Here is a 125,275-nt window from a genome sequence, read left to right on the forward strand (position 1 = left end):
AATAAGATCTTCACCTCATCTTCCTGACTTTTAATTCTGTAACGAAGTTTAAAGAGTAACGCAGACAACCAGAGTTTATTGGTTTTGAAGATACCAGGAGATACAGATTTTGTGGGTGATCGATCAGTGCCCTCAGCTGAAGTTGAAACCAGAAAATGAATGTACTTGTGTATGGAGGCTTGCTGACAACTTTTAGCTAAATCCTAAACATTCTATAACCAAAGAGAGAAACCTACATGGATAAATGAAGGGCATGGAAAGAGATCTAGATCATTTAAAGCTGAATATACAAAAATCCCACACAATCAATGTCCAAGTTATGAAGAAATGGAAAAGGTTTGTAAACTGATTAAAGTGAGATGAGTTCATCAGGCTGCAAGTTTAATAGTTTTGGAGGTGCAGGAGACCATACCGGCATTTCCCCGCAGTGTTGGTCCAATAACATGTGGAAATGTGCATCTTAAGATAGAAAGGATACACATTTTATTAGATACCTAACATTTGGATACAATCAGAGACTACAGATGTGATTTTATCAGTGTGTTTGAGAAATTATTCCAGTTAGTGGTGCTTTTATTCATCTGCAAATCACATTTTAAATGTATATAAATATGATTACATATCGTGCTTGACTGTAGTAACTATTTTTATGATAATTTCATTATTACACCGCACCAGGACATTGGGCCCTTGAAACCAATAGGAACAGTGGCATTTAGCATTGGAAATTATTTTCCAGTTTGGCATCATTGATATTGTCTTCAAGAACTCAAAATGCTTTATATATTTGTGTCCAACAAACATTTCTCCAGGCTCTGTTTTGAGACAAAACCCAAACCCTAATACTTAATGGATAAGACAGAGGAAAAGACAAATATCACTTGACACAAACTCTTTCAGCCAAAGCTCCAGATGCCATGTTCCACCAAATAAGCCTGTAACATAATAATAACTTTTGTTGGGTACCACTTTCCAATGGATTAGTGCAAACGCTGTGGAAACTACAACCAGAGTGTTTTCTCCCTATGAACATTTGAATTAGTTCATCCCGGTGGATTGCCACACATGCATATTTTCAACATAGCATAACAGCAATTCCTCTGACAGTCACAAAACATCTATAGGATCTTGAATCTATTAGATTCGAGTTAATGGAAACAAATGCACTACTTGTATTTTTTTTCTCTCCGCACTACTTCACTTAAATGTTGTTTTAGTAATGTCTCAAATGTCCAGAGGGTGAGTCAGGTACACAATGTTGTCTGGACATGGTTAGACGTTTGATAAAATCATCAAATCAGCCATGGAGCCAGCTCCACTGCTGTAGCAGAGTTATTTTCACAGATGTTAGCAGTTGGGGGAAGGGGATATTTGAATGACATATGCCTGTTTTATAGGAATATGTCCACTTCCTTATCTTTACTTGCTGTACTTTGGGTATTGCTGCATCCCTTCCTCCCCCCCACTTAATTCTTCTCCTCGATATCTTGAATTTTTTGGAGACTTCTTGGAGTACAGTATATTTTGTTGGCCACAATGAGATGTGTCTGATATATCAAATATGTAGAAATGCAGGCATGTTTAAGATGCTTCCTTGATTTATGAAAGCAAAGCATCATTTGTCACAGGTGATAAATCAAGAGGAGTAGTTCTTCTGTCTGCTGCAGGATTTTGTCTTTGTGTCATTATGAGGAGCCGTACGCTTCTTCCCTTTATTCACCGCTGGGGTAATAATGGCTGACAGTGTGGAAAGCGTCATACCATGAGCCTTCCTTACGCTTTCCAACCAAGCCCGTAATGGGCGGCAAGAATAATGAGTTTGAGAGAGCCGGTAATGCTTCCCACATTTGGTGCCCACGAACAGGACTAAGTGTTACAGCGTCAAACCGCAGCATGCGGCGTCGAGCCTGGGGCGTAATACTCACTTAATCCTCAGCTGCCATGCCTGCTTAATGCCATAGATGTTGTCTCCATTAGACCACAGGAGAGAGGGGCCCCGCCGGGAGAGCTAGGATGGCACTGTTGCTGTCAGCGGATCCCCTGTACAGTAGTTAGGCCACAGGCCCTCAATTGCGGCCCTCGCTGCACCAAGGGCTCGCAACAGGTGGTTTCACTATGAGGCTTTTCCTCTTTGCTTTGCCACACATTTTCTCCCTCCTTCTTTACAGAAAATCAAATTTGATTGGAGGAAAAACAGCAGTCATTTCTCATTGTGGTGTTGGGATCTTGCTGTTCGCCTACGCATGATGTCTGTACGGCCTGATGCTTGTATTGTTCTCAGGATTCTCTTCTTTCAGTCTTACTAGACTACCTTTTATTTGTTTTGCAGTTCTAGCTATTCTTGTACAGGTACAGGTTTGTAGATACTCACAGGATGTTAGTTTCCAAGTGGGCAGTTTGTAGGCACGATTTTATTCTTAGAGCCCTGCAGGCCATTTCTTTAAAAACATGGTAGATTTCTTAAGTAGTTGTTAGATACTATCATGCTGGAAAATGAGCTTGACTGCTTGTGACTTCAAAGCAATTACATTCTTAAGTCTCAGTGCGCGTGTAATCAGTTTGTGTTTGCAATGTATAAAATATGTTCATCTTTTTTCCTCTACCTTTCTTTTCACCTTTTCTTTTTTTTTTTTTGAAAGAATTTCAAATCAAAGCATCCGTGTGTTAGTGAGAGAAACAATGATAGACAGTGTGTGTAGGTGTACATAGTTGTTTATTGCATCCATTGGTAATTTCCTAGTCACAGCGTGGTGCGCACCATTAGGAGGGGCGTGTGCTTGTGAAAGTTAAGCAGGGAAACTGACTCCATACTCCCAAGACACACAACACACTGTGTGTGCGTAGATAATCACACCGAGACACTGTCACTCTTCAGTTCACATTCCAGGAAAACATCAAACAGAACTATTGTCAGCAACCTGTTAAACCTTTGAAAGAGGAATTCATTCTTCTACAGGTTGAGATGAAAACAATGTCATCACAACTCATGAATCGATCCAAGAAATACGGATCTTCTATACTTTAACATCTACACATTCTGACCACGTGAGTGATGGGATAAAGCTTTCATTGTCTTCTTTGTGTTTATTATGACAATTTTAAGAGAAAGAACACCATATGATGTTATTCCAATGACATCAAACTGTTTTCATATATACTGTATATGTGGATGTATTATTTAGATTTCAAAGGAACTATGTCTCAGCCTTTCATGTATGGATGAACTGTTTGTTATGAACTTCTATTCACTGTACAGAAATATTCCCCAGAAAATCAGATACTTTTTACATTATTGGAATTAAATAAAAAAATATTTTATTGAAAGATTTTCATGAAACACAGATATACAAGACCAGTATTAATCAGTCCTCCCTGGATTGAACATCGATGATGGGATGTTTGTCTTTTGTGTTCCAATTGACTGTTTTCTTTCAAAAGGGTAGTTTTAATGTTTATCATAATCATGTCAGTGCTTGGGGATTTTGGTTACAGCTTGATGGCTTTACAAGAGAAATGCAAATGAGTGGTGTGTTTTTTTCCACTGTGTGGAGGGGGCTAAAACTTATGAGTGAGTGGGGGGAGAGAGGTATGAGGGTGATGAATGAGTAGATGAACCACAGGAGAAATGGTGCAGACAACATAAGCTGTGGCGTGCCCACAGTGGAACAAAGTCTGTCGTAAATGTTCAAAGAAACCTATAACAGCACTGAGGCATGTACAAACACTCATATCAAGAGGAAAATAATCAACGACTCATTTTAGGTTGGTTGAAGATGACATGAAATATATAACAGCTGACATGAGGGTGGGCGGTACAACGACTACTTTATGAATGGTAACCACTAATTTTCTTGGTGCTTTTGCTTGTTTGTTGTTTTCTGCTCCATCAGGAGTAAAAGTACCAGTTAGGTAGAACTAAAGAAGCCTCTTGGTGAGAGCTGAAACATCTTCACCCATCCTGAAACAAGTCCAGTTGATTATTTTTGCTCTTCTTGATTTACCTCGACCTGTCCTTAATGACTGAGAACCTATGCCGACATACACACTCATACATAAACTCACCAATACAGTGTGTCTTATTTTTCGTCAACAATTTACATGCAACTCTGCCTTGATTGACATTTTGCATTATCAATTTCAGTTTATTGATCACTTGCAGATTTGAAAGTAAAATATTAGAAGAGAAGGCTGAAAATAATTCATGAGGATATAAAATATCCTTAGAGATGTACTTATAGAGTTTTAAGTCCAACCAAAGTCCATAACGACGAGACTTGCAAATCAGTATTTAACAGAGAAATGCCCCGGGCAGTTTGATTAACCAGACCTATATATACAGTAGTACACAGTCATAACTTCATTTTCTATGGTCATCGGGACAGAAAAACAACACATTTATTCGCTAGTTGAATCTAATAAAAAATGGTTAAAAGTTTCTGACTTCACCTCAAAATAAGGCTTTTTTGTTAAATATAAAACACTTTGAGAAGCTTCTTTGTCAACTCAAGCAAAGGTTCACAACCCTTCTCAGTGATTTAAGTAATTCATCTTCTCTCCATCTCTGGTGAAACGTACACACACACAGCAGCACTCCCTTTGTGGCCATCCAAATGACAGACATACACTTAACTCACCACTATGTAAATTTGCAGTGTGATTGAATTATAAATCACAGACCGACTGTTGAATGAAGAAACATTAGCCAGCTTGAAGTTAATTCACTTCCTGTAGCAGTCAATTACTACGAGATAAATCTAAAAACAACACGCATCAGTCACTGTTTCCTTGATTAAAGAGGAAATATAGTTAATGAGAAAGCACCAAGTTATGTTTTTATAGCTTTTCACAAATGTTAAAATCCCTTAAACATCACCTCATTCTCCTAGAGGACTGCAACAAAAAAGAAAATTAAAATCCACCACATGTCATCGGAGGAAAATGTGAGTTAAGCGTTTGAGTGTGATATCCAGGGAAACTGTTTGGCTGAGTGTTAGGCTGTTCTTCTTTCACCTAAAGTAAAGGTAGCTGTCATAAAACCGGGCTGCGTAACACAAAATGAGGTATTGGGCATTGAACTGATGAGGTGTTTGCCAAGACACTGAAACAACCATAAATCGATTTGCACAGCTGCAGGCTTATATCTGTGTGTGCAGTATTGTTGGAATTTACCCTCATAGACTTAAATGCTGACACAATCACTGTAGATTAATGTGTTTCTTTTTGTCTTCTTTCTTCTCCTTCGTAATTTCATCCTGACCTCCAGCCGGGTTCAGAAGAAGCTTCCGTCTCAGCAGGAAAGACAAGAAGACCAACAAGTCCATGTACGAGTGCAAGAAGAGTGAAATGTATGACATGGCAGACGTGCCAACGTACGAGGAAGTCACCCGGTACCAAAGGCCGAATGGAGCTAAATACCGACTGGTGGTCTTAGTTGGTGAGTAGAGACAAAATCTCTATCGAGAGTTGTTGCTGTTATAAAGCTCTGATCACACTGCTTTAGTCAGCCACAGGTGTAATAAATATCCTGACCAGCTGACATGATGGCGCACACAGATTGCAGATGATCTGCATCTCCAGAAGCCCCAGTCGGTTTGGCTTTGCCCTCCCGTGACCCCAACCAAGAAAAGAGCTTCCCAAATCAAGGGCTTGTCCAGGACTCTATAATGCAGTCTTTTATCACTCAGTGGAATTGGTGGAGCAGACCTCATATTAATCAGTCACATTTAGTCCTTTCATTCAGGGCTCGATACTCCCAATGTCCTCTTCAAGCTGATGAAATTGTAAACACTTGCCTTACAGAGCGGGTGTAACAAAGCCTTCCAAAGAACTTTATAATGTGCCAAGGTCTTGAAATGAATTTAGCAGCTTCTTATTCAGTGTTTGTGGTTGGAAGATAGGCTTTGCCAGTGGATGGTGGAACAATTGCTGAGCCAGGTGCAAATAGTTCTCAGGGCCAACTGTACCATCAGTTAGTTTTAGGTTTTTCCACATTTTCCTTCTTAGGTATGTTGCTTGCGACAAAAAAAATGACAAGAATGTCCCGGACACAAATGGAACAAAAAAATTCCCCAAATATTCAGTGTCATTCCATCCAACCTATTTCCATTCAAGAGGGTGAGATATGCACTCAGGGAACTCAACAGGTCCGTTCCAGTCTTCATTTTTTACATTTCAGATATTCCAGCAGCACTTTTAAGAGATTTGTGAGGTTAATTTAAAAATGAACACCACTGCCAACACGGTCATGGTCTTTTTTCTCATGCGTGCTTTCTGCAGAGGTGTGCTCCTGGCCTGATTGACCAGGCCTTGGTTCACTTAAATTCACCACGCAAAGTATGGACTTCATCAGATGTGTTGCTAATTAGGAACCTCATTTTCCTGCCAGCACCACACAGCCGTAGACAGAGGAGGATGCTGAACCTCTCTCACCTGTCATGCTAATGTAAATATTTTCAATTAACTTCCATATTTTGGAGGACAACTTATGGACAATTTCACTCATAACAAAGTGGAGGGCCAGGGGAAGATCTGCTTTATGTTTCTCTGCCTCCCTTTCTCCTTCTTCCTGTCCCCAGAGTCTCTTGATTTTCCTTTTTATAAAAACATGCTTGTGCCTTTCTTTAAAGGTGTGGAACATGTTATTGTCATCACTCCAGTTCAATGTATAAAACTGTTGGTTTTTTTTTATTTAGAAAAAGTTTTTCCTTCATTTTATTTTTACAAAACTTCCGCAGCTTCAGTTTGTGTGTGTGTGTGTGTGGGGGGGGGGGTATGTGGGTGTGTTTGTGTAATAATAGAATAAAACATACTCTTGAATTGCAGTGCAATTTAATTCCAGCATAACTCTGTTTCCCTATTTATCTCTTCATATAGATTTAAATTTATAGAACAGAGCTTTTTGGTTCAGATAATCTATAATCCCTAACTAATGATATGTTGGTCATCCTTGGAGGCAGCTCTTCTACTAGTCTGTAGAGTGCCAGTTACACTCGAGTACATCAATGAACACACATATATTTGTGTTTTTGTTTTCAGAAGTTAAAATAAAAGACCTTTTTCCAATTCTTTGCATCATCATTCTTACTCCAGCCCATTTTCAAGTGTTAACATGTGGAGAAATCTATTCAGGATCGCCTGAAGGTATATTTTCATTAATGTGAATGGCCTTTTCGACAGTACCCACTAATGAATGACCGGCTGTCAACTGCTCCTCTGAAATGAAGAACAGAGACTAAGCTCTTTTTCAGACAAAATTCTAGATGCTTATCTTGGTTTTCATACATTTTAAACCAGACAGCCAATAAAAATATGTTTATACATAATGCATGCATAGTTTTACTTAACCACTGATGGTTTTAAAGAAGCTTGATTATTTAACTTGACAGAAGGGTTTGCTGATTTCCATATTTCCTTGTAATGTGACACACTGAACTTGTGCTACGTTTTTGATGAAATGAAAGTTTTTTTTCAATTTTGGGGTTCACCATAACATATTCCAAATGCACCAGCACCTACGTAAATGTTGATCCAAATATAACAGTGGGACTCTATTTAAGGACTTGCCTCCTGTTAAAATGTAGCAGCACTGCACTGTAAATTGTCTGTGGTTAGCACACTACACCACTGTCATCCTCTAAATGTGGCAGCACCCCTGTGCATCCTGCTCTAACGCTCTCTGACCTAAGTATTTGGCAGGCCGGGACGTCTGTCACCGGGTCAGGGCTCTGAGACCCAGAGCTTTAGCTCAGCGGGCCGGGACTGGGTCTCTCTGCGCAGGCTGTATGTAATGTGCTCTGCTCTTGGCCTGAAGGTTATAAAGCTCCTGATATTAAAAGCAACATCTCTAATGAGCACAGAAATGAAGTCTGACACTTTTACTGGCATAGCAAACTGTAAGGCCAAAGGTACCTCAACAGGGCCAGAGAGAACATAAACTCGCAGCATAAACATTCAACCTTTGCCCAGAATATTTGTGAAACTTATGCCCCATTATTGTGGCATTCTGATTGCTGTTTTTGTATTGGGGCATTCTTTAAAACAATGGACTGAGAGGTGACGTGTCAAAGGTCAAACGATATAACAGGACCCCAGGGGGCTGCTTCTGCTTGTAAAGGTTGGTAGTAGGCCTGCTGGGCCGCTTTGGCAGGAATTGATACAGCTGGAATAAGCTTTAATCGCCACCTGAGGTATTCTGTGAAGGCCCGCTGCCATGCATTATTGATATCACAAGTGGCAAGCAGGGGAGTGATGTACAAGGTGAAAATGGCTTTACGAGCCTGCAGAAGTGGGGCAATAAGTCATATCAAGGGTAGTACAAATGACTGTGTTGGTCCCCTGTGTGTGAACCCTGATATCTAGACACAGTCTCAAGCAAACAAACTTGTAAGGAGGTTTGTGGCCTGCTGGGACGACTGTCTGCACCACTGCGATAGTTCCCATAAAAGAGCCTCTGTCACTTTCAGCACCTACAACAACATTGGTCCACAGCCTTGTTCAAACAGCACTGCTGCATTCCTCCTGTATTTCCGAAACAAATTCAAAATGAACTCCATTTCCTCATCTTAATAAATCACTCAAGCACTCCACTCCCAGCTCCTCTGAGTTTTTATTTTCCTCATTGAAAAACTCTCTCCAGCTAAGATTGATCACTGTCTTTGGTTGGCCATGTGCTTGTTTATGCGAGACAGTAACCACAAAATGCCTCGTGCCATTGGTCCAAAGAGCCGAGCATTGCTGAGGAAACAGCTTTCATCATTTACAGAATCACACAATAGGATCCAAACCATGTGTAACTAGGTGTAGAAATAAAGTGAGAACATGGGGGGGTGACTGTCTGTGTCTGAATGATGCTGGTGTTCAAAGATTACACATAACAGAGCGATGTTGTCTACACATATTTGTCAGGTTGTGGATCATTCAGAAGCCTCCGTGTTTCATGCCAGATGAAGTCTAAGGATTAGCGCAGATAGCGCAAGAGGAAACAGGATCTTTTTCTCTCTCTTAGAAATAAGAACCTGTCTTTTACGACATTTTTCCCCTCCCTCTCTGTTCCCCTGTCCCCGTCTCTCCACCTACGCCAGATCGCTCAGTGAACTCCTTGGCTGTTTGTTTTAGCCGACCGGCCTGCTATACACATTTGCCTGGAGAAACAAATTTCCAATACGATTTGATGCGATTGCAGTGCCTGCCCAGAACGTCAGGCATGCAAGGAATCTTAAGCCCACATGAAGCACCTTCTCACAACATCCACACACTGCAGAATTGTGGTAAACACTGAAACACCAAACCTTTTGCATCCCTTTTCCAGTTCACCGGTGATGAAGAAATAATTTCCTTCAGGTTGGGACGGTGTAGCACGTCAGTTTCAGAGACAGGGAAAAAGAACAATGGAAAATTGCTCACAGAGAGAAAAATTGTGCATTGATTCAATCGATTCACCAATCCCAAACAATTGTAAACGAAATGTGCTAAAATTATGACTTGCATTCTATATTTTTGTGATATTTGTTCCAAATAAGTTCCAGAGCTGCTGTAATGTTTATGTTCCTTTCTATTAAAGTTGTATTTTAACATCACAGTAATGCTGCGTGTGGTTTCTCTTAAACCAGTGAAGAAGAAAGAACTGGAATAGACTGTGGAGAGTCTTCTTTAGTTATTTTCATGTTTTGTTTTGTTTTTTTGTGTTTGTGCAGGACCACAAGGCGTTGGCTTGAATGAGCTCAAGAGGAAACTGTTAATCTCAGACCCCCAGCACTTCAGTGTGACCATCCCACGTAAGTACACATCTCTGTCCTCACCGAGGCCACGTCACACTCCGTCTTTCCTCATGTGGATTCCAGCCATCTCATCCTCACTGTGTTTTGTTTTTTGTTTTTTTTTGTTTTTGTGGATGGCACTTATATGATCACGTACATGATCAGAATAGGGGCATCAAATAACTGCAACAACACATACAGTAATGCTGTTCAACCTATAATAATATACATTGTAAATACTATATGAGAGCTTTATGAATTTTCATTTTATTTAAGTTCTGCATAAAATTTTAAATCATTATCAAAAAATTTTGAGTATATTTTCAATTCATTTTGTAAAATTTAATATTTTGAAATTTTGGTGTTTATTTTAATAGTGAGTAGAAATAGAAACAAGAACTGAGAAGCTGGAAATCCTGGAAATCAACCATGCATGTTAGCCACCAGAACACACTAGCAAAATCCTTTACCAGATTTTGTTTTTCTGTGTTCTTTGGAGTTTAGCTATTTCTCTCTTTCAATAAGCAATGCTTGAGATAAAGTGATAAAATAAAAGAAACAAGAGGGAGAACAACACTGTTCAAACATCTGTGTTGTGATTAGGATCACTTGTCTTTCTGTCTGCTCCTGTGATTCCATTTTCTTCCCAGAAAGCTCTTGTCTACATTGACAAACACATAGAAACAACATTGTCAGAGACAAGTAAGCCCTCAGAATGCCACATCAAATTCCCATTACACGGTGCCCCGGCAGTAACTCAACATAATGACTTTATATGAAGGATGTTTGTCTTTCTTGGTCCAGCCAAGGCTTTCCAGTGTGCCTGTACTGCTGAGCATTGTAGGTAGACACACAGGGAGCCGTCTGGCAGTGAGTAGCAGCTCTCAGGCAGTGTGGCTGGCCCTCACAGGGCCCGGGCGCTTGTTTCTCCTCCTGTGCAGCCTAATTGTCAGTTTTTCTCAGTCTCCATGACAAGCTCTGAATGATGGAGGAAGCTGTGTTTTTCTACCTCCTAAAGACATGCCAATCCATAGCCTCAAGAATTGGCACCGGGCGACCCACCCTTCTTTCTTTCTCAGTTTATTCTTCATTTTCTTTCTGTCTGCCGTTTTTTCCGCTGCCTCCTCCATGTTTTCTCGTTTTAAAGGCCCAGGGACAAACTTCTGAACATCCTCCAGCTCTGTTGCAGACGACTGACTCACCCAGGCTTGTGAGCTTTTTTAGTTTTCTGCAGCGCTGATGTCCTAAAACCAGCATGTTGGGACAAATAAATCTTTTTGATTCATATACTTAAGCAGGGCACTGGCATTAGTAATTGCACAGTTACAATCTGAGGTTTGGAGGGAAACAGCAACATGAGTTTGAGGAAATATAAGGACCACCGATTAATTGCTGTGTTTGCTACAAGCAGTGTGGCATAACTGATGTGTCCCAGTCAAAGTCTGACACTTGAAATGTCCCTGGTATTAAAATCACATCAACGGGGCCTTATTTTCCACCAGGCATGTTAATTGTTCGCAAATGTGACCTGTGATGCTTTGTTTAATAGAGCTCCAGCAGCCTGATTCATATAGAAGACTTATGGTACAAATCCTGGCTCTCATTTAGAGGAAAAGATTCGTCTCCGTCTTTTTTTTTTAAAGATTTGATTGCTGCCAATGGACACATGGATGTGTTTAACACTTGCTGTTGTTTCGGATTAAGCCTGAAAGCATTGCCCCTTTTTTGTTAATTTGAAAACCGGAGCTTTGGAGACCACCGATTTGTGGCCCCGGTTTAGACGTTTTTTCCTCCCCCTGCATGTCGCTGCAAAATGTAAACCAGCCTTCTAAGAAACACAGGGAACACTGCAATAAGCCATTAGAGTCGGGGTTAAATATTTTTATCCCAATCCAAGTTAGTGATATTTTCCATGATTTGGGATTGAATGGATGAATATTCTTTCGTTTCTCTGTAATTATTTTTTACACCACAAAACTATGTTGGGGTAGCACATGGCTGATGGTTGGTCTAACTGCTGAGGTGCTGTTTGGCACTGCGTTTTACACACATCTTAATGGGAGGTATAAGTATATGTTATCTCGTGACAAGGCTGTTTTGGCTGTCTTTTCATGTTTTGAGGCTGATGACAGGTCCTACTCAGTGTCTTCTCCACCACAGGGGGATTTATAGTGGTCTTGCCTTCTCAAGTGACTGACGCATTAGAGAAATCACACCATTAATTTTCCATAAACTCTTTATATCAGTTTGGATTGTAAGGAAAGGCACAACTACCAGGGTACAACCGCAGCGCATGCTGACTAAAAGAACAATTCAGAGGAGTAATAAGCAAACGTTTGTCAGCAGGTGATAAAACTTTAATAATAGTTTGTCTTGGAGATGCCAGAGTCTGATGGGGGTAACTCCCGTGAGACCAGCCAGAGTTTAAGTCAACCCCTTGACCTTTACACATCCACGCTTTGTCCACGTGCTGTCCATTTTACAGGGAGGCTTTATGGTTTATGGCCAAGTAAATGTAGACACTTGATGTTCACGAGAGAACCCAAACTCAATTACCTTACAGCGGCTAACGCTGGCGGCTAACGCTCTGGCTCCTGTTTCCACATGCACAGCAGCCACATTACAAGAGACAAATTTAATGACACACAGTAAAACTCTACTGAATGTCAGTTATGTGTCTGAGCAGCCCTACAGGTTGTGTATTTTATGGAGCTATTACACAATAATATATACAAGGGTTGGCATGGCCGCGCAAGCTGTGTTTCAGACTTCCTGCGATGTTAATAACGGGTTTAGTTCAGATGCTTTCAGCCCCAACAGTGAGTCACAGAGTCTAAGTCTGAGGTAATCGCTGCGTCTCTTCTCTCTCAGACACCAGTCGGGCCAAGAGGAACCAGGAGAGCGACGGCGTGGAGTACCACTTCATCTCCAAACACCTTTTTGAGACGGACATCCGCAACAACAAGTAGGCACTAACGTGTTTGGTCATAAGTGTGAATAGTGATAGAGCCAACCAACTCTGACCAAAGTAAGTCAGTGGTGCCCCCATTTCTGATGATGCCCCTTTACCGTAAATACTTCAATTATACCAATAACTTATCTTGTATTGAGTTGTATCACACAAGTTCTTCATCTAGAACGTGATAAAATATGCAAGTACATCATGAATCCTTCGTTCTCAAATAAGTGTCACTAGTTTGGCATCAGAATATCAATGATGAATTGTTATATGTTATTATAGTTGTTTAAAATCTGTATGAAAATATATTTTGTGGCTAAGATGCACAGGCTGATTTCCAATGGATCCTGTTTGTATCTCCACTTACTATCAAAATAAATGCCAGAAAGTAAAAAAATTACATTTTACAAAATGAAGTAATGTGTTAAATAATGAACAATGTAATGTATTTTTTGATGGTTGAAATTGTGGCAACTGTATAACAAGACGTTTATTGTTAAATGCAAAAGTTAAAAGTAGTATGACTTTTGCTGCTTGTAAAATTATGAAGATTTTCAAATTATATCACGGAATGTTTGTAAAATTACAACTTCATTCTTTTACAATAAGTTTTGTTTTTACTTACCTTCTTAACTTTCTCTGCTTTGGTGTTCATACAAAAATGCTAGAATTCCACATATTAAAATAATTGTTGACAGTTTGGGTGTGGAAGTTGGAAATTTGTTGGTTTATTTAATTGTTTGTTTTTAGATGATTTCTGTGACACATTACATCACCTAGAAATACAGCTGAAGCTCACATTAAAGGGAGAATGTTTCCATTATGAATTACTAGCAGTAATTGACTTCTGCCCCAGCAAATCTGTTCGTTGGCTAATCTGTCACGTTACATTACATGTCACAGAAGTACATGTATAGTGTAGTTCATGTGGTCTTCAGCTCAGTCTAATAGAATTAATGGTGTTCAGAGCGTGTGAGTTGGGACTCTTCCCCCACCTCTATCCCCCCTTGCTGTGATCTGCTAAGAGGCAACGCGGCAGAGAAGGTCGGACCCGGTCTGGTCCAGCACTCGCTGCCATTTTTGTAACACAGGCTCCCTGCCATCGCCTGTGTGTCTCTGTAATAGAGTGTGAGCCTGTGTTGACAGGACCCAGCCCTATGTCGCTAACACATCTCCAGACAGTCGCCCCAAGGTCTCCTGTCTCTGCTTCCTACTTTCCTCCGGCACTCTCTCTGAATCCAGCCACACCAAGGCCCGCCTTGACGTTTGTGGCCAACAGATTGAAATGCAAGTTGTAATAGTCAGGAGGATGATTGATGCCTTTCTGCTGGTCTCACATGAACTGGAAGAGGGGAGAAAAGATATACTATAGGGTGTGCATGCAAAACATTTATGCACTTAAACACACACACGCACTACTTAAGACAAGGAAGGAGGCTTGCGGTGGTGAGTGTATACAGTGTCAGGGCATGCAGAGAAAGAAGGAAAAGGGGGGGCTGTATATTTAGGTCATGTTGTGGTGAAGGTCAAGTCATGCAATGTTTTCCAGGGAGACAGAGGGGTGAGTGTCCGAGCTGTGATGTGGGGTGGATGCGTGGGACACTCCACGCTGTAATTACAAGGCAGCAAAGTAGACGAGGAGTGAGATGAACTTGTTTGCGTTGCGCCTCGTTGCATGCAGCAGAAACAATGTGCAGAAATAAAAGGCTTCTGAAATGAGACCACAACAACGTGTGTTTAGCCCGAACAACTTTTCCAAGGGAAGCCCTGTTCTGTGTCAAAATGGCAAAGCGTCCATTCAGTAGAGTTGGAACCCCTCGGACATGTCTTTGTGTAATCTATATACCTTCTCCTCTAGTGAACAGCAGAGCATTCTACAAGGTGCGACTTATTACTCAGGCTACTTCCTGTAAGCTCTTAAATGAATTTCACCAGACCTAAATATTACTTTTTTGGCGATATAATGCAGCCTTATATTAAAGATATGCTGAGTAAAACTTTCTTACGTGGGCAATTACCATAAATCCTTCTCTCTGCTTGGCTTCAGTCGGTTTGAGGCCGTCGCTCTGTCCGACACTCGTCATGAGCAGTCTGAAAACGTACCACGTAGTCCTATTAGCTTCAAATTCTTTCCACGTCGTTGGTTTCTTCACTTTTTTTCCTCCTTGTTTTCAGCTAAAAATACCCTGGTGGCTTTTTTTTTTTTTTGTCATGACAGCTTATTGGTGTGAAGGAGGGAAGATTATCTGGTGGAAAAGTGTTTGTTTGCTTTGTACCCACGCAGTTTCTTGCTGGGCTAAAATCCTAAAGGATTAAAAGGAGGGAATGTTTTTGCATCCGTGGACTTGTGGTCTCTCTGGTACAAACAGGTGTTACTGATTGAAGGGGTAACGTAGGAGATTATATAAAAACTTACTCGGCCAAAACGTCTGGTTTTTCAGTTCTGCTGGAGAATGCTATCTTCAGATCTGTCAGCGGTTGAAAGAGTAATCCTCCTGTCTTTGTGGATTTGTGGGGATTTTATATGTCATTATTTCTAAACTGAATCTCAAGAGTATGCTGACGCAGTCCACCAGATTAGGAGATTCTAATGTTACTCTCAAAGGACATTAGAATGGCATTAGACAATAATCCTAGTACAAAAACATCGCAAAAATGTGCAATCTTCTCATCTCCACATTCTGCCTGTCCATTTTACTACTCAGATTCATCGAGTATGGCGAGTACAAAGGGAATTACTACGGGACAAGTCTCGACTCTGTACGCGCCGTCCTCTCCAGGAACAAAGTGTGTTTATTGGATGTCCAGCCACATGTGAGTGATACAAACCCTTCCCCTGCAGCTCCTTCTAATCCCACTCTCCCTCTCTTCTGTCCTGCTTGTATTCTCAACCCATTGCCACTGCCGCTCAGAACAGATCTCTCATTTTCTTGGCTGTCTTCAAGGTCTCAGCTTCTCCCAACACAACGGATGTTTTAAAAAGTGGCATTTTTGAGGGAGCAATTATTGCTAACTTCCTCTATTTGAAGGTTTCCCCTTTGGCAAATGTGTCGTGTAGGTTGGCGATCAGACCCTCCACAAATGACCGACTTGTCACCGAGCCCCTAGAGCACGATTACAATTAATCCAAATCGAGGCTTGTATCTTCCAACCTCTGCTCCACAAGCTGCTCTCTGTTTGTTTTCTTCTCAGTGGATAATGACACACTGGCAAAAACACCATTATATAGATTATCCTGGCTTGTTTTCAAACCACCCCAGCCTGAGTAGCATCAACATTCAGCCCGGGAGCCCACGTCTGAATCATGTGAGAAAGAGTCTGTGGAAGCTCATGTGGGTGCATGTACATTCAGGCATGTACCGCTCTGTTTTTGGCATACATTTGTGGCATTGTGTAAGCCGATAGTCATCCCCTTACCTTCACTACGAGCCCATTCTGCAACATGACTCACAGATAAGATCAGCAGCAACGTCAAAACCCGACACTGCTCCCATGCTGATGTGTGGTGAGCTGATGATGAGAAAAGGTTCTTCTCCCGCCACTCCTTCGAGTTTTGATCCATCTTCCTATCGCTTATGGGTTTGGATGCTCTGGCTATTAACACAGTAAGATGCCTTGATCATGATGCCAGAAACAGAGAAGAGCCTGAAGCCTGACGCCACCACTAACCGACTCTGACCTCTAGTCTACCTTTCAAGAACCAGACTTGTGGTGTATTTGCCACCACAATGGAGAACCTAGAATGCCAGCCACATGTGAACATGTATGAAATTTAACTTATATCTTTCGAAAGAACTGATATATAACCAAAATGCCTGTTTTTTAAATGCATCGTTTACTAAAATCGCATCAGTAATCATGCTGTAATAAATAAACAGCAAACATTAAGGGATAATAATGAAATATTTTAAAGAAAGTGTGAACAATGATGAGCGGTGCTTAAAATCTTACACTTTTATGTAACGGAGCAAAGGGCGTTAAACAGATTAAATCTCCCGACATGAACGTAACTGAAACTTGACATTGTTTCCCCAGTCAATAACAGATCAGGGATATTTCCAAGCCATTCTATTTGTATGGATATAAAGGTGTCACTGCCACATAATCAGTCCAAGATTTGTGAAGCAGGTGACAGTGTTCACTGAACCCTTTACATATCTCCACCAACAAATGTCAGAAACCTCCATTAAATAACCTCTGATTTCTACTTTTATCACTGCTCTCTGCTCTTTCCTTCTCACTATTTTCCTGCTCTGATCAATTTCTCTTTTTTTTTTCCTCCTAAGACAATAAAGCACCTGCGGACGGCAGAATTTAAACCCGTCATTGTGTTTGTGAAGCCCCCGACAATCGAGAGGTTGAGGGAGACCAGACAGAACGCCAAAGTCATATCAAACAAGGATGACAAGGGAACTGCCAAGTCTTTCACGGTAAGCAGCAGATAATGCAAGTTTATTAGTCAGCGATTGATCAACAGATGTTACAGATATAAAAATGTATTTTCTTCATTTCGTCAATCATTGGAAATCAATTTCATTGTAGCTAACACTTCAGCTGCTGCTCCCTAACTGGATATTTGTAAATGCTCTTCAGGTTAGTTTAAGTTAAACGAGAGATTGATGACCCATGTCAGGAAATTGGATCAGGACTTGGAAAATAAACATGTTTCTGTAACGAGAAGTTCAGTCATACAAAGTGTGTATCAGAGGAACACAGCCCAACGATGTGATGATTTTATCCTATAGAAAAAAATGACTTAACGCCGAACAGATTAACAGCCAAAGAAACAACAGGAAAACTGGACCCTGAGTCTGCAGTGTGTGTGTGTGTGTGTGTGTGTGTGTGTGTGTGTGTGTGTGTGTGTGTGTGCTTGACTGATGAGGTCATACCTTACACACCTTTTTCCCAGCCCTAACAGGGACGCAGATGAAACCAATTAGCCAGCATTCAGCGCTGCTGTGAAGCTGCCTGGTGGGGGAACCAGGAGGGGTGACGGGGTGAGGGTGGATGATGGTTTTCCCAGCCCCATCGGGCCCGGAGCTCAACGCTCGCTCTTTTGCTCGCGTGTCTCGCTCACCACAGGCAGCATTTAGGCCAACATCCCAGTCAACAATGCAACAGACACGGCCTGATGGGATACTAGGAGGGGGGAAACATGAGGAGTGAGGGAGGCTGAGAAAGACATGGAGACTGACAGACCGCAGATTAGCATTGGAGGAGGCGATGGTATGAGGATTGGAGTGTAAAGGTGTGAATCTGACATGGTGGGGTTAGGTTTGGGTTGTCTTTATTAAAAACAGATGCAAATAAGAGACACCTCAAGTTTACTGAATTATTCTCTTGAAAACTAGATGATACTTTTCCATCAAACTCCAGATCTATTTTGAATTTTTTTCACCGGTGACCTCATGCTAAAAAAAAATAAAATCCAGCTTTTCAAATTGTATAAAATCAGGCTGCCTTTCCCCGAGAAACTATTTTTAAATGAAAAAACCTGGAACTTTGCCAGACTTTAAGCAACTTTAAGCAACCAGCCTCTTGTTTCTACAGAAGTTTTAGCCCTCCGGTCAAAAATGAGTATTTTTAAGTTTGTGCAGCAGAATGCTTCGGCTTCACCCTGATGTACATACGTTAGTTTGACATTGCAGGGCTGTCTACACATTCATTGCATCATTTAAATGAATATGATTTATTGTGACATGTACATAATCATTTTAATCTATCATTACCATCTGGTGCTTTCATTGACAAGCAGATTTTCTGTTTGTGGGGCTTTTGCCGACCCTCAGGTGTGATCACACACACGATGTGCAGCTAGGTCACAGTGGAAGGTCACTCTTACTCACAACAAGCTGAGCACAGACACACAGATAATAAGCCTGCGTCATTCAGATAAGGAAGTTCCATTTTCCCTCTCCTCCTCATTTCCCAGCAGGGTTCCTGACAACAATGAGCTTGACACAAACAGGATGATTGCCTAAAACCAGAGTTATTGATGCTGTTTGTCTCTCAGTTTGCTGTTGTTAGCCTGTCCTGTTCTGTGAATTCACAGAAAAACTCCCCCTTAAACAGTGACAAGGAGGCATATTTCAGCCAGGTAATAAACCTGGTTCAGTCAAAATGTCTGTGTGTCCTGAAGGACTCAAGCCTCTGAAACCGAAGCTGTTGATGGATGAGTCGCCTCGGGCACATTCTGTCCGCCGCTAGCTTTATTTCTCTCTCAAAGAGACATGTCTGCTTTAATGGTAAAAACTGAGGAACAGTCGTCTCATTGTTTGAGCAGCACTGTCTGACTTTAGCCCCATTGTTTAAACTGGAGACCGTTCAGTTTTCAAGAGAGGAGTTGAAGCGTGATGTTGAAACAAGCAAAAAACATGCCGCTGTAATGCATAATTCAGACTGTAATGTGGTCATTGCAGAAAAAGTCACATTTTCTGCAATGGCTTCAATCATTTAAAATAGAGCTGCATGAATTTTGGGGGAAAAAAACTGGCATTGCATTATTTTTCTTTTATACGATATAGTATATTGCAATATGATCCAGTCCAGGAATTTTCACCAGACGATTTTAACGGCTCTATTTGGAAAGATTCAATCATTCTAGAACCTTTTCATAGCGGACTTGACACTTTTAAATGATGAAGGCTGCCAGTCAGTCACGTCTGACGAATAATAATAATAAAATTAAAATAAAATAGCTCCTTGAAGCCGGAATAATTTAAATCATAGTAAATTAGGCAATATATCAGACAGACTTTTCTAGAAGGAAAGTGATGGAAAATGAGAACCAAGCAGAAAAAAAAGTGCACCGTGACATGTTTGAGTTAATTATCCATAAGCTTAACGGTACATGACCTGTAATTTGACCGTTTATTGTGCAGCTTTAACTTAAACCTGAATGAAAAGGTGTGTTTCTCTGGGATCGATAAACCTGGTCTTCCATGGATGACACAGTGGTTCATGTGATCGTTTTAAAAGATGATACCTGATTCTGGCACACGCTGTCATGTGTCGCTGAAGTGTTGAAAGGATTTATGGTTCTACTGGAGGGAATTTGCGGAAAGAGATACAGTAAAATCACAAACATAATAAATACGATAAGAATGTAAGCCATAAAATCCTGACGTTGATTAAAATTTGTGGTTGTTAAACTGTGTTTGTAGTCTCATATTGTGCAATGAAAACCTCCATTCATCTGGGGTAAAACAAAGTACTTACACAGGCTCAAGACGCCACATCATTTCATGTGGAAATTAAGCAATCTAAAGGCAGTGGGGATAAATGAGTCTCTGGTGCTTTTCCTTCAGACTAGCCCTCCAGAAGTGGCATCAGCTTCGAGGAAAGCGATCCAGCATGGATCAGTGAACGCCAAAGAACATCCACTCACTCCCACTCACTCGGCTTTCCATTTTCCTCTTTTACCTTCATTATAGTCACTCTGCCCTGTTTATTTCATCCTACATCTACCTTATTATTTTCTTCCTCTGTTTTTTTTTCTATTCTCTTTCCATTTCTTCACCCAGCTTGCTGTCCGTTTAGCAGCGTCCTGCTCTGATTAATGTTCTTTTACCTGGAATGGCCTAACTGGAGACAGACACACAGGCTCACTGGTGGACATGGAAACACTACACACAAAACAGTTTGGTCTCCCATGTTGCCAAGGCAGGGCAGAGGGGTCATCCTGGTGTTAGACGCAGTAGTCATCTTTAAGTGCTAGTCCAACAGTGGACGTCCTGACTGCAGCCCCACAGAGCAGCTTCCTCACAGGCCTGTAAACTCTTCATCCAGGCCCGTGATCTTCCTCCAACACACAGACATAAATTAAACCAATACAACCTCCCATCACAAAAGACAATAGAACAGGAGATGATGACTTTTGTAAAGTAGAGACATCCCAGGCAGAAAACTGACAGGACTGAGGCGGAGTATCACAGCGACTTCATGTGAATGTGTAGCTGCACAGCTAATCCGTTAGGAAGCGGAAAACTGCCCCAAAACATTCTGAAGTAACTCCTGGCTGGAAGGAGAGTCTCCAAAATTTGTGCCATTTTAAACTTTAACAAGGCCTTGTTTATGTGTGCACACATTGTATGCACACAGTCCTGCTTGTACGTATGTGTGTGTTGACGTTTCTGCGTATGAATGAGCAACTGTGTGTATTTTGTATTGTGTGTTGGCAAAGAGTTTTACTCTAAACCCGTATCGACAGAAATCTAAAGCTGGGTGTCTCCAGGGAAAGCACAGAACTAAATCCGTGAAGCCACTTTAACCCAACCTGATAAAAATATATTTTGGGCTGTTCCTCACAGTCAGTGTGTGGTTTCATTCTTTACACTGAACACATCATTTGCATACTAACATAGAACATTTTTCATCCTCCTTGAAGATCCCTGTTTATGCCTCTATGTAAGCTTGCATTGATTTATCTTTATTTCATTCTTCTTGTAGTAATAAACCTATTAAATGAAGTTTTATCCAAGGACAAATGTGTTATTTGTTTCACCTCTGTCGTTTTCTACATGTCTTGCAGGAGGAAGACTTTCAGGAGATGGTGAGAAGTGCTCAGGTGATGGAGAATCAATACGGTCACCTGTTTGAGAAGGTCATCGTTAACGACGACCTCTCGACCGCCTTCGGCGAGCTGCGCTTGACGTTAAGGAAAGTGGAGACGGAGACTCACTGGGTCCCAGTTAGCTGGACTCACTCCTGAGATCCAAGCAGACTTTCAAAGGAGCAAAGGGAAAGACTCGGACAAAACAAACAAACTGAGACCGTGTTTCGTCTTTGTGCGTCTGCTGTGGCTGGTGTTGGGGGTATAACGGGGGTAAAAGAAGACGGCACCGGATGGCTTCATCGGCATACCTAAGCTACACAGAGATTAGAGCAAGCTTCTGCTTAAGATCAGGTTTGCACCTCAGTGGTCTCGATTTGGTTGTTTGGGTCTGACCAGGTCTATCAGGAACGAGGCCTAGACAGGGTACCGGTCCAGAATGTGAGCCTTGGACACTGATCTAGTACATAGTTTGGGTCACACAACCCAACTAGAAGCCCTTTAGGTCTGAGCCAGCATGTGGAATGAGTCTGGACCATTAACGCATCAGCGACCCTGCCAGAACATCAGCAGCCGCGCCAACCAGGACTTAGTCTTTAGTGTGTTTATAACATTAGACCATTAGAAACCAAAGGGACTGACTTTTTTTTTTTCTTGGTGGACAAAATATATGCATACGTCTGTGTAAGAGCATAACTTGTGAGGAAGAAAAGAAAACATATTTGCCTTGTGTCTGACTGTATTTCTGTGCTTCTGCGATGCTTCCATGACTGTTACTCCAAACAAAACATTTTCAGGTACACTTTTCAGAAAAGGGCAGTAAGTGTAATTTTATTTAAGAGAAATTAATATATTTTCTATCGTCCAGTTTTTTTTACATGCATTTTATACACGTGACGTCTAGAGTAACCTGATCTCAACTGTAGCCACCTTTTATAACAACGTTTTACACCGGAGAAGTCTCGTCTTTCAGCCAAGTGTTTTTGACTCCATCACACTCGTTGAGTTTTTCCCGATAATCCACATACAGAGCCAATTTATTTAGGTGTTATGTATTCAATTTTGGAGCAAATTAAGCCACCCTTCAGATGCCCAGCATAACAGCTTTGCCATTTAAATTCCCAGAAATGGACACTTTTGGCTGTCTGTGTGTTAGAAAATGTTCACAATTGTGTTTTATTAGGGTGGAGTCTTTATTTTTATTCACATAAAAATGGCTTCAGCTGCTAATATGGGGTCCCCAGCACATATCCAGGATTTCAACTCAAAGAAATGCTAAGTAGCTGCTCCTGGCTCTATGAGAATTATTTTATCGGTGTATTAGTCTATTGCTTATTTGAATCTCCCACTCACTCTAACTTACTAATTTGCACCAATAAGTTATCATTCATTGTGGCTGTGTTATCATTTATGCTGCAGCCTTGGGAAGCTGTACTGTCAGCATACTAAAAGTTGAGTAGTAACATTTAATACTTTAAGGGAATAGCTCATGTTTTTATTTGTTTCATTATCAATATAACATAATGTGTGGAGCTCGTGCAGCTAGCCTGGATTTTTTTTTAAAAAAAAGCTTACTAGACCTCTAAGGTTATGGTCTTATTGGTGTTTCTGTGAAGGTCGGTACTTGCTGGTATACTTTTGGAGAGACACGGAGTACAGACCTGAGAGCAGAGTCAGTTTTTCTGTTATCCAATCACAATGGCCACAGCTAAGTCTCAAACCAGCTTCGGTTTGTCCGTCGTACTGCACAGATGCTCTTTATGTTTTTCTGCTCAGGTTGTAAGAGACTTTTTTTTCCGCTGCTGATTTACTCTAACTTTTCCACCGGTGACATTTACATATCTTTGACTTTTATCTTTTTATTGGAACGGTAGTGTGAGTGTTAATGCTGCTTAGTAGTAACAATGCAAAACTTTTTAAAAAATGACTTTAACACACATCATCAGTCTATTTTGTCTGATTTTTGGTTTTGCTTATTTTTAGTATCACAATAAATTCCTCCTTTTTTCACATTTTCAATTCTTGCCCCTTGAACTTTGAATTTATTTATCAAAATCAGATTTATTTTGTTTCCAGAAAATATTTTTAATTTCTTCCGAGAAAATTAAATTCTGTTTCTGAGGTAAACTATGAATTTACATTATTCCTGCTGTGTTTTATATTAAAAGATCTACTAAACTTGTACAGTATATCCAAGGTGTTTTTATTTTGTCTGATCAACTTGTCACAGTAAAAGCATTGCATATCAGCCACTGCAGATGACCCCATTCAACTTTAATGAATGAATATTAATTATTTGGTTTTCTGATGGTGTGTTTGGTCTGTGTCTAGAATATCACAAGTCAAATAAAGTTCATGTGTGCTCTTGTCTTGAGCCAAGTTCACATCTACATATAAGACAAATGTAACACACAGCTCCAGAAAATCCTCAAAAGAAAATAACTGCATTTCTGTTCCCTCCTGTTATGTAAATATTAATTGAACACATTAAGATTAACGGTCTTTGGTGCTACGTATCCAGTTTTGTACCATTCGACAATTTTAAAGGATGAAGTCATAAGATGACGTAATTTAAGAGCCACGGTAAAGCACGAACCTCAAATGAACGAACTTGATGTGGAAAATGTTAAATGAATGTGGCATTTATGTTTGTTTCATGTATTTTTGATGTTATTTTAGACATGATGACTGCTTCTCTGAGACTCTTTCCATTGTTGCATTTTGCTTTTATCGATGAGCCAAATTTCCAGGTCAACCAAGCATGAAAGCTTTTTTGCAGTCTTACAGATTTCTTTTAGATTTCTTTCAGATTTCCGGTGTCTGTGGGTTTTGATGTTCAGTTTGAAAAAGCACTGAAAGAAGGTGGAGTCTAAGCGCCTAAAGAAAGACAGTTTGTTGGATCAAGACCGAAGAAAAGGGACTTAATCCAATGACTCGTGACACCAAAAAAACCGCTGCAGCCTAATTAAACCCCAGTGTCTTGCTATAGTTTTGTGCCAAACTGCTAAGTCAGATGCCTGTAGACTTCAGCTGAGTAGCTCTGTGAAAAGGGGTCAGCGGAGATGATGCCAGGGTGGTTTTGAGAAGAACAACCTAACAACCAGGTCGGACACATTGGAAGACTCTACAGGTGATGACATTCCATAGAAATACCCAATGGTCCAAATATGATCAGGAAAAGCTACAGAGCTGAAGGGAGGAACCAGTGACTGCATGTCTTTCTTTTCCTCCATCTCTCACCTAAATTAGGATAACGGTGACTGAAGGAAACTCAGAGGCTACATAAAATCAGGGCTTTCGTGTTAAGGCAGATCAAGGGTCTCACGAGGAAAGGCATCCTGATCTCAGACTTTGTTGGTGTCACCAGTGTTTTCAGCCCTTTCTCAGGGCTTTTCTAATTTTAATTCTATCATTTTACCCAAAATACTTGGTTCACATCTTCACCCAGCTTCTTTCTCATTCACTGCTGGATATTGTCAGTGTTTATTTAACAAGAGATGTCAAGTGTGTCCATGTTTTGATAGCACTTGTGTTAAGACTGGGAGACGCTCCCTGAACTCACAAGATGGGTTTATGTTGTGACAGATGATGAGCGGCTGATTCGGCATCATCGCAGGTAGTGACAGACAAACTGTTAAACGTCACTGATGTGTCATCAGCCTGCTCCTTCAGCAGCACACGCTGTCGTCAGAGATGGGGGTGTTGTAGGGAGTCTAGATGCTCTGTTTATTCGCTCTCAACTGAGGACGACAGTAACACGTGTTTGCAGATCAGGTTTCCCCTTTTCGTGGCTAACGCAGGGCCAGAAACTGCCACATATGCCAGGGTACTTTAGATGAGTGATTATGTAAGGCTGAAAAATACAAAGTGTATATTGATGTCTGTGTATATGATCAAGAAACAGAACAGCAAGAGGCATTGCCCTACAGTAAGTGGTAGTAAAGAAAGGCAAAGCTTTCATCAATCTTCATACAGTTGTATAAAAGGTCTGCTTGCAGCCCTTGACTGATTTAAGATAACAAATCCTTCTTCCTCTTTATTCATCTTTCTCCATCATCCCTTGAAAAGTGAGCTGCCATGTGAGGAAAGGCAAAGCAATGGTTTGCCCAGTTCAGACGTGAGCACTGGTTCTCACCAAAGCAGACCTGCTTTCCATCTCTTCCCCCTTTCATTCTGAGCAGTGCAGCTCAGCAGAACAACGATGAATCTAAGGATTTATAGTAAGTTAAGCTCTACCTTTATGTTAAGCTCATGGAGATTAATGGTATACTACAGTAAGGTCTCATGAATCTTACCCTTTTGATATATTTATTTTCATGTCTATAAATCTATGCATTACCCATTGTTTTGGAGGTGAGGCTAGCGGAACAGAGACGAGAGACGAACTGGGTTGAAGAGACAAAGTAAGAGTATCAAGTTGTAGATCAGTCCCAAAGGCTGAGTCCCTGGAACCAGCGGAATGTCACCGGAGTTTCCGACAAAGTCTTCCTGATGCATTACGAAAACCATTAGAGTGAAACATCCACCTCTCAAGTTGCAGTCATCTTGATTTACGGCATTGAAATTACAGCGTCAGGGCCAATATCCTGAGCAGCGCATGATGTGATAAGTCATGACAAATGCATCATGAGAATCAGAGGTGGAGGGAGAGGCTCGCCGGGCTTTTGAATGAGCCTTTGTTTGCCTCTCTTTCTCCACCATTCTTCTACCCGGCCTTTACCCAGCCTTTCATGTGGTGACTCAGTCCATCACCACAGGTTTACCATAAGAGCCAGCCAGTGATGCCGCTCTGTTTTCCTCATCCCCGGATAAAAGTCCTTGACCATAGAGAGAAGTTCTGTGGACTAATGAGGCTTCAGGGCAAGAGATTCTGCCCATCCTGTCTGCTCATTCTAATTGCCCCTACCCATTACCTCATGTCTGTAGGCAAAGGTCCTCAGGGCATGTTACCTTGAGCTGTATTTCTCAATTACAGGACGTTTGGACTGAGACGATGGGGAGCAAAGAGGATGCCCTTTATTCCTTCCCAGCCTGAGAACTCTTTTTGTGTGGAAAATCAAAACAACATGCTTCGTCTAATAGCCATAGCACAGTTGGTCATTAACGAAGGGTGGCTTGGACTTCACGGGATAACTTCAGTGTATTTTTGAAAATTAGACAAATGGGTGGAAGTTCACGGAGGGTCCTGTGTGCTGAAAGTTCCTCTGACACTTGTGGAGCTGAAGGAGGTCACCGGGCCGAGGATATACCCCGAGGAAGGAGGTGTCCACCTGTGTTTTTATAAACATTCTCTGCAGCCTTCGCCTGACTTTTCTGAGCTCTATCAAAAACGTTTTAATTAGGCAGATTCTGATCTGTCATCTTTAGTGGGAGTGTTCGAGAGGTCAGGATTTTCCTTAGGTGATACAAATGATTGTAAACGCCTTCACGACTCCCTCCAGTTAAGGTGAGCGAGAAGGTCAAAAAATATCACCTGCCTTCCAAACGTGTCTGCTTCCTTTGCAGTGAAGTGTTCTTTTAACAATCCGTATTATGCTGATGGGTTTCTAGCGGCGCTGCCTTTTGAGCAGCTATGCAACTTTGTAAAACCCAATACATGCAAATGTAAGTAGCAAAACAGTGTTCCACTATCTTCCAAAGCCTACTCCACTCAAGAGGAATGTAGCAGTGCGTCCAGCTGGGTGTGTGAGAGCCCAGCAGCAGTAACCATGCTGACCTTGTGTAATGACGCTAAGTGGATTACAAGGAGGCCCTGGTCATTGGTCATTAATATTGAATCTGCTAGAGTTACCTCCATGTGGCAGCAGCTCCACCACAGAGACTGAGCCCAGGACCTCCAAGATATATGAGAAGCTCTCTGCTCCATTCCGGGCTTTGGATGGGCTGACAGCCCTCTGAAACTGAAAGGGACCTCAGAAGGCAGATGTGTGAGGATAAATTCAGTTTTTGAATGAATAGGTCCTTATAGTACAGCTCTAGCCGTGATAACCTCACCACTGTGCCACGAACGTTAAGTTTTTACCTCATCTACTCTGCTTTTCTAAGGCATCCTAATGTGTATTACCTAGGAACTAATCTTGAAGAATTTTGTAATATAGAAGATGTTCAGCTATCTATGGGTCTGGTGCACATCCACATGCAAATAAATGTAATGAAATATACGAGATGAGATGATCTTCAGCCACGTCATGCTGTTAAGGTTAGACAAATGCGTATGTAGCTGTTTGGCCATTGCTGAGGTATCTGCTCAGCTTAGTGCCGTCCTAGTCTCTTCAGATCTGTGGAATTTCTCTGTCTGAATAGAGAATGGAATTTTTTCCTGCAGTGCTCTCAGTACTGATGTAAGAAAATTCAAACAGTAGCCTCGTTTTCCATCCACAGAGCTCACAGCAACATTTAAGAATGGCAAAATCAATCTCTTTCAAATTAATTGCTGTGATTAGTGGATTTGTATGGTATAAGTAAATCCAAGCAAATCTCGCATGACAGCGCCAACTTTTGAGGGAACAGAGAGTCAGAAAGTGGATGAGGCCATCATGCTGTGGCTTAGTAGTCTTGTTTGCTTTCTGTGTTGAAGTGGAGGCCGCCCCACAAGAGTTTAGGTATTTTTAGAATTATGAGTCAGAAGTATAAATATATCTTTTAATAAGTTGTGTGACTCTACCAGCCATGTTGCAAATGCGTTCTAATCATGTTTGAATTCGAACTGTTAGCTGAGCAGCTAGAGCTGTGTAGTCACTACGTCACCAGGCATCTGTTTTGCGACGATGCACAGCCATTCTGGTGGGACCGGGACTTGTTATTGAAAATGAGTGGATTCGAATGCCAAATATAACATGAAATGCATTCGTGCTCTTGACGGATTCAATAACGTGTGAGTCGATAGGAGGAAAACGCTGGATTCCCAGAACAATCGTCGAGACATGACGCTGATTTCACATACTATAATTCCAAAAGGCTGCAAATCATCAGGAGTCTGTGCTTATAACCCTAACCCACCCACCCCCCCAAAAAAATTGAGGTTCAATTAACAGGCTGTGTTCATGCATGTAACAAGCACTCCCTAGAAACCCTAGAGGTTGATCGATGTATATATTTAAGACCTTGTAACAGACATGTAGACGTCACATTGTTATTGTCATGTTCTCAGGAACATGATGACATGTTAGGAGTTTGGCGTCTCTATATCAACACCGTGCAGGGCGGACCGGGGCTGATCTTGATCACAGATGTATTGCTCCCTTTGTTTCCAGGGCCTAAAAGCCAAGGCCTGGCCCCTGAACCTACATACTCCACAAACCATGTTATGACACGTTGTCATGGGGTTTTTTTTGTTTTTTTGATCGCTAGGTATGAGGAGGAGCACAGGGTGACTGCACACACACACTCACACACACACTCACACACTCACTGCCAGCTGTTTGTGTTTCTAATCAAGAACTCCCCAGCATTGATGTGCCTGTTACCCACCTGGGAGGTATGATGGGAGCTCACGTGATTCAAAGTAAAGGATGAAAACAAACAAAATCAAGGCAGGAATAATTAAAAGGGGACCGAATGAGAGCGGGAGGAAGGATTCTTAGCAAAGGAAGAATAACAAGAAGCAGCCTGATTTTGGAAAAGGTCGTGTCCCTTTGCAGGGTGACGTAATCAGTCAATCAGGACGCCGTTCGTCTGGGTTACTACGACCTGTCCTGAATAGATGTGGTGGGGGGGGGGGTGCATGAAGACAAAACATGTTAAATTAGCAAAGTGGTCATGAAAGGAACTATGTTATAGAACAAATAAAGCAAAAGACGTAGTTTTACGTGTGGGGTAACGCAGCATCAGGCCAACAAATCAATGGCAGATTAAAGGAACGTATGACAAGCAAGGCATCAGGGAACTAAAGAGGCACTGAAGGCCTTGTTAGTGAAAAGGGGTGAGTTCCCTTGGAGTTGGTGTGGTGTTAGCAGCTGTAGATGATGGCAAAAGGTGCTGTGGCTGAATTTCTGTCTGGAGACAACACAGCCTGATGGGTGGGACGGGTGCACAGCAGGCCAGAGGTCAAAAGAACCAAGCACCCCTTTAACTGGAAGGAGGGGGTACCCACAATTCAAAGACACTGAGTGCTCAGAGAGGCTGCTGAATGCATCCAGAGTGTGTGCAGTCCGGAGCGGCGGTGGAGCTCACGCTTTGACTGATTAGTCCTCAGAGGTTTGTCATTACACTCCACTGTTAACATTGGAACCGCACACATTTTGACCGTCTTTCTGTGGCTCATTAAAAACTTAAAGGCGAGTCATATTTCCAAAGTTCCTTGAGTTTCAAAGTGGCTGGAGGATTATCCCCTCAGTGAGGTTGTCCTTTTGTTTGTGCTGAAAAGGCTACTGCGGAGAAAGCCGGTAAGTGATGGTCATTACCTGACGCTCGAGCTACGCCTGCTGCACTAAACGGCTTCCTGCTTCTGCAGAGTGTCTCAAAGACTGAAGGTTTAAAGGAGGATGAAGCAGCCAGAGGATCTGGTTATACAAGACTTTTAATGATCCTGAAAATATGGTGTCATCTATAAATAGCTTGTTGAGAATGAGACGTTTAGAGCACATTTTATTACCATTACTCTATGTACTAATACTGCAGGCAATCATTTGAGCATAAATATGAATGTGTAAATGACAAAATTGCTATCTTGAAAGCTACAACCTCTTGGAACCGTCTCAAGTGAAACAAAGGTCTCACATAGCCAGTGGACAGAACGTTTTGGCTCGCACCTCAGCTGTTTTACAGTTGAATGGGTTTCACAGTATTTTTTTTTTGTATTTCCTTATAAAACCTTCTCACTCTGCATTATAATGTACAGTTATACAAGAATAAAACAAACACATTCTAAATCTATGGTCAATGTCTGTTATCTCACTGTCCATGAAACATGAGTTAAACAACGGCTATTGGTGGCCATAAAACCGGCCACCCAGTCAGCCGGCTGACGCTGAACTCAGGCTGCACTGCTGCTTCCACAAAACCTCAAACCCCAGTCAGAGAAAGTGAGAATCGTGATGAAATGATGGATGATCTTTGTTAATCCAGCTTCTGTGATTGACACTCCGTCCCCCTCCCTATTAGAAAGGGCATCAAGTGCATCTGACTCTTTTTTTTTATATACTGTATGTGTGTGACTGATTGTGCGTCGTCTACTGCAGTGAAGACGTTGTTTATGATGAAGGTGTGAAGAATTAAAAAAAAAAAAAACACAGTAGCTGCAAATAAAGTCAGGGAGGAATGCTGGGAGAAAATACTGGTCATATAAATTTTCTAGTTATACTTCTCTCTCCACAACATGCACTCTCACTGCTTCAATAATACTAATGGAAAAACTGCATGTTGTGTAGCTCTTAAATTTGATACAGCATATTTAAACAATAGACTCAAGAAACTGCATTTTGGTCTGATATTGCAGTGTCATGAAAAAGTCTTCTGTACATATAATAATGGAAGGTAATGTAATTAATAAATAATGAGTTTCTAGAAATTTGTGAAAGCGATGTGCATAATGTTCCTTTAACTGCATTGTGTGAAATCAAATCATAATCATAGCTGTGCATTTATCATTCTTTCAATTGCATACTGTGTAACATTTTATGTGATATTTACTGAAATAAATTAAAAACTATATTTGGTGATATCATTAAAGTTTGACTCTACTGTGATTATAATAATTTTTCTCAGGTCGTAGAGAAAATCATCAGTTTAAAAGGATTGTTTGCAGCTGTTTCACAATATCTCCTAGATGTGTAACATTTTCTTGACCAGTGCTGATGTGCAGTAAACTCTGTGTTACCGAAACATTGTGTCTACAATGTTTCACTGAAGCAAAGTGTATAGCACATGAATGAAAATGAGCAATACACAGTATTTATGCTGAGATTGACAGCTGCTGATTTTGCATCCTGAGATTTACTTAAAAAAAAGACATAATTTCATCTAAATGTTTAAACACCCTTTGAACACGTCTTACAGATAAACGGACAACCGAACATACGAGCATGGGTTCACACATAGCATCTAATTCTCCTTTTCAGAGGTAAAAATCACAGACGAGTAAAAAAATGGAAGACGTAGCAGGGACAGAGGTGTACTGTTCTGTGTTCGAAATAAATGATGTGATGAGCAGTGGAGTCGCCACCAGGTACAGTCCTTTAAAATTACATTTGTTCACAGGGAAGTCTCTCTCTCTTTTTTTCCTTTTTTTTCATTTCAGGCCTTTCATGAGGATTTCTCATTATTTCCATGGAGCAATATTCCTCTGTCTGTCTTTGTCTGATTGGCCCAGCGACGCCAACGCTGGCACACCACCGAAAAGAAGGTCTCCAACAGCACCTTCCCTCTAATGATGGGAGGACAGAGGAGCTCCTCTCTCAGCCTCCTCTCACTGCACTTATCAAATCGCCGGTCTCATCTGTCCTCACCCTCTCTACCCATCCTCACCTTTTCCATTTCTATCTTCCACTCAACATCCTTCTTCATTTCTTTTTCATCCACATGTACTTCTTCACTCCCCCCTTCCTTGCCTTTCATTACTTTTGCCTTCCTCTCAACTCTGCCTTCATCCTGAAACAGAGGACGGGAGGAACAAAGGGCCCCCAATGTCTTCCTGGAGAGGTTAGAAAGAGTCAAACCACATTACTGCTCTCTGACCGTTATTGAATGAGGCAGTGCCAAATGTGGACAGCCTCCCAGACCATACTCTCAAACTAATAATTACTCTAAGAGATGAAGCAAAGGGAGGTAGACGAGCAAGGAGGTGAAAGAAGGAGAAAGGAAAGAGGGAGAGATCTGTGTTTTGATTTAAGCAGACTGAATGCCTTGAAAGAGTAGAACCAGCTGCTATCTGCAGGCGAAGAGAAGGGGGGAGCGGAGGCAACACGATCAGTCTCGCAGAACACATTTTGCCAGCTCAAGGGTATTTAGAAGCCTTTAGCTGGTAAACAGGTCAAGGTGGGGCCAACATATCCTCACATGAACCAGACAACACACAGCATCTACATTCACTTTTCCAGTAATTGTTCAGGCTGTCTCCTGTTTATTTTGATAGTGAGCCATCAAGAGATCACAGGAAACATGACAGAGTGACAAAAAAATAACTCTTGCTGGCTGAAACCGAATGGAAACCATTTCTAACATTAAACAAGGTCCTCATCTAACATCCCAGGGCCAGCAGCACGAGGCTGGGTTACTGAGCTTAGCGAGCACCAACCCTGGGGCCCCTTACTTGACTCCAAAGTGGCTTTGGAAGAGACCCTTGAAATCTAGTTGTAAGATTATTATTACTTTATTAGCTTTTATTGAGCTCACATATTAGGTATTCCCAGATAAAGTTGCTCCTAATGAAAGTACCTCAAACCAGCTGACAGATGAGGAACCGGGGCCCAGCCAGTATTACCCCAGCACAGGAGTACTGGCTGGTTTATGGGTATTTGTGTGGACTACTGAAAGGGAACACGGAGATGCCAGGGTAATTGTGGGTGGGGACTAGGAAAGAGCCCAATTACAAATATTTGCCTAAAGGCAACAGGCCAATTACCCTTGGCAGGACGGGTTTTCTTTTAATACTTGTACACATGTGAATGTGAGTGTATGATGACACCCTGGTCACCGGCTGCCAGGGCTTAGCCCACTGGTATGTAGGAACCAAATGCTTTTGGTCTTGGAGACGGGAATTCTTCATCTGTATCAAGAGGGAACTCTCAATTATTTCTATTACAGTACAATCAGTACTGTGTTGTGATTGTGAGAATTTTATATGTGTCCATTGTTAACTTTTAATCTATTTCAGCTCCTAGTGTCCACTATGAAGTTGCAAAATACAACTATTTCACTTTTACATCACCAGTGATCAGTCCATGTCTAACACTAAAATAAAGGTTATTGATTTTTTGTCTACGCCAATGATATTTCCTGTCTGTTTATTTTGCTTATTAGAGATGGCTTTGTGGTGACTGCAGGCTCGGCACGGTAGTCCAGACGTCAGCAACACTTTCCAGTTTAATCGGGGGGATTCCGAGGAGTTCCCAGGCCAGATGAGACGGTAGTATTTAAGAAGGCCTTTTACCACACCGTCTTCTGTATAAACATAAACTTGAATCTTTGCTATTTTATCATTATGACATCGGGTTAATTCTTTGTCTGTCATCTAGCATGACTAATCAAAAGTTAATGAATGGACTTCACTACATTTCTCTGGAGGGGACGGGAACAGCCAAAAGGAACAATTCATTAGCTTTTAGGGGGGGTCCGATCATTTCAGTACCCTATTGTCTCACTATTCATAGTGCACTTTTATGTAGAGGAACTGCACTTGTTGGTCTTTTACGGAGGTGAGCTCCATTACAGAAAATGTTTAGAAAAGCATTGATGGAGGCTTGTGCTCTCTGAATGCTATATATCATTTTTCATTCACTCTGTATGTAATTAATATATGACCAGGGATTCATTAAATTAAATCAAAAAAATAATACAATATGTAATGGATCTGAAAGACAGGGATATGAAACAAGGAGCTACACTTTCAAATAGAAACTTGGAGTCTGAATCTGAAGCCTTAGAAATGTCAGTGATGTTGTGAACATGGATTCATGTTTTTTCTCTCTATTTTTATATTAAATGACAGCGTTCAGAATTAAAGAAAGCCTGTATCAGTTGGTCAGAGGGGCTTAGAATATAAGTTTATGGTGGAATAATTTTCTCTAAGATATGTTTTGTGGTTAAATGTGCTCGTTCAGCTTTTCTGGAAATATATAAAAGCTCTTGTAAAGTGCCTGGATGATTTCACAGCAGGAGCCAAGTGACGCCTGTGAGAATCACAACCAACAAAAACAAAACGTGTTTTAAATCGCGTGGATGTAGTCTTTATCATTGTTTTCTCCAAGAATCCTTACAGCCATAAATCTTCTGTTAGTTCTATATTTGACAAATGCCCATCCACTCCAATGAAAACACTGGCACTACACGATTGGCACTTAAAATACCTACTGTACACAGTTTTTGAAAACCACAATTGCAGGCTTATATCTACATGTAGCTCAACCAATAACAATGTTGCAAAAAATATTGTCAACAGTATCAGGTTTTGTTTGCTGAGACCCATTTAGATCAAAGTTTCATTAATTTTCATGTAATGGATGTTATGCACATGACTTCCAGCAAAATACAACATATTTTACTGCAAAAACATTGCAGTCATTCTCTTTTTATTGGTTATTACCATAGTTATTTTGATGGGTGACACAATGACTGGTTAATGTGGAGATATTCTTCGGGGTGCGTGTTTTTTAAGGAGCGATTATGTTCAGTTTTCTTTGGCATTGCTTTCGTTATCGCTCTTGAAGAAAGGTCCAACGCATTTTTCCAGTGCCTTCTTGAACCAGTGCCCATTTAAGCAGTCAATACAGCAGGCAATTACTTCTAACAACCAAATTAAGTCATCCGTGACTGTCAGGAAAAGCAAAGATAACCTTGATGCCGGTGACCCTCGAACACTGCAGAGAACCAAATGTGTGCCGTAAACTGCACTTCGGGGGGGAAAAAAAAAAATTATACAACAGATTCTCAGGCTTCTTCTCTGTCCCGGATCACACATGCTGAACCTCCTGTAGTGACACATGGCCTTTATTCTCTGCTCCTAAAAACACAGAGGATTATGGGAAATGACAGGCAGGATTCTAGAGCATTTTACAACCATGGGAGGTGGTCACAGCCCGTTCCCAACCTCACGTAGATTGGTGTCACAGATGCTCATTACAATGCATTATGCCTTACTTTCCTGCTTGAACTGAACAGTTATGATCTGCATGGATTGGACTTAAGTAGAAGCCTGTAAAAACAGCAGCGCTATTTGGTGGATGTGAATCCAATGCATGGAAATAATACTGCAAATACGCCCACCAGCTCTTTCCAAACCAGGAACACCCCGTCTGCACACATCCTCATCATTTGTCTTGATACTTCCGTGCCTCTTTTTTGTGTGTGTTTCATTTAAATGTTAATACAGTGTTGTGGAGGTTGGACTTCATGTGAACGGATGCAATCATGATGTCTATGTGCAAAGGGGCCGGCTGCTGTGCCTATGTGTGTCATCAGTGCTTTTCCATGTTTTTCAATCAGAGACTGAACTCAAACACTGGAGAACTGGCATGGAGAGCAGTTGTGTTTATTATGCTGTATTAAGTTTTTAGTCAAACCCCTTGTAAGAGCTTCTGAGCTCTGAGGGTGTTTATTTTACTTTGTAAAAGACCCTGACTGTGGAGAGCATATCATTTAATCCCTTTTAATGAACAGCAATTAGGCTCGCTAATGAGACCCTTAGTCAGAAGTATTAAAACCCTCGTTTATCCTGCTTTTCTTTCCCTTTGGGTCTTTCTCTTCCATCTTTCTTCCTTATGGTTTTCCTCCAGCCAGGCAAACTCAGACACGCACAGATTCACATACTTTACATCAGCTCCGTCTGAGTTCACTCACCAGTGTTGTCTGAGCTCCGCCGGCCTTCAAAACCCCCGGCGGCAAAACGCCGTTGCAAATTTTCAAGACTTCTTCATTTAAACAGCTTTCACCTTCTTCCAAATAAAATACCTGGAGGGGAAGGCGATATCATAAATCCACTCCTCTAACAACAACAACAACAACAACATCATCCAGAATGTTCTTTCTTGATGCTAGAGATGAGCTACTGCTTCTCCTACCCTTCTGGGGACCATCTGTGATTGATGTCCATGCTAGCTCAGTCCAATTCATCCAAATGGTTTAGGAGACAAAGTAGTTCCACCTGCTGTGTCGGCATACACACCAGGCTGAAAAGGATAGAGCAGCTGCCATACACGCGCCTGACAGACGAGGGAAGCTCCAGAAGACTTCAGTGGTTTCCTTAATTATTGGATAAGTCATCCTCGAGGATTGGTGGTCAGCTACTGAGCAATAAGAAAACTAATTTGTTGTTTTTTTCCCAAGATGGGGAAAAAAGCAAAACAACTGTATCTCAGATTCAATTAACTAACCCAGGTAAATAAATAAAAACCAAATCACAAAAACCCCACAGAATGAGCCGGTGTCTCATCCTGGGTGTACCCCTCCCGTCACCTGAAGCCAGGTGGGATAAGCTCTAGCAGACCCTTCCCCTCGCAAGCCGGATAAGCAGCTGAAGATGAGACGATTGTGGTTGGATGGTGGATGGAAATCACAAAAAACTTTACCGTCCTAATAAAAACAACTGAACAGAAGTGACGGTCCACCTCTACTAACCAGACGAAACCAACGATATGCGCTTAAAAGTAAAGCAAATAGAAATATTTCCTATATTTAAAAGGTAGAATATTGATATTAGTGGCTTTCCTAAATGAAAAGAGTTTATTTACCTCATTTACCCTCCATGTCTGTGTTGATTGGTTTATTTATTTTGAACTGAATGAACTTGCTATGTCTAAACAGAGAGTATTCACCCAAATAGACTGTTTTCACTGGCCAATGTTTGTCTCCAGGACAGCGCCAAACCAGTAGTGAGAGAGGAAATAGGCTCTCAAATATGTGGTCATGTGGACACTCTAAAAAGGTGTACAGGGTTTTTATTCTAACATTTGACTGGGAATTTTCCTATGGCTATAGACAACACTACATAACACTGCAACACTAAAGATTTATGTATACATAAATATATGTGTATATCTTTCAATTAGTATGCCAAGAAGTGTATTTATAATATTACAGTAATATATTATGGTACATCATGGTCCTGTTGGGGTGTCCCCACTCTGGTAACACAGTTTTCCGTTTGAAAAGCAGGATTTATTTTTCGAACGCGGTACGTTTGACCCAACGCGCTTTCCGTTGCGCTTGTCTGTGTCATAGCAACCAAAGGGGGGCGGGGCGGATGTAACACGAGGAAGTAGCGTGTGGTTTCCATGGACACCAGTGATCGCGAGCTCCTAGTAAAAAAGTTCTTCAATAGGAGACAAACGTGAACCAGTCGGTGAGTTTGAAAAGATGTCGGCGGTGTGTTTTTACGGGCTGGAAATATTTACGTCTGATAACGTCGTTTAAATCTCTACAGCGGTTTTAGGGTAATTATGTGTTTTATTTTGGATATTCAGATACATTGACATTCAGACGTCGACATTAATCAAGCATTCAACTAATTTACTACGTCAGTAACTATTTCAGCACAGAAAACACTTTCATTTTGAACAGAGATTGAATTTGAAACCAATTATTTTATTTGTAAAGTGATTTTCTTTCATATTTGTTGAAAACTTTGGATAAGTTCTTAGTGGATGTAATATAAACCACACACATACTGTATCTGTATACAATTTACACATGTATAAATGCATGTTTTAATTTGAATTGTGAAATGTCATCAGTGTGTCACCTTTCACCATTCACTGTTTAACATTACACAAAATTGATCAGAAAATATATTTAAAAATCCCTTCAGAAACTATGTGACGTGTTGCGTGGCGAGCAGCTCACCATACAAACATCTTCAGTTTACACCTCAAAAGTCAAAAAAGAACATAGCAAAATCCTCACCATGAAGAACATTCGAGTGTCAGTTTTCTATCAAGTCAATTTATTCACTGTAATTAAATCAAACTTTTTCCTGAACTATCTTGCGGACAAATTCTGGTAAATCCTGCAGTGCTTAGCTTTGTTTTTGGTTTTCAGCGTCAGAATATCCATGGGGGCATCACTGGCCAGGGCAGCCCAGTGGACCGCTGCCAGCCGTGGGACTGGCAAACTGGAGTCCACACCAATGAATGAGTCCTTGTTGAAAGAACTCCTTCGCTTTGTGGAACAATTCGACTCCCAACACCCACAGGAGGCAGAGCGTGTGTTCGAGGAGCCGCTGCAGTGGAGTACCACTTTAGTGGCATCTGATTTCAAAACAGGCTATGACATCAGGTCGGCCTAATCATGAAGCAGGCAGCTGGATGGCCAGTGCTTTAAGTATAACGTGTCTGTGCAGGATATGTTGTCACAGTGGTGTCCAAATGTATTTTACCTTGGCTATGGTCAAAACAGCAGGCTATAATTAATTTGTTTTTCAGCTTGACTACATTCCATTTTATTTCATCAGAAGTTCTGGCCTGCTTTAAGTGTGTGGCTCGCTTTGTATCTTGTAGAGAAGTGCAAAAACAAAAGCCTAGTCTCTAATCTTCCTAGAGCATTGGCATTTATAATCCAATACAAGTCATGACAAGGTTAAAACATTCTTTTCTATTTTTCTTTGCTCCTCAGTGACTCAGACGTGCGGTCCCACGAGGAAGACAGTGAAGGGCATCCATTGTTGCAGCTCTCCCCTCCTATTATTTATGCACGCTGCTTCAGCCAACTCTCTAAATTAGTTCATCTGGCAGATGACAGGAAACTGGAGGAGGTTCGAGCATGTCTAGAAGGTAAGCATGATAATCACAGGATGAGATTTGAATCTAATTTGCATTCTAAGTAGTCCAGCCACCCTGCATACTTCCAGATCCCACAGACTTAATTTGTTGTTCCTCTAGCTTGTCTCTATAACCACCCAATTATGCTGGCATTGGTTGTTCTTTACAAAAATGTAATACTTAAGCCTCACTGCCAAAATGAGATGTTTTCCTGACAGACAGAAGAATAGTTAATAAGTATGATGAAAAATCAATTTTAAATGGTGGAGGATTTTATTTTAGAGATAAATACTCTGGTTTCCAAATGTTGTTGGGAAAAAAAAAACGGTTCATGTGAGGCCTTCTGTATTCTTAGTGTGTACTCGTAACATTCTGAAACACTTCCATCTGACTCTGACTCTAAAAATTTGCTATGGTTAATATATTTTTGTTCAGAAAACCGAAACCCCGTGACAAAGATCCTTGGTGCCAGCTTTGCCAGAATCCTGGAGAAGGAGTGCGCCAACGATGATGTTCTAAACAAAATGAAAGATCAAGATATGGATACAGAAGCCAAGGTCAAACTTTTCCTCTTGCTGCAAAACATGGATGAGCAGCTCCTCAGGAAGTGTCTTGAACAGATATCAGAGTACGTGTTCCTTAACCAACATTTTAGAAACCAGTTTGTCTTTCTATTCTCCTTCCATCTTTCTGTCTTCCTTCATTAACTGAACCAGTTCTGAAATGACTTGGAAGTTTTTGGAACTGTGAATGAATGAGACAAATGGGTCATTTTTGTTTTGTTTTTTTTACATATAATTTGTTTGTATGTTTTCTTTACAGACAAGTCAGACTTGACCCTACACCAGTGAAGAGAGAGGTGGAGTGGTTGAAGCAGCTCAGCGGTGCAGGGGAGAAAAGCCTGTTGAAGTCGGTTCGATACACATCAGGTTCGAGTTTTGTAGGTGGCAGCAGAAGCGAGTTACTAGTCATACTAATGCTGCAATTTACAGAAGGTCTGTGTGCTGCCATCAGTGAAGATATGGAAGTCATTACATCTGTCAGTTTCCAATGTGGGCTGTTGTTTGTCAGGAGATGCTGTCTTCTTCAGTGTGACCCATCTATCATGCTCTCATAAAGGAGTCAGTGACTTGTGCACAGCAGGTAGTCAAGACAAACTGCTCTATGTCCCCATTATCAGGCTGAGCTGACACCTTCTGCAGAAATACTCTCTAAACCAGGCTTAAAATACAGAGATGGTATTTGTAGCTGATTTATCTCATAAGTGGAGCCACGGCTCGACAGTGGGCTCACGTCTGAGACCTGTACTTCTTTCCATGTGTGATGATTTCTCTATTTTCTCCTGCTTCCTCCTTCCTTCTGAGACAAAGTTGCTGTGACTCGACCTCAGGCTGTGCTACGTGGTTTAAGATTTACTGCAAGCTGCCAACTTTGTTTCTCTCTCCCTTTCTTTTCAGATTATGAATTTTCCAATGGCTGTCGCGCCCCTCCATGGAGACAGGTGCACGGCGAGATTTGTTACCTTGTAATTGAGCCGTGTGATACTGAGGCGCTCTACATCACCTGCAGCGCTGCTGGAGTTTTCCTCAATGGGGTAAGACTAGGAAGATGAAGCACTGCTTACCACACAGGCTGTCCCACAGTTAACATAATATTGTTTTCTTTTTCTGTTTGGGAAAATGTTCAGGGAGATTTCTTCTCAGCAGGAACCTCACCTCTCTATGTTGGGTTTGATTTTGAAACGAGAAGCCTCAGTAAATCTTGAATTTAAGAAGTTGAACCACATTTGCACGTTATGCACACCCACCTCAGTTACCAACCGAATCAACGTTCTGATTAGATCAAAATGAGTTTTTCTAGAGAGACCAGGATCGGAGGACATAAAATGATGGTTACAGCTATAACTCGGCAACATGTGCAATCTAGGAATCCAAGCTGCCCCCATCCAAGTCATTTAACACCGAATTTATTTGATGAAAGCTGATCCCTTCTGATATTTTTGAAATGTTTAATATTTAAAATGTACAGTTGACTACAAGACGATCATACCTAGTAGTAAGAGTAAGATCGTGATCTGCATTCAGCAGCTGTAAACACTGGACATGTGCAACTATGAAGGGCAGATCACTAACATCTAATTCAATTTAAAATGTGCAGTGTTCACCTCATAAAGCAGACAAGCAGGTTTCTGCGATGGCTCTTCACACAGGTCACGTTTGTATTGTGGATGAATACTTTTAATAATGATCAAATAAGAAACTAATTTTTCTATTACGTGTTAAATCGGTTTTTGTAGTTATTAAAATTACATACAGATTCCAGGTACGGATCAGACGTCGTGAATCTCTCTGAATGTGTTTGCGATATTTCTAAGAATCTAACCTCTCACCCTGTGAAGTCGTAGGCTTCCTGCCTCTTCACCTGGAAATGTTTCTGCCAAGGTAAAAACACCACAGTCTTAAGCCAAATGTGTGACATTGACATGAATGAAACTTAGAAGAGCAGCAGTGTCTTAACCCTAATTGAGCATTTTACATGGCTTTACACTTCCTCTCTGACGCCGCCTGGAGAGACTTTGTTTTGCAACTTCTATTCCAGCAGACATGTGGGTCACATTATAACTGTGGTTTTTAGAATTAATGACAAGGTTTTTCACTTTCTTTGACAGTGTATAAAAGAGGAGGGGGAAGACAGCGCCTACGAGCGAACAAGTGACATGTACAAAGACCTGATGACACTCCTGAAGACCCAATCTCCACATTTTGCTGAGAACATCATCAATCAGGTGCAGTGGAAAACAGACCGATGTGATTACAGACACGTGAAGACCTCCTCCTTGTAGTTTTGATTTTTTTTTTTTCTCAAAAAACCCCATAAAAGAAACATGTGAGTGTTATAGTTCGTCTTGTCCCATGAACAAGAGTGTTGTTTCTGCGTCTGATCCTTGATGCTGTGTGACTCATAAGCGTAAACAGACTCAGGTTTGTGCAATCAGTGTCGGTGCTATTCCGCGCTAGTGAGCTAGTGTCTGCTTGTCACTGTGCTGAAAAATGTCTGAAACAACCTTCTCTCCATGTTCCAACATCAGAACAGTACAACCTCATCCCTTCATCCACCCACTCCCTCAACACACACATGCAAACACACTCAGGTCCAGACATTGAAAAATGTGTGATTTATTCAGTAGTGCTATTTCCTGCTTTGGTAATTTGACGACATAACAAATCATTTCAATAATCTATTCCAGCTGCACTCAAATCTGTTAATAATTTAACAGTATGAGCTCTTTTCACTCACACTGATGTTTGTTGGAAAATGTGGCATCATCACAGGCTCATCAAAGCCTTTATAGATCACCCACTACTCACTTCCTCTGCATGACAAAGGTGCTGTTTCTCAGAAGATGGCAAGCCAACCAATACACACTTTAAAAGGAATCATTGTATAGTTTCTTGTTTATTATAATATCATGCTTTGCAAAATAAAGAGGAGGTATGAGTCAGAACAATATTGCCTGACCACAGCATAAATCCCGTCGCCAAAGACAGAAATAAAAGTAGAAAATTTCTGAGAAGCAGAAATCACAGATGTCAGTGATTGACATGAATGAACTGAATAAATGAATGAATGAACTTTTCCAAAGGATTTTTCAACGGTGTTTGACACGTGCAGGAATAGATGACTTCAGAGAACTATTTTGCATGTGAAGTATAAAAGACATAAGACAACAAGAATCTTTTTACGCACAAACACAAAAATGTTTATTGGATTGCTCATAGCAATTTTCCATTCCAGGTTTTATTTGTACAGTCGCTGCTGTACATTGCTATAATTTGTTTCTATTATCCGTTAGTGCTCAAGCTTTCAATTAGTTGCGCCAGCAGCATTCCTCCTTGAAAGGCAATGTGGGTTGGATGGCCCATCTACTTGGTCCAGACTAAAAAATTTCTATGAAACAAAATCCAGATGGAGGCTGCTGTAGGATTTATACAGACATTATCATAAGTGCTCTCGGAGTACATTTGATGATTTTATTCATTATTTGTAAAGAAAAGTTGCCCAGTATCTACATACAAACAAAATTAATGGCATTGAATTGGGCCTCAGTTGTAAGTGAAGTGTGTATAAGCACAAATTATCAATTTTTAGCATGATAGCACATTATTCAAAGAAGTGAATTTGGAAAGCATACCATTAAAACATTTGTGTTTTAGCTTTTTTCTTTTTTACATAGTAAAGTGCAGCAAATCCCACATTGTAAAGACATATGTAGTGTCTCTGACATATGCAAACATTCATTACATTACAAAAAAACCTTCCTGTAATTCAACATTCCTCATTCTATAAATGTGTGACACATGTGTCCTTTAAAATACAAAAAGATGCTGAATGAAATGGGTTCAGATTTTCTGTTTCCTTAGCGTAGGCTGGTGAGTGTCTGTTCTACTAGTCAGAGGAGGTTCATGAGTCTACAAGCGAGTGATTTATTAGCACAGCACACGAGGACTGTGTGATATATCGTATACAGAACACTGTCTCTGAAGTGGGCTGGTTGATTGGACCATGTGACTTCTTTACGGTAGATGATTGATCTGAAAGAGCTATAGTAAGCTGGAATGGGGTTAGACTTAAGTAGACTTAAGACTTAAGTAAACCAGTGAGTATTGCCAGGCTGTGTAAAACAAAAAAGACATTCAGGCTTTTATGTTTTATGACTCCTGTGTGAAGAGTGATGCCTCCAGTCTCAACAATCCAAAGATGATTGACAGCAGCAATAAAATTTGCTGCGAAAGAGTTTGTGGAGGCACAAATCATCATCCGGTCTTTTTCTCCTGAATTCTTTTGCTCCTTTGATACGGGCCTCACTCTGTCCGGTAACTTTAGCTTCACTCTCAGTTGAAATTTTCTGTGCGCCTCTGCTGGATCTAATCACCTTCATATGATGGGAAAACACGTCGCTTTGAAATTGATTTGATTGGTCGCTGACGACAGCAATCAGAGAGCGCAATATGCATCCTACATTTAAGATATTAAGTAGTTGCAGTGGTTCTAGAAGATTTGCTCCATTCCTGTGTTAATTTGAGAAAGCAACAGCAGCGGTGTCTGTCAGAAACACAAACTTAGCACCTACTCAGTTCCCTGATTGCAATGCAGAGAGACCAAAATCGGAATGTAACAGCCAAAGATAACAACACCTAATCTCCCAACATATCTGCTCATTTCCAGGGTGAGGAAGCAGGATTTTTTTAACAGTTCTATTAGATCAGACAGCTTCAATCAATTGAGCAGAGGCAGCCAAAGGAGACAAGGCCTGAAACACAGACAGGAAGACTCGCCTTCTTCCTTCAGCGCTACGGATTTGTTCAGAATTCACAGCGTGAATGGAAATTGGACATTTGTTTCCCCAAGACACTCAGTGAAAGGCAAAAACTCTCAGGGTTGTGATTTTGTTTTTTTAATATTCATTTCCTGAAAATAATGCAGACTGCCTCAGTGTCATAATCAGTTAGTGGAGACTACTTCAGTTTTGCGCTGACAGAAGTTTTATAGCTAATGGCTTCAGATTTGATGCCTGGCTGATTTTCCATTGGTATGGATCAAGTAATTAAATACAAGTCAAACCCAAACACATGTAAATAGTTAACTCAAAATTGTAGTAGTCAAATACTCGGAAAAAAGACAAATTAGGGAAGTCCTAATGATTGAATGTCAGGTTGTCAGTCTTGATTAACACAACATTTTTTAAGGGGGGGCATGTTGTGTTTTTAGATGCAAAAAGGCACCTGTAATACGACTTTTTACTGTGGCATGTCAGGGAGTTTGGAGTTTTCCTCTCTGTGTAAGCACATGGACTTTGTCCATTTCACATATAATAGAATTAAAGAAGGTTTGTTAGCCTAATAAACTCAGACTGTGGGTCTGTGGTTGGGTGAATTGACTTGTATGTTTCCAATACTAGGTCACTTTGTGTTAAATGAAAAACAAGTCTTTGGAAAAGTGATTGAGCATGCTTGGCTCCAGCTTGTGCGTGAACACAAGCCATAGAAATACATCTTAATTATTTTTCCCTGCGCTTAAAAAAACCCTTAAACTCTTAACAAACAGCGACAGTCTGAGCTTTTTCTACAGAGCAGGTGTCTGTGATTAAAAACTCTCCTGCCTGCAAACCATTCATATGTGTCTCACTGGCATTGGTATATAGGTTGTAAACTTTGATATAAAGACCTTAAAAAGGATCATGATTGAATAACAGTGACACAAAGGCATTACTTTGTGTCTGCCAAGCGGCGAGCTTTTAGGTGGAGGAATGTACTGAAACAATAAATGAGTGATGTTGTTCAGCCAATCAACAAGCTGGGACCTCTTTTGTGTGAAGTATTATTTTATTCCACTTATTCTCAATAAAGACTGAATTGTTATACAGGTCTTGCTTATTGTTGAGACTAAGGTTATATGTGAATTTTATGTTTTCTGTGTGATTTTTATGTCCCTCCTCTGTCAGAATTTAAAATATGACTTCTCAAATAGTGAGGAGAGGAGCACCATGTTGTTGGCAGCTTCAGAAATCCGAATGAGTTTTGTTTTAATAGGCATAACTCCGAGAAATGTACAACCTGACTACTTTTGATTTAACAAAACAAAGTTTATTCAGCATCCCACTTCTAACATTTTGGTGAAAAGAGAGAGATTGTTTTTTTTTTTTCTTCCTCCTTTTCATTCTCACCAGCAGGATTTTGGTGCAACACAAAAGATCGAGCATGTGGAATTGGTTGCTGGGGGGGAGCAAGGCCAACTCCAGAGGTCTAACGACCAACGGGAAAAGAATGTGCATGAGAGGGCGAGACAACAGCATACGTTGAAGAAGGCAGGCGGCGAAAAGAAATATGAACCATGTCCGAGATGGAAGACTCTCGATCTCAGGTCTTCATGTGGGTATGTCATGATTCGTCTAGTAAAAACGTGCCCTGAGCTATATTCAGGATAGCATGTAATGTGTTTGGTTCTTCTTCTGAGGAGATCAGCTTTACATGACACCGATGCCACGCCTGACCCACATGTGCTCACCACTTCTCCCAGTCACCACACATTATAAAAGACAATTAGATGGTTATTAAGTTCTAGGATGAGAGCAGATATTCCTCATTCCTAAATGATCTAAGTAAATAAATATGTTCTGAGTGTGAAGCAGACAGACTTTGGGGAAAGACCCATCACATATGGTCTTTGACTGAGAAATAGATGTAGAAAGGGTTGAGCTGTTGCAGCTGTACCTTGTGATAACTATACCCATTTGAGCAGAAACTGGCACGAGATAAAAGTGTCTCAATTGCTGAAAAAAATGCCCACTGAATCCTTGTCACAAATTATTAAATAATGATTATGTTAGAAAAATAACCATTTTCAAAATAGAAGCAGACATAATGACTCTCATTTTACATCATTATAGTAAGGCCGAGGAAAAGAAACCCAGTAAGAGGTCTGGAGAGGAGAAGTCTGGTGAAATACAGAGTAAAAAGTTGGGACCAGGAGCCAAGAACAAAATGAAAGCTGAATTCTCTGTGTCCTCTTTACCAGGATGCCTGTCCTCCCACAAAGTGTAAGTGTCCCATATCGATTCTTCTTCTTTGTCAGGACTGGTGAGGAATTCATATTTCTCTGCATGTGGTGCAGGATAAAAACATTTTACCAGCAGTAAATTATATAGTGGAATGTGCAACCTGTAAATATATTAAGCATTTCAAGAACAAGGTTGAAGATTGATCACGGAGCTCCTGGCAGACAGAGTTCCTCAGCTATCTCCAAACTTACATCTGTCACTACACACAGACTGCTATGGTCATCAATCAATGCTAGAGGATATTCATTGATAGCTTTCTTTACTGTTCATCAGTTACAGCAATGAAGACCCCGGGGTGCTCTTACTCAAGCGCAGTCCTAACTGAATATGACTGGGACAGACAACTTTGTTAATTTCTCCTTGTCTATCACTTTGTTTCCTTCATATCGGTTTGTTCCTTCTGATAATTCCCTCCCCTGGTAATGCTATTTTGTACGTACATGGAAACTGTCTCTCAGCGGCCCCGTACCAAATTTTATTGCCCCGCAGTGCCCAATTTTCATGATTCTCTTAACCATGAGGCCTGAGCAGCTTTAAAAAGCCATCTGCTTTTCTGTTTGCATCAACAGCCTATTAAGAGTCTTTGCTCTGCGTATGATGAAGACTCCAGTCCTCCCATGACATTATTCCAATCGTTATTTTCCTGCTCCTTAGGACTATCTCCCACACATGAAGTCCTTAATCGGTCTTCATGTGTGGGAGATAGGGCTGTTTTTCCAATTTAAAGCACAGGAAAAGATATTGTATTCCATCTGTTTTGTCTGGTTATGTATTGTCTGTTGTTGCACCAACCCTTACTATTACAGAATGTTATCTGAGGTCTAATATACTCTGTTATCTGCTGGGGTTTTTTCCATCAGTAATACCCCAGCAGGAGCCATGCCGTCAGACACTTTCAGCGAAAGCTCATCTATGAGTGAAGAGGAGGAAGAGCAGCCAGAGCGTCGCCCAGAGAGCAACACAGACCTACCCTCTGAATACTGGCAGATCCAGAAGCTGGTTAAATACCTCAAGGTAAGAGAACATTACCCTGTTTTCTTCCTCTGATGGGCTTCAAACCAAAGTGTAATTTGTGCAGACAGCTACACTCTAGTAGGTGAATTCTGCCCTCGTTTCTTACTTCATCTGTACAAGAATCTCAAAATTGTCCTGAGTCAGTGTTCAGCTTCAAATACCCTCATCATAATGGCAATCCATGGATGTTAATGACAGACAGCAATGCAGGAGAACTCCAGATAGCTGCTAGGTATCATGAAATTATAATTTTCCAATCACCTAATCCCGCCTGTCTGTTTTGCCTTAGTCATAACAGGGTGTAATTTGCACAAAAAAAAAAAAAGAGGATGTCAGATGAAATGAAGTGTAGGTTTTCAGTGGCGCTTTGCAGGGAGATGCTCCTTGAAGTGGTTGGCTGGGCCGGTGGATTCCTGCCTTCTGACAGAGGCCTGTTGGGTTGCATATGTGAGCCAAGACACAGGGGAAAGAGCTGTCTGATGGCAGCAGCTGTATGCACTGTTTGCCACACCGCAGCAGCCCAGAAACGAAGGCCTGACAGGACATATGGTGAATATTAATGTGTCAAAACATGGAAGGAAAAGAAGAGATGATATAAAAGCCACTGACCCAGACTAGCGGAATATCTTTGACCACTCGACTACAGAGAAGATTCCATGTCATCGAATGATCTCTATTATCTCTTTACCTGGACTGCTTCATGCTGACGGATTCGGATGACACAGGCAGCTTTTCTTTACCTTAACTTTTGTTCTGCAAACTGGCCTTGGATGTGGCTTCAACCTGGTTAATGTAATTTGAACGGTTCATAATAGTCTACACTACATTGTTTTATGCTGTGTAGGGTTTCTTCATAATACCAACAGATGTGTGTTTTGCGGTTCGGTACTGCTCTGAAGTTCACCTCTCAGTAGCTATTTTTAACTTAGCAAAACAGAATGTAATAGAAGGAAATTCCCTCTCTAAATACAGGTTGCGATTTCTTTCCAGAAAGGAAAAACGAGAAGATTTAAATGATATGAAGGAGGCAAAATCAGATTAAAAAAACCTCACTGGTTAGTACATTTTATAATTTTTGGAGGGATTGTGGTGCGACCTCTGGGCTTGTGTGTGCCCTTCTGCTTCAGAAAGATGCAGCGCTGCAGGAACAGACATGTCCCAGCGTTCTATCTGTCTGCAAACCACAAGGCACAGTTATTTGTGGGGTTTGTCCAGTAGTCGTTTTATAATATCATTACCATCAGACGCTCAAATTCACCATGAGCCAAGCTAAATATCTGTTTTATTTTAGGAGGAGATCTTTTCCCCTCATTTCCTTTGCACCATAGACAGCCATTTGTGCTGCAGGAAGTTTAACACTTTTATAAAGCGACACACGGATGCTCTGTTTTGTGTTTTAAAGATATTTATAATTGGGGGAAGTATTTACCTATGGTTCTGATGTGTTTATTTTTGCACTTATATGCGTGAAAAATATGTGCCTGTAAAATGATCTTCTGGTCTCTTGTAACACCCAGCAAGCAGTTGTTTTTTTGTGTCCAGGAAGCATTGGTTTCAGAACTATGTGTGTTTGTGTGGGTGCATAAAGTGCTGTAGATGTCCATAACACACGCTGTTAACACAACTCACCATATTTATTCCAGTCTGTCATACATTCAGTCCACAGTATATACAAAAATTTGAACATACTTTATATTAGAGCATATATAGAGGACTGTATACAATATATGTAATGCAGCATATAACCATATGCACAACATATTATCTTTTTTTTTAGGGAAATCAGAGTGGCAAGAAGACAACAATAATAACAACTATAGAATTATTATGGTCAGTTCAGAGCTAAGCCATAAAATATCATTTTATATTTATTAGATTGTTCCTGTTTGAATAGAGACTACATTCACCAGCTGCTCTCAGTTAGGTTGGCCTGTGGCTCTCTAAACATAAAACTATTTTCATGTTCTCGCAAATATAAATATTCCGTCTTGTGCTAAATATGTTGCTAGTTAACATATAAACATTTTCAGATTGTGCGTTATTTTCATAATACTGTATACTTTTTCATTTTACAATCCTGTGTTCATCATTTCTTATTTGACAAACCAGCAGACATTTACTGTGTTGTCTGAACATTCACAATGACAGGATGACCGTCACCATTATTACACCCTTCATCCACAGCTTTGGTATTGTGTTTTCTTTATGGTGGGTTCACCTTCAGAGCTTTAACTTGTATTTAATTAACACCCAGAGATGAATCCTCATCCTCAGAGCCCACTCAAGTTGTTCCCCCTCTGCTGGAAAGTCCCGGTACTACACCCCCGTTCCCAAAGAACCATTCCACTAATTGAAGCGCTAAAACTAATTCTGCCTTCAAGGTACAGGGGGCTATCAGCTCATTTACTCAATATAACTGGAAATGTAGCCAATAAAAATCTATAGTTAAACATTTTTGATGTTTTTAGAATAACTGCACGATCAGTTAAAGCTTTAAACACCTGCTATTTAAACAAGACTTCTAATGTCTGGATATTTTACTCTTAAGAATAATTGGATCAGTGCAGTCACATGAGTTGAGCAGCGTTTCAATTCAAAGACCTAACTAGTCATTTGCTCACTGCATTCATTTTATGACAGGAAGACCTATTAAGTTATCAGGTTTTATGTTAGGGGATATCCTGTATAAAATATGAAGAAAGAAAAAACAGTGATCATTCATCCCGTACCTGCAGAACCTATCCCATAACAGAGCCAGAGGTTGGCTTTGTTCCTGTCATTAGAACCCTAACCTCATGCATGTTATATGGAGTCTTGCCTCTCTCACAGAGCTTTAAGGAGTGCTGACGGTCCACCTGTTACTCCATCATAGTAGACATACAATTGTTCACTTCTCAGCATTCATTCTATATACTGTATATATGTTTGCTTTAAACAGCAAAGTTCAAGCCAAGAGATAACACATGTACAAAATATTCATAACAAGATGATAATAAGAAAAGGCCAACATGAAGCTTTATTATAGGCCACGAGCAGCTCGGGTAGGGCTGTCTGTGCCCAGTGGAACAGGACTAGAATAAGACCTCCATTCAGCAGTGTCAATGGCTATTTGGTTTTGGCTATTTAACATGTTGCAAATTCCAGTGTGGCGCTCCAATAAATTCCCCCAATAAGATGTGTTATTGTAGGAGTGAGTATATTTACTTTATTATTTATTCATGATTTATTTGCTATATAATGAAACATTACACATACAAAAGACATTCAGAAGTTTTTTTCAAACTTCTTTTCACCGCAGTTTTGCATTATCATGTGAATACAACGCAATACTGCACGCACTGTGTTAATGGCAATATCAGTCTGTTAGAGCATCTTATTTTGCTCCAGGTTTTCATATCTCAATAACAGTTGGACTGATCGCAGTTTGTATGGAGATCCATCATCCCGGAGCAGGAGTACAGCTGGCTGTGGTGATCTCGTGACTTTTCCTGCAGCAACTATAAGGTTTTCATTTTGTGGTTCAAAGTCTTGACAAACTATGAGATGGATCACTTTCATATTTTGACGTTCATGTTCCCCACAGGATGGATTGTACTGACTTTGATGATCCCTTGATTTTTCTTTTCCATCACCAGGACCTTGTCAATTTTCCATGAAATTTATTTATTCCTTGATTATGGAAAACTAATCATGCTCCCACTCGTCTTAACTGTACAGTACTTTGCATTTAGTGCTAACAAGCGACTCTTAGCATGCTAACAGCACAAACTAAAGATGTAACGTAGCTTACAGTTTTTATCAGCATGATATCATTATTATTGTTAGCATGTTAGTCATAGCATTTATCTTAAAACACTGCTTAGCTCAACTAAAATGCTGTTCTAGATACTCAGTCTTTTTTCCACTGAAATTAACCAAGATGGGTCTTGACTGACGGACCTTTATGATATCCTGTACATTAACGGTGTTGTATTATAGATTCATTTGTATATTCATAGCCTTTAGTTACTTCTTTCCCACCAAGAAAGAACATGTGCTCAAAACTACTTTTTTAAATTTCTTGTTCCAAGGACAAATGGTGTTTGAATTGGTTCCACTTTGAACATCTGCCCCATCATGCTCAGAAAGTCACACATCTTTCATTACAAACGATTGTCAGATGTAGTCAGTGTTTTAAAGAATGTCGACAATACTTCAAGAACAAAGCTAACAAAAATGAAAGCACATGATGTGCTTTCAGTTCTCCCGGCTATCACTCCGAAACATATCTTTTTATGTTGTTTTTACAAGGTACGAACCTTGCCTGCTGAACCCTTTGAAGAGTGAGAATGGAGAAGACAAAGGAAGCAGTAGATCCAGTGCTGTTAATGGGCAAATGGTTCACATTTAGGCTAGCATTGTGATATGGACAACACATGTGGCTGTTATCCCGCTGCGTCAGATCACTGCTTAGTGAGGGAAATATGATCAAACACAACTTGAGACTGTGGTCTAGCCTGTTTTGATGAGCCACTCCTCCAATATCTGCATGGAACAGCTTAACCTTTCATGAAGTGATAGCTTATTTTGTATTACATTGGTAGCTGATAGCAGGACATGCTACATTTTAATGTTTAGTTACAATAATCTTCTATAAGAATGATCCTTGAGTCTCAAACTGTGTGTGAAGTGTGCAACTAATAAAGGCTCATGAATGTTGGAAGGCAAGAGGCGACCTTGAATTTGCTAGATTTGAATTCTATCCATTTAAACCACTGGAGAGAAAGAATAATATTTGATTGTTCACTTGCCAGAATGTCTCAATGTCATACAATAAAGCCATGTAGCAAGTCTAGTATCGCATTTTCATACTACAAGCTTATGTTTTCTCTACAGGCTACCACTTCCCCCTCTCTTTGTCATGGTTGAAACTATTACATGTCAGTTTCACGTGCTTCACAATACATGCTAAATATGGTTGTATATGTATTTAAACAACAGTTTTGCCTCCTGTCTCAATCCACAAACCTAAAGACTAGTGTTTTGTGTCATAATCCTGCCAACATCCATCCACAGCCAGGATATTATTTGGATTTATGCCGTGTTAGCAAAATCTAAAAAAAAAAGTCAAGCATTTAAGCACTAAATTTAGGAGAAGTCAGGTAACACATGCCAATGTCTGTATTAATTTTTTGTAATTGAGTAAAATGGCAATAAATCATACTTAGTTTTCTGCTCCAAGCGTTAAATAAAGTAAAACTGAATTTCAGGATGAGAGATACTTGTTGACTTTGTAATGTTGTGGTTACTAACTTGTGAATCACTGTAGTGAAGTTCTGAAATGATGTGTGTGTCTGTATATAGCAACTGTCAAAACATATTCAGTTTTCTGAAATGCCACCTCATTAGTTTCAGGGTTCCAGTGTTAATATAGTGTTGTTTTTCATCTTAGGGACAAGATATGATGGTTTCTGGGCTTGGGTGCTGTTGTCAGAGTTCAGCGCTCTGTTAGCAAACAGTCTCTGCCTGTTAGTGTTTAACACTATGGATGTTAGGCATAGTAAGTACACTGTAGTAGAAACAAAACAACCAGGAGGGAAATCAGGGTGTAGGATGGGGAGATGGAAAGGGATTTGCATCTATGTACATTTTCCAAATGTCTGCTTAATGTTTCATTCCTGCCCACATCCCTTGTCTTGTTTATTTTTTCATTCATTCATTCATGTTTGGCAATATTATTACAGGGAGGCGACCAGACAGCCACTGTTCTCACTCTGTGCGCCATGATGGACTTTAATTTGATGCAGGAGACGTGCCAACTGGCCATCCGGGACGTTGGTGGCCTTGAAGTCCTCATTAACTTGTTGGATACAGATGAAGTCAAATGCAAAGTGAGTAGCTGTGCCAAAGCTGGACCTGGATGACCTGCAGGCATAAACAGAGACAGCCGTGTGTGCCAGCCTGTGTTTTGGTTACTGAAACACTAGCACTGAGTAGAGAACACAACCTTACAGAGTACAGATACACAGAGTAGCAATTATACATTAGTGTGTCTAATGACATGCCTTTTAACCTGATTTTATTCCTACATTATGTAATGTCCAATTTGAGTAGAAAATTTGTCTGATTCTGAAGGTATTTCTCTATATATTTGTTGTACAGATGCAAGCCTGTATCATTTTTAAAATGTGTCTCTAAGTGTTTCTTGTGTGCATTTTTAGATTGGATCTCTAAAGATCTTGAGGAAGATTAGTCACAACGTGCAGATTCGTCGAGCCATTGTTGATATGGGTGGCCTACCGAGCATTGTGAAGATTTTGGACTCACCAGTCAAAGAGCTCAAGGCTTTAGCTGCTGAGACCATAGCTAATGTGGCTAAGTTTCGCAGAGCAAGGAGAACCATCAGGCAGTATGGTGGAATCAAAAAACTGGTGCGTATCAGCAAAAGCTGCATGTAAATGAACCATTTCAATTTAATAAACATCTCTGTGATGCCAATGTGGAGAGCAAGAGAAGAGAAAACTACAGTAAGAACCTGATCTTTATTGATGATAATGTTCTGGAGTACAGCGACAGATTTCCCACATAAACACTTGTCTTTTTATGTGTCTGCTTTGTAGTTTAGTGCAAGCTTTTTTTTTAAAAAAAATTGAATCCTTGTAAAAATGGGATGGTGCATTGTGACTGACATACCCCATTGTAATCTGTTCAAAGTACAACTTGGCTGAGCTAGTTTTGACAGAAAATCAATAATCCATTAATACATTTTTCACATTGTATGCCAGATAGTGGCCCATCCATCCTTTTTTTCCCCAGTTTTTGAAAACAGCAGAGAGGGATTCTGGTTAAAACAGATAGAATATCGCCTACATCCTCTCAAACACATTCATGTTTGTTGACAAAGAGACCTGTGATTAAAGCCTCCATGTCTTGTATATTTTCTTCAGCTCCCAAATCGGATGTTCTCATGTGCAAGTCACTAGCAGAGGCAGATTAATTTCACGCGTTGTTACAAGACCACCTTTGAACTAGGCTGAGTGGAATAGCTTGGCCTGCTCTGTCTCATTGGCCAGGAACTATGGCTTAGAACACTGAATGATGGCCGTAAACGGTCACACTGGGCTTTTCAGGCGTAACATCAACATCTATCCTGACGGTTTTCCACTCCCAGCATCTCTGGCTTTTTCGTCCTTGCAGACCCAGTGGTAATAGAATTTTAATTACACCCTTAATCACAGCCAACAACTTGCTATTCCCATCTGGAGACATGCATTATCACTCCAATTCTGCAAGCAAGCCTTTCAAAGTCCTTGAATTTATGTGTGTATGGAGGATTTCTACTAAATCTCATGTGGCATTTCTATGAGTTTGCACACCTTTTTATGTTTATGTTTATTCACCTGGAATTATGGGTCCCTCATCTCTGCTCAGGTGAAGCTGCTGGACTGTGTTCCTAATTTAGCCAACCTGACTGCAAACCAGGAGAGAGATGTGGAGGTGGCCCGCTGCGGAGCGCTAGCACTGTGGAGCTGCAGCAAGAGTACCAAGAACAAGGAGTCCATCCGTAGGGCCGGGGGCATCCCTCTGCTGGGACGCCTCCTCAAGTCTCCGCATGATAGTATGCTCATTCCTGTGGTGGGCACCCTACAAGAGTGTGCCTCAGAGGTGAGGGGGCCGTATGTCAAACACATTATGAGCCATAATTTAATAGTGTAGTAAAACCAGTCTGATGATACATACTGTAATTATTGATTAGTCCACAAAGTCCTTGTGATATTTTAATCATGTCCCTACAGGAAAGCTACAGAGCTGCCATTCAGACGGAGGGCATGGTCAGAGATTTGGTCAAAAACCTAAGCAGCAACAATGATGAACTACAGATGCATTGTGCCAGTGCAATCTTCAAAGTACCTGCTCTCCACACTTCCGACACAACTGATTTCCTCATCCAATTAGAATGCAGACCTTGACCCTCTACCTCCCTTCGCAGTGTGCAGAGGACCAGCAAACTCGTGAGCTTGTGCTAAAGTACAAAGGTCTGCAGCCACTGGTTTCTCTGCTGAGCAAGGCGGACAACAAGCAGCTCCTGGCTGCTGCCACGGGCGCCATCTGGAAGTGCTCCATCAGTATGGAGAATGTGGCTAAGTATGAGTCAGGCTCTCATCTTATTACCTCATTAAGTCACATATAAACCCAGTGTAACAGATATAAAGAAACAGATTGCAAGCATATCTTGTAGGATATATGACTGTACACATGTACATAATGGTAACAGACTCATCATCGATAAATCAATCATTATACATAGGAGCATGAATCTAATGAGGGGATTAACAGCAAAGCCCTTAACCTTTGTGAGATACAGTATGTTCTTTAGGATGATGTAGATACCTCCTGTTTTATAGTACACGAGTACATCGTACCACTAAGGGGTTCAGCAGACTCGCGTGCGTTATGGTTGTCATGCCATCATCACATATGTTACTTTTATGGGAAGCTCTGATTCATACACCACCAGCTGTGTCACTGTTTCCACCCACAAGCTGTTGTGGTGTCTCTCTTTCTTTCACCATTGTTCCCAGTCAAGCTGATAATTTCCTTTTGCACCAGTGCTACAGCCTCTGATTTTTAATAAGTTTATATATTCTACCTGAACAAAAGCTTAAGTAAATTACTTTGTTTTGTGGACTGTAGTGCTTTGTGGGTCAAAACCTGTTTGCATTGAAACAAATATAAGCATCCTGAAAGCATCAGGCCGGTGATGACGATTCTCTCATGTCAGAAGAGAGGCTGACAGAGCCTTTAATCATTTGTCATGGGAGGCAGAGATTTATTTTAGTGTCATTTAGCCTGGTTCCTTCTGCAGTGACATTTCTGGACAAGTTTCTGACTTGTGCTTTGATTTCACATGATTTTTAAGTCAGTAATTTTCTCTCTTAAATAAATAACACCCAGAACGCATGTCCTGGCAGCCCCACACATTTCCACTGGTGCACTTCTGAAAGAATGATTTAGCTGTATTTATTTTCTTGGTCAATGTGAAGATGGTGACATAATATATAACCCACAAGCAACCATTCAATTCCGCGGTAACATATTAATCATTTCAAAACATACTGTATCTCCAGCGTATACATTACACCGATAACACTCTGTCTTTAAGCCATTTGTTCAATTATTATTTTTCAGCCTTTTCTCTTATGTGATATTATGTGAGTGATTACGTGATGTTTTCCTCCTGACTCTGAAAGGCTGTCGTTCAAAATGCACTGGAATTCTAACAAAAACAAGAAAAGGCAGCAGCAGTACAACAATCTTTGTTCACCTCATGTATCATAAATGACAGATTGATATCCTGCATTTAAAGTTGAAAGTAAGTTACTGGAGAGTCGGTTAAAGAGGATTCTTTACAGGGGCAGAGACATGACAAGAATATTCCTTTAAAGAGGATGGATGGATGGATCACCATTAAACATGTCATGAAGGAAAAATTTTCAGTTTACATTTATCTAAATTATTATTGTTTCATTAAAGTTGGTGGCATGGCCATTACTCTACAAAAACATTTTGGTGATTTTTAATAAACTGACTTGAAATAACAGCCCATTCTGTCCTGATTGGTCCCTCTCTAATTGCAGCTTAATGAATGTTAACTACTCTGGTTGTGAGTAATGTGGCAGCTTAATACACTTGCTGCCAGTGTAGGCGTTCAGCTACAATTAATGACTCACCCTGTTACTATGATGAATTCTTCTGATATTAAGTAATAACAACATGACAAAAAAATAACTAGAATAATGTCATTAATCAAGAGTGAATGACTTTTAGTGACACTTCATTTACACGTGTTAATGAACACCCTTACTTGGTTCTCCTAATTTCAAAATGTTAGGGAATTTCTTTAAAAAGAAAAAAATCTGTTTGTTGTGTTACATTGGGTTTTTTTTGCTGATGACAGCTGGTTTTCAGTGTCATCCTTCCTTCAGAAAGATGCACAGCAAACTTTTCTGATGTGCTCTTGAAGCGTGTGGGTCTGCTTTTTTCATACTCAGCCTTATTTGAAATGTCACATAAAATGAGTAGGTCAGGCAAAATCTTGGAACGAAGTGACCGAGCCATTACTGTCAGAAAGGAACGGCTGCTAATGGCAACAGAGTTCTCAGGGCAAGCACTCATTTCACAATCAATCACCGGCTGAGTGGCGTACTGAAATGAAAATCATTTTGGAATATATTTTGCTACAGCAATAACAGAGGCAGAATGCAGACTTTTTTTTCTTCACATTTCTGTCATTAAGTACATGGTCAAATGAAACAGACCCTTTGGCCCATTGTGAACATGAATATTTCCTCTATGTGACTGATGATTTGTGTGATCTGGACAGTATAGGGATCAGCAGACCTCCACTTAAGACAAGTAGCAGCATTTGTTAGATTAATGATGCATCAAAACCATAATGATCGATGCTCTGAAACATAATCGCATTCATAACATAGGTCTGTTTGTTCAAACCAAAGCTTATGTTTTTCTTCAGACTACCAGTAGTACAGAGAGGGCTACAACTGGCCCAAGCAAATATGTACTGTACTGAGAAAACGTCTGGAAATGCTGAAACATTATTTTGTCCAGATTTATGTTGCATTGTTATGTGGCTTGTATACTGAGGTATTATGGACACAAAATGTTGTAAAAGCCTCAACAAAGAAGTGAGGGAATGAGTTTGCAATGGAAAGTCAAGACTGCCAAGTTTCATACAGTATTTGCCAGCACAGTAATGTTTGGGGTCAAGATAGTGAGGTTTTCTTCGAATTACTGACTATCTCTCCCTTTCACCTCTGTTCCAACGCGCTGATGAGTACTCTGTTATTGCTCTTCCAACCGACAACGGTGGTGGACTCACCCAAGTTTTGAAGTACACTTGAAAATAAAATTGATCAATCTCTGGGAAATCTTAGTTTGAACAGACGATTTTCTCTGCTTGTGCTCACTGCTGAACAATCTCTTGGTCTTGAAATGTCTTTCTTTGACTTGGACCATCTTAAAAACTGTAGTTAGTATGACAGACAGCATTTAAGCTTTCTGCACTTAGCTGAATGTGTGCTTAGTGTAAAAGATTGAGAAAAGTAAAAGGCAGACAATCAATCTTCGTATTGAGCTACACGGAAGCCTGTCTGTGGTTCCTGTGTCTTCTGACTGGATTTAATAAGCTGCCCGTTGTGTGGAGCCCAGTGTTGGCAGTAGAAATCGCCTCAGGCAGTCTTTTGTAATGTTTCTTTTGCCATCACACAATTACTTCAGTTGAGATTGGCTTAATAAAAACAGGCGCAACTTACTGGTCATTTGTCAAAAGTCTTTGATTTAAAGATAATTCTATTGCAGTTATTTTCAGAGGACAATTAAATGATAACATAGGAAAAAACGTTATTAATTTTGGCAAATTTCACCAAATTTAACTCTGGCCGCTCCTCTCTTCATTACTTGTGTTTTTACTTTCAAGAATAGGATGTGTTGGTGGACATAGACCAAAAACCAAATGACCTTGGCCATCTACAATGGCCTATATACCAGAGTGCCAGCAACCGTAACTGTGAATAAAAGCAGTTTCAGAAGTTAACTGTACATCAGAGATTTGTTGGGGTTTTTTGCAACCACATTATATCCCTTTTAAATGTTTACTATAGTTTACCCTTTATAAGGCTGGCAAACAACACAAAATCCCTGCAAAAGAGGCATGGACAGCTTTCAAACCACAGCAAAGCTTCGGTTATGCAAAAGATGTGCAGCCATGGGAAAACTGTCCCTTCTGCTGGGTTAAAGTTAGTAGTCTGTGCCATGTAGCTGTATGAAAGCTATATTTTACCTAGGCAGCATTTGTAGCCCCACCAGAGGGAACAAGAGCTAGACGTCACTCGCTTGTTGCTCATTTTGATATTATTTGCCTTTGGTCAAACTTCTGTAAAATCAGTTATCAAAATCAAAAATCAAAATCCCTCTTAGCTTGTGCTTAGAGAGCAAGCCAACATCTTAAATGCCTAATTGATGTGTTCACTAAGTTCAATACAGTGTGTAGCATGAATACATAGATTGGTCCGCAAGGCAACCAAGTGATTGAAATTACCACACATTGGCATTGTAATGATGTTAGCAAGCTGATGTAGAGGCTCAGAACAGCTACATTAGCACGACTACAGACTCCTAACCTGTGGTGTCTATTTCATTGATTGGCTGACATTTGGAATCAATTGATATCATGCATTCCTCTCTTCCTCCTCTCCACTATAGGTTTCAGGAGTACAAAGCCCTGGAAGTTCTGGTCGGGGTCCTGACTGATCAGCCTGAGGAAGTGCTAATAAATGTTGTGGGAGCCCTGGGAGAATTTGCCCAGATACCTGCTAACAAGGCCATCATCCGCAAATGCGGAGGCATCAAATGTCTAGTTAACCTGCTCACAGGAACAAACCAGGTATTATAGATTTGCTCTTGCGGGTCTGTGATGGTTAAAACATTATCTCATGTTGATTCCTGCTTGTTCTTTTTTGTCTTTATCCAGGCACTACTTGTGAATGTTACCAAGGCAGTGGGTGCCTGTGCTACAGATAAAGAAAACATGGCGTAAGTCTCTCTTCAGGCCATTCAAACAGCTAGCACGGTCTTTGACATTTGGATTATAGCTTACACAAGTTTTATAAGGCATCTTTTAAAATGTGATTGGTGGTGAACTGACTGTCATTACCGAATTAGCTCCAAAATATTCTTGGCTGTCTGTTGATGTCATGCGTTTTGACAAGGGAAGACAGCAGTTTCAGCAAAAAAACGCAGTATCATTACCATGTCATTGGGTGGTGCTTAAAGAAATCTATGTTGTTTTAATTTGCAAGTGTGCAGGTACTTTTTCTCTTTAATCCCCATCTTAATGACAGACTCTTAAAGCTTTGTTTATTGTACCTGCTGTGTTAAATATGGTTGTGGTTTAATTCCCAGTGCTTTACTCTAACTTTGCGGTCACTTTCAGGACTTGAGTTGGTTGGGTGAATATAACTAAAGCCATATCCTGTCCAAGACTACATGACTGTGAACAAAACACAATGTACCATTTTTCAAGGTTGCTATGAAATACGAGAGCTTTCTTAATTAACGCTGGAAACAAATACAACTTTATGGCCAAGTTTATATTAGTTAGCTGTTAATGCTATCACAATAAAAAGTGAAATGTGTCAAAATAAAGCCACTAACCCTAGTAAACTTCACACAATAGGAGGAGAGCTTTAAGTCTGATGTTCCCCGTGTTTTCTCAGTGTGTATATTTAGACCAGTAATTTAATGCTTTCCCCCTTAGCTGTACACATAAGGATATTTCAATTAAGGCTTTCTGGGTAGCTCAAATTTGATTGTTTCCTTCTTCGACCATCACTGTTAGAGTTTTTTCAGATGTTCAGGCAGTGTTTGCTGAGTTAGAGGAGATACTCATGGAAGCAATAACTTTTAATTTTCGAGACAGAAAGTTTTTCTTCAATCATCTGCCTGTTGATCAGTGCAGCTTTAGGTCATCCATAATTACTGATGGCCCTATACAAACAGATTTCTTTCAGGTTTTCCATGAGCCACACATGTTTGTTTTTATTCTGATCCAGTAGGTAGTGTGCGGTTAATGACATAGCACTTCATCCAATGAATCCCGTGTAGCTACAAGACTGAACACACTTTGTTTAATTCATCCAAGGTTTGTAACCGCCTCCTCTAATCCATCACTGTCAGTTGCAACTTCATCGCCAATCTGTTTCATACCTGCTTCATGCAAAGACGGAGCTGCTTTGGCGAATGATATGACGCTTCATTTTTGTTTTTGCTTGGGATTGAAGAGGCCCTGCAGACTGGAATCTAATGTTATGATCCCACTAGACTGATTTATGTGCAGACAGAAGACAGATGGTGCAGGGGACATCCCTGATGATGTTCGCTCGTTGCCAGTCACGGAGATACTGTGATTAGAGAGTGTTTAAGTAATTATGACAGCATTCAATGTCAGCCTTGTTGGTGGAAGCACACATGGGGAACACGTTACATGTTATTTATACCAGACAACGGGCGCACTGTGGCGTAATGCTTTGGGTTCCCAGACCCTGCCTGCAGTTTTGACAACAGTCATGTATATGAAATGAAATGCAGCTCATGCCTAAGTAAACTTCAGTCAGGCTCAATGATATATAGAGTGACCTGTCTCTGGCTCTGTTTGAATTGGACAGAGGTCCTCTTTTTGGCATGAGTTGAAAAACAAGCAGCAACATGAAGCATAAGTTTGTCTCAGTTTCTATTTATAAACCCATGTATGAAGGACCAAACACAAATGTATGTGGCTTATCCTCCGGCTCTAATGTTTTTGTGCTTTTCCTTGGTAAGTAATGTTAGTCAATAAAAGTAGGTCAGTCACCAGCCTGGACTAAAGGCAAGAGGTAATGAAAAGGTAATACTGAAATTGATCAATGCTCTGTCCGTCATCTGTGGAGCCAGCTGTGCCTGGAGGATATAGTCATAGATCTGACTGACAAACATGGTCAGCTCTTCTCTTAGTAGAAAGATTTATTCTTAATGACTGAAGTTACAACAGTGTTTTGAGTCACGTGTTGTATTTTCCCGTTCAGTTCTGAGTTCCCTTCTACTTTCCCTCGTGACACATTTTTCTGACTCTGTCTTTTATAGAATCATTGACCAGCTTGATGGGGTCCGCCTGGTTTGGTCTTTATTGAAAAATCCAAGTGCAGATGTTCAGTCCAGTGCTGCATGGGCCCTCTGTCCATGCATTGAGAATGCAAAGGTATGGCACAAAGATGCATGTTTGTCTTCTACTTCTGTCCTGTGTCTGTGTGAATGAAGCAAGTTAAGGTAGGTAGCTCATCGCTCAATCAAATAGGTCTGTAAGGTCTTTGCTCATATCATCATGTTTGTGTTATAAGCTCTCTCCCCAACCTACTGCTGCTGAGAGGATAACAGGGGCAAACTGTGTCAGAGGAGGCTTACATGAACTTTAAAATAATATGAAGCAGAGATGCCTCTTTGGCACACTGGGATTGGTGAGTTGGGAAGCAGGCAGAGAGAAAGACTGAGTAATATCCTGTGGCATGGCTTCTGATTTCCCAGCTGAAAATCTTCCCTCAACATGCTAATAGTTAGAGGCATATGCACAGAGCATGGAGTCACATCTGTGAACCTCAATGCACAAGTGGCTTTAAAAAAGTCCCACAGCTTGTGCAATTTATACAATATAAATAGATAAAAATAAACATAGAATATAATGGAAGGCACAACCCTTTCACTTGATTGAATGATGTTGTGTTGAATTGTTCTTAGGTGTCTTTTGTGCCTGCAAAAGGACTAAAAGACCCCAACCCAGACCATCCATCCATCAATCATCTACCACTTATCCGGGGCCGGGTCGCGGGGGCAACAGTCTCAGCACCGATGCCCATACTTCCCTCTCCCCAGGCACCTCCTCCAGCTCCTCCGGTGGGAGCCCAAGGCGCTCCCAGGCCAGCCGAGAGACATTGTCCCTCTAGCGTGTCCTAGGTCTTCCTCAAGGTCTCCTCCCGGTAGGACAGGCCCGGAACACCTCCCCAGGGAGGCGTTCAGGAGGCATCCGGAACAGATGCCCGAGCCACCTCAGCTGGCTCCGCTCGAGGTGAAGGAGCAGCGGCTCTACTTCGAGCTCCTTCCTGGTGACTGAGCTCCTCATCCTATCTCTAAGGGGGCGCCCAGTCACTCCACAGAGGAAACTCATTTTAGCCGCTTGTATCCAGGATCTTTCGGTCATGACCCAAAGCTCATGACCATAGGTGAGAATAGGAAGGTAGATTGACAGGTAAATCGAGAGCTTCGTCTTGCGACTCAGCTCCTTCTTCACCATGACAGACCTATACAGCGACTGCATCACTGCAGAAGCTGCACCGATTCGTCTGTCAATCTCACATGAACAAGACCCCAAGATATTTAAACTCCTCCACTTGAGGCAACGACTCTCCACCGACCTGAAGAGGGCACACCGCCCTTTTCGGTCGAGAACCATGGCCTCAGATTTAGAGGTGCTGATCCTCATCCCACTCGTGTCACACTCGGCTGCAAACCGTCCCAGTGCACGCTGAAGGTCCAAGTTTGAAGAGGCCAACAGGACATCGTCTGGAAAAAGCAGAGATAAAATCCTTTGGTCCCCAAACCGACTCCCTCCGGATCCTGGCTGTGCCTAGAAAATTCTGTCCATAAATATTATGAACAGAACCGGTGATAGAGGGCAGCCCTGGTGGAGTCCAACATGCACCTGGAACAGGTCTGACTTACTGCCGGCAATGCAAACCAAGCTCCGGCTTCGGTCATACAGGGACCGGACAGCCCTCAGCAAAGGGCCCCCGACCCCATATTCCCGAAGCACTCCCCATGAGATATCACAAGGGACACGATTGAATGCCTTCTCCAGATCCACAAAACACATGTGGACCGGTTGGGCAAACTCCCATGTACCCTCGAACACTTAATGGAGAGTATAGAGCTGGTCCAGTGTTCCACGAATGGGACGAAAACCGCATTGTTCCTCCTGAATCCGCGGTTCGACTATATACCTGTACAGCAAAGTGAGCACACAAAAGCGCACAGAAAAAGCACACAGAAAATTGTACCAGCACACAGAAAGTAGTACCAACGCTGAGAAAAAAAATAAATAACGCACCAAGAATATACTGATAAAAAGGAAAAAGCTGACCACAGTGTCAGACGTGACGTCCTTTAACCTGACAAACTGTGGTCTGTTGGTGAGGTAGTCGTGTATCCAAAATACCAGGCTGGGGTCCACTTGTATTTGTAGTAGTTTGTCCTGTAGGATACAGGGCTGGATGGTGTTGAAGGCACTTGAAAAATCCAGAAAAACGATCCTCAAAGTGTCGCTTTCATTGTTCAGATGTGAGTGGGCTCGGTATAACATGTAGAGGATGGCGTCCTCCACACCAACCTTTCCCCAGTACGCAAACTGCAAAGAGTCCTTGGCATGTCGCATGTGAGGCCTGAGGAGATTGAGGAAGATCCGCTCAAGAGTCTTCATCAGATGTGACGTAATCGCCACCGGTCAGAAGTTGTTCAGCTCGCTGGGCCGGTTCTTTTTGGGAACTGGTACGATGCATGAGGCTTCCGGGTGGGCACCTTCCGAAGATACAGAATGCTTGGTATAAAAATGTAAAACATTCAACACTGGCTGTGCTCGGAGTGTCCCCCGCCTCATGCCCTATGCCAGCTGAGATAGGCTCCAGCTCCCCGTGACACGCTGCGGCGGATGAAGCGGAACAAAATGAATGAATGAACTTGATGAATTTGATTTGGATTTGAACCAAGTACCAACTTGCTTTGAGGTGGCAGTCTTGACAAAACGCATCTCCATTTCATCTGTCCATCAGGAGTCTGACAATTGTGTTTATTCCAAACTGGTGACATTAAGCCATATCAGTTAATTCACTCCATCATCCAAGACCTTTAGCTTCATGTGATACAGCAATATGGTCAGGCTTCTCAAATTCCAGTGAGAAAACAGCAGGTCTTTGATCAACTCTGACCACCATTTCAATCTGCAAATATAGTGCTGTTCTATTAGATTATCACTGTGATTGAAGTAAACAGCTTGACAGCGGAACAATCTGGTTAAGTTTAAATGTGTATATTGGACCCAGGCAGGTGCCTTGGAGGTGAAGCCTTATTTTAGCTGGCTGGAATTTTTCTGGACCAGAATTGTATAGAAAGTGATGCATGGCAACCATATGGAGGGAGAGGGAGACTGCACACCAGCAATTGACAGCTAATAAAGTTTGACAATGTTTGTCTGGGTGTCAGTGTGCCAATTTTGAGGGAAATTCATGAACATGCTTTTTTCCTAGGATAGGGGCAATAACAGGAACCAAATAGTGCTCTTTGGCCATTGACTTGAGGAACCTGATGCAAGGGCTTCAGTGCAGTTGTTATTTAGATAAAAATCTCATGCGGTTTGCGTTAGCAGTTCCATAGTGGATTTACGAGTGAGAAGTGGTATAAATACATCTGCTGGATAATCCATAGAGTGCTGCTGCCCCACCACAGACACAGACAAATGCTGTGCGCTATGCCCACAGATCCACAACTTACACTCACTTAGTACCACACCAGTAATGGCAAGACTTAACAATGAATCATTCACTTATCTTTGTTCTTAAATCAAGTTGAACCCTCCCAGTTAAATGTGATGGGGTGAATCGTTAATTTTCTGGAAGCAGAAGCACATTTAGAAGCTTGATTTATTTTTCCTTACTTTCCTCCATAGAAGCCATCAACGTTATAGGAGGCTGATTGCTTCTCATCTTAAGTTTGGCTCGTTCCCCCCCGCTTGAGATCATGCACAGCTGATAACTGTTTTTTTCATCCTGAGTATGGGGAGGGGCAGACGGAGAAGAGTGAGGAAGACCTTTCCGTGTGCAGCCTCATAATGTTGTGGTTTTCAGATATGGGGACCCGTCTGGGCCATGAAAGACGTTCTGACTCGTCTAACGCAGCTGGTGGCTGAAAAGAGCTTCCTTTGTCACAAGGACTCCCTGCCAGCCATCATCAGTATTCCTGAGGAAGGGCTTCCTGTGTGTCGGGGGGGTCTGCTTCTGGCCCAGGCACCCCTCCCTCCCTACTGCACTGCACACATGGCTCATCCTCTGGCACGGCATCATAGGGTCTATACAAACCCCCCTGGCATGATCTCAGCTGTGAGCTCCGTGATAGAGTAAAACAACACAGTACATCCAGCTCCCCCAGCTGTTCACGAAAACTGTATCTCAACTACTGTTTTTTATTTTCTTTTTTACTGTACTTGGATGGCATCCATTAATTTATAAAATGAAGTACAACCATACAGTTCAGTGATGGCTGTACTGGAAAGGTTTGTGCCATACGTCAGTTCTGGATATGACGGTTCCTCATGTCGTAAAGGACTCAAAAAAAGTTGCTTCATGATTTGCATCCTGTCATATAAAATTGTATGTTATGTGGAAATTTCTGTTCTATTTTCAAAACATTAGAGCCTCCGCCGCCTTTATGTATTCGTCCTTGGATGGTGATATGGTGAGACGTGATTTTAAACAGCACCCTGCTGTGCCAAACCATAGCGAAGCCAGTGTTGCTGCAAGCTCCTCATCACCAGCGTGTTTGCTTGGTAGACGGTCCTCTGCTACCAGTTGGTGGTTTGAATTTCATCCAAGTAGCTTTGAGGCTACGCTATGTGTCCATTTGGGCCGAAGGTTTCAAGTGTAGCTTCTAACCCTTAATCTTCATTATGACAGGTTAGGTTGAGTGTCGAAGACATTGACAAGGATGTCAAAGTTATTTGTTGTCCGTATTCACTAGACAGTTGTAAAGTTGCAGATGAAGCTGCTAGTTTGAATGCATCAAGAGTCTACAGAGTCTATATTTTTTTGTCTACATCATAGATAAAAATAGCTTTGGGTCCTTGATTGATGACAAATGACAATTAACCGTCTTTAGATCTTCCTGCCTCTTCTTCCTCATTTATTACACTAGCTCCCATTCTTCTTCCCTCCTCTTAATTTTGACAGAGCACCATCCAATAACATATTCTCCAACTATAGGATGCAGGGGAAATGGTGCGCTCACTCGTCGGTGGTTTGGAGCTGATTGTTAATCTACTTAAGACAACAAACAACGAGGTGCTGGCAAGCATTTGTGCAGCCATTGCCAAAATAGCCAAAGACAAGGAGAATCTGGCCGTCCTCACTGATCACGGGGTTGTCCCACTGCTGGCCAAGTTAACTGACACAGTAAGTACTCCTCACCGCGGGACACAATTAACTAGGTTTTACTACTCTACAACGCTAGTAGCTTTCTTTACAATGGATCTTTAGTTGTTCTTTTCCACTCAGTGAAGCAAATATCCATCAAATGAGAACATTTTTGCTGGGTTTTTACTAGAGCTTGTTTATAACATGTTAGACTAGTCTTTGGAGACCAAAAGCATCCAATTCTTCTCTCTGCAGACTGACGACAGGCTCCGTTGCCACCTGGCTGAGGCCATCGGCCACTGCTGCATGTGGGGCAACAACAGGTCAACTTTCGGTGAAACAGGGGCCGTCGCCCCCCTGGTGCGCTACCTCAAATCCAAAGACAAGGCAGTCCACCAGAGCACAGCTATGGCTCTATATCAGCTCTCCAAAGACCCCAACAATTCCATCATCATGCACGGAAAAGGAGTGGTCAAGGTCAGAGATATTAATGTTGTCTATGGATTCAGACAGGTTGCTTCCTCTAATTTTCCATAATTGTATCGGGGTAAATGAGCTTTGCCTCTTGGTACCGTTGTTTTAGTGACATGTGAAAAACTGCATCATAAACTTTGAAAAGCTGTGACTATTTTCAGAGCCTTTGACTGATGGAGCAGAAACAAAGTGGGTTTTATTCGGCGACGGAAACATGACTCCAATTTCTAGCCGTCATGGGAATTCAGAAAAGCAAACAGCTCAGTGTGTGCGCAGTGCCATTTCTCCGGTAGACCCTAGATGCCATTACAGCACAAGTCAAAGGGCTGTAGCTGGGGGTAACTGTTGCTAAGGACTGTTCCTGGACATCAGGAGAGAATGTAACAGTGATATGGTTCAAGCAAAGAGTGGGGTCATTGCTGTTCAAGGCTGAAAGAAAACAATTTTTTTATGGAGCATTCTTTTTCCAACTCCATAAAGCTACATCCGCCAGCTTTTTTCATCACAGCAGTTGTGTTGCTCTCTTCCAAAGAGGAACAACCATTGTTCTGTCTAACATTTGAGCCTGTCGGCCTGTTTCCATGTTCAGCCCCAGAGACTGTGGATGTTTGTCTGTGACAGTGATATAGAGATTTTACGTGAAGACTTCTCATTTGTTGATGTCTTGTTCCAGATGATCATGCACCTATATTTCCGTGTATAAGGAAAACTTTGCCCTCTTATTCCTTAATTTCATCATGTTTCACACAGAATGATTTTCACATGAGAACCAGCTTTGTGGCCATTGTGAGTTTAAACGCCCACCCTAAACAACAACTGTGATACAAATTATGAAGTGGTTAGACCATAGCAGCCAAATATTTTTTCTCACTTTCATTAAATGCAGTTTAGCGTGCTCTGCTGTGACAGTCTATGTGGTTCAACACTGGTCATAATTGGTAGCTGGACTGAAGACTGGGTGTTCCAAAGGAGTTATGTCCAATTTGCAAAAGCTGTTAAGCTGAATGCTTTTTGTAGTTTGTGCCACGACAAACCCTGTGTATGTGTATTTGAAATTGTACTGTATGTGCATGGGTGTGTGAAAAAGCAATATAAACCACCCTTTTTAATCTCTGTGTCTAAGTCTATGTGTTGGCCCTTATTAATGTAGCAGTTAAGAGTTGCAACAATTCTCTAATGTATTTTTGGACTTTTAAAGAGCTTAATTACCAAAGGCCACATAACTACACCAGCATTACATTTGTCCTTAATCTCAGACACGGAAATGCAACACAGGCAGCCTTATTGTTCAGTCTGGCCTGGTCTTAGCCAGTCTGGAAGCGAGGCTGATACTTACCTGCCTTATCCCGGAGGAAACATTAACATTACGGCATGAGCTTGTCAGTCTCCTGGAATCAGAGCGATGTAACGCTCCACAACGTGATATACAGGCAGCTGGTGGAGAGAATGTGTTAAAACAATATCTGTAATGCTTCTGAATGGATTGGGGAGGGACTATTGAGGATTGATACGAGGCACTGTGTCAAATTTACAGCTTTGTGTAAAACTCTTGACTGCCTCTAGTATTATTGCAACCCTATTTCAGAGAAGCTCTAAAAACGCTCAGCCATTTGTGGTATACGATGTTGAACGAGCGAAGGTCTCCGACTCCTAAGTCAGGTAGAGTAAAGTTCCTCACTCGTGCACTAAACAGTGTATGGCCCCGTCCCCTAAGATTCACAGGGGAAATCATGCATTGAAAAGAAAGTATTCAACACTGGAAAACACATTAGTGATCTGTCTTAGTCTTTTTATTTTACCGCTTCCACAGCTTTCAAATTTGGTTCAGAGTCAATTTAATTGTTGAGTAAAACATCTTTAAATAAAACACTGTGATTAATGTTGGACGCTGTCACACAAATTCTTTTAGTCATTGCCATTTTATTGTCCGGTTTTTTGTCAGCGTGTTTTGCTTGGAGTCCCTCGGCCTCCATGATCAGACGCCGTTCAAGAAAAGAGATTCAGGTGCTCTGTCTCACAGGAGATACATGGCAGATAAATAAACAGTCCAAGAGATGAATCACCCTCTCCGTTTGATTTGACATCCACTCTTGGTATCTCACAGTTTTATACGGATGTGCTTCATTTTGTACCATGTACAAAATCAACATGCCTTCCACTCCTGTGCTTTACATTGCTTCCAAAGGAACTGGGGATTGTTTGCTGAGACCATAAATCCTTGTAGACAGCTTCAGCCAGCTTCAGCCTTGTATTTAAAGGGCTCTTTCATAAGAAAAGCTTTGTGAAGTAAAATGATGAAAATTGCAAAATGTGGATGGTAATTATTGGTAATTTTCATCTGAACGTATTCCAGAGCATCCCTTCTGCCAGGTCCTGGTATGTATTTTGAGCTTTTACTAATCTGAATTGTTAAATTGTTTGCACTTTTGTTGCCATGAAAGCATTTATGCCCTGGCACTGATCATATTTGTTTTTTGTTTTTTTTACATGGTCAGACTTTAAAAATAAAACAACACAACGAGACGTTAGGGAGAAAAAAATTACATCAACTATGGGGAATGGATAAAAACCAAGCTCAGTATGGCATCGTTTGTTCTTGTAATACCTGTTGGTTTGTGGGTCACATGACTTCAGGGTGTGGGTGGGGTGAGCATGTGATACAGGTGAGATCCGTGTTTTAAAGTCTTTTCAGTTGAGCCTCTTGCCCTCATGGAGTGCCAAGCTGTGCTCTTCGTGATGAACAGGAGTCCAGACTGAAACGTTCCACTTAAAGTCTTCCATTTAAAAGCTTCCCTCTCTCCTTTTCCTCTTCCTCATTAGAGACACAGAAAAATCAACTTAGCAGCCACTGACTCACTGGAAGCAAGCAGGGAATGTAGTTTACATTGACCAGCTTCCACCTAAGCCCAGCTAAACACTGCTGTCTGTTGATGCTGTTTGCTTCCACAGTGGTGTCTAAAACATGGGAATGCTGGGATGGAGGTGGGGGAGCTGATGGAGCCACAGTGGCTGCTGGACCTGGCACATGGGAATTCAATCCTGACCTCCTGCAGGCAGACGAGGTCCAGCTGAGAACACTTAACGCCACAACACCTCGATAAGACGTGTTTGTACACATGTATGTGCAAGCCTGCTGCCCCCCCTCCCCCTTCAGGCAGGAGGGAAGCGTGTTCCCCCAGCTCCCTTCTTGGAGGTCAGGACTCACTGGAGCTCTCTGAAATGCAAAAAAAAAAACCTCAAAAACTTACAATTCAGTTTTCAAACGTGGGGCAAGTGTTCATGTTACCACAGTCAGGGAATATCCAACAAGTGGTGTATTATAGTCCAGCAGATCCCAGCTGGGAGGGAAAGAGCAGCCTCGGGAAGAAGGCAGCAAAGAGAGAAACGCTTATCTTAGCCTAGCTGTGCGCTTCGGGAGACCTTATTTGGCGACGTCTGAATAACATGCTATGAGGTTGGCAAAAACGCTGCCTCTGGCACTTCTCAGGCATCCTCTCTTTTCACAAAAGAGACTTGTTTAGTGGGCTGCATGTTTTCTGAAGCCTGTGGATGTAGGTTTGCTTTCAGAGGTGTTTTTGAATGCTATTTAAAAATCGTATAAAACCTGTGGGCAAATGTTTCACATCCACTCCTTGACACTGGTGCATTGAGGAGCTGACATCTTGGATTGCTATGTGCATTTTTCGCAAGCTGATGTGATTATAATAAGGATATTATTTTCTTAGATTTTAACAGGACTTTTTGCGTAGGTTCTCAGCTCTCTCTCTTTCTCCCATCTCATCCTTTATCTGTTTTCCTTTTGCTGTTTGTCTTTGTGCTGGAAATCCCGGGAATGTCCTCTCTCTTCTTCTTTGGCTGTTTGCTGAATGTGCAGAGCGGCGTTTTAAGTTTGCATGTAACACAGAGAGAGGTCGGGGTCAACCTGAGCTTCGGTCTGACGTGCATTACAAACACATTTACAGGCTGAGAGGAAAACAGTCTCAGGTTTGCCCTGGTCCCTGATCAGATGGGTGGAGAATTGGCCTACAGACAAACGGCCATTCAAGTTGAGAGTGGCATTTCATTTGTGGGAACCTGACAAAGAAATCCTATCCCTTGCTATGTTGATACATGAAGCCAGTGAGGAAAAGGAGGAAGAAATTTGGGAATACAATGCTTGCCAATGCTTGTCAGAATAATACTGTTGTCTTTAACTATGTAAATCAGTGGCTGGATGTTACTTTGGATCGCTTCCTCTGAATATTGTCCTCTGTGTTGCTTAGGATTGACAGCGATGTGACATTTCTGCACTGAAACCAGGGAAACATTCCCGCTGGTTCTCAAACAACACTTGTAAGCCGGATGCAGCGATCTCTGTTGGAGAAATGTTTATCAAAATCCCTTGTCGTTTAGTTCAGGACAAGCCACTCACATATGGGGCTTAAAAGAGCCTCAGACGTCTCAGCAGTTGCTGTATTTATGTTTAGGAGCAGGCAGTCCTTAAGTGCTTAGTTGAGGGATGTAATGTTGCCGCTGGTTCATTATGGATGTAAACACAGCAATCTGAAATAATTGCAAATGCGGCTTAGGAAACCTCAGTGGCACACCATTGTGATTTTACCAAGGAGCACACATTAAACTAATTTAGATTCATCCATTGCATCCAGTATTTATGCTTACATTTAGTTTTACTTTAATTCAACCCCGCAGCTGCCCTCAAACATAACATGGGGATTTTGCAGCCGATAAAATAGGAAACATAGCTAACCTTCCAAATAAATGCCATTCGCTCTGTGGTATATCCAGTGTGTTCCTCTTTTTCTTATTCCCACCTAATCTACAACTCTTTGAACATATGAAATCTTTGAAATATTCAGTTTTCTGTAACAACAAAAAAAAAGATTTAAAGCTGGAGAACTCTGGAAAGCACAAAACCTTGTTCCGCAATGAGATCTAACAAGATCCATTACATAAGCCACTAATAGTCGGATATAATCTGACCTTTGGAGCAGCTGAACGCCTGTCAAGTGGTGTGGTTCATGCTCAGGTTTTTAATGTCGACGCTGCCCTGCATGACTTTCATCTTTACAAACTTGCAAAGGCATGTGAGCTCGCAGCTGTAACCCCTTTGCTGAGGCCTGGTTTGGAGGGTAAAATGGGAACCGCACACACTCCACACACACATGCACATACTCCACTCCAGCCTGAGAGAGCAGGAGCGCTGCTGCTAACTTTGCATACAGTGATGCTCTGCTGTGACTCCCGTGTTTATCATCCGCTGCATCAGTCATAAAACTGACTCTGTTCAGCTGCCAGTTCTAATCTCTGTCCTTTGTGCTCCACAGCCCCTCATCCACATCATGGGCTCTGATGATGAGATGCTCCAGGAAGCTGCTGCTGGCTGCGTACGCAACATCCGACTACTGGCTCTGGCTAATAGGAACGCCCAATTATTTTATTGACAATAGATAACCACAGCTCTTCTGGAAACCTGGTAGATGCTGCACCGAAATGATTGGTTTGACTTTCTAAAATATCTTTTCCTGTGGTTACTATTAAAGTATGCTTTGGACTTTTCCCACTAACAGCTCAACTCCAATTTCAGGTTTGATTTGTGAACAGAACAGTAACTTCACACACTCCAACTCACACATTAGTGTACTTGAATGAGCAGTGCTAGTGCTGCTCCCTTCACTTCACTGGGTTGGCTGTGCTAAACCCACACCATAATACTAGTCAGGTTTCTATTTCAAAGTGACTTTCTGTTCTCTGCTAATGCAGAAATCAAAGTCAGTCTTCAAATTCCTGCTAATTGAAATTACTTTAGTTTTTAACTTGGCTATCTGGTGACTTTTTTTTTTTTTTTTTTCAAAAAGCAAGAAATGAAATAAGATATACAGTGTGCCCTCGTTACTCGCGGTTAATGCGTTCCAGGAACCATACGCGAATAACGAATTCCGCGATACAGCAATGAACTATTTATCTTATTATTTACAGTAATTTACAGTGACTTGTACCTTCTAAAAATCCGCAATGAGGTGAAGACGCAAGTGTTGATACACTTTATGAAAAAATAGCATCTCGACTGCATTCCTCTATCTGAAATCAGGAACAAGCTCCTTCCTTTTCTGAACAATCTTTGTACGGTCCTTTACTAATTCAAACAGTCTGGCTGTGACATGAGCAGTAAAAATTTCCCTCATTTACGATTAGGTTGTTTCAAATGTGTTTGAATATCGTTTCAAACCAAATAGTTGAGAAGTGTTACAAATACAAGCTCTAATGTTATACTATCATGTCATATCAAATCATCTGAGAAAGGTTTCAAATAAAAACCTTTCTTTTTGATTGATTTGTGTGTATTTATTTGGGCTCCTGCTTCTGTTCATGCAGCAAACATTTATCCCGATCTCATTGTTTACTTCACTTAACTCATCAAGACTTCATACAAATATTTTAAGAAGCCCCCTTCTTGCTCTCTAACATATTATAAAAGACATGAGTTTTTTTCATGTTTGATCTCACGCCAGTACCACGTACGTTGTTTGGTGCAAGACGCTTCGAGGGTCGCATTAGTCCAACAATGTGCTCAAGACCACAACATATAAACAAGACCCACATCTGCTGTGGTTGCTCAACCATCTCGTTCTCTCTGGTTACTTCTGTACTGATGTGAATATTTGTAACACATCCAAACACAGAAAACACACAGCCTCCATAGAAACATTTAGACAAAGTGACTTTTTGTCAGTTAAATAGCACCAGTGAGGAAAACAGTATAAATACCACAAAATAATACCATAATAAGTGGGTAAGAAATGAGTACAACAATCAAGAATACAATAGTGTGGCTTGTCTCCATCATCTCCATCATTATTAACGGTCCCTTTGCAGTCCTAATTTTATTCTAGGGATATGTAATATAAATAAAACAAACTCAATTTTCTTCAGTAAAACTAAAACATTCTGCAGATATTATAATTTTGGTCTCATCTCTTTACCAAAAGAAATAAACGGCATTTCTTTCACAACGTCTACGAAATAGCTCAGTAAGGGTTTGTCCTTTTGTTGCTAAACATCTATTTTAAAACCATTTCCCACGCTGCAGTAGCAATGCTGTGTGAGGGCAGCGTTTGCAGCTTATTTAGTCTTCTGTTGTATTTATTATAAACAGGCTACATCAGGCTTGACAGCAGTTTGCACAGCAGAGTTGACTAACAGACTGTTGGCCTTTGCTGCTGCTCCTCTCTTGCATGTCTGTCAGGCTCCGTGTCTCTCTGATCCCTCTTTCCTGGTCCCAGTTAACCCAGATGCTCAATGTCGAACCACAGAGACTGTCATAAAGTCTCATGGGACTTTCATCATTAATATCAGCCACGTGCTGAAATTGAAAATTAGCAAAACACTGAAAAAGATGTGGTTGAAAATCTGCATCGCCCTTTGAAATTTAAACACTGCCAGCTGTTAGCAGGGGTCACTGGAAGAGCACAGATGGAAGAGAGTAGATGAGAAAACTTAGTCTGAAGAAGAAACTTCCTCCAAAAACACAAAAGGAGCTGAAAGAAACCAACCGATTCATTGTTGATGATTTCACAAGGACAAATGGATCTTTAATTTTACAATGCTTAATGTTCTCTAGCACATACACAAAATCACAAGCGATCCTCCAGAAATGTTTAAAGAAATAGCGGGCAACACGGTGGTGTAGTGGTTAGCACTGTCGCCTCACAGCAAGAAGGTCGTGGGTTCAAATCCACCTGGGGACCTTTCTGTGTGGAGTTTGCATGTTCTCCCCGTGTCTGCGTGGGTTCTCTCCGGGTTCTCCGGCTTCCTCCCACCTCCAAAAACATGCACCATAGGTGAATTGGTCAGCCTAAATTGCCCGTATAGGTGTGAATGTGAGCGTGAATGGTTGTTCGTCTCTCTCTATGTGGCCCTGGATCAACTGGCGCCTTGTCCAGGGTGTACCCCGCCACCGCCAATTGTCAACTGGGATTGGCTCCAACAAATCAAAGGCAGCACTTAATTGGTATGAATGCAGGTAATTATTTTTTTTGCTAAAAAAAAAATAGCAGCGCAGTGGGGAGCGCTGTCACCTCACAGCATGATGGTTCCGGGTTTGAATCCTGTTTGTATGTTCTCCTCGTGTCTGCATGAGTTTTCCTCCCACCTAAAATACATGCACTTCCAAATTGTCTGTGGGTGTGAGTGTGCGTGAGTGGTTGTTAAGTCTATTGTGTGGTTTCGCTTTTTGATCAGGTTTTGGGGTGGTGGGGTGCAGTCGAAAAATCAGTCCTTTAGACTTTTGAAATCCGGATCAACATTGAGCTTCAAATTCGTAACAATTAGAGGCTGGCGGCTTTAATTTCTATACTTCAACCAGCCAAACTAACTAATTCCCTCCCATTACAGTTTGCATACTGCACTACATCCAGACTCCAGCTCTATACTTTGTGCACAAACATTGAATAGCTCATACAGAAAATTACTGCATTTCCTCCACCATTCTCTCAACAAACCGTAGATGGTAACAGATTTTACGAGAGATGCATTTCAGTGCCCAGTTTTCAGCTTCATTCAGACCACTGCTGCATTTGTGGAGATTCTGATTTCATAATGTAAACACAGTTTCTGTAATTGGGGTGTGAGATTAGAGAAAGTGTAATATTTATTTGCTTATTAGGATTTGCTATGATTTTCTTTGCTTGAGTGGATTTTGCTGTTTGGCTGCTGACATGACAGCTCAAGGATTCTTCCTCCCATCCTGACTTGAACTCGATAAGCCTTGATTTGTAAAATTACAACTCTTGTTATAAAAAACAAAAAAACAAAGTTTGTTGTTTCCACTCTGAACTCAATGTAAAACCTTTCAGGACTTGAGGAAGTTCGTTTGAGGAGTTTGGCCCTCGGGGCCATTGGTCATGAAGCCACAGTCAGTGTATTAGTCGGGCCACAAACCCTCTGAGAAAGGAAACTGCCACTTTCTTTGGCTCGCTGTCCAACACATGAACATTATTCACGGGAAATTAGAGGTTATGCCTGCACGCCTTGGCAGAGGCAGCAATTAGGTCCAGCTCTAGCCATTCTGGTCACCAATCAAGATGCAATGCTTCTCATCTCGTGACGGAAGGGATAGAAATAGTGAGGGGATATCCCCGATTACTCCTGTTGTGACGGAACAAGTGAGCCCTGGCATCTGCCACACCCGCATATCGCTGCCGGTATGTCTGACATTGGCCTGACCCTCAACCTATGAAGAGGTTTCCAACAGGTCAGAGTGACGGACGGAGTTTTATTACACGAGACCCAAGGGTACAAATATCGTCTGGACAGTCATGAAATGTGTCCACATTTTGGGTAGACAAACTAATAAACATACTTTTTATAGTCAGGTGGTCCTTCTGAGAGTGAGCTGTTTTTTTTGTGATAGTAGCTCAAATATTTTAGAATGCAACTGCTCTTTTGAAGTTTTTTTTAAAGATCCCACATCTCCTCATACTTTCAGAAGCAATATTTCATAAAAGAAACTAGTGAAACAGTAAAAGCTCTTGCCAAATATTAGAAGTGGCTTTCCATTCCCTTTAGTGTCTGAGGACTATTTTTAATATAAAATCACAAACTGCAGCAAAGCAGCGGCAGCAGCTTGCAATGTTGCCATTAAAAACATGCGTGTACACAACGAGCTCTCAGAGCTCCATCCAAACAGAGAGCCGCACTCTTTGGTAGCTGAGGACCGCGGGGTGAACACGGCGTCTCTTCTCAATCTGTAAATTAGCTTTTCTCACGTTACAGTATGCTCACACCTTCAGGTCGTGTAATGCTCAAACGCTGTTTGCTCTGCAGCCCGCCTCTCTGCATTCATTTCCTTCCTGCAGGAGATCTCCCAGTTCTACTACTTTGGGAAACGCTGTCGGCCGATCCCCTGATTTTTCCTAGTGATTATTGATGATGTCTAAAAAGGGCATTCACATCACAAATTAATCTTGATGTATCCTTCAACAACGTGTAAAAAACAAGTTGGTATGACAATAAGTAAACAGAGAAATGAGTGGGCAAATACCGCACCATCTGGGTCAGGTTTCAAGGCTACAAGATAAATGTTTCCATTAAGGTCTCGCATTAGTAATTCTGACATCGGTTACAGCAGCTGTGGCTTTTGGTCATGAACTTTAATTACAAGTGAACATTTTCTGTGTTCAATTCTGGAAATTACGTTCTCAAGAATATTTTTGCAGGCAGTAAAAACTGATTTTCTTCAGGAACTATAAGAAGTATGCTTGTTGTGAACTCTGGGTTCGTTCATTCAGACAACCAAACAGCAAAGCATGTAAACCTGGGGATCTCTGAGGATGCACAAAAGTGCAAACAATAAAAACTGAAGAACTAAGTTATTATAATTACCTAACTTCAAATAGCTGTTAACCGTGTCAGTTGAAACAGCCAAATTTCATTTTATCTGACTATTATGTTGCTCAATTATTCCTACCTCTTCTTCTTTTCCTTTCAGGTTTTCCCTTCAGGGGTCGCCACAGCGAAGCAGTGTCCTCCATCTAACCCTGTCTTCTGCATCCTCTTCTCTCACACCAACTACCTTCATGTCATCTTTCACTACATCCAAACCTCTTTGGTCTTCCTCTAGGCCTCCTGCCTGGCAGTTCAAAACTCAGCATCCTTCTACCAATATATTCACTATCTCTCCTCTGGACATGTCCAAACCATCTCAGTCTGGCCTCTCTGACTTTATCTCCAGAACCTCTAACATGTGCTGTCCCTCTGATGTACTCATTCCTGATTCTGACCATCCTGGTCACTCCCAAAGAGAACCTCAGCATCTTCATCTCTGCTACCTCCAGCTAACTTATTTCTACCTAATCAGTGCTAATTTGTGTTAGAACTACTCTAACTGATTTGGGTAGTGCATTAGCAGCTATCTTACCAGCTACATTACCTATTAGTCATGTCTATGCCACAGTTTTTTGGAATGATTCTTTTGTAAACACATATTTTGCTGTGTCCATTTCTTTTTACCCAAATTCTCATTTTTGTCTCATGCGTACAGAATTCAGGATGTTGACTAAAGGTGGCTGCTTTCAGGACTTAAGTCAGATTAGTCATCCTGACTTATGCCGTTATGGCCGCAAACATCCAAGCATTACTAATGGATGTCGGACCTGATGTCTGCCTGCTGTAGTCAGTGTAAGGTAGAAGCAGCGGGGCTGGATTTCAGGACATGCCTGTCAACCACATTAACAGATCTGGCTTTTTTTCCTGTACCTGACCTTGAAATTGATGAAATAGTGAAATCTTAGACTGCATCCTTTTGATTTGATGAAATTTGGAAGATAGGAGTCGAGCTTTAATAAAATCACACTGATTGGCCTCAAAAAGGAACAACATGTTTGTAGTTTGTGCGCTAATTTACCGTCTTCCTAATTGCATATCTTTCTTTACAAAGTGGCATGTGATGATTTTCACTCTGCTTCTCAGTTTTAATCTATGACAAAGTATTCATTCCTCTCTGGACTTCTCTTTCTTACAATTACACCAAAGTGGGAGCGGAGGATAGTGATAGCCAACAGGCAGTTATATTCATTTACAGACAAAGGATAATGTCAAGAAAAGATGCTAAAAAATGCCAAGTTCCTCACACAGCAGACAGTGATGAGTTGGCACACGCTCTCTGCTGCACAGCTGTGAGCCATAAGCTCGGCCAGGTTTCCCTTTCTGGATCGTGAACCAACCTGAGAACTCTGTATGGCACCAAACCAAAACTTATATTATTCCAGTGTTTTCATCACAGTCTTTTCATCAAGCTATCACAACTCTGGACCTGAGGGGAAGACATGCAACTGAGTGGAATAGCACCAAATCAACAAATCATCAGAAAGGCATTATAGAACATCCTATTTAAATCTGTAACTGATTGCACGCTTTGAGACATGAGTGCAAAGTACAAAACTATAGTAGACACTGCCGGCTTGAGTTTCCGCACAGAATAAAGAGTCATATTTGTGAAAGTGGTCAATTAGGCAGTTGTTCAAAAAGCGTTTTTCTTATGGTGTGGTATATTTTATATGTGGTTATTATTGTCTTCTATTCGACCCTTCAACTCCAATGTTTTTTTTCCGTTTCGGTCCTGATTTAATCCTGACATTAATGAATGTCCTCTCCCTAATAAATAACATATATCATACACAAAACCCCTTTTCCAGACTCGCTCACTGCTGTCAGTGTGCCCAAGCACTCCCAAATACTTCAGGGCTTTGCAACTGTCTGGTCTGCTCAAAAACAAAAATGCCTGGATACTCAACAGCCCACGATAGTACGACCAGAATTATGGAGGCGATGACACTTGAGTAACTCACTGAATTTTTCACACTGGCATTGCAAACGAGACAGTCAGATCTCTCTCTTTGTTATTCTAGCAGAAGTGAATATTTCTGGCGAGGCTAAGCGGCACAGAAAACACACTTTGTCTGACTTACTTTGCTTTGGATCGACAAAGAGAGGATCAGAGAAGCCAGTTCACAGTAAGAGTGTGTTGTTCGACACATGCATCCATCACCTTCGTGTACACTGGATATCGACTCGACGTCTTCTCTCTGTGAGGTGGTGTGTGCCTATTTAGTAGCTATTTGTATATTTTTGGAAAGCAATATTTAGAGAGACAACGGTGGATTGGAGGGTTTGAAGAGTATTGGGTGTTCCAGGTTGCAATTATTTCCCACTGTAATTTCAAGGAGCAATCCCAGTGACTTCCAATAGCACTTGGTTTTGACTTGATTACCTTCAGTCGACATCGACAGACAGCACATGCTTTTAGTCCCTAATTAGTGTCCCAAATGTTTAAAACCCATCTGAAAACAGTAATTGGGTCATTTCAAACAACCTGCAAATTTTCCATCCCAGTCACTTTTTCCACTAAAGCTGGCAAACTATTGAACAAATATGTCTGTGGCTTTACAAGTAGTCTGTGTGCTACAGTGTGTAATTCCAACTTGGTTAACATGGCAAAAATTAAGTCCAAGTCTGGAGTGAAAACATCATATGAAATGAGGGGCAGATTATCGACGGAGAGACTAGGGTTTTAAAAAATCATTTGGACTGTAATGTGTAAGGTGTTGAAATTGAGATAATGTTGATTTCATGAAATTGGCAGGTTTTATAGCCAGATCTTTTAATGCACACTGAATGACGAAGTACCCCTAGGCCAACCAGGGTGTTCCCAACCAGATCCATGATGTATAATGAATGTCTGCTGTTTAATTTTATATCCTCAGCCTCAAAAAGACATTTAAATCTTCCATTTCGGGCCTCCCGCTGCATCTTTACAACAATATTTTATTCACATAAAAGTAGAAACATTTTATTGCCTTCGTAATTGGTGCGTTATGTTTTTGGTAAAGGGTTTAGGGATAAATTGGAAGAAAACAAATGTTATGAGTGCAAGGAAATAAAACTTTCACTACAACCGCCTCTCTGGTAGGCCAAGTAAAACCCACATACAGACAAACTCTAGTAGATGTGATATAAAACGATACAAGAGTGGGAAACGTACATAAAACATGGCCTGAAAGTTGGTGAGGACAGAACAATGTGTTCCAACATTTACTGATGTGCAACATTTAAAAGAAGCTGTTCTGAGGGGGAAGGAGACATTTTATGAAAATTAATGTCCATATGTTGGGATACAGAAAGTAAGATACCCCTGTCCTGATGTACAAGACAAGGATATTCATTCTACACTGAGCTCTTCTCACTCATCAGTGCAGATATTTAAAGCATCAGTAAAATATGAACAAATTGAAACTGTCACCACTACTGTTTGCCTTCTTTTTGGAACCATAAGCAGCAGCAATCAGACAGAACAATAACATTACTGGCAACTCCACATTTACTGTAATTAACAAAGTTAGATTGGATATGCTTTAATGATCCCAAACTGGGAAATTCACAAAAGCTCTGATCTCAACATGATTTGAACACACAACCTTCTGATCTGGAGTCAGACACACTAAAGTTGCGCCACGAGGTCTCGAAAAAGTCTGTGAGCAGATGATATCATTGTTATTTTTGCAAAATCGAATCCAATTCCTCACTGGAGTAACAAACTAATCAATTCATTCTCAAACATATCCAACTTTCAAATTGACCATTTTAACTAAAATAGGCCTTTGCTGCATCATTACATAGTCTATACGGTGTGAATACATCTCAAATGCTTAATACAATTGAGCTTTTACCCCTTTGTCTTCCATACACATAGAAAATGCAATTTTCTGAAAGGGGAAGTCATAATGACAAATAGAAAAACGAGACGACTCATACGCCTGGAAACTAGAATTAATATTTATAAAATGAAAACAGCGGTTAGTGGTTAAAACAGAAACAAATAGTTGATAAAGCATTAGATCTTCCAGGTGATCGTCCTGCATGAAAGCTTTTATCCACCTCAAACCATTCCTTTTGAGGACATTGTCTACGTTCACATGACAGAGAGTGATGTAAAGAAGAAATTAATTTTAAATGTCATGTCTGGCCATTTGAAGTCACTAAAAAAGTAATCAGGCAGAAGAACTAATAGCCAATCACAGGCGGGAAAACGCAAAACTATCTTCATATACAGTAAAGGATAGATCGCCAATATTGAAGTTCAAGCTAACCGTGATGACCTCACCATGACATCATCGGGGTTACTTCCTTGGACTTGACAAAGGGGCTCCATATTTAACTCAACCCAGGGTTCTCATTACTGACTAACTGCTGCAGCAGTGCCACATGAAAATTCATTTTTTATTAACATTGCAGCACGAGTCTACACAGTGTCTCAGCTGTCTGCAGCTTCAGACTAAAAATATTGGTGTATTGGTGCCAGGCTTCAAAAGCCATTATTGGTTAAAGCCATGTGGAGCTACATAGATCATAAGACAAAGAAAGCAGATGTCAGAGCAATGCAGCTCGGGTCTAGGATGAAACAGATCTGTGGAGAGAGATGGTTTGCAGAGTCCCTGCCACCAACCCCCATGGAGCAGGACATCATGATTTATGTTGTTGTTCTACCTATTCAATGCATGAGCCCTGGAAAACAGACAGGAGTCATAAACAGATGCAAAGCAGGGCTGTGGGAAAGGTGTCCTGAGATGTAAGAGATGCTACTGTCGTAACAAACTCCATATTTCACCGGAGGGGGTTGTCACCCCCACAGGGGAAGCTGACGATACAAAGGTCACCGGAGGTAACAGGTTCACATCAGGCAATAAGCAAAAGTTACATATTGTCCATAACCTGAGCAAATAAACCCTCCCCAACCCTAATTAAAGTTATTGCATGAGTGGGCCATTCATAGCATGTTTGCAAAAAGCTGTTAGTAAAAGTTAACTTTCCCGTTAAATGAAAATAAGCACAAATAAACAATAATTACACAGATTCCCAACCCTTCATTTGGCCCCCTCTGCTTAGTCATGACCCTTTGAATCACTACCTTGGATAAACCCCAAAGCAACACACAGCTGAGGACCTCAGAGGCTATGACTCATGGGCCCATAATGTGACATGTTTCATAATGAAACTCAATGAGAGGGTCCATCAGGAGAAATTAGCAGTGCAGAATCTCTCTCCTTTTCTGAAGGCTAACAAAGCAGTGGTCAATTGTATAGGGGGTTCAAAACTGCTCAAGATGACAAAAATTAAGATGTTTGTAAAAAGAAAGTGATGAGCAGCTTCATTCAAGTACAGATTCACTCCTCTGGTGTTCCAAAAACTAAAGTGATAAGAATAACACTCAGGATCAGTCGCTACCGTGGTGTGATCTTGCTAAAAAAGGAACATGATGAAGTCTTTGAAAGCATCCAAACACAGGTTTATACTTTATACTTTACAGGAATGTCTCCATGTTTCTGAAGAAAAACACTCTTCCCTCAACAGTTCTTGAACTAGGTTCTGGTTTCAGCTAAACCTTCAGAGAAATTATCCTTTATTGAGTAAATCTGGCTCAGTTTATTGAGACCATTATTGTCATTAACATTATAAATGACTTTAGTATTTATTACTGTCAACTAAAACGTCCCCATAGACCCAGATGTGTGAGCCTCTCTGCTGCTGTTGGATGGATCCCATCTTTGCTTACAGTAGTTTTGTTTTTATTTCCTGCTATGAAATCTGATATTCACTGAGACACACCACCGTCTTTGGTCCAGCACTTGGTCAGTCTTAGTATGTCAAACCTTTGTAGCATCATTAGAAGACATGGCATCAGTTCATATGAGTATGCTGATGACAATCAACTCTATACTGCTGTTTCACCTGATGAGACAAGCCCTGCTGATGCCATCCATGATTGGATTTTCAATATTAATACTTGGATGGATGAGGATGCTCTTTCCACAGTGTCTTGGCTTCCTTGTGTCACACTTGCTCCTCTTCCTGCCCCGCTGCCTGGCAGCTGCCACAGCCATCCACCTCTTCTTCAGCCTGTGGCTGCGTCATGACAGGTACGACTGTCACGGTTGAAACGACTCAGTGACAATTATCTTGTGGCACTTGGATAAAGCAGTGAAGCTGCTGTCACACAAACATGGCTGTGATTACCCTCTGTAATATTTGAGCTACACCAGGCATCTGCTGCAATAGTTGCTGCCTATCATGTTACAAAACTGCACTGGAAATGTGGGACTTTTTTTTTTAAAAATAAACTTGGTGATTTGATTAATATGCTTTAAATATAAAGCAACTCTCCAAATTTCCCATAGAAGTGTTAACGCTTTAACTTTAATAACAAGCACAGATGGATGGGGACAGGTGAAGCTGATCCAGTGAGTCAATGGGATGGACTAGAAAATGGACCAATGTGTTTTATGTGCCAGTCATTACCCAACAATTACTGTAATATCAATATTTGAAACTATAACCCCAAAGTGCATGTCGACACTGTTCCCCTTGGGTGTATGCATACTGACTGAGGAGCGCTGGTAGGCCAGAAGACACTGAGGTTCACAAATGGACACTGGGGAGAGATTATTTGGATTAATACCTGAATTTTTTTCTCTCAAAGTGACAAAGTTCTGTTTATAGTTCATTCTCATGTCTGCAATTTAATGTTTCGCGCATGTGTTTCATGCATGTGTCTTTAAAATGTTGTCCTGAATGTTGTGATTGTATAGTTGATGACTGATAAGTGCTCCTCCAAGAAGGAGCACCTATCAGTCACCATCTTTTACTGGGATCACTATTATAACACCAGTACCAGTGGATCAGGTGAATGAAGATAAGTTAAAAAGCACCTGAGAGAAACAAAGATGGTTGGAATCAGTTCGGGGCTGTGAGAATTCGTACAAACATACCAGACATAAACAATACTGTGGGGTGTTTAAGCTTCAGTCATAAAAAACAAATAAACATGCAGACTTGTTCTATAGTGATAGGAACAAATTATACATTTTGTCTGGATTTGGTCTAGATTTTTAACTGCATTTAAAGATGTCTTCACCTCAGTGGTTAAGTTATCTGTTCCAAACTGTTCTTTAAGCTAGAACAAGTTCCCCTTACATAAATAAAATAAAATAAAATAAAATAAAATAAAATAAAATAAAATAAAATAAAATAAATAAAAAGTTTCTAATGTGTTATGTTGTCTGCACCCCAAATTAAAGGTCAAGTAAAAGAATTAAAAATCTCTAATTCAATACCTTTTTCACATGATCATTGTACTTAAACAAGACACATTTTGCAAAAGAAATCAAATTGTGTTTGTCCTTTCCCAAAGCTATGGAGCCATTGCCAAATTACAGTAGATGTAATTTATTATTATGATTATTATTATTATTATTATTATTATTATTATTATTATTATTATTATTATTATTATTATTATTATTATTATTATTATTATTATTAAGTCCTGGATCTTCCCCTGCTGGTTGGTTTATTCTTGAAGCAGCTCAAGAAGCAGTGCAGCTGTTTTCCAATGCTAATCTAACTAGCAGCCCTCAGTCTTCATAGTAGCAATGAATAAAATGGTGACATCATTTTTCACTGACCCTCCACCAGACAACTAACAACCACATTTCACAAACTATGTGACTGATGTGATGATTCATCACCAAACCAAGATGTGGACAAACCGATGGAAAACATTTCAGAACATTTCAGGAACATGTCAGAAAGTTGCCCCCACACTGGGGTGTTCTAAGATCTTTTTAAACCTTAACATTTTCAAGTCCTTCCAGTTTCAATGATTTGGACAGCCAACTTTTTGCAGTGTGATGCTTTCCTCCCTCTCTTTCCTTGCGCTTCCCTCCGCCCCAGAACCGGTGTAAACCATCATCAGTATGTTCGCAGGCTCGGGCTGTGTGCTAGGAAACATGAGCAGGGGGGGATATTCAGAGTCCCGGGCGGCGCCGCGCAGGTCTCCGGATAAAGCCGAGGAGGAGACGGCGGTCCGTGCGGTTTGAGCTCAGGAACTCAGGACGGGAACATGTGAGCAGGGAATGGGCGACTGGAAACGGGATTATTGTTCTACACAACAGAGACACGCAGGAGGCGCCCGGAGCCGGTGAGTGACCGATCCACGGGTGGGTGAGTGGGGACGGATGAATGGAAGGGAGGGATGAGGAGATGCGTCACCCTAACTCTCACCTCAACTAACTTTGAATGGGCATCATGAAATAAAACCAATCCTTATTGGAACACTGGAGTTTAAAAAAAAATAAAAAATGAATATGATTTATACATTTTTTGCCAGCTCTATGACGTGTTCCTGTCAGTGGACATCACTGCGCGTCAGGCAGCGGTACATAGTGGGCAGCAGGCTGGTGCTGATGGCACCACTTCACGTCCACGTTTGCCGAGACAGATTCACTCAGCAGCCTAAATTCTGTGTGGAGACTGAGAGGGAAAAACAAGATGTGTCAGTTGTGGAGCCTGCAGGGTTGTTTGTTTTGCCTTTAAAAGGGAGAGCAGCAATCAAAATAAACCATCCAGGGTTTACAGACGTTCGACCACAGAGGAGCAGGGCAGAAACAGTCAAGATGCTCGGACTGGACTTTTTTTTTTTTTTTTTAAATCAAGTTTTTGGAATATGATCCACCGTGTGTGGGGATAATAATTTATGTTTTAATTTGGCTTTTATTGAGAGAGAAACAGTATCCCATATAGTTTAAAAATGAATGAATGAATAATCTGGTATGTAGACAGGGGTTTTTTACGCACGATTTAAACCAAATGTTTTCATCAACATTATTCACAAGGACCTGCTTGCCTGTATCGATTTCTGCTTGTTATTTCCAAATATATAAGTGACATCGATTGCTCTCCAAACCTTTACATGAACACTTTGGATTTTTCAGGTCAACATAATTTATTTGTTATGAATTACGAAAGCAGTTGCAATTGTTTAGAAAGAGCGACCTTACAATGACGCATCACTACTGCACAATTACGCACGGTCCGCTGTAGCTCGACGTAGTCTGCCCTCTGTTTAATGAGCTGACTTGTGGTGGGGGTTGACTTATCAGAGTGAACGTGTCCACACAGAATTCTAAACACAATTCTGTTTGACTGGGGGGGGGGGGGGGGGAGTTAGTGCTTACAGAAGATATTTCAAGACCACATCACAACTTGTTACTTTTTCTGTTTAAACATGTTTATATGTGTTCCTCTGTTAAAATATTATACCCTTACTCCACAGCAGAGAGACGGGGACACCGTGACACATCGAAGGACGTCTTTTTTTTATTTTTCTTTTTTAATTTTTACGCATCACAACATTTGAGGGAATATCTGGCCAAAGATGAACACCATTGTGTTTAACAAGCTGAGCAGCCAGGTCTTGTTTGAAGAAAAGGCGAAAGAAGTGGAAATGAGCAGCAGAAATTATCTAGAAGTCATTGACGGGCAGCATCCAGACCTCCTTTCCAGCAACCAGACCATCAGGGACACCCAGGGCATCAGACACAGGCGGAGCGGGTATGTGGAACACTCTGCCTTTCATGCATGGCGGTCAGACATGTGTGGCAAGTGTTAACATGTGGATTAGCTGGAGTAGGGATTTTTTTTATTTATTTATTTTACCTGTACTAAAGAGTTTTGTCAAGCAAAGAGAATGGCCAGCGATGTTTTTAATCAGAGCTCTCCAGTTATCTCTCTGGCTTGCGCTCATAATTAAGACAGGGTTGTAAATTTTTTGTGCAGAAGAGGCTTCCTGTGTTCAATTCCTGCAGAATCACAGTTGTTGTTTAGTGTGTGAAGGAATCTTGTGTTATAACGCGTCATCTATTTAGATGACGCGTTGTACAGCTGTGCGTACTTTACGCGTTTACACAATAAGGGTGAATTTTACGCACGGATGAAATTTTTATCACGTCTAAAACTGTAACTTCTTCTGACACGCTAGTTTTGATTATTACCCAGTTAAACTTTTTCATGATGCAGCGGAGTCTGTTGTGTGATTATTTGCCGTTTCCCAATCTGGTCTTCATTTAGGTGTTGATGTTCACAGTTAATCCTAAAATTAATAAGTAGGTCAGCGTGTTCGGTAGCGTGCCTTATAGAGGTCTCCATCTGCTTCCAATAAATAAGTGTGGCCTTCAACGCTCTGTGTGGTCCAGTCAGTCACACGAGTGTTCTTTTTTTTAAATATAGATATTATTTTATTTTCTTTTTGGCTTGGAGAAGGTGTAAGAAAATAGAATGTAATTGAATTATTTCTATATATTTTCATATTTATCGGGCGCATAGGAGGGAGAGCAGAGGCAGTGGCCTCAAGGATCCCCCTCAAGGAGAAACCTTCAGTAGTATGAAAGAATATTGTGAGTTAGTGGACTTGGGTTTCTGTAAGGCGTCACCTCAAGGGAGGTATCAGGACTAATGAAGAACATTAAAATATTAAACACAGGTGTGTTGGAGTGTTTAAACTGAAGTTCAGAACACGGAGTAAGATGTCCTTTCGGATGTTCATACCGATCTAGATTACAAGGAAAATATTTGTAGAACATGAACCTCAGGCAGACTTGAGGTTAGACTAAAATATGTTACATCTGCCGTCAGAGGAACCTTTCGGTGAGATAAAGACTGGAGCAGAGCGCAGCACCATACTGACATCTACAGGTTCACAGAACCTGGAGTTAAGGTGACAAACAGCCCGGTGGATACACAGGCTGATTAGGAATAAACGTCACTGTTGGTGTATAAACCTCTCACTGCTTTCCTCAGGAACGGATTTATAGTGATGTCATCATTCTGATTGTTCCAGCTTGTCTGTCATCACCAAAGTTCTCTTATAGACGCTGTTGCTCGGGTTCAGTTGCTGATTTGAGACTCTATGCAGCCAGTCAGGATTGAGTATTTCCACAGCCCATGATGTATATATTTTCATTTCCATCCCAGTTTTTTTGTTTTTTATTAATAGTATTCTCTTTTTTTATATAGTACTTCTCTATTTAGGGACACAGGATTGTCGTTTCAGGACTTTGTCAAACTCTTCTGTGAAGCTTTACTGATCCAGTCCCTCAAGCGGGGAGAGAAATCTGTCAGTAATGTGAACCGGAGCAAAATGTTTTTTGTTCGTTAATTCTAACGTGTTAGCAGTTTGTGGGACATGCAGTGAAAAATAAACAGTGGCCGTTTTCCCCTCTTTCTCTCTCCTCCTCTGTCAGTCTCTCTCTATGACTCTCTCCCGTTTGATTCAACCTCTCTTCTCTTAATTGCAGTCCTTTGGGTGAGAAAATTGCACGTTGTATAGAGTGTTCACTTTATTTGTCATGACTAGCAGACAGCGTGCCGATCCTCCCATCGCTCAGCTCACAGAGACTCCGTTTTGGTTGGTTGACTCCAATTAGCAGCATAATCCTGGTTCTGCTGTGTGACCTGAAAACCAGAATTTAATTTGTAGAGGAGGTTTACATCTAGGCTGTTTACCAACATGTTTTCATAAAAATAGCTTGATTGTACTTATAAATGCAAAATCAGTTGACAAATCCTGCAAATTTAAAACTGATTTTGATCGAAAAGAACTAAAATATTCCTATATTTAAAGCCTCAAGACATTATAAGATCTGATTCTGCTCTGGCTGACGTTATCCTCCGTGCTCTTCCACAGGGGTCGTCCCAGCGGCAGTAAAGTGCGGCACAAGCGTCAGGCCCTTCAGGACATGGCGCGGCCCCTGAAGCAGTGGCTCTACAAGCACAGAGACAACCCCTACCCCACCAAGACGGAGAAGATCCTGCTGGCCCTCGGCTCACAAATGACCCTGGTTCAGGTGGGTCCACCTTTCATTTCCATGAAGCTGCTGGTGAGGTGGCAAAGACAGAAGCAAAAACTAAAATCTGGAGGTGTTTCTGTGTTCACGTATTCAATCAGAGGGGAAAATGTGGAACGTTGAAGACTCTCATTGAGTTTTTGTGTATTCATTTTGAAAAAGGTTTCGACTGAAGAGGCTACAAGGAGAAAGTTTCTTGAGCTTTTTATTTCACACTCGTGTTGTGGCGACGTGTGTTATTGCTGAAATCTTACAGCTGGTAAACCTACGCTGTACTTATAAACCTAAAGTATTTAATTTCTAATATGCTTGATAATTACAGACAAACAAAGGAGGTGAACTACTGGAGAAATGTCAGAATCTTTTTGTTGAAGAACAGCTTTGTATTCTTTCTTATTCTCTGGTTTCAATTCTTCTGTTTATCTTGAAGTCACATGAAGGTTATCCCAAGTCTGGTTGTTCGTACCGTAGTTCTCCACATGCTTTAGGTCTCTCGGTACCTTCTACTGATAAACCAGAACAAAGTGGACCACCTGACAAACTGACCACTGAGAGGAAAATCCAGTAGTGAATATGAATGTGTTTCATGCGTTGGGCTCGCAGCTGTGTGTGTTCAGTATCATCTGGCTGACAAGGTCACTGATACGGCCTCACGAAGTCTGCGGCGGCTGCTTTGGGCCGCCGGCCACGCTGCTTAATCTGGATCTCATTTTGGGTGCCTGATGGAGGTGTTTGTTTTGGTGAGGGTGAACAGAGTGCGGAGGAATGCTTTGTGTTGGACAGCAGTGAACACACACACACACACACACACACAGCCTGACACCAGTATCTATTTAAGCTGACACCAAAATACCAGCGGTGGGGTCAAAGGTCAGTGGGTGGGTTCTTGGAAGTGTAACCAGGGTGATGACAGGCAGGTAAATAACTTTTTTCTGTGGGTAAATATTGAATTAGTTGTTTTTTAGATGTGACTTTTTTTTTTTGTCAAATAAATGCCAATTAATTAACAGAAAATATTCTAATGCGTTCATTGTAAAGTATGTTTAATTACTTCTCAAGTTCAATAACATTTCTTCTTTTTATAGTTATTGATGGCATAAAAAATGATCTAAAACAAGTAATTTAAGACAACATTCCTTTTTATTTTATAGATTTTCTGACAAACAATTAAATTAGATATGAACAAGTCAATTTATTAGTTCCTAAAAGGATCTTAGGTGCTTGTTTCTTTGCCTGAACTACCCACTTCTTCCATTATTTAGTCCTAACCACTACCGCCGCCAGTAGGACACATCACTTCCTGTGTGGTTTTCCGTGGAAACACCCTCCGGTCACCAGGTGCTCAAAGCAACTACATGTCCTGTTTTAGTGTAACGGTCTATTTTTTCCCATGTAACTGGTACGTTATTCTTTGTGCTGATATATCTGTGCCATCTCAACACCACGAACCTGCCTGCATGAGCCGTCCCATGAGGGTCTCTCCTCATCTCCCCCGCTTGTGCGCCACAGCAGGGGGACAAAGGGACCTGAGATGGTCTCAGCTAACAAGCAGAAAAAATACTGGAAGAGGGGATCAGAAAAATAAGTGCTCTAGCATAAGGCTCCTGTCTCAGCACCTCTGTGAGGAACTTGAAGTCTATTGAGCATGACAAGTTATTCTACTATAACATCTAATGGTCTCTCTTCCCAGTGAAGAGAGCTCTGGCTGAAGTGTCTTTTTTTTTTAAAATTTTTTTACTGCATTTTGAAGACAGTGTTGGAAAAAATGTATGATGCACGAGTCCAGAATAAGCAAGGGGGGGTGGGCATTTTGGCCGGAGCTTTTGTTCATGAAATGTTGCTGGCCAGTCGGCACTTGAAGAATGTTAAATGTCTCCCTGTGGCGTTGATACAAAAAAAAAAGAAGCATGCTGGGGTGTCTCTGCTGAGCATCTGAGATGTTCTTAAAGATCATTTTTAGAGCCCAGCCCTGAAACTTGACCTGCTCTGTCTTTTGCCTGGAGTCTCACTTGGTTTTTTTTTTTTAAATAAGTCCGATGGCAGACGGTAAGGAGACTATTTTCTCGTGTGTGTTTGAAGGACAGTCGTTGCTTTGCTATGGATATAGAGGTGTTTGGACTCCAAACAGTCATCTGTGTTTCTATTTGCTGTGCCTTCTCCTCTCACTGGCAGTTTCCTCCTTCTGTCTCTCAGGTGTCCAACTGGTTTGCTAATGCCAGGAGGCGACTCAAGAACACGGTCAGGCAGCCAGACCTGAGCTGGGCGCTCCGGATCAAGCTCTACAACAAATATGTCCAGGGCAACGCGGAGAGGCTGAGCGTCAGCAGCGACGACAGCTGCTCAGAAGGTAGGGCTGGAATTGCAACTCCTCTTTTTCTGAGCTTCTTTCCAAGTTGAAAAAGATTTGAGAACAGCGGGGGAGTCACAAATGGCCCGTATCACAGCTGGGATACTAAAATGGGCAAAAAAACTCTGTGGCCCTGGACCTTAACAGACCATTTATATAAAAACTATAACAGAACCCTTGCACTGCAAACTGGAATCATAGTGTTTGAAAGATTTAGCGGTGCAGGAACCAGGGAGGGAGCAACGAGAGAAGCTCATGACTTTAAACTGTGACTCATGTCTATTTTGAGTCTCACAAATTCATTAAAATACACGACTCAAGTGATGAAGGAGCTCAGGGCTCCATTCAGAAACTTTTTACCAGATATAACTTCATTGTTCTCACTGAGAAGCCTTTTTAAATTAGTTATTTTTTGCACCAAAAACCATAAATGTGTGCTAAACTAGAGTCCCAAGAGTCCTATTGTCCTCTTGTGTTAGATGATACTGTGATTACATGATGTGTATTACTACCCGCATTTTGCATATAATTGGAGTTGACGTGTGGTCAAAATTAAGATTGCTGGTTTGCGTATAATGAAGCGTCCGGCTGACTGTTATATATAGACACTCTGAGAGGTCTTGAGAAAAGTTGGTTGTGTTGATAAACCTTTGTTGGTGTTGTTATTTATCCTCAGGAGCTGATCTGATTTTTGTTCTGTGCTTCCCGACCTCCTTGTCACAACTTTTTAGCAGGAAATAAAAATTCAAATAGAGTAACGTTTTCGCGCTGCTGTGTCAACCTGACAGATGATCACACGGTGAACCTGATGCTCTTTGTAGAGAAAGCATTGATGTTTCCTGACATCATTGTCATTATGTCCCTGGAACTCCAATCTAGCATTATAACATGAAATAAGGCCAAACGCCTCTCCCTCTGCGGCCGGTCTAAAGAGAGCCGATGCCATGGTCCTTGTTCTGGGTGCACATAAATGGTAAGTGTGTGATCCAGCAGGGCGGCACGCTGTCATTAAGACACCCCGCTGAGCACCTTCCATCTCTCAGCCTGCAATTGAAAAAATAAGACGCTCTCCGTCTGCCGTGTATTTCCAGCAGCTGCTGCTCTCTGCTCCCTGACGGTGATGAAAACATGGTTACGAGACAAAAAATAAACGATAGAACGTTACAGAACACACTCGCTCAGCAGAAGAAAGAGCAGAAAAAGAGAAGCGCTGTGGTGTCACTGATCTCTAATTACATTTCTGAGGAGGAGAGGTTGAGTGTGTGGCTGCAACAGGAATGTATGCATGGTGTTTGCTTTGTGTCCACCACAGGCCACTGTACCACCAGCGTATCTCCCTCACTCTCCTCCCTGTCACCCTCTGGTCATGAATCTCTTCTGACCCGTACGCTAAAGAGCCCTTCTTTTTTGAAGCCTATGCTTTCGTCCCAGTGGTTATTTACGTGGCCGTAGCCGAACCGACTGACTCCGTCCACACTCCCTCTTCCTGTGTGAAAAAGTTTGTCTTCTAGCTTCGGTAGCGAGCATCCGACTAGACATGCTGTCATGTGCTGTAGGTGTGAAAGGTGTGAAAGTTTAATTTAAAAAGGTGGCAGACCTTGATGTAAAAAGGATGCTGTCATGGGGATTATAACGACAGGTCAGATTTATTAACGCTCGTGCGGTTTCACAGGAGATGCTGAAGCGCTCGCCGAGGCCGACCTCAGACAGCACACGGGGAAAGGCGACCGAGTACGCTGCCAGCATGTGTTTCTGATATGTGGGAGCTATAATTTTAATTTGGCCCAGACTGAATCGAAAGTCCAACCTCCCCAATTACAAAATTACGGTCTTGGCAGGGAAAGTAACTAGAGTAAACTTCTCCCTGATTTCCCTCATGCCAGAGGATATCTGTTTTTTTCAGCCTGGTGTTTTATCTTTACTCTCGCTTTCTTTCATCAGGTACTGACCTGTGATTTAATTCCATCTTTTTCTGCTGTAGAGCACCCTGGAAATTATTTATTTCTGCTGTGGAATAGGAGGGCAATGTGCTCTTGATGGAGAGGAAATAGACTGCCATCAGTTATGGTTTGGTAATGCTTCTTAAGTCTCGGCTGGGCTTTCTGCTCTTGAGGCGGTGCCAACAGGAGGGCAGGAGCGCCAGGTTGAAATCTCCCTGCACTGGTATTTAGATTCAAGATTAGCTCAGAATAACCAGACTCTGAGTCAGTGGGGATGAACTTTGTTTCACTGGAAAAGCATTTGCTGAATATAATGCATATGATTGTTGTGTGCATTTAATGCATCGCAAAAAATTAACTCCCAAGTTTGCACAAGCCATCGTAGTGGATGTGTACCCAGCTGGTCAGTAGAAAACAGGACTGCAGAAGCGTTTCTGCATAACGTTGAAACTTTTACTTTCCTGCAAAGGAAAACACGCAAGATTCTCATTTTCTTTCACAAAACTGTGTTTATCTGTCATCAAATGAATCAAACACACATTATTTCCACGTTATTAAACGCGACAGACTATTTTTACGTGTCTCTCCACCAATGCTATTGCCACTTGGTTATGTCAGAATCACATGCATGAGACTGAAGGTGTAGAGCCGACTACAATAGAAGTAGAAGTGGGAGAGGGGGGGCTGTTGTTTGGAGATGATAGATATTTAAAGAAAATTATAACTAATGGTATTTGTACATGAAAGACACGTGTCTGGTCAACTTTCCTGTATTTCTTATTGAAATATCGTAGAAAAATAAAAGAAAATCAATTCTTTTTAACTTTGTGCAACTTTTTTGTGCAATTATGATTATTTTGAAGTCTCTGGATGCCTGTAGAAATAGTTAAAAAAAATAGAATTATCATCGGCTTTGGCATAAGCATCAGTTCCAGGTGAGAAAAACAGTTGGAATAGAAGTAAATATTCAAGATGTATGAGTGTGAAAATACAAGGAAATATTGTATTTTTCTTTGGAAAATATATTTCACTGTGCATCTAAATGATCATTCAATGACTTTTTTTCCCCCTTGAATATTTAGATGGGGACAACCCTCAGAGGACACAGAGCAGCCCAGAGGAGCTCAACAAACCCATGTACCAGAGCGTGATCAAGAAGGAAGGCTCGTCCATGGTGGGCATGGCCATGGGGATGGGGATGGGGATGGGGATGGGGATGGGGATGGGGATGGGGATGGGCGCGGGGCTGCGCTCAGCCGTCGAGGCGGCTTCGCTGGCCGAGGACTACGTGTCTCCTCCCAAGTACAAGAGCAGCCTGCTGCACCGCTACCTGAACGACTCGCTGCGCCACGTCATGGTGGCCAACGCCGTCATGGACGCTCGCAAGAGGAACCACTCCGGCTCCTTCAGCTCCAACGAGTACGACGACGAGCTCCTCTCACCGTCTTCCTCCGAGACCGAGGCGAACTTTGTTTATCGGGCTGGTAAGGAGCCACATTTCTCAGATTCTTTCCTTTTCAAGACTCTTCTTTTATACACTTGTGTTCTTTTTCTGTCCCCTTCCATCTGCACATTTTGTTTTTAAATCCTGCAGCTGGTCCATTATTTCCAACTGTCTGCCTCTCAGCCTCGTGTCCCTTTATCACGCTGCTGCTGCTGCTGCTGCCTTCTCACGCCGCCCCACCTCCCTTCATTTAATATATTTAGTAGATGTGGAGACACAGACGTGCTTCATCATCAACAGACATTCACATAAACACAACAGACCCGCCCCTACAGCTGGGCTTCACACACACAAAAAACAGGCTCTCCAGTCTCTCACCCACTTAAACCAGAGCGGTGAAAGAACCCCCCACCCCAACCCCAGCCCGCTCCTCTGACCTGGCTTTAGCCGGCCAGACACAACAAGGCCATGTGGAGCATGCTCACTGTCAGACTACTGTTTGGCATGTCTTTCATCCTGCCATGAGGTCCCGCTGAGAGGCGAAAGGCAAACGGCTCCTGTGCTTCGGGTCTTGGCGAACCAAGTAAATGTATTTCTTAGACAAAACAAACACCACTTTAAAAGAAAAGTAGAAAAATACAAACTTGAATGATGTGCCGTACAGGACAGAGTTGTATCTGTTGATGTAGATCAGTGGTTCTCCTGGTAAGTATAGTAAAATGCATCGGCCCTCCGTTGCTCATTCTCCCCAGAGAAAGACATTTTCTGTCATTAATTTCTGTGCAGAATGAAAAACACATTCCAGAGTGAGACAAAGCCAGCTGAAGTAACTCTTTTATTATCCGTTTCCATCCAGACGTGTGTTTCTGGATTTTGACACCTACTGTAAGAAAACAACCCTTTTTAACATCATCTCATCGATTTAATTATCACCACATGGGGTTTTTTTTTATATTTTGACCTCTTAAATTCAGGTTGGATTGTTGCGCTTTTTAAAATCAGTGACGAGCAAGTAAAGTAATGGAGGCACAAACTGTAAAATAATGAGCAGATGTGTACAGGAATGAATATGATGATGTCATCAATTTAGAGAACACAGACCTGCATACAGTCAGATTATTCTCATTATTCATCAAGTGCGGATCTGTTTGAGTTTTTTCCACAGAATTAAAAAAAAAAACAAACCTGAAGATGAAGTCCTATTAAAAACAGACACAAATCTGTCGTAACTCATTAATTACTGTAATAGTATTGATTAAATCAAGTGTCATTTTTGAGTAAACATTCACTTTGAGCCAATTATTCATGATCATGATCTATATTTTCCCCTCAGTGGAGACAAAACTCACTACAAAGACATTTTTGAGCTGTGAACAGTCGAGGTCAGTCCTGTCCAGGTTTTTATGCTGGTTTTTGTTCATGTGCCCACTTCACTTCACTTCACTTCACTTCACTTCACTTCACCCAAGTGTTTCACTGTTCAGCATCTCCCACAGGGGGCAGATTTGAAGGTGTGGGTGTTGCAGGAAGGGGGATGGCTCCGTGTGTGGACAAACGTGGTTCATATTATGAGCTTGAAGGAAGCATCGTGTGTGTGTGTGCGTGTGTGTGTGTGTGTGTGTGTGTGTGTGTGTGTGTGTGTGCGTGTGTGTGTGTGTGTGTGTTAGGTTTGTGTGAAATGAATCAGTTGCAGTCCTCCTGATCAAAAAACGTGGAACCCTGTGACCTGAACGATCGGCGGCCTTTTCCGCGCTGAGTCGCCCTTTGGGACTTACAGATGGAGAAATAAAGAAATAGACGGATGGACCACGTGAGACTTATAACTCCCTCTCTACTAGACTTTAATAAGAGAAATCCCACAAAACGGATTAATTCACCTGGCCAGCCTGATGTTTTTAATAGAGAGTAACTATTTTATCTCTATGGTTAATATAATTTCTTGGCGCTGACATCTCCCTCTTGGGTTTCTTGGGCTCTGGCACCTTTACAGAAAGTGTTACTCTGTTACATGCAAGAGAAGATTTTGAATCCACACATGGAAAGTTCTCTGAGGCGGTGTTGACTCATGGGATCGAACACCTGCTGGGGCCCTCTCGATCCGATCTCCCAGTTGAACAAACGAAACAAAGAAAAAGTGGAGAAAATTAAATTTTAATTCCACATCTGATCTCGCCGACGCAGACAGCAAATGAAAGAGGCTGAGAGAAATAATTTTAAGCTCAGGTTTACATCATTTCCTGTGTAGTTTTTTTCTCCTGTGACTGCACATTCCAGATATTTTTGCAATGAGCACATTTCTCATTTAGAAATAGTTTTATTGTGTTTTTGTCAAAGAAAATCTTTCCTTCGGTAGCAGATTTTGTCGTAAATCTATAGTTTTATCAGTTATGCAGTAAAAAAAAGAGGGAATGAATTTGATTTAAGATGTCAGGATGTTCCACCTGCAAAAAAGGACGTTTTTGCCAGGGAGGAAAAGGATGAGTTTGAAAGAAAGAAGAGACAAGTGTCTTTTGATGTATTATTTTGACAAATTCCTGCCTGTAAAATATATTTGATTGGTCAAAGCAGAAGTGGCGTGCCTGGCAACTGTCATCCCATTGGCTAAAGGTCCATTAATGGAGCGGCTGGCTGTTGTTGAGCCCACACTGTTATCTGTGACTACAGAGGGCAGTCAGACGTGGCAGGAGATGGAGAGTGTAGATTTACCCCAGTGGAAAACTACACTTCTGCTGGCTTGAAAGGACTCACATAAACACTCACGTCCCATTCACGAGCCTCATAGAAACACACGCACACACACACACATCCAATGCAAACATCCACATGAACACACACACCTACAGTCCATTGCCTGTGGGGATTTTCATTGAACACAAGGAGCAGTAGAATTCCATCACACATGCCAGGGGTTTCATGCCAAATTACCCTTTAATGGGATATTAAATGGCAGGAATCTGGCTCAATGTTTTTCTTCTTGCTCCGTACCAGATTTCGCCCCGTCCGATATCATATGGATCATTATGTACCGAATAACTTCCAACGTTTCTGCGGACGGAGACTGAGAGATCTTGGTCAGACGTTTTACACGAGGCTGACAGTGGCGCATTTTCTCAGGTTCCCTCCTTTGTGGACTCTGGTTACGGCTGGTTGCAGTAGCCCCATGGTTAATGGAGAATGCTTGCCAGTGTTGCTATTGATGTGGAAAAGTACAGATAGCTGAAAGCAAGTTGCCACCAGCAAGTTTCCAATAGGTGTAATTAGATTTTTTTTCCTGCTTCCCTTTCAAAAGTGTGCCTACTAAATGAACGTAATGACGTTTAATTACTCTGTAACCACACTAGAGGCTCTGTAGCCTAAACGTTGTAAACATGCTAAATCTAACTAGCCCTAAGGCGGAATATCATGGGGTGTAGACTGACAAAATTCCATGGTTGTCATGAAAAGCCTCCTGGTGGCGCTGGACAAAAAATATGTAATATAAAGTAGGGGAGAAGCCCTGATGCTGCGCCGCTAGTGGCTAAAATAGATGTAGAAAGCGTCGTCTACACGCTACATGGTATTCAATAATCAAACAAGATGTTTTTGAAAAAAAGTGTCTGAAAAATGACACAACCATCTGCAGCTGTGTTGTTAGCTACAGCAACACAATTTAAACGCTGGTCTACAAATTTTGGTGCTGGTGAATGTTTGACTGTACTTTCCTAATTTAGTATTTTCTTCAGGTATTTGGTCATAAAATATGTGATTGGATCATGATGTGTGATGAAACCATAAGGAACGACCACAACATGGGTTCATCTTTGTTCACCCCTGAGCAGCTGATATTTCCTATATAATGGTGCCTTTTTATAGGTTTAGTATTTTTATCTTACTGAATTGTTATTTTTAATTCTTTTTGAATTTATTTTAGAATAGTACATCGCTAAATCCAGACATTTATTATTTTATAATATGTCTTTTTATTTATTTCAATTTAGGGATTCATCTTGGGGATGTTAAATGATTTTTTTTTTTTTAATGAGTGTGTGTAGATGAGAATTCAAATAATCCCCATGGATTATGCATAATTTCTACTCCAATATCAAACACAGGCCTGCATCTTATATTGTTACTCAGTTATTTTACACTCCATGTAAATATTTAGGGCAACATTTTACAGGAGAAGACATTAACATATCAACCTCCTGCCTCTAATCAGGAAAAGCAGAAGTCTTGAATTAATAAATTATATAAACCTGAGGAATGTCTGAGCAAATCCATCATGGTAGATGGATTACATCATAATAGCTTTGTGGCAGTGATGCAACCTTTTACGGCTGAAGTCTATATTTACAACGTCAAATAAGAAACACATTGATCCCAAAAAGTCTCATGAAATATCAGAATTAATCACCAACACTGACTTTAGGGATTTAATGTCTTTTTATGCATTAGAAATTCTCTGACCTCATTCATTTACGCAGTTTTATCAACTGTTAAATGACGTTTCATGTTTAAATATCCAGAGATAAAAAAAATAAAAAGGTTAAAGCTAACACCTTTAGGTCTTGGTTAATTTAAAAAAAAATAAAAATTGAACGTGAATATCTTTCCTTGGCTAAAATTTGTAATTTATTTTAATGTCATCTGATTTCATTAGTATTAGTATGAAAGATATCACTTTGAAAATAAGTGCTCTACTTGTACTAGTGTTTATTGTATTTCACATTAACCAATAAGACACAAAGCAACATTTGTAAGTCATGTTCTGTTCAACACGTAGTTTCCCTTTGTGAGAACAACAGTCTTTGACAGCGAAGGACCGGAGGGCCTTCTGAAATGAGGTCACAGCGAGTGCCAGACAGTTATTGAATCCTGGAGAGATTAGTGGCTCTTAAGGAGCTCCGGAGTCGTCCAGGTGAATGGAAGAAACGCAAACCTTAATGTGGAAAAAATCTTCAGATTTCTCCTCTTGGGGTAAAAAAAGGTAAAAGATCCGATGTTTGTTCGTGATTAAAAAAAAAAAGAAGATTCCTATCGCGGCTGTTTTCGTGTTTTTCACTAACGAGACATGCTTAACTGGATTTCCTTCTACGTTAATGTCGTTCTTGTTCCGTCTCCAAAGAGAAACCCAACTGTGATGATTTATACAGCAGCTGTTAGGAGATGGTAACTGTTGTGTCTGATTAAAGATTTCGATGCCAAGTTTGCTAACACATGAACAGCAGTGTAATTTACTGTAAACCGCAGAGAAACAGTAACGACAGCGCCTGACACCCGGTGACAATCCGCCGCTCCCGGACAGTGATAGATGAGGACTCCTCATCTTACGAGCCCAGAGATGTGGACGGACTGGCTGCGATTCGCTCTTTCCACAGCTTCATAGGAAAGGAGGAATGGAAGACAGAGGGAGGACGAGGTTGGGGATGTTGTTCCAAGGCAGCGGCTTTTTGCCAAGATTCACTGGGTTCAGGTTGGGCTTTAGGGCTCGGCGTGGAAGCGATGAGATGAGGCAAGGGATCCACTTGTTCCATGCAGAGTTTGTCCAGCAGTGGCCTGTTAGGAGAAGAAAGACTGCCTGGTGTCAGACACGAAGAGACAAAGAGACTGTGGGTGGAAGAAGTGTGTGTGTTCTTGTCTTTCTTCTTGCTGTGATGGGGAGAGGAGGAAAATCCACCAGAGTGAGAACAGCTGAGCTGGCCTCACATAATTAAGGGGCCATTTTAGGAATGGGATTTGGATTTACGGATCGCGTAGAATAACAAACCGGGGTGAGGACAAAGGTCACAATCATATTTTTTCACATTTTCATAAGTTTGTTCACAGACCCCTTAGCGGTATCTGGTCATGTACGTTTGCCAGCTGAACCAAAAGATCTTCTTCAAACTGTCTCTGAAATTCTTTTTTTTTTTTTTTTTTTTAAATAACAAAAACCACATTGATTTCGAATATGTGACTCATTTTAAACACCAGCAGCAAGAGAAATCCAGATGACTTTAGTTAAAAAGAGGAAACAAAGTCATCAGTTTTATTTATCTTGCTGTTCGGATTTGAACATAACTGCTAGATATAAACAATAAATAAGATCTGAATACTTAATGCTTAATGGTTGCTGCATTTCTTCTGTTTTTGTTCAAAATAAAATGGTTGGAGTTTTTGGGAAAAAAAACAAAAACTGCACATATGCTGTGTTAGAAAACCGTTCAATGAATTTGTTGCTTATTATGACTTTTTTTTGGATACATTTGTATACAGTAAAAGTTCTCTAAAAATTAAAAGAGGTCATTCTGAAGATAATCTGTGGATTATCTAGAGTTTTTGAAGAGGAGTCACTTTTACATTTCTAAACAGTTCAATACCAATCTCTTTCTGTTCAATTCAATCATTCAAGCAAGAATGGAGGGGTATAGTTGTAGGACTTTCCTGATTGTGCAGATACACAACATTTCTGTCCGAGTCACATTTTCATCAACACTGGTGGTTGTTAAATAATGAAGACAACAACTCCCATGATGCCATGCTCTTTCCATCTTTCACTGTGACATTCCCAGATGCAGAAATCACTGCTTTTAAAGCCTTTTGAAGTACAGTCATCCCTTGTTAGCCAATAGCATGCGCCTACGGTATCACATGACCACCTACTAAAAATCTGCAATGAGGTGAAGCTGGGCATCTTGAAGCACGAATGTGCGAGGGATTACTGTACTCCTGATTAGTAACAAATACTTTTACCCCATGAACATGGATACAGATGCTGCTCTGCCCTGGTTAGTGTGTGTCTGTGTGTCAACAGAAGAACTTTATAGAAAAGAGCACGCTCTAAAGTCGTTCCTGTGATGCAGCTGAAAGGCTGTGAAGGCCCTTCTGGGTGTGGCTAGTCCGACGGTGGGAACCGACGGGTTTTGGCAGACGAGTAGTACAGTCCTGGCACTAAATAGTGGTGCAACTTCATGTGAATGGAAAAGGTGCACGAAAAGACAGACAGGAAGAGAAAAATCTGAGATATTGGCTTGGGATCTCTAAACAGAGGCTGGGTGTGAGGACGGCAGCAGACTGAGACAGTGTTGGGTCCAGCCATCGTCCTACAGGGAAGTGTTAGCAGACAAACATCAGCACAGACACCGTTTACACGCACTCCCTAATATAGAACTGGAAGAGCGCTGTATAATGAGCCTCTCGACCTGATCGTTTTTAAATCATCAGCACACCAAGGAAACACAGCTGCCTGCCTGGTCAGCGCAGCCACACCGCCCCGGTCCGCATTAAACACTAACTGTTTCCATTTTAGAAAAAGCGAGTGGTGTCTAGAACAAAAGGCTGCCACTGTGTGTTCCCACGGGACGGAGAGAGGTTTAATGAGAGAGCGGAGGTGTCACCCATGAGGACACGGAACACACACAGAAATCCCCTCAAGGGTGTGAGAGGCCAGTTACCAATGAGGGGAACTGCAGCATAATGATGCACTCAGTGCAGCGCAAGCATATCATTTGGCCTGCAGCAACCAGAGAAGGATATTTCTGAGCACATGAAAACACTTAAAAATCTGAATAATGTTTACTTGTGGTTTGTGCTTTTTTTTTTTTTTTTTTTTTTAATGTGTGTCTTGTGCGCCACAAAGCAACATCCCCAATGGATGTCACCCAGAGACCTACGATGAAACGACCTGACTTGGCAGATTCATTCCTGCTTCATATCTTTTGGTTCCTGTCGAAGGAATGAAGACAGGATCATCTGCTCTTCATCAGGGGGTCCGGCGATGTGTCCCCCCAGTCGTCATAAAGTCGATGATCATCTGTCGACTCTCCAAATCCTAAACTTCCTTTGTGTTTGTCGCTAACACACACGGAGAGGATGCCGGTTTGTCATGACAATGTATTTACTTCTTTGTCGAGACACGCTTCTCGTTTTGGCTGCTTTACGGGGCCCCTGATTACACTCTGTTTACTGGCCCTCGTAAACACAGCGACAACCTGGCAGTGTTTAAACGTCTGAAACGCTGTCATTATTTCTCCATCTAGCAGGATGACAAAAAAGCGTAATGTTCATTGCTAGATCTTGGTTATCTGCCCTGACTGCAGCCACACCAATGTGTCATCCTCTGGGCACACATGGAAAGAAAGCAACACAGAAAAAAAGAAGTGAAAGGAATGGGGGACTCATTTCTGGGCCGTGGTTCGGCCTGGGTCTGGTCTGTCGCTTTATGTATGTTCTGTTTTATAGTGAAAGAGCTGATTATTCAATATTTGTTTAAGTAATGGAAGTGTTGTCAGGGAACTCATAGGAGGATTTAAATTTGTGCCGCGCATGATTCCCTTGGCTAACAGAGTGGAATTGACAGTCCTATTCTTTGAAGCCTCAGACTCAGACTTGTTCACCACCCGTAGAGACGGATGGGGTGAGAGACGGGGAAAGGAATGGCAGGGAGGGGTAATATGAAAGTAGAGTTGGCAGAGCACAGGCCAGTAGTGTGCCAAGGCATCTCTAACTTCATTTACAGACTCTTCCTAGCATTAGAGATCATTCAAGAAATACTTATAAAAGCCCTGGAGGCAGAAAGCATGAATGGTTGCTCTGGGTCATATCTCAGACTCAAGACTGTGGCTGGGGTCAGTGGGAAGTCAAAAAAAAAGCATCAGTAAACGTCTCCCTATGCAGTCGACATCTCCATTGTGGTTTGAGCCAGAGAGACGGCTGAAAGTGACCGAATCCATGCAGTCATACGTCTGCTGTAGTTTTATCAGCACTGAGCTGGGGGTGAAGTGTGGCTGCAGCGTGATTCATTTTCTGTGGACCTGATTCATCCTCAGGCCTTCACTGGAATCAAAGAATCCACATAACAAGTCTGCTGTTTGTAATTCCACTCCGGTTCTCATCGAGTCCTCAAGAGGAATGCTGCTTATTTCCTCATTCCAAAAACTCACTCAGGATTTTAATGTATAAGTTTCTTGAAATGGTACAATAATCTTTTAATTCCCTTCACAGTAAATGGATTTCACCTTTTGCCCAGTGTCGTGACTTGAAGGAAAGGATTCATGGATTGTTGTACTTTATAGATCGGTTTTTCAAGCTTCATTGTCAACTCACTGGAACCGATGGTATCAGTGATTTTTAGCTTTTTTCTTGATTTAGTCAATTAATAACTTTAGTCACATGAAAACAGAATTTACAGTTTCTCTTTGTTAACACGTGATGGTCTTCATTAGCAGATTTACTTCAACTCAGTTTTCAAGTGATCTATGTAAGGAATTTTGGGTGTTTCCTCACAAACAGGATGTTCTAGGTTTTAATCTTACCTTAGGGTGTTCTATGTAAAGTTTGATTGTTAAAAATGACAATTTTGCACAGGATTTATCCCTTTAGCTTCCCCCCACATTCCAAAACAGGCAATATCAGTGAAGAGATGACTCTAAATTGAGTTTCAGTGTGACAGTGAGCCTGAACGTCCCCGTGATGGAGTGGAAAACTGTCCAGGTTATCACTAAAATACCCCTTGATTCTAAAAGCATATGTGGTTTTTAGCATGAATAGGTAATAGAAAATAGTATTAATTTGGGATGAACGAGTACACCTCTATGTATCTGTATCTGTTCACCATCTAAATTATCTGTATCCGTATCTGTACTTGGAATAGGCAGGACTTAAAGTGGAAGTGGGTCTGGTTTGACCTGAAATGGATGGAGATTAAATCTGTACATTATTTTAAGTTTGAAATGGATGTGGATTGATCAGAAGTGACTATATGTATTGTTTATTTTAAAACTATTTACAGAACAGCCTCAAAATTGATATTCAATGCTTTTGACCAAAATAGTTCCTTTACTATTGTGATCAAAAGCATTGAATCTCAACTTTGAGGCTGTTTCTGTTTTCATTTTGCATTCATGAGTTCAACGCATGCAATAGGAAAATATGAACTACAACGTATGCATGAACAAGAATTGTTATATTCTGAGGATTTTCCTTCAGCTATGCCAGCTGGGATAGGCTGCAGCTCCCTGTGACCCGTGCAAGTGGATGAAGCGGTCAGGAAAATGAATGAATGAATGAATGAATGAACGAGTATTGACGAGTTTTACTCGTAGCATGCTCGTACTCATCAAAAATACCTTTTCCGTACCAGATACTCGTCTGAAACGAGCAGCCGGCTCAACCCTAGTATTAAAAAAGAGTAATAGTCATAAACAAGGTTTTAGACGGAAAAATGCTACATAATGTTACAAATAAAGATCAATAATATTTTTTTGAAAAGCAATAAAACCTATGTTCTTGGCTAGAGTTACAATTAGTCAGTATATTACTTTCAATGTTAATATCAATATATATTTTAACTTATGTCCAGGAATCATTGGGAGGTGACACAACCAACTTCAATAACTTCCTGTCTAGTCGTTCTCACCTGATTCCAGTCTTCATGCTAAGCTAAGTTAAGCTAAAGCTGCATTAGGAAAAGCCTTGTGCCTCTCTCTCCTGCTTTCACATCAGTCTGCCAAGCCCTCCACCAAATGTTTGAGCTCAAATGGCAGCAGAGGGGTTAGTTTCCCTGTGAAACGTAATGCCTCATAGAAACTCACGTTCTGATGCATGAGACTCTCTAAGACTCCAATCCTCCACCTGATGGATTGTCTGTTCAAAGATGTCTTTTCAGGGCAGAAAATCTGAGGGACCTGCAGCTGGACCTCATGACACAGAACAAGAGCTTGACCTTAGTGCCAACCTGAAACAGATGACCAAGACTGTACACCACTATATCCTCTATTCTCGCCACTATTTGTCGTAATTCCTTTTTTATCACATTGAATAGAGTATCAATAAGCTTGAAGGTCTGGAGATAATTACCGTCTGTTTGGGTTGTAAACGATTTCAAACGGAGGAACAGCAAATGTTTCCAAAATCGAAGACTTCCATCAGAAAGTTTGTACTGTCTCTGAAATGAAAGATATTTCACTCTAGGTTGTCCAGTTTGACAGTGGAGCAAAGAGGAGGTGTAGAATCTTTTTTCACTCAAACCACTGGAAGTATAATTAATTTAATGAGCCCTCGGCTCGTTCTGTATAGTTCATACACATACATGCATGCATAGCAGCGATGTCGGTTTCCGGCCACCAGAATGTAAGTAAATAAACATCTTTCAAACATGTCAAACTGTTCCTTTAAATCCTGTCCTTCCTCTGACCTGTGCTGGACTTTATTCTGATGTTTTCATGGTGGTTGAATCATTGTAAAAAAGACTGAAGACTTATTTTTGGCAACATGTGATTTTTGGTAATGTAATTCTGTCACTTAGCCTTAGTCACTTTGGAGGAGACCACCAACTAAAAGCCTGGAACGCAAATGTCCTATAAAATGTTTCTGTGTGTGTGTTTGTGTTTATTTGTCTGCCTAATTCAGGCCAGTCGTCGGTTTGTGCAGCAGGGCCTGCCTTGTTTATTGTTGTGTGTTGCTAACAACAGCTCCAGATGGTAATGATGATAGTAAACCATTCTCTTCCACAGTCGTCTGAACAGGTGTAACCCCATCCTCTGTCTAATTTGTCTGCCCCCGTTTGTTTTCCTTCATTTTCACAATCTGCCTTTTTTTAAAAATTTTTTAGGCTATTCCACTTTGTCTCCCTATTCCCTGTGATGTTAAATGAGTTAGGTTTTTTTTTTAATTTTTTCAACATGAAGCCAGAAACCATCAGACGTCTTAGCTTTCCCCTTTGGCGGCCCGTGAAACCCCGCTGTTAGCGAGGCCCAAAGGCAACAGCATTGTGTTTTCAGTAGCAAAGTGGTAAAGCAAAAGAATGGAATAATGGAGATGAAATATTAGAAAATAATGAAGGAAATGAAGAAGAAAATGAATGAATAACGGTCGTCAATAATTCATCGGGAATTTATTGAGCCTTTGGAATCATTCTTGTTTTAATGAATGATAGTTTGAGATGTTTTAGGCACAGTTTTTGTTTGCACTGGCACATTTCCAGATCCAGAGGTTCAGGTTTCCCAAGGGAAAGGAGTTGTTCTACCTCCAAGAAGAGGACTGGGAGACCCTCTTCCTCTCTTCCTTCTTTGTATCTACACCTTCTCCACCTGCTAGAGACATTGGAGGGCACTGTTAGCATGTTTTGAGTGGAGCATCTGGACAGTGGCCGCCTCACATGCACTGGAAACACTTAAAACTGTGGATGGAAAGACTCACACCCTGCTCAGCCACAGTGACTACACAACACAGAGACACTTTGTTCTGCACGATGTTTGATGTCGCTGCTCTTGACCTTCACATTGCTGTCAGTGACCAATCAGTGCACTGAAGACTGCAGCAGTCAGCACTCAGCTAATGCATTTTAAACAACACATAAAAAAAACTGTCCGATTGGCCTGTAATTACAAAGCTGTGATTATAGAGAGTGGTGCATATTTTTTAATCAGGATCAATCTGCTTCCAAGCACTGGCAACAATCAAGTAGATATAGATGGAGTGCAGAGGATGCTCCACAATCTGAGAAGAAGAAAAAAAAAAAAGCTAAAAAAAATAGAGAGTAAGGAAAATATGAGATGAAGAAGTAGAAGAAATTAAAAACAGCTTTCAAAAATGTTGAAGACATAGCTCAGAGTCGGCATTTAATAAAATGTAGATGGAAAACATTACATTTGATTTGGCTGACCTGCACAAGAACAGAATACCTGGATCAGAGGGTATAAGAGTAAATTGTTACAGCAAGGCAGAACAAGTGGAGGACACGGGATGAGGGATCTGAGGACAATCAATAGAAGGACTCACTGATAAAGCAAAAAAGAACAGCAGAGTGTTGTGGTCTGATAAGAATGTGAGGATTTTGTTGGAAGGCTTTGACGCACTGAGACCTAAAATCTCCTTCTGCGGTTTGTACTGGGGTTATCATGTCCTCATCTCCCTCTCACATGTGCACACACATCTCTTTTCCATCTAAGAACCATCAACTAAAGAACATTGTGGCGAGACTGTCTCTCTTCGGAATACACCAATTACATAGCGAACGAAAAACTACAGAGAATTTCATAATGAGACCAATATTCGGACTGTCAGCGTGGGTCACGCTACATGGGAACATTTTTTGGAAAACAAGGAATGAACAGAGCAAGGTGTTGATAATAATTACACACTTTCAGCTGCCTGCAAAAGCTGGAACACTGGATCCAGAGCTTTGGAAAGTCTACATAGGGCTTTGGCATTGTGAAAGGTGTCGAAGCAGAACGGTACAATCTTTTGTATGCTTTCTCTTAAGTCTGAGGAGTTTGGCCGTCCGTCTCTACGGCTGTCTGCTGTGATTTTAATCCCCAGTGTCCTCGCTCAACCTTTTCAAGTCTTTTCCGACAGGCATGGGAATAAAATTCCAGTGAAATAGAAGGGTTGTAGATTTTCATTAGCAGGAGGTAGCACTGAGGAACGCTCCGGTAATGACGGCGTAAGGAAGGGGCCCATAAACCAACAGCCCACGTTGATGCATCATGTGGTGTGGCCGGTGCAGGAGAATCAACATTATCTGAGTTAACTTAATCGGAATTAAAAAATAAAGCCAAATGTTAAAAAAAGAAAAGAAAAAAAAGTTTATTGAAAAATAGATTACAATCAAAACGAACTGAAATTCACAGCATACATAAGGAGGCATTGGTGTTTATGTTTATTACTAAGTCTGAGCGACTGAGTCATTTGTATTAAATTGTTTTTATTACCTCATCCAAACTTCTTAAATCCCATTCCTGAAAAATATCCCGTACTAAAAAGAATTAAGCTAAATACTAAATGAAGACAGATCATTTTTAAACATTTAGAGCTCAACCATAATGAGTAAATCCAGAAACTACACTGAATCTAAAATATTTACGACAAAAAAAAATGTTTAAAAAAAGCAATGAAAAGTACCAAAGTACAATAACTCTGGTTTCTGGCTGTGGTGCCTGTGGCGGCACATCTGGCAGGGTGAACAAAAAAAAAAGTCAAAGCAGGAAGCAGAAACTCATTGGTGAGGCGAAGTGAGACAAACTTCATCACTTCAGACGAAATGGAGATTTGCCCTCTCCTGTCGGCCATTCATTCACCCGTACCCGGTCACGATCGCACTTCTTAAAAGCTCACCGGGTTTAGCCTGAGACGTTAATTTAAAGAAAAGCGCCTGGAGGCTGCTAGAAAACGGCTAAAAAATCCAGATGCTCCGCTTTCCTCTAATGCCTCATGAAACGCCAAGCCTGTGTCATCATATTCACTGCTGGGCATGACTTACCTAACGCTGGACCCCAGACAGAAGGCAGGTTCAGCACATACACACACACATTTACCCACCCACACACACACACACACACACGACATGCATATGGCCGTCGTCTCCAGCAGCATGCTGAAGTAAACACACTGGTTACCCTGAAGAGAAGTCTCATTGTTTAATGACTTTGCTATTCCCCGCTAATGTTTTACATATGAGACAGAGATTGCTTCCATTTGAAGAGACTAAAAAAAGTGAGCAGACATCCATCTTTCTCTCGCTGACTCACTTGCTTGCCTTTTCATTCCCACTCAAATCTTTTACGCTCGGTCGTTTTCGATCTGATTTCCTCAGACAACTCAATTACGCTGGCTGGGGCCCATTTGTTTTTGAACAAAATATTAGAGAATGGAGTTTATGAGTCATAAGAAACATCTTTCAACTCGATCCGATTACTCACCTTGTTTCATGACGGCTTCTTGCGAAACGCCCTTTGTGTCCAGCGTTTCAGAAAAGAGAGAAAACAGAACAACACATGTTTGCACTGGATATGTACACACAGTAGACCTCATAAAACCCACACACACACACACACACACACACACACCTCTGGAGTCGGTATGTTCAACCAGGTTTCAATAAATCCTCATTGACCCCAGAGAACTTAGAGAAATTAACCTTTTTTTTCCCTCCTCTTGTGCTTCCAGAAACCACAGATCATGGATCAAGTAAATGTGACAAGTGAGTGGACTGTCTATTACCTTGCAGGCCAGATCAAATCACCTGTTATCATTCATTATGAGCTGAACTTGACCTCTAACTCTGCGGTCTCTGTTTTGTTCTTCTGTGTTCGTGTTTTTACGTGCTCGCGTTCATCGGCGGCAGCGGTGGCGTCGGTGCTGCGCAAAAGGAGAAGGTGAAGGGCAGAGACGAGACGTACTGGAGGGAGATCAATGCCGCCATGGCCTTGACCAACTTGGCGCAGGGGAAGGACAGCGCCTCTGGGACCACCAGCTGCATCATCCAGAAGTCCTCCCATATAGCAGAGATCAAGACTGTTAAAGTGCCGCTGATGCAGAAATACTAGTCCTGACGTCATCCTCCCATTCCTCTATGCAAACCAGCAAACATTCCTGTTTCAGCAAAACTCACCGGAGTCCAAATAAAACCCCCACCCGATTAAGAGAATGGAAGGCGAACTATTGTTAAAGGCAGGGGGGGGTTGTTCGAAGGGCAGAAGTGTTCGACAAAAAGAGACGTTTCATTCTTTTTGGTTGTTATTTGGTATCTAAAAAAGTGAAAAGAGAACTTGACCATAATGATCCTTGCTGGGTCGACGTGCAACAGACGAGTGTTGATGATGGTTTAACTGCAGTGTTGCCTAGAACAAGACACTTTTGTAATGTTAACTTATTTTTGATGATCTTTTATTTCTCCTTTTTTTTTTTTTTTTTTTTTCATGTTACAAAAATTTGTATTTTGCCAAAGTGCCTTTATTATTAAGCAGATAACTCACCGACTGTGGTCAATGCAAAGCACAGATACTGAGACGTTTCTGGAATCTGTGTTGGAATATTTGACAACGTTAAGAGTTGGGGTCACTTTTTTGAATGAACTCCCCCTCCCACATCAGCCTGTGCCTTAAAGACTGAATGAGCCCACCCATCTGAGGCATGTATGAACTTAGAGAGTACCCCAGCAGTAATTCCCCAAAGATGTCATTCTTATTTTGACTGTAGTCTTCATTTTGACTTTAAACTGAACAGTGTTTTGTCTCAGGCAGCCTCTCGCTGTTGCCAGGCCAACAGTAAGTTGTTGCATATGCAGATAAGTTTTCCTCACGTGAGAACAGACAGATAAGAGGCTGATGTTCTCCACCTAGTCCGCATCTTGGCCTTGGATTTCTTAAACCTTTCTTATCTGGACTTTTAGTGGATGAAACATGTACAATCACTCAGCTGGGCTCAAATTCAGTCACGTTCAACCTCTCTGTGACACAAATGTACAAAGATCTACAGGCTGGCTTTAAGGTTCAGCACAGTATCTGTTCTTTCAGAAGAATGCCGTGACCTAAAAGGGATGTTTTTGCTTTGCATTATCAGTGTTTTTTTGTGCGGACGGTGCTGCCTTTTCACATGTTTTTCCTCAGAACAAGATAGTCCAGAGCGAATGGAAAAGAAAAGCCACCAGCAGCTCCCCCAGCCGTTTGATCCTCAGCTGTTTAGCATTACATTCAAATTGCTGTTTACAAGAAGCCAGAGGATAGACTGAAAAGTTTTGACTTTCTGCCATTTGCTTTTTTTTTTTTTTATTTGTCTGTCTTTAAAATTACATTCCAGTATTATCTATTTGTCTGCCAAGCAAGTGTTAAAGCATCTGTTATCGTCAGTCTGTACATGTTTGGTTGTGTTTTTGATCAAGACTTTGTAGCGTACCACATTTAAGAGCTGCTTTTGTCATCCGAAGGAAAGAATCTCTTTTTTTATAGAAAGTCCTTATGTTTGGTGCATATGTTATAAACGTTTGTGGAGGTGCCAAGTTCACAAATTGGGGAAAATCAAGTTAGATTTATGTGAGAAACTGAAGTTGGCTCTCTGTGCTGACTTAATTTTCTGTATATCTCGAAGGTACTGCTTATGTGTGTCAAAATGTACACTCCTTCTCAAATTGTGCAGTTATTGATGTTTGGACAACCCCCACTGTGCTTTTGGTCGAGGACGTTTTGGAGGGAGTAAAGCTGCACAAAGTGACCTTTTTATGTCCTGAATGTGCAAACTGCACTTACAGTTCTAACTTTCCAATCGGAAAATGCACACACTCCACCGAGAACTCCGGGATGCATGTGTTTTCACACACAGGTGAAGAGAAGGAAAGAAATGAAGGACAATCCCATATTATTCCTCTTAGCGTGCTGATGAAAGTTATAATGCCAATCCCCAAGTACTATTTGCTTATACAGTGGGGGTTGTGTGGTCTCCCACATGTGTTTTTTATACACCTGATCCAGGCAGGGTAGCTGCGGGGTACTGCCGACCGGCTCCTTGTGTTTCTAATTGCACCTCTTGAACGTCTGGACCACTTGCGATCCTCACACCTCACACGACACCCGAAGAGAGAACGCGGAAGACCAAGGCTCCAGAAAACAGAGCAGTCCATGTTGTTCTCATACCTACAGTCGCTCCTGAGAAAGACGCTCGTACTAAACGTCGGTACTGTACTTGTCTTCCTCCACAAGCCCTGAAAACGGCCATGCTGACGAATGGAAAGCAAAGGTATGTTGTAAAGCTCATAAATTATTCGTATGGACTTTGTAAAAACAAAGAATGTGGTGATCATGATTTGTTTTTGTATTGTTAAGTTAAATGAATCAAGAATTTTTTTGTTTGTTTGTTTTATTGATAGAGACTGGATTTCCAATCCAATGACCAAATGCATATCTCCTTGTTTCTCTCATGTAAAATTTCTTTTATAAAAACTTTTCTTGGTCAAAGCAATGAATAAAACCTCTAAATCAAATGTAAAGCATGTGCTTTTCAGTCATTCTATTTTGAAAAGTTTTTTGCTGGTACCTTAATGCAGTGAAATAATCTTGAAGGTATAAATATTTAAAGAAATTGTTACACAACATTTGCATATTTTCACCTAATAATATGCCGGGAAAAAATGGCTTTTCACGCAATTTTTGTCTACATTATATTAAAAATTGATGTGAAGCCATGTTTGTGTTCTCCTAATGAATACAATTGTGAAGTTTATTCTTTTAAACTGGTTTTAATCTCCATCAACTTCTTGGAAAAATAACCAAACCTCTTCAGTGGCTAAATGCTCGACAGTGTTTCTTAGCCAGTTGCTAACTTAGCCTGTCTGTGCTCTTTGGCAGGTAGATTTGTATATATAAATGGATGTATTAGAGCTATTTGACTACAATATCTGTTTACTGTAATGGGAAAAAGGTTAAAACAATTTGAAAATGTCCAAAAAAGAAACAACAAGTTGTCACTTTGAGTAACCCTTTTCACAAAACACTGGATTGGATTTATTTTTCATATAAAAATATGAATCAGTGCAATAAATTTAATTTCTGAATACCTTCAGATTAAATGCAGGTGTTTCTTATTTTGAATGGGGAAGCAAAAAGCAAAACACAAGTACATATTTTGGCATATTAGGGCCATTTTATTTTTCTTTTGTTGATGTCACCAGGCTGAAGTCTGAAGCACGGGCCATCTCTCCACACTGAACACAGTGAGGATGTTTGTTTATGACACACAGGGCCGGTGGTTTTTAAGAGCTAAACAAACTAATCATGACAAACCCTTGGAAGAGCTGAATGTATACAGCAGTGCTCTGCGTCAACCACACACCACACATTAGTGGTCTGGGCCCCAGTGTTTGCTGTCTCCTGTGTATTTTCGCTACCTTTAGAAGGATTCTGGTCATTTCTCTTTATTTCTTTGACCCAGGATCAGATTAAAATCTGTCTCAGGAGTTCAGGAGGACAGCAGTAGAAAGCGATAAATAGCTTTAAATAAAGATTTCATCAAGTTTGGGTTTTCCATATCAACTGTCATCATGTGGAAACCCATGGAAGTCTGTACATATAATTTGAACACTTGTGGTATTGTGGATCCTGTATGATAGCGTCAATAGACAAACAAGTCTTTATGCAGCGTCTGAGTCTGAAACCGTTTTGAGGAGACTAAGAGTAAATTTATATGCCAAACTTCCTAGACGAGTCCTTGCTCTCCCTGCTCTTTCCTGAATATTAATGGCTCCACCATGCCATCTGAAAACCCAACCACACAAATGAGACACTTGATGAGACACTGCAGGATAAAATAAGCCTGCCAGAGGTGATTTGTGAGGCAGGAATACGTCTTTTTGGCAGCAGATCACCCTGAGCTGCTAGCAATGAACTACATACATTGCAAATGAATGCTTTGCGATGGAAGGAAATGTGTCCTAGTGTTGCTTTGTCAGTCAGAGCCAATCAGGAAACAGTGTGTGGAGTGGCCAAATGCTTAACAAGATGCCCCGCTGTTTTTCCTGTGGATTAGCCGCCTCTAGAAGACAGCATGGCCCTCTGAGATGGCTCACCCTGACACCTCCTGAAATAATCCTATCAGGTTAGTTGACCTCTCATCCCTCACAACACCGAAGGAGCCAAACCCCACCTTCGCTGAGCCACATTTTCCATTGAAAAACTAAGTGATATTCCATTCCGCCTGTTGCCTCTCCCTTCAGTTTTTCACCCATGCTTCCTCTCTGTCCTGCTGACAGATTTGAAAGGAGTCGTGGAACTGCACGGTTATCTCGGCGCAAGAGAAGGACAAGCGGAGATTCTCGCTTGGCGAGGCCCGCGACTTGACAAACTCCAGACTTCACCTTGGCCATTTAGTCCGCCAGAAACTCAACTTCAGCGACAGCGGGCGAAACCACATGGAATGAAATCCAAGAACACAGATGTTCCAAAAATCATTTCCCATTTGATGAGGAAATATGACTCCCGTGGCATGCTGAAGTAATTAGTTACCTTGCTGTGAAGGATGCTCCAAGGAGCCCCCGTTCATTAGACTGAAGACTTTGTCTTTGCTAACTCCTGCCCTTGGACACAAGTATGAGAAAAATTGCCGTGCCTAATTGATTCCTATAAGAATTGACTGATTAAAAACTTGGTCCGGCCTTGCAATCATTTTAGGACTGGGGCTGTTTTGGATCAGTTGTAACTTCATGGATGCTGGAGGAGGTGATGCATGTAGACCACTGCTCAGATCATGGACACTGTGTGAACCAGAGCTAATCACACAGGAGACAAAGGGTCAGGAAGGCATTATTACTTTGCAGACAAATTACACTCCTCAAATTAGCATATTTGCCTGAAGAGCACGTCTGCAGATTCAGAGTGCATTTTGAGTTTGCATGATAGTGGGAACTTCCAATGAATATTAGGAAACATTAGCTAACTCTGAGGAGTAATTACACTGCACAGTGCTTAGACGGATTACTGACGAAATGAATTACTTTAATGAAGGCAGTATGCACTGGAAACAATGTGTTATTTCAGTATTAAACTCTGATTTCTGGGTTTCCTGCAATTGTTTAATATTTTTTGAAAGACTATTCACATATGTCCAGAATCCATGCTGTTCTTACCCGAGTAGGAATCAGATCCCTCTTTTTGATTATTGTATCAAAAATAACATTTTCTTTTGGTCTTTTATTCCATAGATTGATGTATCATATCCTAAAATCTTTCATTATATAGTGAGCAATGCACACTATGTTTGTCTTCTTGCTTCTATTATGGTATTAAAACCACATTTTTCAGCTCCTCTTCTGGATCCACGGTCTATTTCATGTTGAGCTAACCTGAGGCAGTTGAAAAATATTTCCTGTCTTCATTTCTCATAATAAACTTTGTCGGAAACCACCAGAAACAACAGGGAGAGAGCTATGCTTACAGGGAACCGCAAGTAAACCCTGTGTTTGGCCAAATGAGGACATGCCGGGTGTTATTCCAGGTGGTCATCATCTCTATTTTGATTTTGAAGTTTTGGGTCTGAAATTAGGGAAAATGTGACACACGCCAGCTTTAAACAATAGGGGTCAATTGCACTTGTAAGACCAAACTGCAGGCATGAAGGCATGTAAATTGTTCTGTTCTGAGAGCAGTTTGGAAATGGTCAAATGTAGTTGGTTAAGAAATCCTCTGCTCTCACATAAATTTAAACAATACTTTGTATTGTGAAAGGGAAGAGGGAATGCAGGAAATCTCTACTTTTATACTTGGTGTCGAGCTTTAATTCTCAGGATTTCATCAACCGTGGTTTCTCGTACGTGTGCCATGCCGTGTTGTCGACTAGACGACGCTTACACAAACGTCAACCATGCAAAACATTTCTTCGTCTTTACTGTAAACCAACATAAGCCCAGTTGCAGTCTCACCACAAAGCTCTGCAACACAACAGCTCTCATGTTCACTGCTGTTGCTCAGAGGTCAGTCTGATCTTTTTCTGTTTGCTTCACATCGCAAAAAGGGCCACCATGAACAGCCACATGCACTAGATCTTCTTGTTTGTTTTTTTGGAGGATAATGCCTGTGAATTTCCTTCCAGGATCCCATGTCTCAGTCCATCCAAGAGTCACTCACACACACATGGTGAAAGCAGCAGGGCTGGATGAACTAGCTGTATACGCCTGCACCTCAGCTGTTTCCTAACAGCCTAAATCCTGGTAATTGGCCGCGCTTTGAGCTCCTGAGACAGGCCGACTAAACAGCTGCTACAAACAATGAGACCCCTTCCAGAGGTGCTGCAGGGCCAAGTTAAAACACAGCTGCCAACAGGGGATCAAGATGAAGCAGACGAAGAAGGGCAGATTGTAATGCAAGCTGTAAGGGGGTACACTCAGACAGCATACATAGTCATTGTTTGGAACTCACAAAACGTGCAACCTAACCAAAGTGTAATGTATCCCATTTTGGGTCCAAAGGCTGGCCAAGAAAAGTCTACCTCAGATCTAAGTAAAGTTGGCCTCTTTAAAAGTAATTTCATTCATTTTACCAATTACACTTTTTTGTGTATATTTTGTTTTTGTTTCAATCTATGGTTGCGTAGACTATTTTAAATAAGCCAGACCCCGGCATACAGCTGCCAGTCTGAATAAACTTATAAAGTCCAGGGCAAATTTAAAATTTTTAAGTTGATTAAAGGATGAAATGAATAACAATCATGTTTCTTTTATAAAACATGTGTAAAGTAGTATCTCGACTTATTACAGTATATCTGATTGTACACTCAGTAGCTTTTATCAAGAATTTCATCCACATTTCATGGTATTCAAAGTCAACATGAACAGCTGACTGGCTCGACTAGTAGAGCGTCTGAAGAAGCCTAGAGCAGATGTTGAAGCCAGGATGACCTCCTCAGGATGAGCATCCTACTCTGCCACTTCTTGTACACACAGTCCAAGTTGGTAGGCCGGTCCAGTCTGCTGTCCAGCTGCAGTCCCAGGTATTTGTAGGTGTGTACCACCACCACCTCTTTGCCCTCGATGACCACTGGCTGTGGAGAGACAGGTGCTCGCCAGAAGTCCAGCACCCTCTCCTCAGTCTTGGAGATACTCAGCTGGAGTTCATTCTGGTGACACCACTCCATAGAATCTGCCACCAATGCTCTGTACCCCCCTCCTCACCCTCCGTGATAAATGCCACAATCACAGTGTCGTCAGAGAACTTCCCCATGTGGCATGTACCCGAGTTTTATCGGAAGTCTGTGGTGTGGTGCTACTGGTTACTACTGATGACAAGCAGTCCCCCACAGGGGGGTCTGTCTGTCAGGTAGCTGGTGACCCAGCTCATAAACTGGGAGTCCACAAGGCAGTCCGTTTTACCCTGCTTTTCCTGAGACTGGATGGTGTTAAAGACCCTCAAAAAGTCAAACAAGAGCACTGTAACAGCGCAGCCCCTGGCGCCCAGGTAGGAGGTGTACATGATAGCATCATCAACCCCAACCTGAGCCTGGTAGGCAAACTGGAGAGGCTCCATTGCACCCTGGACCAGCGCCAGGACCAGTTGCACCAGAATCTTCATCACAAGGAAAGAAAGAGCAACCAATTAGTAGTCATTGAGCTCAGAGGGGCATCGCTTCTTAGGCACCTTCTCCGGTCCAGCCGCCCTCCTGGGACAAAGCCTCCTCAGCGCTGACATCACCTGGTCAGCAGTAACAGAAGCGTAGGTGGAGCTAGTGAAGTATTCCTGTCTTGGTCCCAGTTCCAGTTTTCCCTCCTGCCCTCTGTATCCTGATTTTACTCCCACTCAATCCACTCATTCCTGTCACCTGTGTTGCTGCAGCCACCTGCTTCTGTCCTCCACCTACTTAAACTCTGCTCAGACTTCAGTTTGCTGCCAGATTGTCATCAACTTATCCTACTTTTCATGTTACTTGGACTTGATTTTGCTTGTTTGTCTCTTTTTTGTCTGATTTTCTGACAACTTGTAAGATTCTGTTTAATTAAACCATGAATGTGGACTTCTGCATGTGGGTCCTAACCACACTCCTGACAATTCCATGCCTTAGTTACTTCCAGGCCTGAATGCTGCAATTCATCACTGTCCCAACAAGTCTATTAAAGATCTTCAGCTGCTCCAGAATGCAGCAGCTCATCTTCCAACAGGAACCAGATTAACTGGTCCCATTCCCCCTTTGCTACCATCTCTTCACTGGCTCCCGTCTCAAAGCACAAATAGAATTCAAAATACTTATTCCCACTTCTAAAGCCCTTAACATCCAGGCCCCATCATATCTTGAAGAACACATCGCGCCATATTGTCCCACTAGAATTCTGTGGTCTCAAAGTGCTCAAAGTGTTTGCTTGTGGTTCCAAATTTGTAAGAGCAGACTGGGGGGGGGGCAGACTTTTTAGTTCTTAAGCTCCTTTATTGTAGAATCAGCTCCCTGATTGATTCAAGAGATAGACATCATTTCATGTTCAAGAGTAGAAGACTTTCGTTTTAATAAAGCCTATAGTTAACCCATCCAACAAGTAAGCTGTTTTAGGCCTCCCATGACACACTGAGCCCCTCCCCCCCCTCCTCCTCTCTCTGTATTTACACATCCCATAAAGACTTATTAGCTTCTTTTCATCCTTGTAGTTGTTTGTGGTCTCTCCTTCTGTTCTCACTCAATTGTTCTCAGTCTGCAGGTTGTTCTGTCCATGCAGCTGCAGAACTGACCTGTGGCAGTCACTACCTGCTACATCACCTGTCCAACCTGTTACCTTCACTGCTAGCATTAGCATTTGTAGTTTCAGTACTTCCTCTATATACTTTAGTATGAATCATTGCATAGATTAATAAATGCATTCTGTTCTGTCTGAAGCTGTGGTTATTCCACATGCTTCATAAAGCAGCATTTGATGCTTTATTTCATGATCACCTCTATGGTAAAGATTAAATTGTATCTGACTTTTCTTTTGCTTCTGAAATACTACAAAGTTACAAACAGCCTGTGGACTAGTGGTGAAGGACTGATATATTCAGAGATGCTGACAGACTACTACGGAAGACTTGATGTACCTACAAAGGTCGTGGTCACAGAGTTATAAACATTTAAGTAAAAAAGGAAATGTTTGGTTTTGAACGAAACCTCTCATTGTAGTCTAATTTCAGCTCCTGTGAATGAACGTTGGGTGTTGCCGATCACTCATGGCAACACCAAATGCCATGATTGCATGATTGCTGTTTTTGCATTTTGTGGTGTCACCAGTGGAGCCACTTTGCCGTCCAACGTTCATCCTTCCAAGCTGATAGGACTGCCATGTGAGGTTTGCCCTTAAGCAGGCACTGAATTGTTGGCTTTTGCCAGATGGATTGGGCCTGCATGAAAAGTAGATTTTCACAAGGTTTGCAATTTGCACAGGCAACGCCTTCCTGAAGAGGTTGTTATATCCTCCCGCATTCACAAGGCCAGTTAAAGCGTAAACAGAAACAAGTAGCACCATAACCTCCTGTCTTCTATTTGCAAAAGGTGGACAGACAGTGAGTGTTTTATACTTGTTATAATGGTATGAAAAGTTATTGGATGCTCACCTGATTTATATTTTTGTGTTTATCATAAATGACACTGCAGGATGGCTAAACAAAGGTAAAATCATACCACTATTTAAAAAAAGGCAAAAAGGTTATCCAGTCTGTAAATCGAGTGTTAAAGGCTATCCCTCAGACCATGACTACTACTAGTTGTTCCATCCTTAGCAGAAACAACTGCAACCAAACCCTACTGATAACTAGACACCAGCTTTATGGAACTTTGGCACATTCTTCTATGCAGAGTTGCTCCACTGCAGTCAGTTCAATTCAGGCCCTCGTCTTAATGGGGTTCAGGTCCTGACTTTGACTTTGCTCCTCCAAATCTTTAATTTTATTATTGTGAGCCAGTCAGAAGTGGACTTACTCTTGCTTGGGATCATTGTCCTGTTGCATGACCCAGATTTTCTTCAGATTCAACTGACAGATTGATGACCTGACTTCTCCTTTAGGATTTTTACGATGGAGAGCGCAATTCAAGTTTCCCTCAGTTATGGCATGTCACCTTGGCCATGAAGCAGTAAAGCATCCCCACAACATTACACACCTACATGCTTGGCCTCAGGTTCATTATTCTCATCGTGGAACGCTGTGTTTTGTTCATGCCAGATGGAACATGACCTGTCTTCTAGACAGTTCAGGGTTTCACTTGTCAGTCCATACAATATTTTTCAAACAGCTTTGAGTGTCACCAACATGTGTTTCGTTAAAATTCAGACAAGCCCTAATGTTGCTGTGGGTGAGCAGTGACTTTCACCTCATCACTCTCCCATGGATGTCATTTTTTTCCAGTGTCTTTTGAATCGTGGAGTCTTGAACGCTGATCTTTATTGAGGTGAGAGATGTCCCGGCTGCTTCCACAAATCCTTTGTAACTTCCTGAAGGAGTCCTTGCTGTGCTTTTGGAAGGTCAGCCACCTCTGGAAAGGTCCATAATAGTTACAGGTGTTCCACTTTTGACGGTAATATGGCTGTGGAGTCCTGGTTTATAACTCAGATATTTCAGTTAACATCTTTGGATGTTAGCATTGTGTGCTGCTAAAGAGACCAAGTATCAAAGTTCCTGCTTCTGAAATTGGCCTACGTAATTAATGAATGAATCGATTGAACAGCGCTAGTTGTAATCAATCATCAATGCACTTTTATAGTTATTTTCTTGAAAATGGAAGTCCTTTTAAAACTTATATATTGCCCTACATTTATCTGCATTTTTAAAGTACCATTAAAAAATATAGGGAAATAGCGCTTTGACTGATGTTTTATTGTTTCTGGGTGTGTTTCATTAAGATCCTGGTTTGTCTCAAAATTTGCTTCATAATCATAAAATTAAAGTAATACGTAACGTTTGATTAAAACTGCACCAAAAATATATCTATTAAGTTTCTTTATTGGATGTGTAAGTGGGCTGTTTTTTAATTTTTCTGTGTTGAGGGTATCTGTGATCAGTCTACTTTAAAAATGCATTTTGCAGTCAGTGCACCTATCAGACTTGTGAGGTCTGAGAGTGTTTTCCACGAGGATTCACTACGAGGATTCAGTTGCAGCAGCAGTAGCAGCCCTACAGAAGCCGCAGCCTCTCGTGCATAATGACAGCCGGGGGATCACAAATAAGGCATAGAGAAGAGTGGGGTCTGGTGTCTCTGTGTAATATTTCATCACAGAAAAGCTAAATAAATTCCTCACTACAGTCAAGTGAAACCACGTCAGTGCAGCAGATGTAAGAAATGGCAGCTGCCGGAGGAATGCGGTTTGGCAGTGAATGAGGCCTGGAGAGACTGGAAGGTCCTCTCACGTTAACACTTTGTGTTTGGGAACACTGAGATACATTGTTGACGGATAGAGCGGGATTCAATCACATGTCTGCCTGTACTGTGTATGTGTGTGTGTGTGTGTGTGTGTGTGTGTGTGTGCGTGCGTGCGTGCGTGCGTGTGTGTGTGTGTGTGTGTGAGTGCGTGCGTGCGTGCGTGCATGTGTGTGTGTGAAAGAAGCAGGGTGGTCGGTCTGAGCTCCTCCATCCCATGTGTCCGCACCAGGTGAAGCTTCCATTTGGACAGGATGGCATTACGGAAAACAGGGATGTTTAGAAGTTGTGAAACATAAACACACATGAACATTTTACCATGTTATAAGCATGCAGTGTGATCATTAAACATATGAGAAGAAGGAAGGAAAGAGACAGAGAGTAAATGAGACAGACCCAGCAGAATGACATTTTGGTATTTTTAGACTAGATGGCTCCCTCTGGTAGGTCTATCTTTTTTTTTTTCTTTCTTTTTTTTAAAAATTCTCTATATCCACACCAAACCCATCCATCTGCACACTTTAACATTACATGTCATTGTCAGGACACATTGTAATGATTGCAATGCATCGCCCCTGTGACACATTTCAGGTAGATTCAGTCAATAGAAGCATTTTCTCATGTTTAGACTTGACATCATTAAACTGAAATGACAAAACAAAATGCAGACTAACAAACTAAGAATGCTCAGAGTTAGTGTGTTAATAAGGATGTTGTATTGCATATTCAGTACCTACTACTGCAATTTATAATGTATAATACCTTATTTATGTATATAGTTACAATGCAATGCAAAATATGTAGAGTAAGTGAGAATGAATTTATGTTACGTCAGCATCAGCAGTTTAACACTGGAAAGTATAAAAATGTTTAATTTTCTATGCGATCCCCTTTATCTGACAGCTTTAGGTAGACAATCTTAATAAAACCTATGGAACTACTCAAAAGCACGTGAATAAGTAACATTGCTTCTATGTGTAGCAGCTAAAAGCAGCTCATATACATGTTAATGCACAATAGACAATAAACTACGAAGAAATACATTTCTCAAAGTTGCCACATTCATTATTTACTTATATGCTTGATATTTTTACTGAAAAACTATTTTATTTGATCTAAGTTAAACAAGTGCTAAGTGCTTTTACATTGTTTTTTGGATTATTACTCTAACTTATTATGTCATTCATGTAAATCATTCCTTTATTATAGTAGACTCAAAACTTACTGTTAAAATTGAGTATGGACATTTTTTGCCAATAAATTTGACTTCCTAGCGAAACACAGAAATTATTTTTAATTTAAAAATGTTAGATTTCTTATTACAGTCCTGTTGTGACAATGAGTGGGAGAGGTTGCATGTGATTGTAGGGCCTAATGATTTACAAATGGATTGGATTAAATTTTGGTGTTTTTTTTTTAAACTTAGAAAACCACAAATAATTACTTTCTTGACATGAAACAGCCTGTTGAGATTTCTTTTGTTGCTCCTAATTTGAGTCCAGTTCCTAAAGACGACCTCCTCGTGGTTTCCTTGGAGACACAACAGCCTCATCTTCAGCCACGCTCCATCTGCTTCAGGGGAGATCTCAGTAATTTGCACAGTAGTGCTTTATAGCACACGGAGTGACTCGAACACCACTTGGCCAGGACCACACAAGACATCCTGGGGCATTTGGAAAATATGGTCCTCTTGCTGCTTACAGAGCACACACTGTGCAACACTCTGAATTCTTCCTCTAAGTTCAATCAAGAGGCGTTATACCATTTTTGGGTGCAGATGCTGTGGGACCACCTCATGAGGACATATTTGGTCACATATAGAATGCTTTTCATTCAGCCTCCTGGCTTCTTGTCAGAGCTGTGGGACAGACAGAGAGGAGTCCATTCTGCAAATCGTCATTACTACCAAGTAGCGTGCAGCGATGGCAGGTTGTATTGAGCCGACAGCAGAAGGATCCAATGTTTGAGGTCTCCCTAACATGAGACACTGACTGACAGAACCATCAAATGAGTCCAAACACAACAGAATGGAATTTGTTGTTGTGTTGCGGTGGTAGCAGCTTAAATCTTGGAGCATCCAACCAACACTTGGTGTAACTTAGAACTTGTCAGTGTTACCATGACAGAAAGTAAATATTACACCATTCACCTGAGACAACTACCATAATTTTGCACCAACCGCAGTTTGGCGGAGCTGGAGTTTAGCTCGGAGGCCAGTGAGATATAGTGACTGAAGGAAAGCCTAATGGCCCATTTGGTTTGTATTTAGAGAGACAAATCAGTTCAGTCAAAACTTGTGTACTGAAAGAAAAATGTGTCTGAGCGAGAGGGAGAACATCGAGCACAAGAGTAGTAATGCATGTGTTGTCGTCCGTGTGTCTGTCAGACCTGTTCACACTGCTGGGAGACATTCATCTTTTGATATAAAGGGAAGTGCAAATTTTTTGGCAAACTAGCATAGGGCTTTTTCTTTTTTACACTACTCACATATATGACCATTAAATATGAAGCCACACAAAGATTAAAATGAATAGCCAGCTAGCCTTGCCTCTATAAAAATACAGTTTTCTGGTCTTATGTTTTTAGTAGATTAAAAAAAAACTCATCTGTCTTTGGGCAAAGCTAAGTTTCCCCTCTTCTGGCTGGCGGGTTGAGGCTTTGGATTTATTCAAGAGACATGAAAGAGATAAACATTTCTTAATCTGAATCTTGTTTGAAAGCTAATAAACACATAAGACTGTTTTTTATTAGTCTCTAGAGGGTAAACTCAGATCCATATGTCCAATTCAGCAGGAATGTCTGCTATGTTCATGAAGGGATCAGAACAGAGAGGGCCATTCCTAAGATTGCTCCTTGATCTGTGCGCAGCGGAGGTGGCAATGGATGGCAGCTCATGACCTCACTGAAATACATAGGTGCTACTGTCTCCTTCTAGATTGGATGGATGTAAATATTTGAGAGCAGCACTGATGCCTGCTGGGAGGCAGAGCTCAGACATCCAGCACCGTAAATGAATCCAGGAGAAACTCTGAGACCTGAGAGCAAGAAGCCAAGATTGTTACTGTGGGGATATGTGAAACACCCACATTCCTGTTACACTATCTGCCCACACCCCCCAGGTGGGCACAAGATGGGATGCAACTGCTGGAAGGAGCGGGGTAATCTTCTGTTTCAAACCCAATATGAGGGC

The 125,275-nt window shown here is 41.3% G+C and overlaps 3 protein-coding genes across 6 annotated transcripts in view; all 3 read left to right on the forward strand.

The window, feature by feature from the left end:
- Window positions 1–23,447, forward strand: part of mpp7a (MAGUK p55 scaffold protein 7a) — a 112,160-nt gene extending 88,713 nt beyond the window's left edge. For all 4 annotated transcript variants that reach the window (XM_068304073.1, XM_068304072.1, XM_068304074.1 and 1 more), the window contains 6 exons: window positions 5,264–5,434; window positions 9,693–9,773; window positions 12,627–12,720; window positions 15,420–15,528; window positions 17,001–17,144; window positions 21,245–23,447. In XM_068304073.1, the coding sequence (XP_068160174.1) occupies window positions 5,264–5,434; window positions 9,693–9,773; window positions 12,627–12,720; window positions 15,420–15,528; window positions 17,001–17,144; window positions 21,245–21,424 (779 nt within the window). In that variant the 3' untranslated portion in view covers window positions 21,425–23,447. The remainder of the gene's footprint in view (window positions 1–5,263; window positions 5,435–9,692; window positions 9,774–12,626; window positions 12,721–15,419; window positions 15,529–17,000; window positions 17,145–21,244) is intronic.
- Window positions 23,448–37,204: 13,757 nt separating this feature from the next.
- odad2 (outer dynein arm docking complex subunit 2) lies at window positions 37,205–73,892 on the forward strand. The gene is made up of 21 exons (XM_068304264.1): window positions 37,205–37,259; window positions 37,955–38,191; window positions 38,528–38,685; window positions 39,109–39,301; window positions 39,496–39,602; window positions 40,131–40,267; window positions 41,342–41,458; window positions 45,404–45,606; window positions 46,121–46,270; window positions 47,152–47,305; window positions 53,029–53,175; window positions 53,506–53,715; window positions 54,716–54,949; window positions 55,081–55,191; window positions 55,275–55,429; window positions 59,567–59,747; window positions 59,835–59,896; window positions 61,982–62,096; window positions 66,916–67,104; window positions 67,321–67,542; window positions 72,864–73,892. The coding sequence occupies exons 2-21, from the start codon at window positions 37,968–37,970 to the stop codon at window positions 72,978–72,980; spliced, it is 3,186 nt and encodes a 1,061-aa protein (XP_068160365.1). The 5' UTR covers window positions 37,205–37,259; window positions 37,955–37,967; the 3' UTR covers window positions 72,981–73,892.
- Window positions 73,893–85,967: 12,075 nt separating this feature from the next.
- On the forward strand, window positions 85,968–110,925 carry mkxa (mohawk homeobox a). The gene is made up of 7 exons (XM_068304502.1): window positions 85,968–86,068; window positions 87,203–87,480; window positions 89,612–89,771; window positions 91,965–92,118; window positions 95,141–95,542; window positions 110,407–110,440; window positions 110,585–110,925. The coding sequence occupies exons 2-7, from the start codon at window positions 87,305–87,307 to the stop codon at window positions 110,784–110,786; spliced, it is 1,128 nt and encodes a 375-aa protein (XP_068160603.1). The 5' UTR covers window positions 85,968–86,068; window positions 87,203–87,304; the 3' UTR covers window positions 110,787–110,925.
- The last annotated feature ends 14,350 nt before the right edge of the window (window positions 110,926–125,275 follow it).

The sequence above is a fragment of the Antennarius striatus genome, chromosome 20 (genome assembly GCF_040054535.1).
Source record: "Antennarius striatus isolate MH-2024 chromosome 20, ASM4005453v1, whole genome shotgun sequence".
In the NCBI taxonomy this organism is placed as follows: Eukaryota; Metazoa; Chordata; class Actinopteri; order Lophiiformes; family Antennariidae; genus Antennarius; species Antennarius striatus.

Bases quoted from the DNA above. Each gene is read 5' to 3' on its own strand.
- odad2 (XM_068304264.1), top strand. From the start codon at position 37,968: ATGGGGGCATCACTGGCCAGGGCAGCCCAGTGGACCGCTGCCAGCCGT. The intron at 40,268-41,341 runs GTAAGACTAGGA...TTTCTTTGACAG, and splicing joins CTGGAGTTTTCCTCAATGGG to TGTATAAAAGAGGAGGGGGA. The intron at 45,607-46,120 runs GTATGTCATGAT...ACATCATTATAG, and splicing joins GATCTCAGGTCTTCATGTGG to TAAGGCCGAGGAAAAGAAAC.
- mkxa (XM_068304502.1), top strand. From the start codon at position 87,305: ATGAACACCATTGTGTTTAACAAGCTGAGCAGCCAGGTCTTGTTTGAA. The intron at 89,772-91,964 runs GTGGGTCCACCT...TCTGTCTCTCAG, and splicing joins CACAAATGACCCTGGTTCAG to GTGTCCAACTGGTTTGCTAA. The intron at 95,543-110,406 runs GTAAGGAGCCAC...TTGTGCTTCCAG, and splicing joins GAACTTTGTTTATCGGGCTG to AAACCACAGATCATGGATCA.